Source organism: Phyllostomus discolor, chromosome 10 (genome assembly GCF_004126475.2).
Source record: "Phyllostomus discolor isolate MPI-MPIP mPhyDis1 chromosome 10, mPhyDis1.pri.v3, whole genome shotgun sequence".
Classification (NCBI taxonomy): domain Eukaryota; kingdom Metazoa; phylum Chordata; class Mammalia; order Chiroptera; family Phyllostomidae; genus Phyllostomus; species Phyllostomus discolor.
Window position 1 is genome coordinate 6,314,777 of NC_040912.2, and position 144,179 is coordinate 6,458,955.

At 44.4% G+C, this 144,179-nt stretch overlaps 1 protein-coding gene, 1 long non-coding RNA gene and 1 other non-coding gene across 8 annotated transcripts; all 3 read right to left on the reverse strand.

Moving 5' to 3' along the window:
* Nucleotides 1-44,180: 44,180 nt before the first annotated feature.
* Nucleotides 44,181-115,639, reverse strand: SEPTIN7 (septin 7). 6 transcript variants are annotated; one of them, XM_036010415.1, is made up of 15 exons: nt 115,363-115,478; nt 107,531-107,730; nt 107,467-107,468; nt 91,310-91,412; nt 77,779-77,885; nt 68,737-68,837; nt 67,727-67,861; nt 62,383-62,500; nt 59,845-59,937; nt 58,652-58,748; nt 57,068-57,119; nt 55,210-55,335; nt 50,069-50,204; nt 46,545-46,684; nt 44,181-45,232 (listed from the first exon to the last, which is right to left on the reverse strand). In XM_036010415.1, exons 4-15 carry the CDS (start codon nt 91,317-91,319, stop codon nt 45,193-45,195), a joined length of 1,155 nt encoding a protein of 384 aa, XP_035866308.1. In that variant the 5' UTR covers nt 91,320-91,412; nt 107,467-107,468; nt 107,531-107,730; nt 115,363-115,478; the 3' UTR covers nt 44,181-45,192. The 6 variants fall into 6 exon arrangements, with proteins under 6 accessions (XP_035866308.1, XP_028381138.1, XP_028381139.1 ...); XM_028525337.2 differs by lacking the exons at nt 107,467-107,468; nt 107,531-107,730 and adding an exon at nt 110,379-110,383 and having other exon boundaries at nt 115,363-115,639; XM_028525338.2 differs by lacking the exons at nt 107,467-107,468; nt 107,531-107,730 and adding an exon at nt 111,638-111,639 and having other exon boundaries at nt 115,363-115,639.
* LOC114508260 lies at nt 57,257-57,386 on the reverse strand. The gene has a single exon (XR_003685508.1). It is a non-coding gene; the product is annotated as a small nucleolar RNA SNORA30/SNORA37 family (small nucleolar RNA).
* On the reverse strand, nt 111,686-113,307 carry LOC118497021. Its single transcript, XR_004899563.1, has 2 exons — nt 112,567-113,307; nt 111,686-112,535 (listed from the first exon to the last, which is right to left on the reverse strand). It is a non-coding gene; the product is annotated as an uncharacterized LOC118497021 (long non-coding RNA).
* Nucleotides 115,640-144,179: the final 28,540 nt, after the last annotated feature.

Sequence of the window (144,179 nt, forward strand, 5' to 3'; positions counted from 1 at the left end):
CAGGTCAAACCCTCCAGAGGCCCTGGCCGGGTAGCTCAGCTGGTTAGAGCATCGTCCTGATACGCCCTGGTTGCAGGTTGCAGGTTCAACCCCCGGTCAGGGCACATGCAAGAACCAACCAAGGAATGCATGAATAAGTGGAACGACAGATCGATATTTCTCTCTCTCCATCTCTCTCTAAAAATCAATAAATAAAATTGTTTAAAAATTTCCAAAAAGTAGAGGCAGGTGTGGGCGGCTACCTGACATCTGACTCCCCAGGTCTGAGGCTGGTGACCCCAGTGACAACTGTCCCCTGGGCCAGCTGCCACCCCAAACCCTGGCTCTCGACCAGACTTGGGTCGCAGGGAACTTTTCTCTTTATTTGCTGAGTCACGGCCTCATAGCAGGGGGTCTCTTGCGAACACCGTGCCATCAAGCACACCGGAGGGGCCCGTCCACTGACTTTTCTTGCCAGTGGTAGGGTTTTTATGGGATGGCGCAAGGGCATTATTAGCCTTAGAATTTGTTCAGAGCGCCAACTCACAGCTGACTCCACAAGTAGGTACAGGGCGACCGGCAGGGGCGGGTACTCGGTGGCTGCTGAGGCGGGGCTCCCTCTCGAGGGGGCAGGAGCCCCAGGGAAGATCCAACGGGGAGAGGGCACCGGGGTGTGAGGGGCCAGCTGTGCACGGGGGGGGGGGGGGGGGGGGGGGGGCGGGGGGGGCGGGGGTTGTGTCTCAGCGGGGGCTCCATAGAGGCCCTGGCCGGAGCTCAGAAACGGAGTCACTTGCCAGGAGCTGCCACAGAAGGGCAGGATTTATCCAGGTGGGAAAATGCATGCAGACTTGGGTTTAAATATAGATGTCATTTGGAGGCCAGAATCAACTAGGAACACAGAAAGGCAATCAACCCAGGCCAGAGAAAGACAACACCGGTTCTCAAGATAATTGGTGTGGGCGTCTGCTTCCCATTCCAGCCCCGAGCGCATCGCATTTGGCGGTGCTGTGACCTATCCTTACCGCTAATGGCCCGCAGCTGCCCACTGCCCGGCGGCTTCCTGGCAACCCCAGGCCTCTGAGCTGACTTCATCCCAGAGAAATTTGGATTTAGAGACAGCTGTGCAGGAGCCTGGCTTTCGAGGAGGAGGCCGGGAGAAACCAGTCCCTCCCGCCCCTGGAGAGAACCCGTGGTGAAGGGAACTGTTGGGGGCAGGAGCTCCTGGGGACAGACCCCACAGAAGGCCACCCTGTGTCCCAGGGACCATGCTGGGTGCCACCCCACCCCGCCCTCTGCCACTGTGTTTACCCAGTTCTGGGGAGAGTGACACAGGTCTCTGGAATGTGTGTCTTATTTTTGTCCTGCCCGGGCTTACAATCAGTCATAAAAGGAGGTCTCTGCCTCCAGAGCAGAGAGCACAGATGACTCTCGTGGGTCTGGGCAGGAATCCTAATGATGTTTTCCTTGGGCCACAAAAGTGTGTGTCCCGGCAGCCTCGCCAGGTGTGCGTGGTGACCGGCCCTGGGGCCTCTGTGTGTGTGTGTGTGTGTGTGTGCGTGTTTGCTCAGGGAGCTGAGCTCCCAGGGAAAGGCACGGCCACCACGCAGTGAGTGACTCGGGCCTGAGGCCCGTGCCAGAGGAGGCGCGCCCGTTCGTGTGAGAGTTGGCCCTCCCGCCGGGCCAGCAGCCAGCAGCGCGGCAGCCCCATCACACCCTCCCGATGCCAGGGTGTCCGCCCGTGTGCCCCCCACGCTGCCTGGAGGCTTCTCCTCAGCGACCTGTTGCCCACACACGTGGACCTGCGGGTTAGATGCAATCCCCACGACGACTGCGGCAGAACCAACACGTCCGCTCAGCGGAAGACACTGACTACACGCAGACAAGCTGCGGAACAAGCTGAGACAGACTATTTGCAAAAGGCACATCGCATCAAAGAACGTTACCCCAAAACTTGGAAAGAACTCTTGAAGCCCCACACAACCAAAGCGGACGACCCAATTAAAAAATGGACAGGAGGCCAAAAGAGACGACACCTCACCAAAGAAGATACGTACGTGGCAACTAAACACAAAAAGGACGCCAAACATCACACGCAAATTAAAATGACCATGAGACACCGCTACACACCTACTGAGACGGCCAGATTCCCAAACGCCAGGTGCTGGCGAGGACGGGGAGCAGCGCCGGGTGCTGGTGGGCCCGCGCCATGGCACAGGCACTTTGGGGGACCGTCCGGCGGTTTGGTACAAAACTAAACGCACTAGGACCATGTGATTGAGCAATCCCGCTCCTTGGTATTTACCCCAAAGGTGTTGAAAACTGTGTCCACCCGAAAACCTGCACTCGGATGCCTATGGGAACTGTACTCGCAATGGCCAGATGGGTAAGCAACCAGGATGCCCTTCGGCGGGTGACGGGTACGTCAGCTGGGGTCCATCCAGAGGGTGGAATAGTATTCGGCACCGAAAAGCAGTGAGCTAACAAGCCATGAAAAGTGGAGAAGAATCTTAAATGCACGTCACAGAGCGAAAGAAGTCAATCTGAAAGATGCGCCCTACGTGATTCCGGCCCCATGACCTTCTGGAAAAGGCAGAACTGGGGAGACGAGACCAAGGTGAGGGGCGACCGGGGATTACAGGGAGGAGGGGTGAGTGGGTGGAACACGGAGGACGTTCAGGGCAGCGGAACTAGTCTGTGTGATGCCACAGTGGAGGACACCCATGATCCCACGTGTGTCGACACCCACAGAATGTGCAGGCGCGAACCCTATCTCACTCTGGACTCTGGGTGGTTTTGCTGCGTCAGTGTAGGTTCATCATCGGAACCAGCGTGGCCCTCAGGTGTCGGGCGATGGGGGTGTGCGTGGGGGAGGGGCAGACGCGGGAAATCCCTGTACTCCCGTTACGCTCTGTTGTGGACCGAACACTGCTCTTTGAAATGTCTATTCAGTGCTCAGAGAAAGCAGAATTCTTGCTTCTCGACCCACGGGTACAGCCACCGCATAGATGCCCCGGAGGAGGATCTGCTCCAAGGAAACCGGGCCACACGGTAAGCAGGACAGGCACATGGGATGAAAGCTGTCCCCCCCCCTCAGCTGTCACAGGTGTTCATAGTGTGCCTCACTGTGAATCATGTCACGGGCCACTGTCCTGTGTATCCTGGCGCCTGTCGGGTTGTGGCATCATCCTGAGACCCACCCCTGAGCGCTCAAAGGGAACTCAATGGTTTAGGTGGGAGCTCCCTTATCAAAAAGCCAACAATTCGTACAGCTTTTCGAACCAGAAGTGAAAGTCACTTAAGCTCCTGCATGTAACAAGGTCGGTATCGGTCGCTGCAACGCCGCAGGTGAACAAAAAGCTCTCGACTCCCCCCACTTGGTTTGCAAAGGAGAGGACAGAGCCCAAAAAGGGAGAAAATCGCTGGGTCGCCCCTGGCGGCGTGCGGTCCAACTCCTGCTCCGACCTGATCCGGAGCCCCTTGTTCCGGAATCCCGGCACCACGGAAGCGCCTGCCTGGGCCTGGGTCTGGGGGCCTCTTGGGTCAGCGAGCTGGCTTTGGGTCACCGGAAAAACTTTCACCAGAGGCAGCTTTTTGTCCTTCTTGAATGTGTGTCCATGAAGCAGAACTGGCTCCCTACGCCCAACCCTTCTGACACCCAGTGTGCGGGTTTTCTGCACCAGGCAAGTCTCCAGCGTTCTGTGGACACCCCTGGGCGTCCTGCAGTTCCGTCCAGTTCTGACACGAAGTCCGGGAACCAGCGAGGCCCGGGAGGTGAGGAGGGGATCAGGCCCCACAGGTGGGGAGAGGCTCAGTCCTGCAGGTAGAGAGGGGCTCGTACCCCAAGGTGAGGAGGGGCTCAGGCAGGCAGGTGGGGAGGGGCTCAGGCCCCACAGGTGGAGAGGGGCTCAGCCCACAGGCTGCTCCCACTTCAGACGCCAACGGCAAGTAGTGAGTCTCCAGGTTACCCCCACTTCTGACTTGGCCGCAAATTAGGGCTCTCAGGTCCCCCTCTTCAGGGCCAATACATTTCTGTAATCTCCCAGGGCACTGGGGAACACTTTACTTAGAATTTATTTCTGGTTTACAAAGGATATTATAGAGGATACAAATTGACAGCCAGATGAAGAATTGCATATGGCAGCCTGGAAGGGTCCCAAGCTCAGCAGCTTCTGTCCCCTGGAGTTTGGCGGGGTGTCACCCTCTTGGTATCAGGGTGCAGTCACCAACCCAGACACTAACCTCTCCACTTAGGACTTTTATGGAGGTTCCACTGAATAGGTCCGACTGATGGAGCCATTGGCCGTTGGTACTTAATTTAATCCCAGCCCCTTTGGCCTCCCAGGAAGTTGGGAGGTGAGGTTTGGCTGAAAGTTCCAACCCTTCAATCACGTGGCTGGTTTCTATAGCAACCAGCCCCCATTCAGCATCGAGGAAAGGCTTTTAGCCACCAGCCATCTAATTAACATCAACTCTGATTTGGTTGAAAGGGGCTTATTACGAATAACAAAAGATGCTCCTTTCACTCCTACTACTCGGGAAATTAGTAGGATTTCAGAGACTGCAGGGAGATGGCATGAAGACCAACTGTATATTTCTTCTTGTGTCACAATATCACAGTCTATTTAGCTTCTGATTTTTCTTCTTCCTCTGCTTTTTTCCCTGTTTGTCATTTTTTCCTTTTTTTCTTCTTTTATTTTTCTCATTTTTAATTATTTTCTCTTTATTTTAATTCTTACATTTTTATTTAGTCTTTCTCGAGTTTTTCTTTCTGCTTATCCTTTTATATTTACTTTTTAAAAATTACCTTTGCTTTTTCTTTATTGTCTTTTTTGTCTGTCTCTTTTTTTATCATTTTTTCTTCTCTCTCTCTTTTTTTTTTTTTGTAAGTTGGTATTGTTAACAGCGAGACAGGGCCTCTCGGCCCCTCGGCTGTAGAGGAGACCCACGCGGGGACACGCTAGCTGCTCAGGGGCCTTGGCAAGGACCAGCATCCTCATCGCGGCTCCTCCGGGGCAGCACCGGGGATCTGGCCATGCCGCTCTGACCCTCTGCCCCTTCTGCGGTCAGAGAAGCTTTAGGCCCCTTTCCTCCAGCAGTAGGCCCCTTCCAGGGATCCCCCAGGGCGTCACCTGGAGGGCTGGGAGGGAGAATGGAAAACACAACCCGGCCCGTTCCCCATCTCCCTGACCCTCAGGAACCCCTCTGCAGACTGGAAAGCAAGGGCCCCTCAGCAGCCCTGTGTGTTTGCATCTGGTGTACCACCAGCCTGTGTGTTTGCCTCTGGTGTCCCAGCTCCTGGGCTGCCTGAGGGTGGAGGCCAGACGACCCTAGACGAGACTGAGTCACCTCTGGGTGGGAGGTCCTTCGGGGTCTGCTCTCCTTCCCCAGCCCGCTGCTCCCGTTTCCTCGCCTCTGCCCACACGGCAGCTGCTCCTCGCAGTGGGTCAGAGGGTCACTGTCCAGGGCAGCAGCGACATGCCAGCATGAGCCGGCCTCGCCTTGCCCAGAGCGACCAGCCCAGTTCATACACAGGGGCGTGCAAACGTGGGTTCACAGCCGTCACACAGTAAACAACACAATTCTTCACACACAACACGAGAGTGAACTCTGTGTTCTGTGCCCTCACTGCTCTGAACCTACGTGTGCCCCCCCCCCCCCCCCCCCCCCGCATTTTTAACCCAACGCGACAGAAAGCAGGAAGGAGACCTTGCTTTCCTTCCACCGCTGGCCTGACGCCCAACGCTAACCGCCGGGGTGGCCTCCACGGGGCTCTCGCCTTGCACCCCTCCCGCTGGCACGGGCCTACCGGCCCCTCAGGGGGAGGCTGAGGCAGATGCTGGGCACCCTGGTGTTGTGCCCCTGAGGTCGGGGCTCCCAGGGGCCCAGCTCCTGTCTCCGACCTCCTCACCCCCCTCCAACGGCCCAGGGGCTAAGGAAGGTGGCCTGCCTTCAGAGCCCCCTGAGCCACCTGACGGCTGGAGCACCTGGCTGAGATGTTTGCCACGACTTAAAGGCCATGATAGGAAGCTGTGGAAGTTTCTGGAGAAGCCACATCATGTAGCCAACATCATGAAGATAATCACAGCTAACAATTATGAAGCATTTAGTATATGCCATATACAATCGGGGACCCCCCCAAACCCTGGAATTCTCTCCTGGAGGGCGGGCCCCTTGCAGGACGGACTTCCCCCACTAGGTGAGTGTTCTAGGAACCCATCCGTGTCAGTGTACCAACTGGTGTTGTTGTGAGAGGCTGTATTCAGCTTCACTGAATTTTTTTTGAGTCTTCCACTGTGTTTGCCCATTTCATGATAGGCGATTTATGAGCACACCTCCCCACTCTGCACTGAGTGTTCAGCCGTTTTTGACCCAAAACAGCATGACCCCCCCATGCGCAACCTCCCCTCCCTATTTACCCGATCTCACCCCTAAAGACTCTTTTTGGTTTTCCTGGATGGAAAACATCCTCAAAAGGAAACGTGTTGCCAGTGTGGCAGAAGGGTAACAAGACACAGCAGAAGCACTAAAAAGCTTCACAATTGACGGGTTCAAAGGCTGTTTTGAGCCATGGGGAAAAAATCTCGATAGGTGTACCACACCAAATGGAGAGTACTTTAAAGGTGACTGAAGTTTAAACATGTAAGAATAAATACACAATTTTTATACTTGAATTCCAGTTTTGGGGGGGTCCCTTCTCGTACTATGCTGTATAGTCTCACATTCATGACCAAGTATACATCGCTCCAGGTAACCCTCCTGGCAGGTTATGGGGTAGCTACCATTCTCCTCATTTGCAAATGACGAACCACTTGCACCTGGCAGGGACACACGTTATTGACACCGAGGGCAGGGAACTGCAATCCTATTTGGGAAATCAGAACTGTCCTGGGTTTGTTTGGGCACAGCCCTAAAGGGGACCCCAGGCACCTGTAAGCTGCCGACTGGGGTGCCAGCTCTGTCTCCTGCGGGATGGGGGACACTGGTGGCTACTCCGTCGTGTAGACAGGACAAGATTCTGGACGCAGGATGCTCTGCCCGGTGGCCGGTGCACGGGAGGCACCCAGTGAATAAGCGTTTCCGTTGGTTTCTCCTGGGTGTGGGGCCCAGCCCTAGAGGCACCAAGAGCTCTGCCTGAATCCCTGGGGACTGGCAGGCCTCCGGGACCAGGCTCCATTTTTCAATGATAATTGGATGCTTGTTATCACCCCAAATCAGACTTGACAGCATTTAACACTTCGCCCAGAAAAACCACGCAGCTGTGTCTCAGTGACAGTCAGCTGGCTGACACATTGAAATTAGCTGGCATGGCTCCACGCTCTACCTACGGTCCAGTTTTTAAAGCCTTCACCAATTAAAACAATTGCCTTGAATTGTTTTTCTCTCAACTTCTGAGAAGAGGCAAAAAAAAAAAAGGTACCATGGATCTGCCTGCAGCATTTCACTGAATGTGTGAGGTCACACTTAGAAGCGGCTTCCACACATTTGGTCACTAGTTCAGGCGCAGTCGGGCAGCGGGGGGAGTAATGTCCCCCTTGTCGGTGGGACCGGGTCTGCACCACCCCCTGGCTTCCCTGAGAAGCCTGCAGGGAAAGGGGCGGCAGGGGACAGGGCCTGGCAACCGCCTTGCAGGGACCCCAGGACTGTCAGGCCATTGCCTGGGCCTTGTACACGCCCCACGTCCTGTTGGTTCTCACGAGCAGCCCGGCCGAGTGGGTCCAGGCTGCCGGAGCCGGGGCTGAGACATCAGCAAACCCGCTCTGCGTAGTCACGGCTGAGGGCAGGTCGTCGAACCCGCGTGAGCGCTGAGTTCTCTGTCCCCAGAGTGGGGACCGAGGTACCCACCTCTTACCATGAGCTGGAAGATGAGGAGATGAGATGCCGAGATGCCAGGCCAGGCAGAAGCAGCGCCTGCGTGAGCGTGGTGGGCAGGGTAAGCATATGGACGTCGTCATTTATGGTTTTAATGTGAACGTTTCACCCAAACTGTCACATGGTGTGCTGGAGTGGGACAGTGTTACGTTACAGAATCACATGCTTATGATTTTGTAAAGAAAGGTTTTGTAATAAAGCAGGGGCGTTACTTGTGCCGGACCTGGCACTGGGCGAGGCACAGCCGTGGGGACTCGGCACCCGGGGGTGTGGACAGAGCCCCTTTCCCTCTACAACACAGGGGTCCGATGGGGCCCACCTGCCCGCTGCGGTCTAGGACCCTCTCGAATCCCCCCACTGCCCAGCGCCAAGCTCCAGGGTTTAGGGAAGCATGTCCCCCCCCCACCCCCGTCTAGTCTAGTCTCTTGCTCCTACTCCATTATTCTTCCCCCTTTAGGTTTTTTGTTGTTGCTGGTAATCTAGTCAAGATGTGGAGCTCAGCTCCAGACACACACACACACACACACACAGTCACCCAGACTCTCACACACTCGCTCACACTCAGCACCCACTCCGGGCCGCAGGTGCTGTGCATGCGGCTGACCCACACCTTGCGGATGTGGCGGAGAGCCACGCAGACACAGCCTACGAGCCCGAGTGCGGACCGGGGCTGCGCCTCGCAGGCGGTTCTGCACGCTCCCGCCCCGCCCGCCCAGCCTCCCCTCCACTCTCCGTTCTCCCTCCTCCTGTTCCCCACCCCCACCCCCGCTCCCTGACCCCCAGGCGTGCCCGCTCCCCATGCACGCCAGCCACCCCGCCATGGTCTTCCTCCGCCTCACGCCATCTCCAAAGGCTGATCGCGTCATTTTCCTAATCACACGCACGGTTTCTTCCCGAGACCTTCGGGGCCAGCCAGTAAAACACAGTCTCTCTTTTACCCATGATCTTCTTTCCTAGTCAGTGGTGGGGGTGGTGGGGAGGTGGTGTTCATTCTCTTTGGCCTCCGGGAGCAGGGCCTGTGCTGTCTGCATTACTGCCGTCTTCCCGGTCGGCGGGTGCTGCCCCGGCACAGAATGTGCCCCGGATGAACACGACCAGATTGGCTTGAGGTAGAAATCATTTTGTGATGCAAATTAGGTGACCCGCCTTTCTAGAGCAGCAGTACCCCCATCACTGCCACCACCACCCGAGGTCACTGGAGGACACCGAGCCATGGGGATTCCCACTGAGCTGATCCGGGTCACCATCCTAGTTAACACGCGCCCGCTGTTTGACCTGCGGCCAGCCACTCACCAGTCCGACCCCCGGTGTCACGACCTCCCACACAGGAGTGATGAGGCCCCTACCCAGAGCCGCAGGGGCCGCGACGCTGATGGCGCTGAGTGGCTGGGCGGCCCTCACTTCTAGGTGAACACCTGCTTTGCAGCCTGGTTTCCGTGATGGTGAATTTGTCATTGGTTTTCTAAAAGGCTCCCCAACCGTACGTTACACAAGGTGTTCCCCCACTGGAAAAAATTTTAATTACATAAAATAAAAATGAAAAGGTCCCCCAAACCCCAGTCCCCGGCCAGTGTTGCGAGGAGAACATGAGGTGTCGGCGAAGGCCGGGCGGACACACGGGGTGACGGGAATGCCCGCGTGTTTGGACGGGTCCTGCTGGTGCCCCCTCCCCCGAGGGCTGGCCCTGCCAACGTGGGCCGGCTGCCAAAGGGCCCGCTCACTCAAACCCCCAGGCCGGTGTCCAGACAGAGACTGGCCCGCCCTCCTCTCCTGTGTCCCCAGATTTGGTGCCATCTGCTTTACACAACGCCCCCCCCCGCCCCGCCCCAGCCACCGCCGGTCCCCTCGGGGTGCCGTGCAGCCTCGCTGCCCCTGGCCGCCCCCGGAGACTCTGGCCTCCCGTGGCTCGTTCCTACCCTCCGTGTCCAGCCCTTGGGGACACCGGACTGGACTGTGGGTCAGTCACCATCCTTCGTGTGTGACAGACGCATTGCTGTCATTGTCCCACGGCTGGCCTCCTCTTACCTCCTTGGGCTTTCTGTCTTATTCTTGGATGGAAGGAGGATGGGAAAACCATCCCTTCAAACAAAAGCTAGGACTGTGCCGGGAACCAGCAGCTAACCCAGGCTCCCTGTCACACCTGCGTTTTCCATCTGTTGGCTTTGAGTCCAGAAAGACTCCCCCTCCGGACCGAGGGGTGTTCAGGGAGTGGGGCAACAACCGGCCTAGGCCCCCCGCCCCCCAGAATACGACACAGTGGCCGCTCCCTCGACTCTCCACTCCACTCCTCCCAGGCTGGCATGCCACGGCAACCAGGGGTCCATGCGGTCCCCAGGCTGGCCCGCCTCTGGGGTCAGGGGACAACGGCAGAGCATTTCCTGGGGCTCTTTCTGCTGCCTACGCTTTGGTTTACTGGGATAGGTTTTGGGAGATGGTCAAAGTAAAGCCCGCAGAGAAGGGGGCTCGTCGGGCTACAGGGTGCTCAGCCTCTAGTCAGACCAGGGGGAGCAACTCCTGTCCTGAAGTGGAAGCCTGGTCTCTGTGGCCGACTTTTCGGGGCACACGGAAGGCCTGGGCTGCTTCTGGCGAGGGCCCCACAGGCGTCAGACGCAGCTCACGGTCCTGGGCTCATCACACTTCAGGATGCACCGGGTGCCGGCAACAGCTGCAGCTACTCTCCAGCCAGCTACCCATATTCCCCCACAGGAAGGGAGCCGCATCTTCTTACCTGGCTGGGGGGACCCAGCCCAGCCCAGCCCTGCACCGATGCCCCTCAACCAGCTTTCCGGGGCAGCTGGGAGTAGGTGGGCAAAGACGGCAGAGACCTTGACCCAGGCATGGTGGTGTGGGTTAGACTTCAGGGGGTACGTTTTCCTAATCCTTCCCCTCCCCTTCTCCATTCCAAGAAGTTCTAATGCCCTTAGAATAAATCAAAATGGAAAGAAAGTCTTCACCAACAGGCCTTACCTGCTGGAAACCCACTCAGCCTCCTCCTGCTTGGGAACCTGGTTTTCTCTCCCTTCAGTCGGCCTGCACGGAAAGCCTTCTCTTAATACTAAAGGGGCAAGCCCTGGCTGGCATAGCTCAGTGGATTGATCGCGGGCTGTGAACCAAAGTGTTGCAGGTTCAATTCCCAGTCAGGGTACATGCCTGGGTTGCAGGCCATGACCCCCAGCAACCACACATTGATGTTTCTCTCTTTCTCCCTCCCTTCCCTCTCTAAAAATAAATAAATAAAATCTTAAAAAAAAAACAAACAAAAAACTAAAGGGCTTTCGGGTGAACTGGCCCTGAAGGCAGATTTCCTACACGGGTCAAGAGAAGCAGATCAGTGTGTTCACTTAACTGCAACTTTTTAAAAGTCTCTCCATGTGGTCTACGCGGGTCCAGGCATGGAACAGATGAACAGTGACAGGTAAACAGTGACATCCATCAGGGCAGCCTTGCTGTGCACCTATAAGAAGCAGCACAAAATCGATCATTTCCTTTCCAAACGGCCCTTTTCAGGGTGGTATTCAGCCTGGCAGTTTTTTAACAACACAAATGTTAAAACAAGAAAATTTCTCCCAAGGCACAGCACCACTCAGACGTGTGGGGAGGCGAGGTGGATGGGCACTGCAGGGCGGGGGGTCGTCTTGGGGCTCCGGGCAGCTGTCCTTCCCGAGCTCGCATCTCAGCACCTACCCCTGCACGGACTGGTGCAGTAGCAGGCAGCAGCTGGGAGGGCTCGGGCTCCCAAGCAAGGGGCTGAGTACAAGGGTGTACTTGGAGCAGCTGCCGCCGGAGGAGAAGAGCCCCTTCTCTTATTAGAGTTGAAGCCCTCGCGGAAGGGCGGAGCCACCCGGGGACGGGGGGCGAGGAAGTGTGTGGGCGCAGAGGATCAATAGAGAAGGAAAGAAGACACTGTCACCAGGAAGGGACGCACATTTCCCCCAGTCCCTTCGGGCTGAGGTTTCACCGGCCATTAGCGTGATGGGCTTGGAAGAAATGAGGGCGACACGCTCCGCTGGGCCTCGGCGCATGCGTGCTGAAGCTGGCGGTTCGGGGCGTGCTCTGTAGCGTGGGAGTCCCCACGGACAGGTCGTTCACTCGGGGTCCCTCTGCCCGTGGCGCTGCCTGATTTGAAAGTCCGTCCCTCCCTGTCTCCCCCAAGCCCCACCAGCTGTTATGTGAGACGTGACCCACGCGTTAGAATTCCTTTATGCCATCTGAACATTCCCGGATTTTAATGACTGATTTCAACATACATCCGGCCCAAGAATTTCGGGTTAGAAATTGGGGTCATTTTCTAACCCAGGCCCGACCTGTCCCTGGAGAGAATGAGGTGGGGGGGGGGGAGCAGGCGGGGACAGAGAGCAACCCGGTCCCTCACTTCCTAGGGCAGAGGGTGCGTGTAAAGATGTTTAATTCTTTTTCCTTTTTGTATCCTCGCCAGAGGACACTTTTGCATTGCTTTTTAGCGGAAAGGAGAGAGAGAGAAAAAAAAAACATCGACCGGCTGCCTTCTCATACACGCCCTGACCAGGAATCAAACCCGTCACCTTTCAGCCAACGAACGGCACGATGCTCCGACCAACCAAACCACACCAGCCAGGGCTGAAGAGGTTTAATGTTTGGAAAAGGGTTTGATTTGCATTTGGGGGAGCACTGAGGTAGAAAAGTGAATTTTTCAAGTCAGAGAGACCTGGGCGCAAACCCAGACCGAAAAGCTACGTGCTTCCGACGCACCTGTGCTCTGGGATCTGCAAGACACCCGTGCGCTGCCGCAGCCCCACCCGCTGCGCAGGGCCCCGCGGACCTGGGTGGCACCTGGGCGTGGGCCCCGAGAAGCACAGCAGCTCCACCAGGGGAACTCCCGCCCTCGACGCCCTCAGGAAGGCCCTCCCCCAAAGCCGGCCACACCGCAGGTGCTCAGAAAGAAAATAAACTCCTCTTCAGTTCCCAGCACCAGACAGTCGGTACCTGGAACCAGGGGGTTGTTCTGACGCTGTCACAATCGTGCTTAGCATCTGCCAGGCGCCTCCCACGCACCGGGCCAGGGATTTCCGGGGCCCTGCCCGCCGGGGCAGGCACGGCACGGCCGCGCGCTCACCCCACACACGCCTGGACGGAGGCCGAGGGCAGCAAAGGCCGCCCCAGCACTTGCACCTGACTGTGCTCTCCGTAGCTCTTCAAGGAGGGGTGCATTTTTAAAGTGTCCTCGCACCGCATGTGTGTGTCCCTGGGGGTCACTGAGGGAAGCCCTTTCTGTGGGACCGGGCAGGGGGCGTGAACTTAAAAGACCGGGGAGATTTGCAGGATGAGGTATCACAGGAGCCTCGCTCCTGACCCCGAGAGGGGGCCTTGGGAGATGCTGGAGGAGGCAGAAGCGATCTAGAATGCTCCTTGTCTTTTGTACGGCCGGCTTCTCCTTTTTAATTTGGAAATGTAGGGTCTCTTCCTTGATTCATATTAGTGTTGTTAAACCGATGGTCTTACCTAGATTATCAATAAAAAGCATTTGGGGTCTTTAATTGTGCAAGGCTGGTGGGAGACATGTGGGACCAGGGACCCCACACCCCAGGCCCCTGCTGCCTCATGACCCCCTGGTCTTCATGCTCCCCGTGGGGTCTGTGCGTCCGACCTCCTGGGAGGGGGAGGTTCTGTTTCATCTGGAGGGCATATCTGCTGCCTGTGAGTCTCGCAGTAATTCTGTCTCCTGGGCAATTTCATCTGAGCAGAAGCGGTGAGTGTGGCCTGCAGGAAACGTCCCTTAAAGGGAAGGGCCTGTCCTGCTCCTGCTGGCTGGAATGTGGCTGTGATGATGGGAAATGGTGTCCAGCCACCCTTGACAATGAGGTAGAAGCTGCACTTGAAGCAAACTGGCCTGAGGCTTGGACGCCCCTGGATGATCACGGTGGCCTACCCAGACGGTTACAGAAGAGAGAAACCTCTGACTTATTTAAGACAATGTATCAGGTTGGGGAATCTCTTTACGGCAGTGGCCAATCCTGGATCTTCACTCCTACAGTCCCGGGGGGGGGTGGGGGGGGTGGGGAATAGGAGAGAACTCTGCCTCCTGCAACAGACGGCTCCAGCACTGACAAACCCTGCACGCGGGGATGAAAACAGAAAGGCAGAAAGAGAAAACTAGAAGGAACATCCCTAAAGGTGACTTTAAGTTTTCACTCGATGGATTTCAACTGGGAGTGGGCAGGCAGGGGTGCCGTGGACCAGATCGAAACTGTTCTCAAGCCGTCGTGGGAGGCTGGTTCTCCGCGGCCGGCTGGCTCACTTCCCACGCGGGGACCAGACGGGAATGAATCCATCCCTCCCACGGGGCCTGTCTCTGAAGCAACTGGCGGCTGGAGACAGCTATTGCCGCAGCTGCAGCATTTTGTCATTTTGCACAAAAGTCAGGCAGTGATTGCTGCAATTTGTCCAAAGGTGGAAGCAGATTCGTTTCTTTAAGCAATGAGCTGACAACGACTAGGGCCTCCTCTCCGTGGTTTCCTGGGTCACTGCTACCTCCCAGGGGCAAGGTATCGTCCTTGGAGGGAGGCTCGTGCAGAACTCGACACTCTTTTTGTTTATAAGGGCCTGAGGCGAAAGCAAGAAGGCATCGCCAACAGAAGGAAAGAGGGCTTCCTGGCCCAGTGCCACCCCCCAGGGCCAGGTTTCTCAGCCTTGGCCCTGCTGGTGTTCCAGTCCAGATGATTTGTTGCTGGGGAGGGGAGAAGCCGGAAGCATGTCCCCCAGCTTCCCCGGGTGTCAGGAGCACTAGGCCCCGGAGCACCCCCATCTATCTGCCCGGCTGCGACAACTCGCACGCGTCCACGCACTCCCAGACGTCTGCTGGGGTGTGTGTGTGTGTGCAAACTCGCCCCTTGCTCTTGGGTCTGGCTCTGGGGAGAGAGGCAGCAGAAGCGGCACCTGGAGATGGTGTCTTGGTTTTGTTTTCCCTAAAAACAGCAGCCACCAGGAGCTCTGGGGAACACATAATCTGTTTTAGGTCCACCTGATAGAGTGAGGCTTTCAGGGTAGAGAACATTCTCTGCTTTTCAACAAAAAAGCCGAAGAGTACAGTATCACCGAGACGGCACTGGGAGGGCTGCAGGCAAGGGCAGTGGGCACGCTGAGGAAGCGGAAGAGCAGAGGAGGAAGCAAACAGCAGAAGCCCGACAGCTCCTGGTTCGGGTCAGAAATGGCTCTCACTCCTTCTTGCCAGTGACCAGTCTGTGCATGGCACGTGATCCTGGGAAACGTGCTTTTCCCTGAAAATAGGAAGGTAGTTGGGGAGAAGGATCCTTCTCTCTCTGTTCTCCTCTTCCCTTCCCATCCTATGCCAGCATAAAGTGCTCGGCGCTTCCGCAGCCTTTTTGCAACTAGGAGGCAACAACCAGAGGTGAAGTGCATTGAAACCAATGGAAAGAGTCTGGATTCTTGATGGTGCGGCTGAGCCAGTGAACCAAGTTCAGGACCATCTATGTACCTTCAGACTTCCTGTTAAGTAGACAGTCTATTTCCCTAGGCCTTGAGCCAGAATTAGCTGAGTTTTCTGTCATTCACAACCAAAGACATTACTAATCAGTGGAAATGGTTTCTGCTGAAACCAACAGAACACCCAGCTAACAGACACACTCAAAGGGAGGGGCATTGGCTCACCTTGTAGGAAGACCTGAGGTAGGTGGCTGATGCGGACCCCAGCCCGCAGCGTCTGCGTCATTATGGGTGAAATGACACATTCACACAGACTACCGAGTCCGGTGGAGGAAAAGGGACAGCTTGGCTTTCCTCTCAAGGGGAGCAAAAGCCCGTGGCCTCCGTCACGACAGGCCTTTATTGGGTTTCTTCCCCATTCCATGATGGTCCTCATTTACTATGCACAGGTTCGCTTTAGGTGGTCACCTTTTACAGAAAACAACAGAGCCAATGCCGCTAATCACATCACAGAAGAGGGATACTTACAAATGAAAAAGCAAAAGTGGTTGGACCCGTTACACTCATCCTTGGAAGATTTAGCATGGTTTTTAGGAAGTTGCTTTCCAGTAAATGTCTTCAATTCAGGGTGAGGGAGTTTTAGCAAGAGCAAGACTCAGAGCAGCCTAGGTACATTGCAGGCCTGATCCCCCACGGGAGAACCTACCCGTGGGCGTGGGTCATGTGCATCTCTGAGTGGGAGCTGGGCCCAAGCCACGCAGAACAGTCTCCTACAGGTGACTCCGATGTTGGGTTGGTGGCTGTATAGTGGCAGAGTTCTGGGTTGACTTATATATAATTCTCCTGGCTTTTCCTCATGATCACAATATTGCTGCCAGAGCTCCAAATTTTGTATCGACACTTGAACTGTGTTTAAGGCATGAGAGAGGCAAGTTTTCCTTGCCTAGCCCTCTTTGAATCAGGGGCAAGACAAGTTCCCCTCGGGCTCCTACTAAACGATCTCATGGTCTCGTTTGACCAAACTGGACCACAGACCAAGACAGTCGGGGAGACCGGGGCTTGGCCCTTTGTGTCTCTGTCGTGGAGGTGGGTGCTTCCCGAAAGGGGCTTTCGCAGAGCGGGATCAGTGGGCCAGCAGACAACCGTTTGTGCCACGGAATAATCATTCGCACCATCGACCCTGCTCTCCGAAACCCAGCATTTCCCTGCGCAGGCCCGCCCCACCCCCCCACCCCACTCCATCCCTCGCTGTCCTGGCCCAGTCCCAGCGGGCCGGCCCGGCTTCCACACACCAGCGGGAGTGCGGCCTGCAGCCTACTGGCTCAGGTCTGCCGCCGTCCTTCCTGACACTTGGTGCTGCATTGGAGACCATTCCGGAAAACAGTGCTGTCTGTCCCCTGCTGGGAAGACCCCTGCCGGCAGGGAGCCTGCCCGGGATGACGGTCCCTGGAGGGAAGACACATGCCCTGAGCCCTAAGCCAGCCAAGGGTGCTCCAGCCTCTGCTCCAAGGGCCTGACCTCTTCCCGGGGCTCAGGCTGGTCCCACGTGGCTGGACCCAGGGCCACGGGTCCCCTCTCAGTGTGCTCTCTCTTCTCCCAGGACTCTGGCCACTACGAGGGGCCACGTGCGAGACTGGCAGAGCCGCCCAGCACCCTCCCCAGAGGCCGGGCTGTGGCAATGCCCCCAAGACCACCCACAGCATGTGCTACATTGTGACACGGCCCACCACCCACTCTGCTGAGGGAAAAAATAAAGTAAATAAAACAAGTTCAGTCCCGAGCAGGACCTCCCCTCCCACACACGTGAGTGCACAGGGCGCCTGAATGTAACCCCGGGGAGAGGTCTGCTGAGGCCCCCGCCCCAGCCCCTGGGAGGGTTCCTGGAAATCGGTCTCCCGGCTTTCCCTGGAGGCCTCTTGTCTGCCCCGTGCGGGTGGCCAGCGCAGCCTTCCGGGCCCCTCAAGCTCGGCCCTGCGGAGAAACGAGCCCTGGCTCTCCTGCTGGGGCACTCGGAAGCCTGCGTTTGTTTTCAGAAACTGCTGTCTGCCGGGGTTTTCACGGGCCGTGGGGAGCAATTTGGCACCGTGCAGAGCCCTGGCTTACTGGCTCGGTTAATATTTCATGGTGTCGATTCGTCGCTTGCATTTATGGAAGCATGGGTCATGAAAAATTAAAGCTTTAATTGCTTTGGGTTTCATCCTTTTGTAATTTTCTTTTCTTTTTTTTTTTTTATGGTTGGGAGTTTTTCTCTCAGCTGAGCTGTCTTCCAAGTCTTGGGCCCAGTGTCACTCCAAAGAGTCAGGGAACTTGGAGGCGGAATCTGAGGACAGGTTGGCAGGTGGCGGGGCTCTGGGAAAAGGGGATGATGGCCCAGCGTGTGGGTGGCTGTCCTCTCAGCAAGAGCAGGCCTTCACCGGGAAACAGGGTCGAGTCTGCACTTGCAGAATTGCAGGCACCAGGACCGCCCAGCACGAGGGACCGTGGAAAACGGCACTCGGACAGCCGGGCCCGTGCACTGGTTGCTGTGGCCCTTTGATGCTTTTGCATCAATTAGTCCAGGTGCGTTTGGGCCACAGGCATCCAACATACCAGACGAGGCAATGCTGGGCAGCGGCCGGACAGGTGAGTCTGGCCGCTGAGCACCCCCTGGGGCCGCCGGGCAGGTGCCTGGCGCTGAGCTCCGCTGTCGTCCTGAGCAGTGGCATCCTCAGGCTTTGACATCCTGTCCCTCCGTGGGGGTCGGGGGGTTTCTGGGAGAAGGAGGTCCACTCTGCCCTGGGGGTAAGGCCTGGAAATCGCCTCGAAGGGTCAGCGGCCATAGCAGGCAGGGGCACGTGAGGTAGAAGCCGCCTGTTTGTGCACGCAGCAGACAGAAGCGTGACAAGTGACCGTCCATCCTGCATGTTAGACGCGCTTTCCCAGGGGAACCACTGAATCTCCAAGCTAATTGCTAATCAGACTAAGGTACAGCGTCTTCTGAAGCCAACATGAGTTACAGCTGTAACAGAACCCGTTTCGAGATGACATAATGGCTTTGTGCTGCTTCAGTTTAAACCATTTCACTGTGGAAAGGACTTAATTGAAAACTGAACGTTCCTGTTTAACCTCCAAACTAAGCAAAGCTTTATCAAACCCAGTTGATGGCAATATGATAATGCTGTTAACTGTGTAATACGTAAGAGTCGTCATGAGTTATCACAGATTTGTGACACGGCAAAGGTTCCTGTGAGGATAGTACAGTGCGTGTAGAATAAGGGAACTAGATATTTTGTCTCGAGAATTAGCTGCTTTTTAGCCCCGTCAGATCTGTGTGAACATGCTTAGGTTGGTTCCTCGTGATACTGCTTTTTAGTATTCCGAGATACTCAAAACCAGGGGCACGCCTGTTACAGAGATCTTATTTTTATTGCTTACTTTAATGACTTCTTGAACATATTTTCACAACACAGCACAGCATTTAACCAAGAGGTGAAAGCACACCTTGAGCACATGAGCACTTTTAGGCCCTGGCCGGGTAGCTCAATTGGTTAGAACGTCGTCCCAGTGTCCCAAGGTTGCAGGTTCGATCCCCGGTCAGGGCACATGCAAGCATCAACCAGTGAATGCATAAATAACTGGAACGACAAAATTGATGTTTCTCTTTCTCTCTCTCTCAGATCAATAAACAATAAAAATAAGCTAAAAAATTAGCATTTTTCTTCTTGGCTAGCTCGGAGTACCTCAGCAGCCCCCTTCCCTGAGATCTGTGAGGCACTGGGTCCTCCAGACGGGCTGTGGGCGGGAACTTGCCGGAGCCCTGGTGGAGTGAACGTGCCGGAGTCATTCGCTGTGAACACGGAGGCGACGAGAACATATAAAACACGTTTAAATGTTTAAAGGACTGCATTCTGTCACCTCTATGCAGGTGAGGTGTCAAAGCATTTTTTTTATGGGACATAGCCAGAGGTGGTCTCTGCCACACAAGGATGAGTGACAGCTGCCAGCCACTCCGTCCTCCTGAGAGACCCCGCGTGTGTGTGACAGACGCACGCTGGCCGGTCACTGCAGATCTGCGTCCTGCAAGTAAAGGCAAAGAGTCACCTTGCCCAACCACTGGGTCCCGGTGATGACGATGGCCCAGGACAGTCACCAGGAAAAACAAAGAAACACAGAGACAGAACTTGCCAGAAAGAACCAAGACGGCTGCCCCCTGGCGCGCACACGGCCCCGGGAGAGGTGGGCAGGCGGCCCCTCTGGCTTGGGCTGGAGGAGAGCTGTCCCCCACCCCCGTGCCTCGGGCCACCTATGCAAACAGGCGAACACGCCTCTTCGTCAGAAAATGCAAAGCTCCCAAATCCAGGATAATACAGTGAAAACCAGCAACCACTACAACAAAAAAAACTGGCCATTGCAGCAAGTTTCAACAGATCTGCAAAACCAAAGGGCCTTGACACGTGCAGGTTACCGCCTCCGTCTCCTTTTCCCTAAAACACAGGCAAACACAAGGCCCGCGGGCCAAATCCAGCCTTCCACCTTGTTTTATCCGGCCGGCACCTTGTTTCTACCCGGCAGCAGCGCTGAACTCTCACTTAACTGTTACAGAGTAGTTACATTTTATACAGTCCTAAAATTACATTTGGCCCTTTGAAGGAAACCGTGAAGCTGATGTGGACCCCCGTGAAAATGTCTTTGATGCCCCTGGTCTAAAAGCTCACAGCACGTGGGCTGGGACCTACAGCAGGACAAGCAGGCCCTGTTCCATCTTCACTGGGGAGTCTCCAGCCCGGACAGAATTCCCAGGACACCTCCAGTGCTTCATGAAAACCACAGTAGCCAGTGACTCTGTCTCCACTATTTGGAAACGTTACAATGAGGATTAAGGTTAAAAACACACTCCAGATCCACGCAGAGAAGACAAAATTAAACTAAAACAACCAGTCAGTCCAAAAGTGCTTGTTAGAGGCTGCCAAAAATTTACAAAGAAGCAACATGATTTTACTACTTGAGAAGTTTTCTTATTGTTTTAGTTTCCAGTGCACGGGCTCATGAAAGTGGTCCCATCCCCAGACTCTTCCTGCGCCTCAGGAGACTTCCCGGGAGTTCTTTTCCTCAGTGTGGGGGCCAGCTCCGTTGGGCTGTTCCATCGGAAGATCCTGGAATGTCCCGGGAACCTGCAGAGGTTCACACAGAAGAGTGTGTACAGCGTTTCCGTAGTGCCAACAGCAAGGCAACCTGAGCATCTGCCCAGAAGAAAAGCAAAAACAAAACCAGGCAGCTTGCTTTCCACGAATCCGCTTGGACCCTGTGTCTCTGTGGCTTCTGAGGGGCACAGCCCGGAGGGAAGAGACCGTTTCTGCCAAGGGCTGAAGCATGGTGTGTGGCGCTCTGAGCGAAGCCTGGGGAGCCCCGAGGAGCCCGCCACCACCCCAGCAAGTGGGACCCACCCTCCAAGGGGCCGTGCCAAGGGGAGATGCCCCCCTTGGGAGCCATACTCAGCTGACCCGAGGCTACAGCAAGACAAAAGAACCCCTCCCGCATGTCAGCTGTGGTGCAGCCGAGGCAGCGGGTCTCAGGTCAGCGGCTGTGCCCAAGGTCGTGGCTGGACAAGCCTCTTTCCCCGGCTGCACACAGCAGGACCACCCACACCCAACCCCGTTCCTGACCCTGTCCGAGTCTTGAAAAGAGGTAAATAGGTCCAGGTGGCGGCATAGGTAGTAACTGCTGTGCTCACCTCCTCCCACAACTACAACAAAATTGTAGAGAGATCAGCCTGGAGAACCACCTGAGCACTAGGTGAACAGGAGCCCTAGAACCAAGGATACGAAGAAGAAGCAGCCTCGTCGAGCCTGGTGGGAACGGGGGGGAGGGGGGGGCAGAGACTAGAACGGGCTGGTTTCAGGCCCACACGCAGCGACTGAGAATCATCAGGGATGTCTGAGCAGTAGAAGCCCCCGCTGAGGGGTGAGGGGTGAGGGGTGAGGGGTCCCCGCCCCACCCTGGGCTCCCCAGCTCAGGGCTCTGGTGCCAGAAGGAGGAGCCCCCACAACATCGGGGGGTGAAAACCAGGGGGATTCCGTCCAGGTGAGGTGGAGAGCTCCTGGGGACCAGGTGTCCTCTTCAAGGGCCTGTGCACGGATTCACTCACTCACTCACACCCTAAGCTCCAGCAACGAGACGGCAGCTTGAGAGGCACCAGAGCTGTGCGGGGAAAAGCTGAATCGTGCGGCTTCAGCGCAAGGGATGCAGGGACAGCTGCCTTGTCCCTGTGTGAGCCCTCCGCCCATACAACTAGCAGGTGGGTGCCAAACCTGAACCTGCATTAACCTGATGAACACGTCCACCTCCCCCTGGTGACCCCCTGAGACCCCGCCCCCCCAACTCTCACACCATTGGTGGCTCTTTCCAGGGCTCTGCTTCGTGGGTACCAGCCTTCACCCAGGCTGTAGACTTTCTCCAAAACTCTCCGAGGTCCGCAGATCCCAGGCAGGTGGTGGCTGGCCTCAGAGCACCTTGTGCCGCATGCTGAGTGGCCTCAGGCCTGGCACTGGGGAGAGCCAGCCTCAGGTCACAGTGTGACCTCTCCCAGGCACCTTTGGGCCCAGCAAGGCAGCTACCAACCTCAGATTCTTCGTAGCTCCTACCGGGTGGTCCCAGGCTGGACGTGGACAGCAGCCGACTTGGTCTGAACCGGAGCCTTTCCCAACGGGCCCCAGAATGAACACAGCCAGTGGCCAGCTTCAGAACACAACAGAGCATCGCCTGATTAGCTCCACCAATGGCACAACCAGAGGGCGGTCTGGGGAGAACCTGGCTTTGCCTCCCCGCAGCTCACCCACTGTGGCCGTGGCCGATCCTCCCAGCCAGCCACACACGACGTGCCAACAGCAGTCAAGCCTCAGCTACAGCAGGAGGGGACACTCCTAGAGCATCTGGCTCAGGTGACCAAGGAGACTTGGCCGCTGGGGCCCACAAAACACCTGCTACATAAGGCCACCCTGCCAAGCCCGGGAGACATAGCAGATATACCTAATGCACAGAAGCAAAACAGAGAGGAAGGAAAAATAAGGAGACAGGGAAACATGTCCCAGATGAAAACCAGGAGACGACTCCAGGAAAAAAGAAATTAACTGAAATGCAGGTGAGCAACCTACCAGGGACGCAGTTCAAAACAGTGGTTATAAGGATGCTCAAGGAATTTAGGAGCATATATGAACCCAGTGAGAACTTCAGTAAAGAGATAATAAACATGAAAAAGGACACAGGAATCATAGAAAAGAACCAGTCGGAAATGAAGAGTATGGTATCTGAAATGAAGGATCCGCTAGCAGGTGTCAGCAGCAGGTTTGATGAGCAGACGATTAAATCAGCAATTTGAAAGACGAGGCAGCAGGAGACACCCAATCGGAACAACGAAAAGAAAAAAGAATCAGCCCTGGCTGGTGTGGCTCAGTGGATTGAGTGTTGGCCTATGAACCAAAGAGTCGCCGGTTCGATTCCCGGTCAGGGCACATGCCTCGGTTGCAGGCTGAGCCCCCAGTAGGGGGCACATGAGGGACAACCACACATTGATGTTTCTCTCCCTCTCTCCCTCCTTTCCCCTCTCTCTAAAAAGAAATAAAGAAAATATTTTTTTTAAAAAAGAAAAGAGAATAAAAAAACCAAAATGAGGATAGTTTAAGGGACCTCTGGGACAATATCAAGCGTACCAACATTTGCATCATAGGGTTACCAGAAAATTAGAGACCAGGGAATTGAAAACCTACTTGAAGAAATAATGATGGGAAACTTTCCTAACCTGGTAAAGGAAATAAACATACAAGCCCAGGAAGTGCAGAGAGTCCCACACAACATGAACCCAAAGAGGCCCACACCAAGACACATCATAATTAAAATGCTAAAGGTAGAGATAAGGAGAAAATCTTACAAGCAGCCAGAGAAAGACAGTTAGTTACCTACAGGGGAGTTCCCATAAGGCTGGTAGCTGATTTCTCAACAGAAACTGCGGGTTAGAAGGGATTGGCAGGAAATATTCAAAGTCCTGAAAAACAAGGACCTACAGCCAAGACTCCTCTACCCAACAAAGCTCTCATTTAGAACTGAAGGGCGGGTAAAGAGCTTCCCAGACAAGAAAAAGCTAAAGGAGTTCCTCACCACCAAACCAGTATTACGAGAAAAGTGCTAAATAAAAGGAAGAATGAAGCATTTATCTTGTCTTCCTCTGTGAAAGGAGCCAGCGGGCAACCGAGTTTCAAATGAGGGAAAGCACTACTTCCCAAAGTGCTCTAGCAATTCAATAAAAAAGAAATTATAGCGTTAGACTGTCACAGTTTTTCAGTTCCCAGGAAATTAGTAGCGCCAGACACTAATCATCAGTGTCAATAGTGGGCATGAAAGAGAGAGGAGGGAGGGGAGAGGAAGAAGGAGGAAGAGGAGGAGGAGGGGGTGGGGGAGGGGGGGCATAAGGTAAGGGAGAGGAAGGAAGAGAAAGGTAGCCATGTGCCTCCTGAGAAAAGAGCTCGCCCCCACCTTCAGCCTCGCCAAAGGGGTTGGGAGTGAGGCCGATGAAACCTCTGGTTTCAGCTGCTGGCGTTCAGGAACCACGGGGCACAGAGGAAGATGCAGATCCTCATGGCGAGTCCGCCGTCGGCCAAAGCCAGGCGGTGGGAGACCGTCTTTTAGACGGATGGCAGGGGAACCTGTAAACCTAATGAGGCTTGAAAGACGGAACACAGGTTTCATAAAGGCATGCTGACACTAGAGGGACTAGGAACGGGACCAGGTGGAAGGACTCTGAAGAAATAGAACAGTAGGAAGTAATGACCCTGAAAGCCAGGCGAGTGTTTGCTTTGAGCGGGGGAGGGAGTTGATTGGACACGGAGGGACCTCAGGGGGGATGCACAGCCCTATTTCATGACGTGAGCGGTGAGTAAGGGATGTTCACAATGCATTAGGAAGCTGTGCATTTGTTTTATGTGGTTCTCTACATGTCTTCTGTTTTACACTTTGTTAAAGTGGGGGAGTAGGAGAAAGAATGATCGGGGTGGCCAAAAAATCCATATGGTTTTTTTTCCATAAAATAAAAGACACGGGTTTCACTTTTCATCAATAACTTTATTGATTTGGATGTTTTGAGTATGCCGGCTAGCTCCCACTTGGTATAACATTAATTGTTCTCAATTAATGTCTCGATTTGATCACTACCAACTCCGACTGGTCTACCTGACCACAGAGCATCGTCCAGCAAGAAAGCTCCAGCACAAAACATCGCAACCGATTTTGACACGTTTGATTGGTCACAGCACCTTCTCCACACACTGTGCACAGGTCTTTTTTTTTTTTTTTTTTGCATTTCAGTTGCATTTTTACCTTTCTTGAAAAGATAAAGCATAATATGCCAAGATATTATGTGTTTTCTTCCATCTTCAATATTAAAATGAGGGCACAAAAAATCACCAATTTTGACGTTTTTTTTTTTTCAAATGCCCACCGATGTGACAGGTGTCACAATGCAACACAACAACATTGTTTCAAATGACATTAAAGACAACTGAGGGCTACTAGAATCATCATACGGAAGAAACCAAACGAACTTTCTGGCCAACCCAGTTTGTAGATTTGGGGACATCTCTAACGTGGGATGCGTGGCACTGGGCCCCCGGGTACCACGGAGTGGTGGCCCAAGCAGGGTGAGCTGCAGAGGAAAGGACGAGCAGGTCTCCGTGCTCCCTCTACAGATGCACTGCCTGGTAGCCGCGGGAGGAAGGCAAGTTCTGAGAAGCCAACACTTTTCTCAGCACTTTGTCTTCCTCGTGCCCAGATCTCAAGAACTGGCTTGCTAACTGAATAAATGACAGCATGTCCCAGCCAGAAAGGCCCTTGGAATTCGCCCAGCCGGCTGACATCGCATCTCTGGGGCTCATTTAGAAGGCAGACCTGCTGGCCTGGGGCCGATGCCCACTTTACACAAGCTCCCCCAGCCACGCGAACACAGCCTGCAGCTGCACACCCCGGTCCCCCCCGAGCCCCGCTGGCCTTTCCTCAGGGGAGAAAGTGGCACTGTGGGAGGAGGCGCTCGACAGGTTGCTGTGCAGCACATTGGGCCAAAATGGGGCTGGCACCCCCTTCTCCTCCTGCCCCTCCACCCACCCCCGCCCACTGCCTTGTCCTCTCCCCTTTTCAGAGGTGCCCCTGGGAATAAAGAAGACTTCCTCCCCGCCTCTCTGGTGCTACCCACCTAACAGGTGACTTTGGAGCTGGGATGTGAGGGAGAGCAGAAGGGGGGCGGTCAGAGATGTCCAGGCAGTGGGGGGACACCTAGGGCCCAAGGCAGAAGGAACCAGGAGGTGGCCCTCCCCGAGTGCTCCTGGAATCACCCGGCCTGGACTGTATCTTGCACTGCGCTGTGCTCGCACCCCGCTCACCTCGGGGCGGAAACAGCCTTTCTGCCTCTGCCCAGCCCGGTGACTCAGCAGGGCTAGGGGAAATCCCAGGCATTTGTATTTTTCAAAAACCTTCTCCATTTACTCTGATGTGCAACCCGGTGTGGGAGCCTCTGGCCTAGGAGATTCGAGGGAAACGAAAACCGTAAAGATGAAGGGACGTGAGAACTTGGAATTCCTTCGCCGACTCCGCGCAGTCGCCTGTCACGTGGGAGTGGAAATACCTGCTCGTGGGTTGGATGGGGGTGGCACCCGATCAAGTCAGCCGAGCCCCAGCTCAGGCCTTGCTACCTCGGCACACGCTGAGTGCCTAAGGGACAGTAATTAAAGCCAGGCCTCTGGTTTCTGGGAGGGCTATTTTTAGAAGGAAGGATTATTTTTTATCACCCTGCCAAATATTTGATGGTTTGGGGGGAACTGCGATTGCACCTCTCACAAACCTAGAACAATTCCAGTCCCTTCAACTCGCCTGCGGCCCCACCGAGCGCAGGAGATTCAGGGTCAAGGCTGTTTTAAATCTCTACCCTCCCCCCCCAACCCACCCCCAGCCTCGCTCCATTCCCAGCTGGCCCTGTGGGCGAGCGATCTTTCCCCTAAAAATAGACGGCGGGGCGGAGGCTGCGTCCAGATTGGATTTCACCTCGTGCTCGCCGGGCCGGCGGCCGGGCAGCGGCGCGGAGGTTACACTATCGTCCCGAAGATCTCCCCTGGCGCAAGAGAGGCCCCCGGGGTGTGCATTCTTGGCGGCGGGGGCCGTTCTGTGGCAAAACGTCCAGCTCTGAGAGGTTGGGCAAGAGATGTCTTTGCACCACAACTATTTCTTGCTAAGTCAGCAGAGTCTCTTGGACTGTGTTCGTGGGAAGACCACACCGAGCCCACACAGCACAAGGAGGGCGCAGCGGGGGAGGAGCGGGGGTTTCGCCAGAGTTCGCACCTAGGTGTCCTCAAAGTTACTCTCAGGCGGAACGCCTAGCGCCTTCGTCCTTAAGGGGGAGGGGGGCGGAACAGACGGTGAATTAAAAGGGGGACAGGGAGGCGACGGTGGGGAGAGGGAGAGGGAGCAGACAGGGGCGACGGGGACGACCGAAGCTGGCGATGGTTTCTCCCTCCAGACTGCTGCTCCGGGCTCTCCCCATCAGGCCTCGCTGTGGCTGAGGCGGGCTCGTCCGCGCTGAGCCCGCCTTCCAGGTCAGCCTCACCCCTACATAGAGGCCGAGGTCCCTGCCTCTGTCCTCTCAATGGACACAGGACAGTTGCGCTCAGCAGACTTGACTGAAGTTTCAGAGGGAGCTGGGCCTTTCCAGACGCAAGGGGGCCCCCTACTGGCGAGCTCTCTTCTTGGCCCCACCCTGCCGCCACCCCAGGAGCAGGATCCGCTCAAATGCTGCTGTTTCCCATGCGCGGCCGCAGGCAGGTGCTACTGATACTCAAGCAAGGACCCGCTTGCCCACTCCCGCATGCCCGGGGTGGAGTCTGGCTGCTCTTTCTGCCCTTTGGAAGTCATCTGCGGATTTCCTGTCCTTCTGGGCCCACGTGACTCGGGGGAGTCACCTCTGATCTGCGGAGGCAGGAGCCGCCTGGCCGAGCCACCGCCACCCGGCCCCAGGCCCTGGGGCTCAGGCGGGTCTGGCGGTCTAGGTAGGAGGCCCCGACCTCTGCCGTGTGACCAGAGACTCAACAGGAAGACTGTTCGCCACACAGCAGCTCCCTCCAGGGACCGTTAGAAACGGGCTTCAAGCTGGAGTCTCTGCTTCCACCCGCCCACGTCCTGCACGCGGAAGGATTTGGGGGAAATGGGAGTGGTCAACAGAGAAGGTTCTTCGCGCCCCTGGACGGTAACCTTTCCTGTAGTTGCCACTCCGGAACCATTCCTTGCTTGCACAGCAGCGCCTCCTGCGGGGCAGTGAAGCCAGCACAGGGATGGAAGCTCGAAACATGGTTTGGAAAAAAGAAGCCACAAAAGAGATCACAAATATTCGTACTAAATAAATTAAACACACACACACACACACACACACACACACACATACATGCCAGGCAATACTAAGTAGAAAACAAAAAAGCAGAACAGCTCGCTGGAACACCATAGAGATACCCTTTCCCTCCACTGTTTTACGAGAGCCTGGTTCCCCTCTGTAGCCACATCACTGGATATCCTGTTAACTGGAGTAGAACAACATGGGTTATAAAGATTTGTAGCATTCTGGGCCCCTCCACCAAAACTTTTACTCTTGTTGCTGTGTTTCCTCGTTTCTGTGCTCATTTCCTCATTGTCAATCGAGCATCCCTCCTGGCTGCTACCCCAGCAGGCACCCGCCCACCTCTGCAGCCCCCCTCGCCCAGGTGCCCCTTCCTGCTGAGCCCACTCCTCCTCCCACCCCCCCCCCCCCACGCCGGTGACTTGCTTCTTCCGAATCCAGGCAGCTTAAGGAACAGAACATGCCTTCCTTTTAGGGTTTCAGGGGGTGATTTCAAGGCCACTGAGTTGACAAATGTTCCGGAAGTTGGGGTGTGATGAACAGAGCTCCATAAAAAGGTGGGGTGAGAGCTGAGGTGGACATGGGGGTGGGGGCACCAGATTGAGGGGGTGGCTCAGCGTCCCCCCAGTGCAGAGAGAATGATGAACGTGCTCCAGTGTGACAGAGCCCCACGACCCACGACCCAGGCGGTGTCTGAGGAAGGAGAATGGAACTGGGTACCCACGATTTGGAACCTTGTAAAGAAGAACCCTTTTGTGCAACACACGCTTTTGTTCAGAAATTCCCACTTCCTTTGTTTTATCAATTATTGGCTGATATCAGCTAATTTAATGTCATAATGAGTTGTTCGTGGTTTGAGATTCTTCCAACGCTCAGAAAACGTATCAGCCCTGGCCTGCGGCTCATTTGGTTGAAGCGTCATCCTGTGCACCAAAGGCTGCGGGTTCGATTCCCGGTCAGGACACATACCTAGGTTGTGGGTTCAACCCCCCAGTCGGGGTGCTTATGGGAGACAGCCGATTAACATTTCCCTCTCCCCCCCCACCCCCACCTTCTTCTCTCTCTAAAATCAATATAACATATCCTTGGGTGAGGGTTAAAAAGATAAAAATGTATCCTTCCTTAAGGACACTGAACATTTTTCACAAATTATCATATTTAATTAGTCAAGTGGAGGTGGCCATAGACATCATCCTTCTCTTCGGTTGAGAAAACTAATACAGGTACCAGGTGGTCAAGTAACGTGCCCAAGCCCACGTGACCGGACAGTGGCCACACGGGGACTCTGTGTTGTCCTTGACTGACATCGGGCCCTGGGACTAGGCTGCGGTCACCTGGAAACGCACTTGGGGATGCACCTCAAGTTGGTGCTGTGGAGAGGAGTGGCCAATGGCTGTTTAACAGGGTCCCTGAGGCGCTGGGAGGGAAGTTCGTGTGTGCGCGCGCGCGCGCCCCCCTGAGTGACATGCTCCAGCCCCAATTCAAACCCAAGCGGCGTGTTCTCCAGGCGCCCGGTTGAGCTGGGAGCGTGCATGAACGGGACTTGGAAGAGGAGGCATTGATTCAAAGCAGATGGGGCTCTGACCCGCCCCTGACCCCGAGGAACTACCCTTTCTGCTTGGTACTGGAGGGTGGGAATCTCCTGCTGGGGGTGGGCGGGGTGGGGGTGGGGTGGCTGTGGCATTGGAAGCGCTGTCAAGCCCAGCGCCCTCCCTCAGTGCGGGGCCATCTCCGCAGAGCGCCGGGAGGGGCCCCCCCAGACCCCGCTTTCCAGCCCCAGGTTTTCAGCAGAGAGGAAACTGCTTCGCCGCAGGGATCATTAAGGAACTGATAACCATCTGTTGCCAAGATAGCAATTCTTCCAAGACGGTGGAACGGAGAAATCCCTCAGATCTGCCCCCAGAGGCCATCTGGCGTGCAGTCAAGAAGCGCAGCCAGAAGCCGGTTCCCATTTTTTGTTCTGCGCTTGCACTTGTCCTAAGGACCCAGGCCTGGGAAACTCGCCGGCACCCCTGGCCCCTGCAGCCAGGGGGAGCAGCGCTATTTGTCCCCCCGCCTGGGAAAGAGAAGGGGCCTTTGTGGAGCAGCTCGAGGAGGCCCGGTGCCAAAGGCGCCGCTCCCGGCCCTTGCCAGCGCTCCCAGCCCGCAGAACAGCCCGTCGGCTCTTCTCAGGGCTGAGAAAGCCGGGCTCCCTGCCGCCTTGGCTGGGCGGAGGGGCGCGGGTCACTGGTGGTCGGCCCGGGGTTCGCCGCGGGGAGCGCAGGGGGGTGGGAAATGTCAGACCTCTCCCCGACTGAGGGTCGGCGCCGCAGAGCTGGGGGAAACCTCGCGGCCGCCCGCGCCCCGCGGGGCTGAGAAACGCGGCCGGCCACGGTCCCACAGCCTCGCGCCCAGGGGGCCCTCCCTCCCGGAGCCGGGAGGTCTGAGCCCATCGGGCACCGGCCTGGCGCCTCTGTTTGCGGGACAGTCCCTCCGGCAGCCCTGCCCCTGCCACCTGGCTCCGCAGGGCAGCCCCACGCTGCCCCTGATAGTCGTGCCCCCAGGAAAAGGTTCATTTCCAAACAAACTCTTCCTCCACCTCCATCCAGCCGCCCAGGCAGTCCGCCCCCCCGGGGGCCACCGCCGAGCACCCCTTCTTGCCCCAGCGTCTGCAGGGACTCAGGTCCCGGGAGCAGCAATTCCAAGTGCTTTGGGATGTCACTGAGGCCGTGATCATGGAGAGCGAACAAGGACTCGAAACCAGGCCCTGTCCCTTTCTCAGAGTTTCCGCATTGGTCAGGCTGCTTAATTTCCCCGTGCCCCCGTGACCCCGTCTGTACGACGGAGACAGGAAGTCGTGCAGAGGGAGGCTCTAAGAATTAACTGGGAACCTTGAGCTTGCACCCAGCGCGGCCCCGGGTCCCTGGCGGCGGCTGCTCTTTGGATTCCTCCGTCCTGCCAGGCAGGCCCCTCTCTCGGGGGTCCCCGCAGGACCCTTCGCTGTGGGCGTCTGCCCTCTGCTTTCTTGGGTGATCTTGGCTGCAGCTGCTCTCCTTCCAAGTAAATGCGTTTCCTGAGACATCTCCTGGAGACCTACTGTGTGTGCAGGCCTGGGCGCGTGTGCTCCATCCTGCCCCCCCCCCCCCCCCGCCGTGCTCATCGTGGAATGAGAGACACGCAGAGCAGCCAGCCCAGAAGAGCAGCTTCGCAAGGTCACGGCAAGGCCCACACGTGGCCTGGAGGAGCCGGGGGAGGGGTGGGCGGTCCAGGAGCTGAGCGGAGGTCTGAACTGCCTCACCCCAGGAGGAGTCTGGTTCCACGCCCCGTGCCAGGTCCGGGGCTCGGGCTCCAGGGCAGGGAGCCAGGCTTGGCAGACAGACTCCGAGGGGCCGCCTGAAGCCAGAGCCCAGAAGAGGAGGAGGGCGCTTCCTCTCTCTCTCCTTCGTCCATGCACCATCGCTGAGCAGGTTTCAGGAGTGAACGGACTCCGGTTCAACAAATATTTATTGGGGTGTGTGATAACACTGCCACCTCCAGGCACCTGGCCCGCGTCCCAGGCAACTCCCAGGCGGGGCACGGAGCTCTCTTTTCATCTGTGCATTGAAGGCCGGACCCAGCCTCTAAGTGCGGCGTGGACAGGCCAGCCGCCAGGTGGTCCATGGGAAAACCTGAAACCCAAAGGGTCACACATAGACACGTGGACGGAAGGGTGGGTGGACCTCTGACAGGCACACCACTCTCTCTCCACTCCCCCGGACACACTCCTCCCGGGGCAGCCTGGGAGGGTGGCGCCTCCACCGGGAGGGAGACAGCCCTCTCGGGGCAATAACGAGGGCAGGAGGGCTGTTACTGGGCAGAGCCGCTCCGGGCAACAGGGCAGGCGACACCCTGGGAGCAGAGAGCAGGCTTCCTTGTCCGGTCATCCACAGCTCTGTCGAGTTCCCGTTTCGGTCCTTGAGAAAGAAGGACAGACGTCTAGGATCCTTTGTTGCCTCCCGAAGTGTCCGATGGACAATAATTTACCGGGCTGAGAGTCTGGTCATTTCTCACCATGGTCGTTGCAAGGGCCAGTGGGCTCTGGGGTCCGAAAGCCGAGATCGGGGTGTGGCTGGTGACATCTGGAGAAAGTGGGGTTTCGGTTAAGAAGAGCTGTGTGGTTTCGTGGGTAACAACGAGGTCTTTTAGGTGAGCCAGAGGCCGGTTCTCGAGTCAACATGGTTTGGCCACGGGGTGGAGGCGACCCCCTGTGCAGCCCCCACTCTCCTCAGTGTGCCCCTCAGACATCTGTGTGGCTTTCCTGGTGCACCCCCCCCCCCCCCCCCCAGCCCCGAGAAGGGCCAAGAGGGCCGGGCTGGGCAGTGAAGGCACCAACCAGCTCCCGCCCCTCTCTGTGTGATGGGGGGGGGGGGGGGGAGTCTTTCTCTCCTTCCGCCCCCATCCGGCTCAAGATGACTTTGGTCTCAGCTACTCAGATTTCCCCTCTCCCCTCCGCCCTAAAGAGAAGTTCAGTCTCCACTGGCCGAGTTATAAATGGTGCACAGGACGCTGGAAACAGGGGCAGCCCGAGGCGCAGGGCGGTGGGCGGAGTCTGGGGGAGCCTGGGGGCGGGGCGTTCCCGGGCACCTGCCGCCTGCCGGGAAAGGGACCGAGAGAATCAGAAAGGGCAGGAGGAGTTCGGGATTTGTTCCAGTAGTATTCCTTAATTCTTCCTTGCGAGCCAAAAAATAATTTGGTTTTAATGAAGTTTAATTAATTTTGGACTGTGTGTTTCTAAATGAGTCTCAGTGCATAGACTGGGCCCTACCCAGCCTCAGAGCGCATCTGGGTTACAGCGGTATCTGCAGAGCCCATGCTGGAGTCCGACAAACACCAGGTGTGTCAGCTGGGGACCAGGAGGACCACCTGAGCCCTGGGGACAGGGGTGAGGTGAGGGCGGGGGAGGGGTGGGCGTGGGCCAACACCTGAGCCATTTCCAGCATCCTAGCCACAGGGATGCCACCACGAAGGGAGCTGTCGTGTAGCAGGGTGCAGACATCCGGAGAGATGTGCTCAGCCTGACAGTAGATCATTCGGGGGTACCCCAGATCTTTCTGCCCCCAGTAATTCCCAGCCGCCACCTTTCATCACGTGACGAAGACCTTGCCAGCCGCCATCCACCCACCCAGAAGCAATCGGACTTTCTCTCCTTAGGGCTTAGAATTGGGATGGGTGCATGGGTCACAGCCTGGGCCTCTTCCTTGGCCAGGACCCCAGCAGCGGAGACCTGTGTGCAGAGAGAGAAGGGGAGAAAGGGGCCACGGGGGAGGGAGCAGCGAAGAGGCCGGTGTGCGCCGGCCGGGTGGCCCTGCTGGCTGGAGCGTGGCACCTGACTCACATCCCCAGTCCTGGAGCGCTCGGGGGACAACTATCAATGTCTCTCTCTGTCTCTCTCTCCCTTCTTCTCTCTCTAAAAGTCAATAAACAACATATCCTAGCGTGAGGATTTAAAGAGAAAAACCTGTTGGAAAACAAGCTGAACTAAACAAGCTGCACTTGAGTCCTTTCTCGCCGCTGGCCCATCGTGCCCTTGCCGCCCGGCCACGGCTGTCTCCGAGATCCCCCTGCAGGAGGGGGGCCCCCGCGGGAGCAGGGCCTGAGAGCTGCTGGATGGGGCTGAAGATTTATAACCACTTTCCTGGGTTTTAAAGAGAACCAGTCAGGATTCAGAATGAGGCCATGGAAATCCCCGTGCTTTCTGCCAACCTTTCTAAGAATACAGTAGATCTGAGAATTCCCAGAACTCCAAAAAAAAAACAAAACAAAAAACCACACACACACACAAAAGAACAAAACCCCCGAAACTGCAAATGTTCGGGCCGATGAGCCCAGCAGCGGGATACGAGTTTCCACCACACAGGGGACCGTGCCATTTGTCTTAGTCACTGATGGGACACTCTGGAGAGCGAGTCATCATTCCAGGACAGCAGATTTACACACAGCGTGTCCCCGGCAAACGGGGACACGGGGTCACCTCCTCCACGGGCAGCTGAGCTCCCGCTGCCTGGAGGCCAGCAGCAGACCCTCTAGTGCGGGCATGAGCACATGCTGGTCCTCCAACCTTCTCCACGTGGTCGGTGGGGGGCGGGGAGGGGGTGCCCCCGCACGGGGACCGCTCAGAGAGCGGAAGTGCTGAGGCAGGCGCACACTCCCCCCCCCCCCCCCCCCCCCCCCCGCACACTGTCAGCAGAACCCGACCCTCCCAAGCAAGCACTCTGTGTTCCAGGAGAGACCGGAGTTTGAGGTAAACATGAGGGGAGGCTTCCAAGCCTTCCCCCCAAATCACCAAAATGATTAAATCCAGGGCATGACCCAGTCCGCACGTGGGGTTCCTGCACCCGGGGGGCCAGGGGCTGGGGGCGCAGAGAGCGGGGTGCCGTGTGTGGGGGAGAGGAAGCCCTCGGTCATGAGTGCCATTTGGAGTGACTGGCCCCAAACTGGGGAGGCCGACAGGCACCAGTGTGGGGGCGTGGAGGAGGGAGGGGGGCTCTCGCTGGGGAGGCCAGGGACACTTCGCCTGGAAGGCGTGGCAGGCAGCCAGGAGGCAGGCAAGGAGGGGGCCCGGCTGGCAGAGCGACCTCCAGGAAGGGTGATGTGGAGGGCGCGCTTGATACACTCACAGGAGCAGGTGAGCAGAGAACCAGGAGTCGGGGCCACGGAACCGTGGGGGGTGGGCATGAAGACAGATAAAGACCCCTGGCCCACCCAAACCCTCCACCTCCATCTCTCACCAAAAACAGCCTCGTGAGCGTGCCTGTGTGTGTGTGTGTGTGTGTGGACACCTCAGCCCAGTCCCTCCACACCAGCTTGCAGACCTGGGCCACCCCTCGGGCGCACAACCATCACACCATCTTCCCGGGAGCAGACGGACCTAGGGAGGTGGGAAAGAGAGTCCACAGGCTCTGGGCAGCTAGGTTCCCCGAGCCCCAAGGATGCCACGCCTCCTTGGCCAGACGCACAGCTTCCTTGGTTTCCTCGGTCCCCGGTCCACGTACGCTGCAAAGGATGTGTTTGCAGACTGAGGTTGCCTGGTCACCATGGTGACGGAGAGGCGCTGCCTGCATGGCACAGGTGCCCTATAGATCTAGAGACAGCAATGAGAAAGGCTGCCTTGCATCCGGTTGGGGCGTGTTACTGGCTGGTGCAAGCATCGTGGTGCAGTTGCAACAATAAATAATAACAAAGCGGTAAATAACCATGGGTTGTGACCCTTCCAAAGTCCCACTGATACCTCCATGTGATGCGTGGATGCATGGGAGACCAGGCGGGTGCTCCCTTTCAACCTCTCAGTTCAAAAGAGTCAATAATTATCAACTAAGACATTAAGAAATGCAATACTGCCATCAATTAAGTAATTCATTGTGAAACAATGAAACTAAGTGTTTGAAACAGTGAGATTTTCCCTTGCAGAACCGTTTGGGATCCACCCAACTGCCGTCCCTGAACCAGCTCACCCTAATCGAGCTTTCGCTCCCTCGGGCGAGGCCCGGCTCCCAGACCGCCATCATTCCGCCGCAGTGACACAGAGAGAAGGTCGACTTGAGGTTGACGCCAGGGCTTGGGACACCGTGGGCACTGTCCCCTGGGGGTCCTACCTGCCCCACATCTGGACAAGACACGGTGCTGATGATATTCCAAAGAAGGGGTGCCCGTTCAAGTGAATATGCAAAGGAAACGCCCAAACCCTGGTTCTGTGAGCCTTGAACTCCTCACCCACCTCCAGGGGAAAGGGCCAGGCCGATGGCAGGCAAGGGAGGGGTTCCTCCCGGGGGCCACCAGAGGAGCTCCCCAGGAGGCGGGCCCCACCTCTCCCCCTGGGGGCCTCTCCTCCAGCCTGCCGGCCTGGGCTTGCCTGGGCAGCTCGGAGAGCGCCCTCTGTCTCCCCTGCCGTGAATGGCACCCAGGGCACTGGTGCCTGCCGCCTACAGCAGGAGCAAAGGCAAGTGGCCGCATGTGGGTGGCCAGCGCCTGCGGAGTTCTCCCGGGCGATGGACGACACCCAGCGCGGGTGCACGAGGCTGTGGGAGGCGCCGTCAGGTCCTGTCCCAGGGGAAGCCTGGAGAAGGGAAGGGGCAGGAGAGAGGCGGCCGGGCCCTTGGACACCACAGAGCAGTCCCACAGCCCGAGTTCAGCCACCTGCACGATGGGTGACTGCAAGGGGCTCGGGATGGTTGGAGCCCGGGGCACTGGGGGGCACTGGGAGGGGATGGCGGGGGCAGTGGGCATGCTAGGAATCCAGACACTATGCTGGGGTGGGGGCGGGGGGTAAGGGGTCCTGGGACGTAGTTTAAGGAGGGTGGGTGAAGGGGGAAGGACCAGGGTCAGAGCTGCACTGTAGAAGCTCAGAGCAGCGGAGGTTGGAAGCCCAGCCTGGAGGACTCCACGAGGAAGGCCGCCCGGGAGGCTGCTGGGACCGTCCGAGCAAACACCGGTGCCTCTGGGAGGTACCGAACGCCACTGAATCGCAGATGACGCTTTACTTTAAGGGGGTGGACTTCCGGCATGTGAATTCCGTCCCAATGAAAAAAGACGACCGAGGGAGGAGCAAAGGAGGGTGCGGATGCCAGAGACATTCCATCACTGGGACGCTCTCCCCCTCCCCTGCCATCCGCACAGCCACGCTGATGAGCCCGGAGACTCGGAGAATGTTCGATGGTGCTCTGTGCCCCCGTCCCCGAGTGCTCTCCTCGCCACGAGATGACAACGTTATTTTCTCCCAGCTAGGAATGTCTGTGCAAGGAGCAGCCCTCAGGCAAATGCCCTCCCCGGGCCTGAGGCTCCCTTCTACTGCCTGCCACTGAATGGCTTTTTCTTACTTTGAAACAGCTGAGATTAACTGCCTTCTATGCTGATTGGAGTGGCGGATGGGTAATGATAATGTTTTGATTTTTTCTTATATGCCAGAAAACACAAAAATTGCTTTCTGTTTACTTATTTTACAGGTGAAATTCACCTAGCATACCATTATACCATTTAAAAATGCATAATTCTGTGGCATTTGGTGCATTCACAAATGTACAACCATCAGCTCTCCAGTTTCAAAACTTTTTAAAAAAGGTTTTATTTATTTATTTTTAGAGAGAGGGGAAAGGAGAAAGGGAGAGAGAGAAACATCAGTGTGTGGTTGCCTCTCACACGCCCCCTACTGGGGACCTGGCCCACAACCCAGGCATGTGCCCTGACTGGGAATCAAACTGGTGACATTTTGGTTTGCAGGTTGGCACTCAATCCACTGAGCCACACCAGCCAGGGCTAATTTCAAAACCTTTTCAAAACCCAGCACACCCCATTCCATTAAGCAGCCACTGCCCACTGCCCATCCCTCTGTCCCCTGGTATCCATGAATCTGCTTTCTGCCTCTATGGATTTGTCCATTCTGGATATATGTTAATAATATGTAACCTTTCAGCCTGGCTTCCTTCACTTAGTGTAATGTTTTTGAGGGTCATTCAAGTCATAGCAGATATCAGGACTGCATTCCTTTTTCAGAGCTGAATACTATTCCATTGTATGGATATACCACAATGTGTTTATCCATTCACCTGTCAATGGCACATATATTGCTAACTCATTCAGTCCTCTCCACACCCCTGTGAGAGGTGTGAGGACCGTTTTTACAGAACAGGAAACTGAGGCACAGGAAAGTGGCATGACTTGCCCAGAGTCCCACGAGTAGCAGCACAGGAATGGGGACCCGAGCAGCGTGGTTCCCTCCCATGCTCTGCTTCTCCACAGAAGAGCTGCCTCTCCCTGGGGCCAGAAAGTGAGACTTGAAAGACACCTGTAGGGAGCTTAAAAAATAAAAAGTGGGCGGAGCTGTGACAAATGTTGGTAATTTGTTCCCGAGGAGGAGGAGGAGAAAAGCAAAGGAAGAGAGGAGAGGGCCAGGAAGGGGAAGACCAGACGGAGGAGCCAGCAGGCGAGAAGGCGCTGGGGCCCGGGGTGCGGTGCTCAGGGAGAATCCCCCGGGACAAACGCGGATTTCGCGTGGCTGCAGCCAAGCTCTGCGACAGGCGGCCGCTTGTTTTCAGTGTTGCGTTAGAGGGACTGAGAACACAGGGAGATCTTTGCCCGGGGCGTGGGCGGGAGGAACCGCAGAAACGAAGAGCAGGATGCAGAGAGGAGAGCGACACTGGGCAAAGAAAACCAACCCAGTGGGAAGATGGTCGTGAAAAACCGTCAGGAACTCGGAGCGAGCCTTGCCGGGGCTTCAGACCTGCTGTGCGGTCCGTGGGAAGGCCTGGGTCGAGCTCGCCGAGGTGTCCACAGGTCCCCGACTCCAGCCGCCACGTGGGTCACACCGTGGGAATGAAAGGCACCACGTCCTTCCGGGGAGCAGCTGCCTGGCCCCGCTTCTCCGGAGGCGTCACCGGATGTCTGGGTTCTCCTAAAAACATCACGTGTTGGGCCCCCCCCCCCCACCAGCTGGTGGAAAAAAGGGCAGGTGGAAACTTAGCAGACAGAGTCGGTCAGGAGGCTGTGGACCCAGGTCCACGGAGAAGCCCACCTCTGCCAAAGCTCCCAAAATCCGCCCTGTTGCGTTTTGTGCCGTCCTGGGCCCCTGGCCTTCCTGGGGATGAGCAGGGGCAGCGCTCAGAAAAGGCCAGTGGGGAGAAGTTGGGCCTCCTCCTCCCTCCTCCCCCTTTCTGTGGATGGTTTCTTTGGTGATGGAACCAGCCAGCAAGGGGGAGGCCCTGGGGTAGGATGTCCGACGGTGGGTGCCCTAAACTGCCCCCCCCCCCCCACCACGCTCACCCGCGAGGCTCCCAGCTGCTGCCAGGTTTGACTTTCACTCGCTGGGTTCTCAGTTCTTCTGAGGCCAAGCCAGTGTGAGGCTCCGCCAGCCCCGCCACTGGCTGGTTCACCTGCAGCCACGGGGAAGCATCGCTCCCCTGCCCCGTGGAAAGCTAGTTCCAAAGGCTGGGCCTGCGCGTCCATTGGTCAAGGTGTGCCCCCCGCGCGTTGCCTCACCGTGGGAGTGCCAATCGCCGTAGGCCGCCTGCCTCGATCCCTGGGGGAGGTGGTGCACACCCATCCCCCCTTTTGGCACGAATTCCTTAAACTGCATGCAGGTGCGGAAGAGACGGCGCCAGCTGGTCCCTGCTGTGAGGATCCGCACCAAGTTCACGGCCCTCGCAATTCCTTTTACTTACTAAACTCCAAACGGAGTAATGCAGCCTCCGGAACTCGGCAGGCAGCCGCAGTGGAAGGAGCCTGCAGCCGGCGCAGTGCTGCCCCCTGGTGGCCACTGGGAGTTGTGTTCCCAGCTCTCCCAAGGGACTGCCCGGCACTTGCCTCCTCCCGCTCCATCTTCTAAGATGAGGCAGGGCAGGCCCCCGCCGGGCAATGCCAGCTGGTTTTTAAAGCCCGCTGTGTGCTGTCACGACTCCAGGAGGTGCACAGGAGTGTCTGTCAAACCCTCTTCCCAGCGAGGTCCCCCATCCACCGGGGACTCGGTGAGGACACTGGGGACCCCACATCCCAGTGCCTCACTGCCACCTGGCCACACCGACGCTCCCCCCACCTCCCACCAGGGGGCTGCAGCCCTACTGTTCTTGACCCCTGCCCCAAACGGGCACCAACGGGGTGATGTCCTCCCCTGTACACACACCCTGCTTCTCTGTGACCCAGGACCCAGGTCCTGAGCATGCCCACTGGGCCCTCGGGCTGCCACAGTCCCTGTCCACACCTGCGTGTCCTGCCCTTCCCAGGCCCGGCCTCCCAGGGCTGTTCGGGCCCCCACGAGAGTGCTGAGAGTCTGGGGGGGACGGGAGGGGAAGACCCACGGGGGGGGGCAGGCTGGACAGGGCCCAATCAAGATTGAGAGGGGCTGGAAACCCCACCACCCATCCATCCAATTCGGAGGAACATGGGGGCAACAAAATCCCAGATTCCAACAAAACCCTCCTGTCCCACGGTGAGTAACTCAATGTCTTTTTAAAACACAGGTTGTCTCCTGCTTTATGCCACTTCGTTTCAGGAGAGACCTCTAGTACAACGAAGTGGCTGTAAGTGCTTCTTTCAGCTAACAGAAACAAACAAACAAACAACAAAGAAGACTTCTGCTTTTACAGGACAAACCGCGTGGGAGCGCAGCAGCCTCTGCAGAGGTGGTGCACATGGGCCTGGCAGGCTCCCTCCCCAGAACCTCGCTCAGCACCCCGGGGCCCAGCACCAGAGCTCTGAACCATGTCCGTGAGCCCCTGGGCTTTGTCTCCACTCGTCAGCAACACGTGTCCTAAGGTAACTGCCTCTTCGTTTCATGCCACTGCTTCTCGGGGAAGGCTTTCACAGGCTCCCCACCTCGGAGGGCAGGGCGCCTGCAGCCGCGCACGTGCAGTGGGGGCTCCGAGAGAAGACGCCGACCTCGGCCCCCAGCGCCCCGGGCCCAGCCCCCCGAGGCCTCAAGAGGGGTTTTATTTGGGCGTCTGAGTGAAAGACCTGTACTCCTGAAATGTTCAACAGTTTTTGTTGTTTGTTTTCAAAGTCAACCACACTAGGCCATAGCTTTGCAGAATCACGAGAGATTTACCTCCAGGAAAAACACTGACCGCTCCCCACCTCCCCACCCCAAAAAACACATCCCTCGACCCCTGAAAAGTACGGCGGAAGCTCCCACGGACACTGGGTCTGGGCTGGAGAACCCATTACTTCACCCAGCATTTGCCTTGCCAAGTTGCTTCACCTGCTGGTTTGTCCGAGACACAGGACACTTCTCTGTGCCTACGGGCAAGTGGGCATACATTTGCTTAAATAGGAAAGAGGCCAGTGACATCCCGAGACAACAGAACGAGGGGAAACGCTCCCTGCTGCGCCACAGCCCACACCCGGGGAGCCGGCCCTTTGCCCACCAGGACTCCGTGCTCTGCTGTTTGCTGTAAATAAACATCCAGGGCAAAGGAACAGCCGCTCCGGGCGGCAGGCCTGGAAGCCCCGAGGCCGAGCAGCTCCCCTGGTCTGCTGCTGCGGGGAGGGGCAGAGAAACCTGACATTGGCTGGTGGCGCCTCGCCTTACGCCACAGATGTCCCTTCTCAAAGGTGCCAACCATTCCATCTTCCCGTCCCAGAGGATTTCTGGGAGAAAGCCTGAGTGGCGTTAGATGCCGGCGGGTCCACAAGCATTGCATCTCAAACAGCGGTTGTGTGTGGCCAGCGGGGGCTCAGGCTACCCTTTGAGAGCCTGGCGCGGAACAAGGTCTCCTTTCACTCGACCCTCCTTTGCTAGCTAATACGAGGCTGTTTCGCCGGGCCCAGCACCCCATGGGGCGAATGTTCGGGCCAAGAATGGTCTTCATTCTTCCCGTGCGCTTTGAAAGGCTGCAGAAGGACACAGGACATTGTCAGCCCGTTTTCGGCTGCAGACAGCTGACGCGAACCTTGGAACATTCCGTGGAGCGGTCCCAAATCATGGGAACCAGATTTGCTTGAAAAGCATCCACGTTTTCACCAGAGATGCTCCGATGAACCATCTCGGCCTTATTTGCAAAGAATGGCATTTTTTGTAACTCCCATTACTAGTGCCACACAAAAAAATGCTGCTACCTGGCTGGCGTAGCTCAGTGGATTGAGCGCAGGCTGTGAAGCAAAGCATCGCAGGTTCGATTCCCAGTCAGGGCACATGCCTGGGTTGCAGGCCACGGCCCCCAGCAACCACACATTGATGTTTCTCTCTCTTTCTCCCTCCCTTCCCTCTCTAAAAATAAATAAAATCTTTAAAAAACAAAACAAAACAAATGCTGCTTTTCCCTCCTGTTACCGCACTTCCACGGTGTGCCCTTTCATTGAAGCATAGTTCGTTCAGTCACTCCAGCGGGCTCGCTCTGCATGCAGAGCAGCAGGCACCGCGCACACTGGCCAGAAAGAAGCCGTCGCCTGGAACTGGGGAGACACCGCTCCCGGTCCCTGCTCACACAGCAGTCAGAGGTAGCTGCCTGAGCCCAGAGGCCTTCGTGCCTGCGGTCAGAAGTAACCCTCACTGCAGACCAGCAAGGGAGGCAAGGCCCTGTTCCACAGCTGGAGGAACAAAGGCTGGGAAGGGAAGAGGCATGTGCGCAGGTCACGCAGAGCCGGGATTCGAACCCAGGTGGCTCGTGTTTTCTAGCTCGCACACACACGTGGCTGTACGACACGACTGAGGCACGCAGGCCCCGGTGTCAGCAGGCCTGGCTTGAACAGCAGCTCCGCCAGCCTCCACCCGCCTGTGGGCGGGGTCCCTGAACACCCCCAAACCTGTTTCCACCCGAAAAAGGGGTAATCCGGTCTCCACTGAGGGTTCAGTGGAGATAACACAGAGATACTGTCTCCCTTACTGTCTGACACAGAGTCAGTGATCAATACGTGGACAGTTATCAGTACAGAAGGAGCAGGGAAATGAAACACAGAATTTTGTTTACCTTTGCAAGCTTTTTGTGAGAAAGGATTTCAGCCCTGGCTGGAATAGCTCAGTGGATTGAGCTCGGGCTGCAAACCAGTGTCGCAGGTTCGATTCCCAGCCAGGGTACATGCCTGGGTTGCAGGCCATAACACCCAGCAACCACACATTGATGTTTCTCTCATCCCTCCCTCCCTCCCTGCCCTCTCTAAAAATAAATAAAATCTTAAAAAAAAAAAAGGATTTCAATTCACTTGTGTGGCAGACGATAGTTTGTCTTTTCACATCAGAGAGGACACCGAGCAGTCTTCACCCGGGTGTCCTGGGGATTTTCCAAGCTACTAACAAATCTACACGCTACTTCCGTCAACGGCTTCCACAGTGCCATGTGCTAGACAGTGCCCTGGGGCTTGAGGACAGGCTGAACTCTCTCCCACTCCCGTTGCTCTGGCTGCGTCCCCAGGCCACCTTACCCTTCGCTCTTTTTTTCTCTCCTACTATGCCCTCACCTCCACAGCCTTCGGGCACTTTCTCCAAGAAGATGTGAAAGGCATGGGAGGTATGGAGAGTCAGAACCTGGAGGTGGTAACGTGTGCTGAGCTCATGGCTCTGAGAGGCAGGAGTCTCGTTCCTTGGCTTCAAGATTACAAACTGAGCCACACAGAAATAAGGCACATGTCCAATCCATTGTCAGCGCAGGGTACTTGTGAACTTGACAATGAAACAGTTACACCTCATTCCAGTAGGTGGCAGTAAAACTCTACCACGCGGTGCCCAACTTGCTCAGAAGGGACACTGAGTGGTTAAGGAGCTACTTCACTCCCTAATGCTTCTCACAAAGGGGGCGAGGCACTGCCTGTTTGCTGGCCTCCCCTTACGCTTCCCTGAATGTCACAGGTCCTGTGGACAACCGTAATCAGTTCTCGGAAACTCACAGGCCCGTGGCAGACGTGGCCCTCGATATGCGTGAAAAGCCTGACGTTCATAAAAAGCCACAGTGAGGTCGCACGGCCCCCGTATTAGGTTCAAGGGAAACCTTAGGCGTGGCAATGGATGACGATTCGGGACCGTTTTCACGGGGGTGGCAGAATCCAGGTGACTCATCACAAGATCCAGACCGAGGGCCTGTTTCTAGAAGCAGCAGCACTTGGCCGGTTAGGCAGGGGGCCTACACGTCTCTGTTTTGCATTCTCCAAATGAAGTCCGTTGCTCACAACTCCCCAAACCCAGCCTTTTCATTAGAGATTAACCCGATCTCTCTCAACACAAGAATGAAAACGAACGAATGAAACCCCCTATATATTTACTGTAGTTATTCCTGAGTATCTGACTCTGGCCTTGGGATAACAGCCGATTTAGTTCTAAAAAGACTTCAGCACTATTATGCTGTCCAATGGCAAAAAACACATTTTAGGTAACTAAACATTTTCTAAGACAAGTTTTAACTACTGATGGCCATCAAGCAAGGATGAATGTTGACCGCAGTGTCCCTAAATCGTGTTTCACTGCCCCATAAAAGCTGCTTTAAAAAGAGTACCCTGGGGAACTTACATGTGCAGTCAGGATTCTATACTGTGAATAATCTTCCTAAAATATATTTTACACTTTAGATCTACCTGTCTTTTAAAGGTAACAGTATCTTTCAAGCATACTATTTAAATCCTTCTGTGTCTGAAGTAAACAAAAGTATTAACGAATCAGAATTATCAGTCACTTCCTCCTACTGCTTGGATCCTTAATTTTAAGTAACTGACATGGCGAAACTTTTTAAGATAATGAACTGGAATAAATTCATTATACTTAATGAAAGATTCTGTTAGGCATTATGTTAAAACCTTCTAATCTGATGTTGGTGGAAAGAAACTACACCACCCTCTTTCCAGATAAAACATTTGTTTCCAGAGACTAAAGCTCACCTAGTGAACGCGCTGGGGTTTGCTCTCAGAGAAGGAACATGAACGAGGGGGTAACGGGCAGAGGGGCACTGAATCGTGGAAGAAAACCCACACGTACACCTAAGTGAAACAAACGTACGGAAAAGAAGAGTTGCAATCATAGAGTTGAAAAGTTTCTTCCCAAAATATTCTAGTCTTGCATAGCAACTGCAGAATATTTAAGACCCACACTCTATTACATCACAACATTGTTTATTATGTGAATTTTTTACAATACAAACAAAAAAATACAGAGATGCAATATATGAATACAGCTAAAAGCAGAATGATGACTTTTTTTTTCTTTTTAAGAGGCCATGATTCCCATTTCTAGTAAAATAAAGAGACTGCACATAGATAGAAATAGGTTGGTCGTTAGCTCCACAATTTTGCCTAGAAATGATCTATAAATGCATTTTCCCCCTGCTACTTACCATAAAGTGTAAAAAGGGAATTAAAGGACAGTTTCCTTTAGATGCTATACTCTATTTTAGCAGGGCCAATATATGGAAAATACCTAAATTAAATGTTATTACAAAAATGAAGCAGTAATGAGATTCTGGCTAAAGAGGGCACTAAATGAGAATAATATATATTTAAAGAATCCAAAACAACAAACAAACAAACAAACAAACAAAAAAGGCTGTTATAAAAAAGCTCTAGGTGCATGGTAAGCATATACGTTCTTTTTTCCATGTGTATTTTTAAACAATGGAAGTGTCAAAAATAGGGTCAGCTGTGTTAGACTAAATTACAGTATTGTATACGCTGCACTGGATGGACCTTTGTATTATAATTATCAGAGAGAAGCATAGTTTGTATCATATTATGGCAATTTATCCTCGGCGAAAACCTTTCAGAGTCCTTTTATTTTGGAATATCTTGTAAACAGTCAAACCACCAGAACATGATTGTACAATAGTAAAATGTTTTCTTGCATTAAACTGAAGACATCTGTTTAATAATAATAAAAAAGAAAATGTAGGAAAGGTACTTAGAGCTGTTAGTTTCTAAGTACACAACACCTCAGACAATTCAAGGCATCTTAATCTCCATCAAGAACAAAAAAACAATAATTATTTTTGTCATGCTGTTAAATCCATCATTAAGGATAAAACTGGTGCAAATTGGTCAAACGGATCCAACAAACACTGGTGTCCAAGCTGGCGTATTGGCAACTAACACGCAACTGGTGGTCGACGGAGGGCTTAGAAGATCTTCCCTTTCTTCTTGTTCTTTTCCAAGGTTCTACAGGATTAAAGAAAAATAACCAAAATGACTGACTATGTCATAAACATGACAAACAACACATGGGAGCAATAGCTAGCCCAGCTACAACCGTGTTAAATTCTCACACACGACTTTTTCATTTGAAAAACTGAAAGACTTAGAAGTGAACAATGAGGACAGTGCTAGTCCCTGACAGTATTGCCTTAGACAATCAAATATTTGACATAATTCCAGGATAAATATAGTAAACATCTGCCAAAACCCCTTTTCTATCTGACAAAACCCCAGTTTCAAGATATGAGAACAATTCTCAAATAAAACAGTGTGAATTAAAAAAAAAATCATCTAACATCTAACAGGGTATCCTTTTCTCCTACTGCCATTTCCACTCTGAAATGCATTTGCTTTTACAATTGTATTTTCCTCTTCTTTGGGGAAAAAGTTCATGGAACAAATGTCTAGTCTTAAAAACGTTTAGCAGTGAAAAGTAAATTATAGAATTCTTACAGCAATTCAACTTTTCAGTTTTAAATGGGACTAATGAGGGAATAAAACCCCCAAGGTACAGATATTACTCAGTTTTTAATAAATAAAAAGCAGGCAACCTATTAACTATATTAGGAATTAGAAATCCAAATATTTTATCTTAAGAATTTTACCCTAAATAAATAACTCCACACGAGTAAAACGTACCTCTAAATTCACGAAAGGTCTCTTTAGCAGCGTTCTCTCCACGCTCACCCCAAATGGAACACGACCGTGTGTCCAACATTTGGAGGGAGGAGGTGGGAAACCGATTATGGTGAGTTTAACTGGGAGAATGTTATGAAGCAACAAGTAAATTATAGTGAAGTGTTAAGTGATGGAAAATGTTTGTAGTGAAAAAAATTACTACCATATCAGACAGATCACATTTATTTACATACATTAAAATATTTATTCATAAAAAAAATTTCACTCATGAAGTAATCGTGCTTTGGATGCACGACAGTGGGTGATGTCTTTTAAAATGTTATTCTAAAAAATAAATAGGAAAATAATTCTTCAGCCCTGGCTGGTGCGGCTCACTGGACTGAGTGCTGGCTTGGCAACCAGAGAGGTGCCAGTTAGATCCCCGGTCAGGGCACACGCCTGGGTTGCGGGCCAGGTGCCCAGTGGGGGGTCGTGAGGGGCAACCACACACTGATGTTTCTCTCCCTCTCTTCCCTTCTCTAAAAATAAATAAATGAAATCTTAAAAAAACAGAGTGTTCCCTCTTTAAAAAAAGAAAAGGAAAGAACTCTCTAAAACACTCGCACGGACATTCCGTGGGAACCTCGGTGTCAGATACCTTGAAGAGTTCTGTTGCTCTAAAATGCGCTGCTGGGCTTCCCAGTTCGCTTTCTCATCTTCGAACTGACGACGCTTCTCCTCTAGTTCTTTGTGCTGTGCTTCCAAATTCTTCTTCATCTGCTCATGGCGCCGCTGGAGCTAAACCACAGCATGATATGTAAAAAAAAAAAAAAAACAAACCAGCTAACTCAGGAGCACAAGTACAGATTATTCATCCCAGTTTTTGTTAGAAGTGTGAGCGCCGAGTTTCTGTGCTGTAAATTCAGGGCACCGCCTGGAGCACACTGAGGTTCCTCTTCCTGTACGACTGCCACCCCCAGAAAAGGCCATCGACCCCAGAGTACCATCCTGAGCAACAGGGAACAAGGGTAACAAGCTTATACAGTCGTATACACTGTGTAACAGACCTATCCAGTCTCACTTTCTGTTACTCACACACATGTAGGAAGCCTGGCAGGGAAGACACAAATGCTCCCTCCCACTGTATTAATGAGCAAACAGTTTAGAGTTTAAGTCACTTGGCATGATCATCAGCCAGAAAGTGGCAGGAAACCAGGATTGGAACCTGTCTCCTAATTCCAAGTTCAGAAAGCTGACACAGCAGAAAGAAAGCACACAGATAAAGACCTGAGAGTTCCGAGATCACGGTAAGGTCCCCTGACGGCTTTGGAATACGGTTCTCAAATACCAGTCTTCATACAAATCACCTGCAGCGCTTGTTAGCAACACAGAATCCTGGACCTCCCCTAACTGAGTCAGGGTCTCTGGATGCCTAGAAATCTGTATTCGCAACAAGCCTCAGTGACTTTAATGCAGGTGGTTCTTCCTACCTTGAGAATTAAAGCAGGGATGCAGGCTGAGAGGTGGGACACACTCAAGCAAAGTAACTGCAGGAACAAAGAGCTTATCTAAAGGTTCATCATTTCATTTAGGTACCAGTCAACCTACTTCTGAAGAAAATAGTCATGCAAAAAAAAAAAAATCAGATTAAATCTAACTATACCAAATACCTAAGAACTATCCAAAATCTTCAGATGTGCAGCAATTAAGTTCTATTAAAGATCATATTAACATTGATGAGTTAACATCATGAATTTGGATTCTAATATAATTTTACATATAATTTGTTTTCTTAATTATTTGTGAACCCAAAAAGTAACTTCATATTCATTCCAACTGCAAATATTTCATTCAATTCCTACAAAACAAAAACTATCTAAGATAAATTTAAGCAAATCTCAACTAACATCTTCCTGGTGACAACAAACAAGTTACTAACAGAAATATCGTAAAACAGGGAAAGAGAAAAATGCCAACAGTTACTTAAAAGACAAACGGGAGGGAATCAGACACACACAACTCAGAAAGTGGCTGCCGGGAAGAGGAGAGATGGACAACGACGATGCCGTGTTTTAAGCTGGGCAGCAGGCTCCTAGGCACGCATCATTCTCTTCCTTTCCTCTCCAGTTCTGTCACATGTAAGCATCTTTTCTGTTAACTACAGGTATGTAAAAAGTACAGGTCACAATCCCTCACTCTCAAAATAACCCGCTGGGTGGGAAGGGTATGTTTCGAAGTTCAGAATTTTTCAGATTTTAGAAAGACGGTGCTACTCACAAAGGTGTGCATACTATATTTATAAAACACCTCTTGGGCTTTCTAAGGCAGCACCTACGATCCAACAAATTACTACTTTTTGCAGTAAAATATATAACTATTCACATCAAGTAAAATAAAACTATTAGTTCTATGTTTGGTTTTGCAGTGTTCCGAGCTTTTCGGGATCTGAAGTCGGGGGCTTGTCTAGTGATGAAGCGCAGACAGAGTTAAGCAGGTTCGAATGATGGCTCACAGCTCTGCAGCCCTGACCAAGTGCAGTTGCCCCCCCCCCCCCCAACGTGGGGAAGGGGTGCAGAGACACCTCCCGCCAGGGCTGCGGGGCGGGCAGGTGCCACGGCGCATGGGGAGCGCCCGGTGCAGTGCCTCGTGCACTGAGCAGCTGGTCATTAGCTGTGCTCCAAGTATTTCTAGCATAAGAGAACTTGAGAAAAACTATCAAACAAGGCTAAACAGGTTTCTTCACCTATACATCTGCATACGTATATGGTTGATAGCACTGGGGGAAACCTGGTCCAGATCTCTCTACAGGCAAGTCCTTTCAATACTAAGAAAGATCTCATCCATCAAAAGAGCATGTTTCTGAAAGCTCACTTTCGCCATTCACAGCAGTCGTAACAACTCTTGGAGGTTCTTTGGCTCCACTTCCATGACTATTTGTTTATAACACTTGCTCTTGGGAGCGGGTCCTAAAATATTTCTCTATCAAAAACAAATTAAACTACTTTTAGATTTTCATTGGAAAATCGAAGTATGGAGATAACAGATTCATGATTCCTATTTTTATTTCCTTTCTAATTTATTAATTAGTGAAGGAATAGAGACTCATTTAGATTTAATAACAGGCTGATAAAAAAAAAAACACTAAACTTAGTCTCCAAAATTTTATCTCAGTAACAGCTGGCAGGAAGCTAGTCCTGCAGCACTTGGCAGTCTCAAGCCAGAAGGAATTATTCCATGTCCCTGAGGAATTAAGTGTAAGACAAATATAACAATAGTGAAAGTTTTTTTAATTAAGAGATTACATGAAAAGCTCAGTAACATAAGAAAATTCTAATGTGAAACAATATTTCCTCAAATTTATTGAGTACTTTACTCACTCCACGCATTCTGTCTACTCAATGGATTGGATTAAGAGTACTTTTGGATTGTGTGAGGTTTAAATAAAGTCAAAATTATGGTTTAAAAAAAAAGAGTACTTTTGGTTGTGGATTAAATCAAGGTTTTCAGTATTTTTTATGCAGTAATCACAAAAGCAAAGAGATAATCTGTAGGGACACACAGAATAGATCTGACTCTCCTTAAACATTGCATATTAATTATCCCATACACTTAAAAATAATTTTGACACAACGATAACAAACCCCCGCTAAGAGAACTTCACGCTGAAACCACTGCTCTGTTCTGTGTTTACCCGCAGCTTCCCTAGACGAGCATCACGCTCCTTTCCCTTCTCCCCGTGGCCCGTGACTGACCCAGGCGCATTCAACCGAGACAGGCTCGCCTTCTCACGCACGTGCAAGTAAGTCTGGTTATCATTATCCTAACGCTGCTTTTTATTCTTACGTCCACTCAAAACTCTGATCTTTACTTTTCTTATTTTGAGTATATAGAATGACTTAAAATTTCATTTTTCATAACTTGCTCATTATGACTAATAATTCATCATAAGTATTCTATTATTCTTTCTACCAAGTATACTCTTGCCCACTTACATAGTGCTCTCTCTATATATTATCATAAATACAGCGCTTGGTTTCCTTTCTCCATTTCATTACATTAGGGTGTTATATTCGATTCGGAAAACATTTACAGAAAGGCTACACCATCTATGAATTTCATCGACAACATTATCCCGACAAGGACCACTGTGTCCGCAAGAAGTGGAAACATCAGGCTGGTCACCTCAGCTTCAGAGTCCTTCAGTTTCTGAACTTTTTCTTTGACCTTCATCTCAAACACCTGCTCCATCTCCATCTCCATCTTCTTCATCTTAGCGACGTGCTCCCTCCTTTCTTCTTCCATTTGCGCCAGAGGGCTCCTGTTACGAACATGAAGAATCATCACTACATGGCCAGAAGTTAACACAAAACTCTGATGAAAACAAATGAGATACTGTATGCCATTACTAACATCCCCACTGTTTCTTATAAATAAGTTTTAAAATAAATTTTCACTTTTCTGATACTACCATAATAAAAACAGATCTGATGTTTCATATATAAATGTGTTAAACATTCTTTAGAAATTTTAAAATTTATAAATATCTATAATCTAGAACTTCCAAATATTTCCTATCTAAACTTGAGTCTCTAGTAAATAAATATGAAAATAGATCTAAACAACAAAGGCAACCATCAGTGGGGCATTTCTCTAAACCCAGTGCTTATCCAGTCTCAGGATGACCCATTAAATAAAGTGTGGAAGGAAAATGGAAACATTCCAAAACACATTCACAAAATGGAAAACCAGAAGAAAATTGTTTTGTTTTGTATTTTCTTTAAACAAAACTTTAATGTGAAAAAAGGAACTGAGTTAATAAAATATATGCAGAATCTTTCTAGTTCTATGAATCTCCAAGTGTTATAATCTCTTCTTCTAAGACAACTACTGACATTACGATTATACTGTTAATTCACAGTAACTCAAATTTATTTTGGTAACTGAAATGATATGCTGGAAATGACTACCAACCAATACCTGGAATGTTCTTCATTTAAATATACAGAATATTTCTAGTTGACTTCAGTAACTTCCATGCTCTTGAAAATTTATTCCACTTAACTCAAATATTTCACTTAATTTTTAAAGGTGTTCACAGTGATAAAACACACACACACACACACACACACAGAGGATCAAAAGCAAATAAATATCTTGATAATTTTTTTGATATGCCAGAAAATAGATACAAGCACAGTTAAACAAACGTAGTTCAGTATTCCACTATTCCACCGACACTGAAAGTCCACTGGCTCAAATCCCTGTACAATTTTGTTCAAAATTTTCAAGTTGAAAAATAATACAGGAGCTTTGTGTTAAAGCTAGTACATTTATAGACCCGAGAGAATGCCAGAGTGTGGGTAACCTGCTACAGGTTACCTCTGACAACCAGTCAGCACTGGGACGACTCCGCAGGCAGCCTCTTGTCTGGCTCTGCCCATAAAACGTGGTTAGCTGGCCTCCTCAAACACAGGCTTTGACCACTGAATTTCACATTTTAAATTGGTGAATTTTATCTCAATGAAGTGATTAAAAAATTAAATCACAGCTGAAAAACAAAATCAGGTCTTAAATATCACCCATAACTTCGGGGCTAGAAGTTATTCTTCCAAGAGTTACTTCAGTTTCTGCAGTTTTAAGAGAAATCAACTTCCAGATCCTCACCTTTCATCCAGTCTTGCTTAATGGGACGGGCCTGAAATTTCCAAGTTACAGATAGTCCATTTCTCACTGTACAAGAGAAAGGCTTTCTCTTACCCATCCCTTACCTAAGGTACATTGTCCCAGGTGTACCTGGGGGTGTGAACCCTCAGGTGACCCTCAATGATTAATAAAACACTATAATGTAAAGTCTCCCTCAATGAGGAATAAGACACTATAACGTAAACCCACAGATTACATCTCCCAGTATTAAACATGTTTCTATTAACGATAAAGCGTAGTGCTGGGTGTTAGAAATGTGGTGCCTGGGTCCACGTCTTGATGCTCTGCATTCAAATACACAGTAGAAGGCAGCAACTGGTAACTGGCAATTTGTTTCAGGACTTAGCAAACCTCTTCCACCCAGAGCTCCCTAGCACCGTTATCGAAGGATGTGCTGCTCCGGAGGGAGGGGTCCCATGAAGGTCATACAAACAGAACACCCACAAGAAGCCTAAACTCACGTTTGCTTACTTCACATATTTATTAGCCATTTCTTTCAGTTATTCACGGATGGGTCTTTAGCTATAGAGAAAAGCACCTTACATCAGCGAAAGCACCGTAAGTTGCTGGTAGTGACTTTTTTTTAAGTCAACTGGAATGTTTTCTAAAATTGCTGATTTTTAAGACAATGTAAGATATAGCCTATGGATAAAAGTTCCAATGGACTTCTTTCAGATTTAGTATATATTACGCAATAAAGTAATAAAAACCTAATTTAACATAGCAGATCAATACCTATTATGACAGTCATTCCCCCGATGGTTCAATCTTTAAAAGTATTTGTTTTTCTACTTACTATTAGCATAAAATAATATACTAACTCCTAAGGCAATTTGCTTTTTAGCAGTACAACCATTTTCACAGGCATAGTTTGGACATGATTCATCTCATTAAGAGATACATTTCCAACAGAATTCTACTTTTTATGTTTTCACCTGGGTTACAGTTTAACTCAAGTGATCTACACTAGAATTCTGTATATGCAGAAGAATTTTTAGTAATGCTAAGTTTTATTACTTTCTCTGAATTACACCTCACTTGCAACCAACAGAAATACCCCAGCACTACATTAAAAGTTTTATTTTTGAAATATGAGAACAAATAATTTCTTATTTCTAAGTAGTGAACAAATGTTTGAAAGAAAAATAAACCTTAAGTGCCGGTATTTAATGAAAAATATATACCGATAGTACATTTCCCTTTAACATATAAAATTATCAGATTTATTTGTGTTTTTCTTAAAAGTTAAAAAGTCCTGCCATGGCTGGTATGGCTCAGTAGATGGAGTGTGGGCCTGTGAACCAAAGGGTCACCGGTTCAATTCCCAGTCAGGGCATATGCCTGGGTTGCAGACAAGGTCCCCAGTGAGGAGTGCGAGAGGCAACCACACAGTGATGTTTCTCTCCTTCTCTTTCTTTTTCCCTTCCCCCCTCTCTAAAAATATATAAAATCATTTTAAAAATGTTAAAAAATCCTTAAGCTAGTGAAATGCATTTAAAATGGATTAGGATTGGATCACTTTGTAATTTATATAATTGTCTAACCATTATGCTGTACACTTGAAACTAATGTTGAATGTCAACTGTAATAGAAAAATAGGGTAAAATAAAAATGTAAAGACCTGACTGGCTTTTTAAGAATATATTTAAAAAAATAAACAAAATAAACTGGGTTAGGATCTTATTAACAATATTTATTATGATAGATCCTCACATTTTTATGATAAAGCTGAAGTTTGCTTAAAAAAAGTAAAAAGTCTTTTTCTCATGTGCTGAACCTTACCTCAAATACAATCTTGTATTTTAAATACTAAAATATTCTTTTTTTTTTTCTTTTTAGGGAGGGAAGGGAGGGAGATAGAGATAGAGAGATAGAGAGAAACATCAATGTGCGGTTGCTGGGGGTTATGGCCTGCAACCCAGGAATGTACCCTGGCTGGGAATCAAACCTGGGACACTTTGGTTCCCAGCCCACGCTCAATCCACTGAGCTACGCCAGCCAGGGCTAAAATATTCTTAAAGTAATAACCAAATCAGTTTTTCCTAGAAGTCAAGATTTTGCAAAGCATGAATTACTAATAACCTATGTCAGAACCACCTAGGGTGCTTATTAAAATACAAACCTGGCCCTGGCTGGTGTGGCTCAGTGGACTGAGCACGGGGTACAAACCAAAGGGTTGCTGGTTCGATTCCCAGTCAGGGCACATGCCTGGGTTGTGGGCCAGGTCCCCAGTGGGGGCCACATGAGAGGCAGCCACACAGTGATGTTTCTCTCCCTCTCTCCCTCCCTTCTCCCCTCTCTAAAAATAAAGAAATAAAATCTTTAAAATAAATAAATAAGTAAAATTACAAGCCCGCAGGCCCATCCCCCATCTACTGATCAGAATCACTTGCTAATTATTGAACCTAGAAAATTACCTTTTTAAAAATCTCTCTCACAAGATCCTTGAAACCAGAAAACCTAGGTATTCATCACAGAAGTTCCTCAAATAAGCATGCTATATCAGCATCGGAAGAAATTCAAAGTTAAGTAAAAAATTAGGGTCTATCACCCCAAAATCAGTAAGAAAATATGGAAGAAAATAAACATGGAGGTAGGCCTCAGACCAGTTTTGGTAGGCATCAGAACCACGGGTGACTGCCAGACACTATTCGCGCTTTGTGTGCTCTCTTCCGAAATGTAAAGGCCATGTGGAGACAATACAAAAAAAGAAAAAAAAGAAACATTTTCTTTTCCATTGTGAGGGATGTGGGCCACTGTAGAACACAGTACTGCTACTTTGAGAACTTGCCTTTCTCATTATTTATACCAATGATCCTTCGGATTATCCTTGAATGGCAGTAACACTTGGCTAAAATGTACAAACACACATTGTCGAAACGGTCTTCATAACACTTTGATCCCCAGCGGCCCCACGTAAAGGAAAGCAGGACACAGACGGTGCTCCCACCAGTGTCCTCGCACGTCTCCTTTGCCTGGCCCCCAGGAAAACTGCCACTCCACGGGGCGAGGCTCGCCCACAGGAGTCACTCACAGCCCTGTACAAACAAAGGAAACCCACGCTCCAGCTGACCGACTCTGCGTAAACACCCAACAGGAACCGAGAAAGTGGTAAAGGTGACCAAGGCTACATTCATCTAAATGTTTCTTCTGTTTCGTCCTGTCCCTTGCGTGAAAACTGCTATCAAAAAGGCTTATTTTAAAAAGATTGGAAGAAAATGTAGAAGCTCTACATTTAGTCTCCTTCAGGAGACAATGAGATGTTTATCTTACAAGTAAAATGGTTTAAGAGATCTTGATAGTAACTTTTCTTCTTCCCTTAGAAAAAGTATTTTCTAAAAGAGCTGTTTGATTTCTGATTAGGTTGCGTACAGGTTATGAAGATGATGGCAAATGACCAAAAGGGAATATAAGGCTCTTTCTCTTAAAAAACAAGGTAATAAAACACTTCCTCCAACAATTAAACTGCCAAAACAAAGCCTACCAATATAAATTTCTGCTGTTGTGCGTATGGAACATTCCAATATGCTATTGAGTAGTGAGGAGAAATCTGATGAAGATGAAATAATTATAAGCTACATAAATAATACCCTTTTCTGGAGGGAACAAGGCATACTCACTTAGTCAGCTGCCCTTTATTCTTGTTGTTATCCACCCCGTTGTAAGTCACAGCCGCCAGCTTCCGGCTCCGGTAGTTCTCATAGTGCACGTTATTGGTGACGTCTTTCAGGTCCTGCATGTGTGTTCTGTCATAAACAAACAGCAGAACGAGAGTTTGCTTCTATTGAAAAGCAGAGAAAGTACATGCGATGCACTAACTTGACAGCAATGGAAATTTAGGCTCTAAATGTGAATTTAAGAGCCATAAATCCCCTCAAAGCAGTTACTAAAGACGACATTTCTACCGAAGAGTATTTACCTTTCTACTACAGTTAAGTGCTCACTTAACATCATCCATATAGGTTCTATGACTTTAAGCAAAATGAAGTATAATAAAACCATTTGTACTACAGCCTAATGGATGTAAACAAGAGTTAAGTTCCTATGGCATCTCAATATTATCACAAAACAACAATGAACAAAATGACATTATTGAAGGATCTGCTGTATGTATTTTATTTTACCAGAGACAGGAAGTAGATCAGCTTCTACTAAAGCTCATAAAACCAAAAGAAATTTTCTTTTACCAGTATTAATATTTGAGTTTTTACTATGCTAATAAATTCCCAGGGACACTTTAGATTACATATCAAGTTGAATTCAAACTGGGGAATTTTAATTTGGAGTAAGTTTCTGTTCATTCAAACTGTCCAGTGAATGTGGTATCTCGGTTAAATGAATGTTTGCACACAGCATTTCCATAATTCATCAAAACAAGACGTATAAACTGCACAACACATAAGGCAATTTCAGCATGCCCCAACGATGCGAGATGCTAAAGACGACCGAGCTGCCGCCTGACTCCTTGCACACAGCAGGTTCTTGAGCACACGTGGTGCGGGAGCACCGTGGACCACCCGATCCTCTGTGTCCTCAGCATCCATTCCTGCACCCACCATCTGCAGTCTCCACCGCTTTAATAGAACTCTCTCAGGGAGACCACATAAAGGCGAACTCTGTTTCCATTCTGCCCGATGTCCAGGGAACATTCACTGTGCCCTTACCCTTTGTGAACAGAACGTGATGTTACATCACTCTGGCTCAATTCCTGCTGTCTCACACTTCCACGCAGTCCTCTGGCAGTTCACGCCCCCACCCAGTTGTAAGTCTGGGTTTTCCCAAGTCTCCTCTGTCTTCACACTCTGCTCCTTGAAGAACTAACTTATCCCGTCTCTGGCTACTAGTCACACCGCAGGCTCTACCCTCTCTCCACTTCAGCTAAGGCAGGCAGCCCCTTACTCCAAGCACAGCCAGTGGCTGAGAATGAAGAGCTGGAGTATTTTGTCGCTCATTCCCCAAACTCGGAGGTCCACTGCTCTGGGAGCTCTCTTCTCAGCCACTGAGTCAAGACGATCTCTCCCTGGTTGTCACTCATTTATTTTGTTGTCAGTATATGTTATAGGTGACACCATATAATCTCTTCAACTATGATCTCCCTGTGACAAAAACATGCCTTCAAACGTAGCCTTCCCTTCCACTTTCCCCAAACTTTTCACATTAAAGAAGAGCAAAAGTCTTTTCCTTTCTACTTTCCTTAACCCCATCAGTGTTAAAACCTCATGAGAAAATAAAATGATAGAGACATTTTTCCTATATATCCCTAGCCACACAGGTTATTTTGTATTTTTGCTAATGACTTTAAAACCCTGGTGAAATAGTCCAAGTTGTCTCCATGCATTGCTTGCATTACTTACTTCAGTGCTAGAGTGAAGACAATTTAATTAGCTACATTTCTATAAGGCAAAAACTAATCTGTCCAACTCTAATTTTACTTAGGAGGAAAAAAAGGTTATTATTTTCATCACTGCTCACACTTACCTTATCAACATATTTCTTAGAATTGTGAAATCACAATGTTCACCATTTTCAACTACAAAAAAGAAAAACAGACCACATACATTATTTCCACTAACCCTAGGCTTTTCAAAGGATATTTCACAGGAAAAAATGGGGTAATAACAATAAGAGCATATATTAGATCAGTTTTTCATTAAGGTTTTATTTTTCCTCTGTGCCACTGAGTGACAGCTGCCACTGGCACAGGCCCAGGGCAAGGATGCACCCAAGGGTTTTTCTTTCAGCACCAGCTACCAAATCCTGGCCCCACTGCCAGGGGGAGGACCTGTGAAAGTGCTCTTGTTAAGGTTTAACACTGTAATACAGTAGTTAATTTAAGGATATACCAGGCAAGTCTACCACAGTATTGCTTTATTATAGTTTAATCCTCAGTGATAAAAATATATAAACCTAACATATGAGCTCTTCAGAACAACTTTTGAGATTTTGAAAGGGGAGATCATATCTTTTTCTTTCATATCTTTTTTCTCTTGGTAGAGAAAACATTAATTCCATGATAAAATGCATTTTAAAAGTTTAGTGTGGGCTGGGGGAAGTATAAGGGAAATCACTTTAAAAAAACCTCCTTAAGCTAACTAACCAAAATGAAACTTCCATCTTTGTGGGGCAAGAAACCTAAAACTAGAAATGCGAAGCAAATTCTTCAGCCCAGATTTCAAGGGCTGTAGAAGTCCAAAATCTCAGCTCAACAACTAAAGGTCACCTGGGGATAAGGGAGCTAGGAATGAGTACAGTGTCACTGGTAAAGTAAGTCACTGGTAAGGACGGCAACTTGGAACCATACCCTAAAAATTACAGAAATTTCCAGAGTAGTAACAAATAGATAAAACAATCATGACTCGATCTTGGTTCCAAGTTACTGTAACACAGAAGGTTTTCATCTTTTTATTAGGTTAAAGCAATATAATAAACACAAACTTGGGAGACACATCTATATTACCAGGAGACTTATGAGATTTGATGCTACAGCTACAATTTTACTGGTGTTTAAAACCCCTTACGAAATTAGTAAAGGATCTCTTAGTAATGATTTATTTTAACTCTAAAGACTGAGGCCAAAAAGGGCAACATTTGTCCTGAGGAAAGGAAACTGTGAATGCTTTAACTGGGCTCATGAACGTTGTTCTCAATCATTCTTGAATGTCCCAGACCCACCGGAGACTCAGATAAGCGAGAGACCTTTTCTCTAAAATTGTGTTCACTGTCAGAAAGTTCATTAGATCCCTTAGAAGCAATCTTTGGAGCCCCAGCAAAGAACACCGGCATTATAAAATTGCAAGTACGCTTTCAAATCAGAAAACAGAAACAGACCTGATGGCGGGGTGGCGGTGGGAGGGGGGGGCACTGACAAGTGACCCCTGAAGTGTTACAGTGTTGGGGTGTAGCGCGCACTTGCCTGACTTAGTAGGACACAGAAATCTGGGAAACTGCCAAGTTTGAGAAAATGAGGCTAAAAGAAATTGAATTCACAGCTATCTTAGAAATTCTAGAATGTATCAATACAGTGAGCTCTTACAGAAAGTCACTCACGAAATAAAACCTTACCTTCAGCAACACCCCAAGGATACTGCCTTCCTCTGACCCTTTTGCCGTTAACTTCAATGATAGTATTACTACCGACCACAGCAAGAGGTAAACGGTCCTATAAAAAAAGTATTCTTGTTCAAATACATCTCTGCGGTCCTCACAAACTCAAGAATAAAAAAATCGCATTATTCAACAGATTAGCAAAAAAATTACGTGGCAGTCTCTACATTCACTTGTACAGGGCATCCAGTCACTGTTTGGTAAATTGCTACCACATGGCATTCTCACCAATGTAAACAATGAATAAAATTCTATTTTCTCTGAAATTTTTAGAATACTAAAGCATATACTGATCAAATTATTTTCTAGAAAATCATTCTATAAAGAAGCTGTCCCACACTGAAAAAACTAAAAAGAGTTAAAAAAACATACTGGCAGTAGAATGGAAAAATGGCACTTGTGACTAGCCCACCTACTTGGTCATAAAACCACCCACCAGCCCTGGAAGCAGCAAATATTACACTTGCTGAAATCTACCACTGGCAGTCCAGTGGCAGATCTGGGAGGCTGAGTTGTATTCATCTGGACTATCAGAATACGTCTTTCAGAATTCTTGTGGCTCCCAGAAATACATAAGAATTTTATGTAAAATATACAGACATTTTATAAAACCTCAGAAATTCTGTATTGGTAAGGTATGAATATTTCATTATTCCAAGATAATTATTTGCTTATATAATGCCATTAATACATCATTTTTAGGTCCAGGGAACCCAGGAAACCAGTATAAATTAAAAATACAGAAAATTATGTTGGTATAGATTTTTGGTTGGTTTTTACAGAAGTATAAAAGAGAACATATTTTTGTCTGGCTCTTAAAACTGAAGATTAAGTAAGCATAATAGTGCTTAAGAATAAATCCTCTCCCTTCTTATTATCAGTTTTTTAAGGGAAAAATTACATAAAAACAGGTCACTGAAAACCATATGAAGATTGGTATTAGTCATCGCTCTATTCCATATAATGCCTTATTACATACAACAATCACTCAACAAAGTTAATTGCAAAGTTGAATTCAACACAGAATAATCTCCCAATTCATTCTGTAAGCCAACAACTTAAAAACACTGATATTTTTGGTGTTTCTAGTGGATATTACAGTGTTTTTAAGTACCCCAAACATCTTAGTATGTGTATGAGAATGAACCTACCTTTATCTTTTTAACAAGCTTATTTTCTTCTTCATCATCTGTCTCTGGAAATTCATATATTTTAATTTTATGTTCTTGGATTTCTTTCATTATCTAAAATGGAAGAGAAAGTCAGCAAAAGAACACCACACATAATTAGCACATTAGCTTTATTTTTATTATACTTTGCTTAAGTTCCTATGAGTCCTCAGCTTTAGGTCCTTTACTATTTTTCAATGATGTAAAAATTGTAATCTAAAAACAAAGTATTATGCTGGTCCTTAAAAAAACTATAAAGTTGAAACATAAATATCATTGCCAACATTCAATTACTTCAGAAGTGTTAAAATCATGTGGTTATAATACCAAGAGAGTTCTAAACACTGTGTAAGATTCCTGAAAGGGCTTTCTCTAGTTGATTTCTACTATAATGGCTTTAGGCCCTTTATGTATAAGGACTGAGATTCTTTTTCTAGATATGGCTCTCTGTTTTACTCAGCTGAATCAACAAAGCTTAAGCTCACCTAAAATTTTTAGTAGAATTTTGCTAAAGTAAGTAAAACTAAATACAGTGTGGGCTTCAGGAGAAAATGTTCACACTATCAGAAAATATCCTTGCATGAACATGTGCACATGCACAGATCAAGGAGCAACAAATACAAGATCGGGCAAGCACATGGAGAAAATATGCTCTGGAAATGAAGGAGCTAAGGTAAGGCATTAAGAAGGAGAATGCAGAAAAAAGAAAGACTTATTAACATCAGAAATAACCTGGTTCAAGTTAAATTATTTCATTCAAATACCTTAAATTCTAAAAAGAATATGAATATCCAAATAATGTTTACCTACCTACCCTATTCAAACTCATGACAAACCAGTACCTGACAGGCCTAGAACTAGCTCCCCACCTAGTCCTCTGGTGTGAGGGGCTACACTACACCTAGTATGGTGTTTCAGTGCTGTTCCCACTGCAAGGGTTCCCCAGCAGCAGTAAAGGGAACCTAAACAAAACGTGGTACATGGCTACTATACTATGTAGAAATAAAACTGCCACTGAAAAAAGAACAGGACCACACATGTTTTACAACTGCGGTACGTATCTATATAGAAAAAAACATGAGACTAAAAAATAATGCGTCAAACGCACAACTAGAATAAAAAAGAAACACTAAAAGCTGGCTCTAAGAGCAGAGGTTCTTAACGAGAGGTTGTATATTAAAAGGGCCTGAATGAGCATCTTCAGAGTAACAAACTCCAGAGCCCCATCTTAGTCTACAGAGCCAACTGGTTAAGGATACAATACAGTAACTAATTCTGAAAAAGTTCTCTAGATGAGTTTGATAGGCACCCTGGGTTAAGAACCACACTTTTAAGCATATAAAAAAAAAATTGTATAACCATTACAATGTAACCAATTTGGAAGTAGAGATCATTGCTTGTTCATCATTTTTGTTAAATTCTTAGTACTGTTCCAAATCAAGAGACATAAAAATCTTGTTTGGGGGGAGAAATGTATATGTATCTAGAGATACATAAAAATATCTAGAAGAAGAGAAATGTATATGATTAGTATTTGGACCTACGAATAGCACATTACAAAATAAATGTGGGAGTGATCATAGAGAAACATATACTCCTGGTGGAAATACCAAATATAGTAAAAATGATGTACTAAAGCAGTCTAAAAATTTAAACAGATTTAACACAATTTTGAAGCAAATTTCAACAGGTTTTTGTCTTTCTAACAGGTTCAAGGTATTCTAAAACTCACAATGAAAAAGGTGAAAAAACAAAGTTTCTTGTTACAAAGGGGACAAGGAAAATAAGAGATAATTAAGTCTAAGTCTAGTAGACTTATAGTATTTTTTAAAATACTATACAAAACAGCTGCAGTCGAAAAGATGTAACATTGGCCTAAAATAAAAAATAGGCTACTGGATTAGGAGTAATTCCAGAAATTGATCCTATATTTCACAAAATATATGTAACAAACCAAATACAACAATGAGAAAAAAATAAAACCTTGCTTTAAAAAGTGTTCAGCTTCTATGAAAAATTAAAAGTTAAAGAAATGATTAGGTACCACTTTATTCCAAAAAAAACTTTTTAAAATAAAAGTGACAAACAGTGCTACCCAGGCACTGACTGAAACAAACATGCCCAACAGAGAAGGGATTTGGTTGTTTTATTGGGGAAGCACTATGACAAAATGGGGGGGGGGGGCATAAAATAATCATACCCTTTCAAAAAGTCATCTTCTTAGAAGTTCAGTTCACGACAGTAACTCTAAAGGGTGTGAGGAGGGTGCTGGTGAAGGCTGTACGGAATATCTAAAATCGCCCTTAGGTGACAAAGGATCAGGCCCTACAATAACAAGATCTTTCAGGAGAAAACTAAGGCAGAGGATTCTTTTCAAAAATTATTTGTAATACAGTATATACAACTATACAGAAAAGTAGCAAGAGAAGTACACTGTAACACATTATACAGAAAATAAGAAAAACTGCAGATTACATGAATGGTATGAGAAACCCAAGAGTTTAAGCTCATTCAGCCCACCTGTTTTTTAAACTGTTGGCACTCCTCTGGTGTGAGTGTGTCTGCTTTGGCAATAAGTGGGATGATGTTCACTTTTTCATGCAAACGCTTCATAAACTCAATATCCAATGGTTTAAGTCTGAAATACAAAATATTTAACATGACTAAAGTGGTAAGTTTGGAAAGGCAGCTTGTTCACACCCCCAGTGCTAAATGAGAGACACCGGAGGACTTCCCTTGTCACCAGAAAGAGTCTGAACGGACGTGCGGGGACAGCCACGGGGAGGGAGAGCAGGGCCTGTAAAAGTACGGGGGTGGCTAAGAAGGCCTTGACTCACTCCTGTCCTGGTCACAGCGTTTTGGCCCTAAAGATGAATCAGAAACACCTGAAACGCTCCTAATAGGCTTTCCTAGAAGTGCCTCTAAATTACTCAAAATTTGAGAAATCCTTGTTTTTAAGAATCCCATATTTGGTTCTTGCTACCAACTACATTCCTCAGAGAAAAGGCTCAGAAGAGAATCTTCTTCGCCACCCCTAAGCCCATTACAGCATGGCTGCCGCCTCCACTTGACACTGTGCTTGCAGGTCACCAAAGACTTGCCAGCTCGCCGACAGAGACCACAGGCTTTGCCCTGCTTTTTAATGGGCTCATCAGGCGGTATTCAGCTTATTCCCTCACCAGCTTCTCCGTTAGGGTGCTTTTCAGGATTCTCTTTGTTAGCTAGTCTCTTAAGAGGTATTCTCTAGTAGGCCTTATTTCTTATTCTTCATTATGTGTGCTTATCATCAACTCCAATAATTTCTACTACCCTCTATGGGTCAGTGACTTCCAAATCCTCACAGGGAACCCGGATCTCATGTTTCAGACCTGTGTTCGCCCAGCAGAAATGCTACTTGGGCACCCCCATTTCGGATCCCCAAACTCAAAAGCTCATCGGACGCTCACACTACCCCGCTTCTGTGTCCCTACTTCAGCGAATGGCACTGCGATCCACTCAGTTACTCAAGGCTGAGGCCCCCAGTCTTCCCTTCTCTAATCGTACCTCCAGAGATTCACCAAGACCTGCTGAACAAAGAAACATGTGTGCACCTCCATCCGCACTACCTTGCTCCAGGCCACCAAGACCCTAGGTGTGGATGATTATCAGAATCTGTCTGGTTCCGCTTCAAGCCGTGCACAGTACAGTCAGAAGAGGCTTTCTAAAATCCAGATCTGGAAGATGGTCTGACTTTCGGTGGTGGGCACACAGATCATGTATCACAGAGATGTACACTTGAAACCTATTGTGATCTTATTAACCAGTGTCACCCCAAGAAATTTAATGTAAAAAATAATTAAAAATAAATAAACAAAAAATAAAATCCAAATCTGATCGAATCATTCCCTGACTGAAAACCTTACCAGATTCCTTAGCTATTGGGGCCTACAGGCCTTGGAAGACATAGCCTCTCCAGATGTCCTCCTCTCTTAGCATTCCTTCACGTCTTTTGCCACCTCCTACTTCCAGTATGCCAGCCTTTCTGAACTTCTGACCTTCGGCCGGAAGCAAGCATGCTCTATTCCCCTCCTCCTTCTTCTTGGCCTGCCTTAATTCCTGTTCATCTTTAGGAAGTGGCCTTCAATTCTCATTTCACCTGGGAATCCTTCTCTAACTTAAAACTACATAGGCACCTTTCTAAGGAGTTACAACACAATTTCCCATAGATTTTCCTTTTTCCCACTAGGTCCTCAAGAGCAAGGGTTTTGTCTCATTCATCTGTATCTCCAACATCCAGCACAGTGTCAACACTGGAGAAGGTGCCCAAATATTTGCTGATCAAAAAAGTAAACTATTGTGACTTCCTTATGTCCTTGAAGAACTCTAAATGAAAACCAAAAATATTCCTCACATCTAAAACATACTGTAGACTAAAAATCAATATTCTACAAAAGTATGTAAGATAATGGACATATTTTGCATAAAAATATTCTGAAGTGGTATTCTTTAACTTCTATAAAACCATGAGAAAAATGAAATAAAGATCTAATTATAACTTTTACTAATATTTTAAAATAAAGAGATAAAAATATATAAATATATTTATAAATACACGTAGTTCTCTTAAAGTACTACTGTGTGTGTGGGGGGGGGGGCAGGGGAGAAAGACAGAAGGAAAGAAAAGAAAAAAGAAAGAAGATTGGGGCCCAAAGACTAATGAGGTATTCCTTTTACTGACAAATAATATTGTACCTCCTAGTAGTAGTGATGCTGACCGGCAAAAGATAGGGTTCAGGAGGGGAGAGGGCAGTAAGTTAGCTACCTCCTACTCTATTGGAATTTGATACTGGCATTCAGAGAATAGGGAACACTATTGAAAAGTGTGACTGGGATATCACTATATTATCTTCAAACAGCACCCCTGCCTACTAGTGCTAACTGAAAGAGCCTATCCATCTGCGAAAAATATTTAAGTTTTGCTTACTTTCATTAATCATTCACACAACACTAAATACAAAAGCTATGGTCCAAACAATCTTAGATTTTTACATTTTTATGGTTCATTTTTCAGATTATACTCATGACAAATTAAAATTACTATCACCATCACCTACTTAAACCAGTGACAGAAAAGAACCTGGGTAATTAAATTTTTAATAAATCTTAAGAGTATTTAATATATTAAAATCAAAACCCAAGGTAATAAGATTTCACATTTAAAAGTAAAACAATACTTTCTGAATGTTTATTATATTATTGCAATTTTTTAAGAGAAAGACCCTCAAAATTAACCATGACAAGGAAGTTGGGAAAGTCAATTTTTTAAATATAAAACATTTGACATTTAAAAAATTAGGACATTTAAATCAGCTTAAAAATTAAACCAGAAAAAAGGTAAATTTTTTATAAAAGCCCCAATAAAACCCTTGTGCCCTTTAAAATTAGCACTTAAATTTCAGGAGCTTACAAAATGTCAATAGCAAAAAAGCATTTAGTTCACATGTAGATTATTTTCTGTTTGAAATTTTTCCTCTGTCCATTTAGTTCTACTTCATGTTTTCCCACAAGTTTAGTTTTTAAATGTTGTTTTTAAACAATGGAAAGTCCTTTAAGAATTTATAGAAGATAAGCCCACATTAGAGGGAAAAGCCTTTAACCTCAAAGCCTACAACAACAACAAAAATGAATAAAGGGCAAATGACAAATATTTATAATAAATATATATATGTATATAAGTAAAAAACCTTATATAAAACTCACTGTGTGATATTTTAAGTGGCAATAACTATTTAAAAGGGTAAAACACCTTTTTAAAATTCAAGTCCAAGTCAGTTTTTTATTTTAATAGCAATTACCAACAACTGAACAAAGAAATTGAAGCAATTGCTGAAATCATAAATTAATCCTGTGTGTTCATTGATGACACTGGTAGGGTGAGGTGGGGTTACTGAAAATACAATGCTGGAGCAATTTGTAATTACTCCAAAAATAGGATCTTACTAAAAAAGAAATCCAGGGACTGCCCATAAAAGATGGAAAGGCCCTGATTCACCTATCAGAATGCCTGGAATTTTAGTTTATAATGAGCAGGCGATTTGCAACTTTCAACATAAAATTCAGTGTCATATTCTTTCACTCAATACAGAATATCACATACAAATGGACATAACTTTGGTCCACTTCCAAAAATAGTTAAGCTGAGAAACTATTCAAAAGCATATTTTTATACATCAGAAATAAAAATTTCAAACTCCCATTCCTTGTGACAAACAATAAATGGCCCAAAGCCACTACACATCATTTGAATCATATCAAAAATTTTTCTTAAAAATATCTTACTTCCCATGCAATTTTAAGAAATATATTTTCCCCTGGGGAATAGAAGAAATGTGATTTCATGAGAATTACTAAATCTTGGAGAGAGTCCAAAGGACCTAAAATAATAAAAGCGGATATAAACTGACCAATTTCTATTGACTTAGCTGCAGATTAAGATATTACTCTGTTGGTGTCCAGGAAAAAGCTCTAACCAGTTAAACCAAAATGATTAAAAAATATATAAATTTAGTGAGAAGCTAATAAGAACTCTTAATAAAAAGCCATATAGTATGTTCTATTTTTTTTTATCCTCATGCAAGGATATTTTCTTCCATTGCTTTTAGAGACACAGAGAGACAGACAGACAGACAGACATCAACTGGTTGCCTTCCACACACATCCTGACTAGGAGGGGATCAAACCCACAACCTAGGCATGTGCCAGACTAGGGATTGAACCCGCAATCTTTCAGTTTAACGGATGATGTTACAACCAAGCCACACCAGCCAGGGTGTGTGTTGTATTTTTGAGGTTACTTTTTTGAAGCCTCTTGAGATAAATTTTGTGCTTTATTCACTGTAGATGAATATTAGAAATAAAAGAAACATTCACACCACTACAATCTGAGTGCAAAAAATGGTAAAGTACATAATTAAGGTTTTAGGCAGTGATCATGCTCAACCTAGACACCTGTAATGGGCACAAGGTGGAGAATGCAGCAGGAAATAGAAAAGAAGGGACTTTTATGAAGGAACCGTGCACGCTGCTGTAACCTGGGCGTCGGACTGTATAGTCTGACAATATGTAACAGTCCAGTTCCCTCCGGTGAAGAGACGGCGGGGTTACGATACCCGGGTAACTGAGTCATGTTAAGTCATTTACCCAAAGGAAAAGACTAAGGAAGAGTAACCACAAACATCTGCAGTTGCCAAGACACACACACCTACTCAAAATGACAGAGGAAGCACAAACAACAAAAAAGGGAGTGCAGGCTGGTCTTACAAGCAAGCAGAACAATCATACCAGATGAATGTCTACATATTTAGTTCTTCACCCCTGATAAGCAGGTTGGTACTAAGGATATGATCCTTGCACAATGCGACTCTAAGGTGAAACAGAAGGCACACAGATTTAGCAAAGAGAGAAATGGCACACAAAGACTCTGGTTTTTCTGTAAACTCCTCTAGCAGATCTATTGTAAATAATATCTTTGGGGTTTCTTAGAATATATCTAAGGTAACTGTTATGGCTGTTTCTCCTTATTGAGTGGTTCAATTAGTGACATAGTCAAAAAGTAAGCTAAACTAGCCACACTGAGACATAACCATGATTGAAACATTCCAGGAAGCAGGTAAAAAAACCTTATGCATGAGAAACTAAGAAGTAAAAATCATTGTTAACTAACCTAGGACTTAAAAAGGTTTTTTTATAAGCCATTTTTACATGGAATTAGGGACTTTACAACTGGTATAGTTAAATTTGTATCAGAGAAGGATTACTAAAATATAAACCCAAAGCTGAGTAATAAACAAAAACAAAAGGTCACCAAAAGCATCAAGGTACTGACCCATGTCCCGAAGGAGCAATGAAGTATAGACAACACTGCACCCTGTTATCAGGCATCTGACGTCTGTTCACTCGAGACTCTGCATTTAGGTAGTCCTCAAATTTACTGTCAATGTAGTCGATAACAGGCTGCCAGCTAGAGAATGCACATAAATGAAAAAATTAAGTTGTAGTTCTACATATAAATGCACAACTGATGACTTTGTTAAAGGCCAAAATCAATAGTTTTAAATTGACAAACCATTCTAACCAGTAATTATTTTACCTATACTGACTTAAAAAGTATAAATTATGTTAAAAAAATCTCTATTCATTTTTAAACTTTCTGAATCAAAGAAAGTTTTGTTAAGTCAAAACATAGCTAAATTATATTATTTATACCAATAAATATATCAATGCTAAGACAATTTGCAGTATGAAAAATTATATATTGAAAGCATTTTACATTTTAAATGAAAAGATTAAACAATATAGAAACCTCATGATGAACTTACTTGGGTATTTTTTAAAGTTGACAGAAACTTACTTTAAAAAAAGTGAAACAAAAAAATTTAAATACTGTTTATAAGATGCTAAGATATTACTACCAACTAAAATGTCATGATGTTTTCTTCATTTATGACATGGAAAACCAAAGGTCTAAATTCAGAATGTGAGAGAAATTAGAATGTGACGGAAAATAATGTATACAAATGGATAAAATTATAGTAGAGGAAAAAAGTTTTAAAATTCATATATATATATATACATATATATACACACATAGTTTTAGAATTTTCTTCAAAATAACTCTAGGATAGGTTATTATCTCCATTTTGAGAAAAGAAAATAAGTTCAAAGAAGTAAAGCAATATTGACAAATAAGTGGAAAAGTTGGTGTATGAACCCAAGCCTTAGCATTTAAAGTTTAGTGGCCTTTGCTAAGGTGTGAAATTTAAAATGTGAAACAGGACGTCTAAACACCCTGAACCCCAAATGCAATGGAAAGCAGTGATGACACCCCCTTCTTACCAATTACTATTATCCACTGCATCTCCAAATCCTGGGGTATCAACTATTGTGAGTAGCAACTGCACCCCACCTTCTTTGATTAAAACTTTGGATTGTTCCACCTGTAAGAGTAATTTGAGCAGATATTAATGCCATAACATTACCCCTGTGCTTTCCTACAAGATAAGTTGTAGTGAGTTGAATCAAAACCAGTCAAAAAACTTTTTGCAAACTAAATCTACCCACCCCCACATTTTTAAAATCAGTTATTTTGGACATCAGAAGTCCTGGTTACTTGAAAGAAGAGCACAATGTAAATAGTAGGCTTATGGCTCATAGTTGGTATAAAGAAGGAACTGATAGATGGCAAGAATCACTAACGCTATATAATACTTATATAACCTAAACACACATCTAATAATACATATAAAGAATGTTCTTAAATGACTCAGTAAGTCAGATTAAATGTGATTAAGCAGACAAGTACATCTAATGTACCACTTACCGTAAACGTTTTCCTGGACTATCTCCATCTACTTTGGTCCAAACCAATTACTAACATGAACTTATTACCATCCCCAAATCTTTCTCAGTATGTCCGTAATTATTTACACTTGTGTTTATGTGATGGCTAAGATCCAGTTCTCTTTTTAAATGTAATATTGCACATTTAGGCCAAAGCAATCAGCAAAGGTCCAGACACTGAAAAAAATGTATTCTGGTATGGTTAAACCCTATAAATTACCTGATTAAAATCTTCAGTTCCCCGTAAAGTTTGGAGAAATGTTCTATTTGAAAAAGAATGTTGGATTTAAACGATAACAACAGTTCTTTCTACAATCTAAGATTTTCTGTAACCTTAAGCTCTGTATCAGACTGTATAAATCATTCACTTGGGCATATGCTACTGCCAGATAAAGTGACACTGATTTAACCAGAAAAGTACATTCACTGTGCATTTATATAAAGTGCTTACTAAGACTAGAGACTCCTCCAGGTATGCATAAAGGCTAACATAAGAGACAAGAATTATATTAAAACTTAAGAGCATTAAATGCCATAATACAGCACAGCTTAAGTACAATACTACCAGACTTAGGGTAAACTGTAATCACAGACATGTGAAAAGCAACTTCAATTTTTTATGTTGATTAACGGAGTTAGGAAAGGAAAAATGACTAATATCTGGGTAAAAGAAGTGTGGTGTACCTTTAGAGATTACAGAAACAATGATGTCTTTCCATTTTCTTTTGGCATTTCTTATAGATTCTAGCTGCACAAAGAGACTGAGGGGATGAAACTAAGACTGCTGAGCAAGAAAGTCTGTAGCAGCATTATTCAAGAAAACTTTGAATGGTGGAAATGTTCTAAATCTACATTGTCCAATACGGTAGTCGCTTGCCCATGTGGCTACTTAGCACTTGGAATGTGACCAGAGTAACTGAGGAACGGAATGTTCAATTTCACTTAATATTAATTAATTTAAATTTAAACAGCCACATGTGGCTTAGTGACTACTAAATGGGACAATGCAGGTCTATAGCAGTCTAAAGTTATTCTGTTAAAAAAGAATTGTGTTAAAGCTGAAAGCGTTTCCTGAGATTTGGATATGTAAGTCCGTGGAGGAGCCTCTAGCAGTTTAGACAGGTAAGAGGCAAGGTCTTATCTTTTAGACTGTTCTAATCCTGGTATAAACTCTCAGCGAAAAATTTGGACATCCCAAATATATTTATTTATCTACCAAGTACATATAATTGGCAATCTGAATGTTAAATATTAGTATTAATTTCTCTGCAGATTAAAAAATAACATAAAAAAATAAGGGCTCTAATATTTTTTGGTCATCTTCAGTACTGATGATGGATGACATCGTCACTTGGGAAATCACTGTTTTATACCATAGGGCCAAGATAACACAGCTTGTTTGATACCAGGTTACTCTAATAAGAGGGAGGCAAAATAACTGAGAAAATAGTCAGATTCATCAGTGTTAAATGATCAAAACTAAAAACAAAACATGTTTAAGTGATATTATCCCATGTGACTTAAGAAGTTCACATTTCATATACCTGGTGGTCCTCTAGTCAAAGGACAATCTGGTTATGTGTCAATTATATCTTTTTTTTATTTTTATTTTTTTTAAAGAAGACCTGGCCTTGGCTGGTGTGGCTCAATTGGTTGGGCATCATCTCGCAGGGTGAAGAGTCAACAGTTTGATTCCTGATAAGGGCACATGCCTGGGTTGAGGATTTGGTCCCTGGGTGGTGTACGTGTGAGAGGCAGCAGATCGATGTTTCTTACATCAATATTTCTCTTACATCAATGTTTCTCTCCCTCTCTTACGCCCTCCCTTCCCCTCACTCTAACAATACATAAATAAAAATCTTTTAAAAATAAAAATAAAAGGGCTATTTGATCAAATCTAGTGACTGGATACATTGTGAATTTATCTCCATCTCCTTCATAAAAACAGGTCACTCATTTATGGGGACTGTCTTGAAGCAGAAATATCCAAAGTAATCACACCACCCTTTTACCCAATAATTCTTTTAAGTGACACAGTACTATATACTAGAAACTGATGTCAAAATACAATTTTCCATATGAATCATCTCTCAATTTTACTTCAAACCATTTCTGGTTCTCTTATGTAACTAAACAAAACCCACTTCTATCCTACCTTTAGAAATAAACTGTATATTAATTACACATACTAACAGCTTAAATTTTAAGAGCTTTGTTTCTTTTTTATTTTATAGTTAATTTACTGATGTGTTAAGAAAAACTATGATCTATATCTTACATACTTTAAAGAGTCTGTTTATAAAGCTTCTTTTCTTCTCTGGCCTATGAAATTCTGTGTATCCATACATGGTCAAATACAAAGACAACGGCAACAGATGGAAGAAATCCAGAAAACATAACTGTAAACGAGTGCCCTTCACAGGATCCAACTGTATCCTATCATCTGATTCTGCAAGTATCCTCATGGGATCCATGGAAAACAAATCAGTTCAAGTCCAGGAATTTCAAACTTTTCTTAACAAATCTATTCCAAATGGCCACTTTCCCATGCACTTTACTTCGGCAGGTCACATCAGCATATTTTATGGCATCACTCAGAGCTCTCGAAGATTACACTCATAATTTAATACTGAAGGAATGAATCAAGGGCATTTTCAGCCCTGTTTCTCTCTGAAAAATATGACTGAAGTCCTTATATTGTTTATGTATAATTAATTTATTGAGGCCACTTTTGGATTCCTAAGTTCCAGAAATCCAAGGCACTATTTTCTAATATTGTTTCACTTTTCAACCTGAGAGGAAAGTCAAACCTTCCATGTTTATACTGCTCCATTTTTTTCATTTTCAAAGACTATTAAATACAATAAAATTTTCTAACCTAATGGTTAAGAGCCATTTCTTATGGTAGATAAAAAAATTAATTAATTGCATTACATTTTGAGGAGAGGATTAGAATTTTCTATCAGTAGCTGACCTCCACCTCCACCTCCTCAGCGTGACAGCCAAAGCTCTGCAGAGACTTCAACATCCTAAGCCTGAGACACGTCATTTAGCTCTAACACAAAACTACGTTAATTATTTAACGGCTTAAAAGACAAACATCATCTTAACTACTTCAATATGTTCCACAAGAAACTAAAAGAAGCCATGACCAGTAGAACAGTTAGGCCTTAAGACTACTTTGTTCTCATCAACTCCCAGAACTAGTTTATTGAGAAGTTGATCTAACGATTCCAATCGCGCCCTCTGCTCTCTGAGCCACTGCACCTCATTCGCCTGTCTCCTTTCTGTGCTGGCGTCTGCCGATCCCTTTCCATCGTAGTCATCTTGACAAATGTCTACACCATTTCCCCTGCATCGCCAACCTCCCATGCCTTAGGGACTGTGCACAGCGCATAAACACTCTCAGATCTTTTTTGGAAATAAAAATCAATCGACTCTCTCAGTCCTCTACCCCCAACCTCTAGGTATTCCCTCTCATTCCTTCCTTCACAGCTCTCCCACCTTCACTTTTCAACCCACTGCCAGCTTGCCCCCCGTTCCTACTACTTCACTGAAATCGGCCTTGCCAAGGTCACCTTTATAGCACCTTACAGCAGCACCTTTCTCACTAAATTATAATTATTTGCTGTGTCCTTCACTTGATTGTAAGATGCTTAAGAATTTTGACTGTGATCATCATCACTGTAGCTGCGAAACCTGGTATAAAACAAGCACTCAAATATCTGTTCTGTGACTGACTGGTTCAAAAAAACCACCAAAATCAGAGAAACATCAACAGGATTAACCTACAATAGTGATTTACAGGAGGGACTTCGCTAACCAAGGAAAAAAGTTTTAAAGGGAATCAATAAAAGTTTCCCAACTAAGAACCTAAACAAAAATCTAATACTATCATTTCACAACGGAAATTAAAATGGATTTAGTCTCAGAAAAATGGGCAGCCTTTCCCTAGCAGATAGTTGGCAACCTTTCACTGACATGAAATATGATTTAAAAATCTTTAAATATAACAAAATCATGAAACTTGCTACCATACATAAAAATATTTTTCTTCAAAACATTGTTAATATTTGAGGTTGGAACATAAAGTGGAGCTCAAGTGTTCAACTGTTTCTATCGCTTCATTTTAATCAGCCTGTTGGAGAAAATACATGCACACATACATGTATTTTACATATATAAAGAGAAGTAACACGATGCTACTTCATTTAATTTGAAATATTCTAAAAAAACTAAGGAAAAACTCTTCATTGTCTTAGACTGTTCATCCACAGAGATAGGATGAAAGCAGGTTGTAGCAGCCAGAAACACTACAGAGCAGTGGTTCTCAAAGTGCGGTACCCAGACCAGCACCTGCTTAGTCTGGGAACTTATTAGAAATGCAAATTCCTTGGGCCCCACCTCAAACCCACTAAATAGCAAACTCTGGGGTGAGTGACTAAGCAATCTGTTTTAGCAAGCCTTCCAGGTGACAGTAATGCACACTCAAGTTTGAGAACCACTAGTGTAAAGAACTCGAGGATGACAGTGTCAGCTCACGCTGGGAAATGCACAGCTTGTGGTCATGAAGAACAAGATAGGTGGGAATTAATCTCAGAGACTTCTATCTAACACTGAAAACTTCACTCAAATCAGAATCCCTTGTATGTAACAGGAAGCCCAGAATCATCTCCCTGTTCAGTGTAGACAACTGTCTTCCTTCTAAGAATGTGACTGTAAAGGAATTTCTTTTTAAGATATGTCTTAAAAATGTATCTTAAAACTATGTAAATAGTTCTCAGGGAGGAGATGATGAAACTGGTGGTATTAAAACTGCACTCCCTATTTTGCCATATCACAGGATTTTTCTTTTCTCCTCCTCCTATCTCTCCCTCCCCACCCCCCCCCCACCCCCAACAGTTGGAAGTGTTCAGAATTATTTCAGGTCAGAGAAATTGTAAACATTTGCCTTTTGAAATTCAGGATTGTATGCTTCTCCTGATCTGATTATGTCTGGGCTGAGATACAATACTTCTGACCACTCTCTACTGAGAGAATTTATGAGCATCGAAGAGCAGATCATCTGATAGATTACTGGGCAGATCATCTGATAGATTACTGGGATTGCGTGAAGAAGCAAGATTTTAGAATACACTTTTGCAGGTAATTTGAAATCTGATGCTCTATGAGGGATACAAAAATACTCCTAAACAGAAAAAAGGTTTAAATAGGAGAAATAAAATAGTCATGTCACGATTACTTCTCAGGGATCTAATTTCTACACTGCATCTTTCAGTATGATATACGAAGTCTTTCCTGAAGGTCTCCAGCCACGTAATAAGAAAAATAAGAGACATTTACTAAAGAAGATACAAGGCACAAGAAACATTGTACATATAGGACAATGACGCCTCTGTCCCCTACAAAGTAGGCACCTTGGGACCTCACACAGTTCTCCCAACTGTCATCAGCCACCCCTTCCTATTTTCCTGAATCTCATCAATGGTCTGATATTTCTTCCCCTTCAAAGGTGATTTTAGTTTTGGAAAACGCCAGGAGTCGCAAGGAGCCAAATCTGGGCTATAAGGGGGCGGAGCCATCTGGGTGGCTCAATGTTTTACAAAAAAAACTTTGCACAGGATGTCAAGCATGAGCGGCTCATTGTTGTGATGAAGCTGCCAATCACCAGTTGCCCATAGCTGTGGCCTTCTGAATCATCCAAATAGTTCCCACAGAGGAATGTTCAAGCTTAACACAAAATCTGATGCAGATTCACTGCTGTATTTGTTCAATCATTTTGCATATAGTGGCCACACAGTACACATGCTCACTCTAAGGCATCTATCTCCCCCAGTGACTAGTACAGTGAAGTCGTCACTGTTCACGCATGTGCATTCCAGTCCACTCTCCTTGGCTGCCAGGTTACATCGATGTGGCACAAACCATTTTCATTATATTAACAATGGCTGGACTTTTTGTGGATAGACCTCACGTTTCTGTCTAAAATTTCCAGACTGTGCTTCCATCTTGTGCAAAAAGATAAATCTCTGCCAATCCTTCAAATCCTGCTTCAGCTTCACTACTTCAGTAAAACCTCCTCCAGCTAGAACTGTTCACACCCCTCCTCTCTGCTTAGGTGCTACTTCAAGTTATCAACAATTTTTTCAATCAATGAGCACTGCTACCCAACATAATGTAATATAAGCCACAAAAGTAATTTAAAAATTTTTAGTAGCCACTTTAAAAATAACAGGTAAGATTAATGCATTTTATTAACCCAATAAATCAAAATGTCATCATTGTAAAATGCTATTGGGAACCGCCCAGTGTGGTTTCAGAAGCTGTAACCCCCCATGGCTAAGGCTGAGTGAGAGACCTTGGGACCTTAAGCCACTAAGGAGACAAAGCTTGTCTCCCTGGCAGGGGCACCACCTCTGCCCACTTTACTTCACCCTGTCTAGCCCCCAGTGGATGACCGGTTAGCCAATGATGGGTAAGATTCCTCAAGGGAGGGATGACCTAAGACAGGCACAGTCACGAAGAGGCTCTCAGGGAAGGACTTGGGGGAGGGGGGAGCTATAGAAAAAGCGGGTGATGGACGCTCACCCCTCGGCTTTAACATGGCCTGAGTCTTCATTCTGTGTGCAAGAGGTCTCCTAATCTCTTGGCTGCCTTACTTCCCCTGCCTGACTTAAGCCTGAAACAATGCCAGAGGTGGGTAAGGCCCTGTGCTGCAAAGAGTGGGTTCCTCAGGGCCATCAGACCTAAGAAAGAATGCATAAAATCCTGTGAAACCTGCTTTGCTAATACCCTCAATTTAAATGATAAGGGTCCAAGCATGAAATGAGTTTGTTTCCCCAAAGTTTTATGGCCCTTTAGCTATCTGACCCTGACTCTAAATAAACCCTCAGAGTTCTTTGAATGTTATCTATTGTTTAATCATTTCTGCCTGACAATGACTGATGAGCTTTACTTGTATACCCTGTATTCCTAGGCAAATAAACCCAATAAAAGCCCACGGAAGAACAGGCTCCTGGCCCTTCTCCTTTGAGAGTTCGGTCACCTTTCCTCCCCAAGTAGATCATGTCTTGGTAGACTTATCCTTATCCACGGCAGGGAGGGGGAGGGGGGGGCCCTGCGGGCGGAACCCCCCCCCCGCCCCCAGCAAAATGCAACCTATATAAGAAAAGTTATCAGACACTTTACAGCAGGAGTGTCCAATTTTTGGTGTCTCTGCACCACAATGGAAGAAGAGTTGTTTTGGGCCACACATGAAATACATACAATGTAGTAAGTAATCACAAAAAAAATCTTTATGTTTTAAGTAAATTTATGATTCTGTGTCTCCATTCACAAATGTATGGCTCCATTTACAGCCACCTGGGCTGCATGCAGCCTGCGGCCCACAGGTTGGATGCCTCCTGCTTTATACTCTTTTTGACATACTAGGTCTTCAAAACCAGAGGTGTACTTCATACTTACATAACACCTCGGTCTGGACTACCCGTATTTTATGCTCAACAGCCACATGCAGCTACCAGCTGCTGCACTGGGCAATGAAGATCTAGAGTCTGCATGAAGTATGGTCTATGGGCCAGCAGAACAGCCATCATCTGGGACTGTGTGAGAAATGCAGAATTTCAGTCCACCTCAGACCTGCTAAAACAGAAACTAAATTTTACCAAGCTCCCCAAGTGATCTAACTGCACATGCAAGATTGAAAAGTACTGAATCAGACCATACATAGCTTGGAAGCCTTAAAAAATCGCTACTGCCATTCAACCACTATGTAGTAGTATGTCACTGACTAACATAGAACACTGTAATTAAATAATAATGGCTTTTCTGAGAGTCCTGTTTTCTCTATGCTGCTGTCCAACAGAACTTTCTGCAATGGTGAAAATATATATGCACTGACCGAATGGAAGCCATTGGCCACATACAGCTACTGGGCACTTAAAATGTGACTGCCACAACTGAGAAACTGAACTGATTTTTTATCCTCACTGTGGACATGCTTACTGATTTTAGAGAGGGGAAGGAAGGGAGGGAGAGAGGAAGAGAAGCATCAACGTGAGAGAGAAACATGGATTGGTCACCTCTTGCATGTGCTCCAAATGGGGACTGAACCTACAACCCATGCATGTGCCCTGACTAGGAATTGAACCCACGACCTTCAGTTTATGGGATGATGCTGCAAGGGTAGAAAATGAATTTTTAATTTCATTTACCATAATTCACTGAAACTTAAATAGTCACATATGGCAAGTAGCTAACTTATTAAAGATAGTGTTACTCTAGGAACATTAACTACTCCTATAATTATTAAAGTATACTCTCTATGAGGGTCTTCAGGATAAATTTAGAAGCTTTAATCACCATAACTCCCCTGACTGGCTGCATTTCTTTCTTTCTTAACAAGTTTACCACTTTATACTAGCAGAGGCCAACTTTGTAACCTACCTCTAGGGAAGCTTGATAAAAGTTATAATATGTGATTTTTCTGTGCTAACATTATTCCAGCTTATCATCGGTTAACAATACTAACATACCTACCTGCACAGTCTTTTTTATTCTATGGGAAGGACCTGGATACTCTGGAGAATACAAATCTGTGAGGAACAACGAGTTGATTAGCGTTGACTTTCCCAATCCAGATTCACCTAAAAGAAACAGGGGTGGAAATCTGTTAAAGTCAGCCACGTTGCCTTTAATACTCATCCCATCCTATAATCAAACCTGCTTTATACAAGTACTTCTTGGTGGGACAAGAAAGTGACATTAGAAAATATACTATAAAGACTTCCTATTAGAATAAGCTCTTTGTCTTCATTTTCTTATCAAATTAGACCCATGTTTCCAAGGATTATTTTTAGCTCTATACTTTTACAATCTGTGTTCTTTAAAAGTAATATATCTGATGCAATAGCCTCCATTTTATGAGTAATGTATTCTCATTACTGGAAACACAATGACCCTAAAGGATACTAGCCTCAAATTAAATAAAAAGAAATGTTGAATTCAGTGAAGCTTTACCTAGTGTGAACACTGAATTATCAATTCCTCCTTAATAGTCACCTCCCTACCAAAATGTCAGAAAACCTATAATCATAAGACAAAATATAGCAGCCTTGTCCTAATACTCTCAAGGTGACTTATAACTACAATTGATTCTTGCTAACTGGCTTCACTAAAGAGAAAACAAGTCACTAATGCAAAAGAGAGCACTATAATTAGTCCCATGAATTCAAATTCTACTTAAACACAATTTATAAAACAACCTCAATTAAGTTTATCTTTGCATTATTTAGGAAATATTTAAGAATAACAGCATTCAGAGTTATACATTCTAGATTAAGAACAAAATTATTCAATAAAATATAAACAGAATGAATGTATGTAACATTTTATATATTTTTATTAATTTGAGAGAGGAAGGGAAGGGAGAGAGAAGTGGCATGGGGTGAGAGAGAACGATACAGAGAGAGAGAGAGAGAGAGAAAGAAACACTAATTTGTTGTTCCACTTACTTATGCATTCATTGGTTGATTCTTGTATGTGCCCTGACCAGGGATCGAACCCACAACCTTGGGGTATCAGGACAACGCTATAACAACTGAAATATGAGGCCAGGGCCACATTTTATATTTCTTTATAACTAATTTTAAGATCTGTTAAGTGATCCAAATTAATGACTATTTTACATTTATTTGACTTTGAAATGCACTATGTACATCCTGCAACAAAGTCATCATTTTTTCATTTTACTGGATTTTACAGGGAAATAACTGAATTTAAATATTTTCTGACCTTGTTAAAACAATACAGTGTAGTAAGACTTACAATTTAAGATGTTATATTCTTAATAAAAATTCTAAGAGTAACTGAAGTCTCTAATATTACACCTGCACTTGAACATTAGAAGCACGCTGAAATAACCCACGTGCTCTCTCTTAGATCTAGCCCATGAAAACCATGCATAGCCCGTCACTATTTAAGAATATTACATTTCAAGCCCAAGAATAAAACATTCATGAAATGCTTGTTTGTGAGGTTTTGAAGAAAGTCACACCAATGGTTATTTATAATAGTTACACCAACATTTAAAGATGGCCAGTGGAAAAAAGCCAAGAGGCATTATCACAAAAAGTGAGAAGGAACTGCAAGGAAAAGTGGTCAATAACACCAAATAAGAGGTTAAATAAAAAGTGACCAAGGGACAATGAGAAGGCCTTTTACTGACCTTTAGTAAAAGCAATTTTATATTAAGAAGTTAAATGGTGATGAGTTAAATAATAGATGGAAAATTCAAAAGTACAGATTTATTCAGTAAAATGCAAAGAAAATACCACCCATAAAGTAGGTAAAAATGTTATCTAGGGAGGGTGCTATTCTTTGTTTTGCTTTCTAATATGCTTATTTCTAAAGATTTACTCTAACAAGAACAGTTTAGATTACACTGGATGCTGATTATTTCCAAGGTTCCATACATATGTGGCCTGGGATCTGCTATAAGACTATTTCATCTTCTCAGAATCTATTAGGGTATCCTTCGACATAGAGACCATGTACATGCTAATTCTAAACTGCAAGTTAAACAGGTCCCCTATGACCTGGTTTTGTACTAAACAAGGTTTACTTACTCTAATTATAGTAACTGACCACCAGCTTAAGAGTTAAATAATTCTGCTGTGTAGCTAGTAGCAAACATTCCAACCAGCCACTCAACAATTACCTCATTCACTGAGTTAAAAAGTTTTTACTCGCTATGCACCTAAACTTGGGAGGTCTTAAGGAGGATGTTTATGATATTTCTTGCTATACTCATATAAAAGGACTCTTTTTATAGCCCAGTTCAAGAGGATAACTACCTTTATTCAAAAAATCCTCATGTTACCAGAAAAAAATCTAAATGTCTACATAAATTTTTTTTTGTAATTATTTCAAAAATGGATTACCATAATTTTGTGGTTAAAATGTACTGTCTCACTTAGGCTAGGGTCTGCCACATTTTGGAAGCTGTAAATAAAGTTTCTGTAAGTTCGTCTAAAGTGAAAGAGCTGAAATCAACAGAACTCCCCAGACTCCCTCTTCGTTGGCATGGTTGCCGTTCACGAAGACCACACCCACGGTAAGTATCAGGATGCAGGGCTTCGGCACATGTTTCTCACCGTGCAGCACCCCGTCACAGGTGAGGCCCATTTTGATGGGGAGGCCATAGTAGTGGTTTGTGGGATCCACCTCCTTCACATCAAGGCCAAAGATTATCTCTGTGAGCTCTCAGAGATAATCTCAGAGGCTCTCAGAAGATCTCATTGAAGTGGTCTTCATACATTTTTAAAAACTTGATTTTAGAGAGAGGGGAAGGGGTAGGGGAGTAAGAGAGGAGTTGATTTACTCTTGAGCAGGGAGCACATTCTACAAAGTAATGTTAAGTAGTGCCTTTTAAAGCTGAAGTGAGTTGACTTTGCTCTTTTGAACTAGACAACTCATAGATGCTTTCGAGTTCTACGAATCTCAAACGCAAAACTTTATATCCTAAGGACCAATGCTGGGTTGCATGAATCACACTGGTGATTGTGTGAATCTGTATTTCTTTAAACAAAATTTAAGTATGCATAGTAATGACATCCACAATAAATGAATTATTGTTAGTGGTATAAATATTCTTAATAAAAAGACAAAAAAATTAAAATCAAAGGCATGCCAACTAAAATGTGGAACCTTTCTCTAACACTACATTCATCATATCATTTTATTTTATTTGGCATTCTTAAAGACTTCTACTCAGTACTGGCAAGGATGAGACAAACAACATTCATACACCTATGGGAACTGTGTGAGATGGTGTGACATCTTCATTTCACATCCTTCATCGTGCCATCTACGTCTTTCTGGGAACCAAACATGTAGGGGAGAAGATTGCAAAAAAACCTTTAACAGTGTATGTGGGGGGATGGAGAGGACACTTTCAGGTAACACAAGGAGACAGGCTAGGTATACTATAACACTCCTATAAAAATAATATTAACCAACCATTGAAAATCACTTTTGAAAAATCCATTTGACATGAGCAAATGTTTGCCCTAGTGTTAAGTGAAAAATGTATTTAAAAATGAACATGGTAATTACAGCTATGCATTAGAGACACAAAAAACACACCGTAATCAGCAATGGTGATCTCCTCTTTCTTTAAAAAATTCCGCCTACTCCTCTGTACCACATTTCTAATAGAAAACAATTTTGTAATTCAGTCCTTTCTCTGAACATTAAAGATACTTAGAAGCAGTGCTCTTGAAACTTTTAAGTGGGCAGGGAGGAGGGAGACAGATGTGTAAGGAGGATACATGGTAATGGAAAAAATACAATAAGTAGACTTTAGAATGCAGACAACTCTTGTCAAAACGCAGATCCCCACATTTCTGGGATGCACATCTTGAATAGGCAGTCCAGGTTAATTCTGATTAAAGGTTTCAGAGAAACACAGACTTAGAATAATGAAAATGTAGTTCATTTGATTTCTTTGCTTATTTGTCCTTTTACATGACTTAAATTTTATAGTTTCCTTCTTAGACCAAAGTTATCTATAATGATGGCCTGCACCAAGAAACACTACTGTTAACTGCTAAATGACATTAAATCTGATTTTACTGAAACATAATTCAACAACAAAAAACACCATCCTATATGAAAAAATTATTTTTGATATTCAAAATTAACATCTTAACTGTCAACCTTTAATTAAAAACTGTCCCTAAGATTCTTTATATCACTGACATTAAGTACCTGACACACTCACGGGAAAATAAGACACTCAAAACGTCTGCAAGGGACAGCCTTAATATTGTGGCAACTGTAAAGCAAGTGCACCCTTAAGACTAATTAGCAATGTCACATAAGTAACTTGAGCAAAATACTTTAACTTAACATATTTACTGAAATGCACAAGATAGGCAAGTATAATATATTTTGTTAATAAAAGTATAAGCTACTCATCTTAATCTTATTTACAATGGGGGAAGAACAAATCCTTAAACATTTTCAAATCAGCTAAATCTAACTCTTACCAGGCAAGAGCTTTGCCCAGCCATCCATGCTGAATTGCAAATTGAGAGCACAACATGTGTGCACTGAAATGTTTGTAACTGAAGGAGTTCAACAAAGCAGAAGTTCAGAGTAAGGATTAATCAATATTTAACATACTAGGTGCCATGATTCTCAACCATCTCTGATCTTTGTCTTCATCTCTGGTATTTGGATCTTTCAATTAGGTCATAAAAATATAGTAATACATATATGCTTACAATTCATATTTTGTTTAGTTTACAGATTTATTAGGCACATTATTATACATACAGTATTTATACAAGGCACATTCATATACACAATCATCTCCAGCTCCTATGAGGTGTGGGCAATCACACACAACAGACGGCATTATTGCCCCAAGGTCTCCACTCCACCATCCCACATCCTCGAGTCCTTAGGGGTGTGGCTCTTGTTTTTAATCTCGGTGTAGTTCCTGGTTCAGAAAGACTTGGTAAATGTTGGTTGTGATAACAAAATTGAGATTCAAAGTGATCTGTACAAGGTCAGAAAGCTCATTTGTGGCAGAAACTGGAGACTAAAATTAGGCTAAATATATTCTTTGTGTAGCACCACTATGCTTAGTATTATAAAATAGATTAAGTTAAATATATAAGACTGATTTTTATAGTATGCTAAAAATGAATAAAAAGCATTAGTATAACTAGCTCCTTTACACAATTACCAAAATATAATATACATTTGAAATTTGAGTACGAGAGAGTTATTGGTTTCAGGACTCGATCCTAAAAGGCAAATAAGATGTTAACTCCAATAAGCCCAAATAATAACTCTCTTGACTCTTTATACCTTAAATGAACACTACTAAAGCAATTATTAAATTAAATTGTAGTTAGTATGATGCATTTCCCTGGAAATTCCTTTGAGGGTGGTAGTGGTTGTCTTCATTTTATATCACCTGCTTAGTCCATAATTCCTAGCACTTTACTCCTGATCAGTCCATTTCACCTGAATTACTAATCATTCAATTAAAATCTAAACCTCCAGACCATGACAAGAATGCTATGGAAATCGCACCATTGTGTAATTACTGTGATTACTACCACCTGTAACATAATAAACTCATAGTCTTGTATCATAAAATCTTGAGCTCAGAATGAACCACAAATCTCTATTCACAATCCATTCCTTGATATATAAAATTTCCTTGTGTTTATCATCTGCTTAATTGGCAGTTGTAGGCAGTGCAAGAACAGAAGAACCAAAGTCTAAGGCTTTCTTCCTTCTAAATATTAACCCATTTGTCTCAATCGTTAATATAAATCTGGAAGCCCTCCAAAAGTTCATCAAACTCAGTTTGTCCACATGTGTAAATTTAACATCTACAATGCTATACACATCTGCAAATAATTTTCATTTCCAAGCTAAAATTCTCCAGTTAGTTTTATCTCCATTAGTCATTTTTTTCCAATGGCAGCCCAAAATTACAATTTTACCGATTTTTCTACCTTGTTTTAAGCATTAAAAACCCAAATTTCTTCTATTTAGATGTCATTTAATTCTACAATAAAAGTAAACACTCATTTTTAAACCCTTCAAAATTATTTCAGCTTTCTCTTCCACTTCCCTTCCAATTTTTCAGTCCAAAAATCATTATCTGGAGCTGAAAAAGGCAGGTGCACCTGTGGGAAGGAGAGCCCCAGTGGTCCAGAGCAGGGTGACAGAGCCTGCCAGATGAAGGTTCCAAGAGGGTCTGGGAGAAGACCTGAACCCAGACAGGATACGGCAGGTACCTCTGTGAGAACAGTGGCCTGACATGGGTAGTAGCACAGCACTTGAAGGGGGTGAGTAAAGCCATTGCACAGAGGGAAAAGGGGAGTAGGGGAAATAAGACAGTAGTTTAATTATATACAGGCGATGGAACAAATAAGCAAACATGTTAAGATAATGGTTTTTCACAATCAGAAGGGCATTACAACTATAGAAAAGATAAAAAGAATGAACTGAAATTGGAGGTATCAGTGTAAATTTAATGGTTTTCAATATACATAGCTAGATACAGAGGTCATACAGGTTGTCACTTCGACTGAGGACTGGGTAAGGAAGATGCAGCACACATACACAATGGACTACCACTCAGCCGTAAGAAAAGATGAAACACAGCCATTTACAACACCACGGATGGATCTTGAGAATATTATGCAAAGTTAAGTAAGTCAGTCAGAAAAAGCTAAAAACCATATGATTTCACTCATATGTGAGATACAAAACTGAAACTCGTGGACACAGACAGCAGTGTGGTGGCAGCCAGAGAGAGAGGGTAGGGTGGGTGGAGGGGGCCTAATATACAGTGACTTTATAGATGGTTTGACTTTAGGCAGTGGACACACAGTGCAATGTACAGACCTAGTATCAGAGAAATGTACACATGAAATTTTTATGAACCTACTAACCAATGTCACCCCGATAAATTTAATAAAAAATCTAAAAATACAAAATTCTAAGCCCTGGCTGGCATAACTCAGTGGATTGAGTGCAAGCTGCGAACCAAAGCATCGCAGGTTCAATTCCCAGTCAGGGCACATGCCTAGGTTGCAGGCCACCGCTCCCAGCAACCGCACATTGATGTTTCTCTCTCTCTCTTTCTCCCTACCTTCCCTCTCTAAAAATAAATAAATAAAATCTAAAGAACCAAACAAAAAAACTAAAACTACTATGCAGATATTAAAATCATAGTTGAAGTGTTGAGCAGAATTTCCATTGTGTAAAATATTTACTGCAGCATCACGATGAGATCAAACACAGCAAATCATTCAAATGTCAAATGAGAAAGCAATGGCTAAAATTTGAGGTAGCCACAGTTGAAGTATTATGTGGCTGTCAAAAGTAAAATATTGCAGATAAACGCAGCAAAATATTAATGATGCAATATAAATGCAGCAAGATATGAATGATAAGTATCTCCTGCCAGTTCATTCATTTTTAGTTTTCTGGTATTTCTTGATTTTCATATATTTTAGGTATTATTATGAAAAGTCTCCTTTTTAGGTGTATGTCTTCCCTAGTGACTCTAAAAAGATGCTACCATGTTTATTTACTTCCTAGAAAGTAACACAATTTGGCCTTGGCCAGGTAGCTCAGTTGTTTGGAGAGTCATCCCAATACACCTATGTTGCAGGTTCAATCCCCCATCAGAGAATATACAAGAATCAACCAATGAATGCATAAATAAGTGGGACAACAAATCTCTCTCTCTGTCCACCCTTCTCTCTAAAACAAATAAATCTATTTAAAAAAGAAAAGAACACAATCTGTAACTATTTTACATATTATTTTCTTTTTTGCCTATCTCCCTAAATTAACAAAAACTCTAGTATTTTCTTCTACAGAAGTAAATAATTATTATATTTTATAACTAAAATAATGCAGTATTTATATAAGAACTACAGAATGTGTTAAAGATTAAGAAAGAGAAGCAACCAACAGCATATATTTTTAAAAATCGAGCTTGTAATAATGGTTTTGGGAGGACCACTTAACCATCTAAAATATAAACATTAGATTCCTGACTCAATCTCACATCTAAAAAACCTGCATGGATTTAAGACTGTAAAATGAAAAAAGTTTAGCCTATATATCTTAAAATCTTGAATCCCCAATAACCTGGAATCCAGTAGAAGGACATCAAAGACAAAAAACATAAGAAAAAAGACTGCATGGACAATATAAAAATCAAGTTACTATAAAACACAACACAAAGGAAATTCTGGAAAAAAATGCTAATAGCACACAACAAAATAATAATACCCTTAAAATATTCACAGATCATTAAGGGGAAAAATGAAGACAGTTTTTGAAAGTAAACTAGACTATTTCAATGACAAAAGAACCAATACAAAAGATAAACATGAAAAAATAATAAGTTGACCAGCAAAAACAAAATACAGGTGAAAATAAGACACCAATCATTACACATTAAACTGGCAAAGAACTATAATGTCCTGCCCTGACAGCACGCAGGACAGAGGGTGCTGACAACACTTGGTGATATGCAGAGTAGTGTGCAACCTACTACAGGGAAATTGGTATTATGAATTAAAATCCTTTTCAAAATAATACTTAAGCCTTCAAAAAAAAAGAGCAAATTTTCAAAGCTTTATTATAAGGAATTCATTAGATGTGCAGGCAGATATATTGCACACATATTTATTTGTAACTACCCTGATGTTGAACAATATGGCAAATTTAGGGTACTACAAGGTAGAACAGAAAGTAGGTTTACAGTTGCTCGTATGGAAAATAATACAATAATTAATAATACAAGGATAAACTGTGTTTCACATACTCACAACTGTAAACCTACTTTTAACCCACCGTGTATACTCTGCATACACAAGCCATTAAAATCTAAGCTAAATTATATCCAACATCAAAAGATGATCACAGTTTGCTGCCAAATTTTAAAAAACAATCACACAACATTATAGATACATACAAACAAAAATACTATATGATTCTATGCTTAAGAGACATCACTGGGTGATCTATTTTGGCAATATTTTCATTTTACTTTTCTGTATTCCTAATTTATAAAAATAAAGCATTATCTTTATTATAACAGTACTTTTTAAAATATACAGATGAAAACCTAGACAGAATACAAAAATTAAAATAGTGAACATGTAGGAATGTGACTCCCCACCACCCCAATTTTTTTCCTGCTTTGGTTAAATTACTTCCTTTAAATGAGATAAAATTCACACAACAGAAATTTCACCATTGTAAAGTATACAATTCAGTGGTTTTTATATTCACAATGTTGTGCAATCACTGTTGGTTAAATTACTCATAACTTTTATTAAAAATAAAAATAAGAGTTAAAAAAAGTGTTTTTTTAATATTACTGGAAGCATTTCAACTATCCAGCATCTTATTTTCAGAATTAAACAATACCAATAAATGCCCCAAACCCTAGAAACAAAGTGAGCCAGTATTACCTTTCAAGTTGTTCAAATAAGTGGGTGTTACTACAGCAGTTCAAATACCAAAAAGGTGGGAGGAAATGACAACTCTGACAGTCACTGTATATGCTATCACTGACTAAATACCTCCTAAACTTTTGCTGATAAATCATATACAAAAAATGTATTACGATAAACTCTGAATCCCCAAAATGGCCAAACCAACATGTTCTAAGCTCCCTTCCACTAAAAAACCCAGAAACACCAATTTGTTAGTCAAGACATTTGGTGTAAGTCAAATACATTATGACAAATCATAAATTTAAAAAAATGTATCTACCACAAAATTTGTATAAAATTGAAGAAATGATCAAGTGATCACAAAATAATCGTGGATTTTATCTTCAAAGAATTCAAAATAAAATATTTAATATCACTTGTTTTTACAAAATAATTTCCTGGTCAGATAAAGCAATCTACAATCTTTCCGAATTCTACCTCCTTGAAAGATTCTAGTAAAATCAGGATCTTAGAATCAACACTTTTTCTTAGAACATAGTCGAACCTAATTTAGGAGCACACAAAAACAGTGAAGTTCTAAGCACGAACAGGTTTGATACTTTGCTGAATTAGAGACCTAAATGTCATTATTAGATATGCCTGACATTGGCTTTTACACTAAACTTTTTAGTTTTACTTTTATTTTAAACCAAGAATTCTGGTCTTCTTATCCTGGTGGCATTCAAGGTCTCCAAAATCCAGACTAGGTTTTCCAGCCTTACTGCCAATCATTATAAAGTTATATCTTAGAGGTCAAATCCGAAAGTAAACGGGCAATGCCAATTAATCTTCAAAATACCTCATATCATCAACTAACCCCAATTACATAAAAATTGGCAACTTGTTTTTCTTCCTGTAGGAAAGCAAATCCTGCTTCTTTGAGCACATAAAAAGTAACTAGTTTATATTAAGATGCCATATTTTTCATGAAGCTAACATTCAGCAAAGTGAGATGATTACAATATTAAAGTATGTAGAAGCTGATAATGACTGGGGGAATTAAAAACTCACCTCTCCATCCCTGGCTGGTGTGGGTCAGTGGACTGAGTGCTGGCCTGCGAACAAAAGGGTTGCTGGTTCGATTCCCATCAGGGCATGTGCCTGGGTTATGGGTCAGGTCCCCAGTAGGGGGTATGCAAGAAGCAACCACACATTGATTTTTCTCTCCCTCTCTTTCTCACTCCCTTCCCTTCCCTCTAAAAATAAATAAATAAAATCTTTAAAAAATATTCACCTCTCCCACTTCTCTAATTCTCATTCATTCATCTTGCTGTCTTTTTTTGGTATGTTTTACAGAAAACATAAAGTCTTTATTTACTTACTCTTTTTTTATAGAAAACATTTAGTTGAAATCGCACAGGTTCAAGGCATACTGGGTGCTCTGTACTAAACTCCATGCTATACCCAGTACCCCTAAATTAGCCTCTGCTAGTGCTTAAGAACACACCAAAATAACAGAGAAACAGACTGAGTTTGGTTCTGCCACCTGCTAGAAATATGACCATGGCAAGTAACCAAATCTCTCCATGCCTCAGTTTCTTCCTCTCTAAAATGAGGGTAACAACAATACCGACTGCACAGCATTGTTGTTAAGAATTTTACCTAGAATGCTGCCTGGCACATAACATTATGTAGGTGTTGGCTATTATTTTCCAACTGGACTGCCACCTCAATGTGTATCCCAATTCTATTCTTAAAAATCTTCCGCTATTCCTCCTCAAATACGGCAATAATAATCTCCAACCAGGGACACGTTCTCCCATATTCCTTAAACTTCTATGGCTCTTATCAGTAAAAAATTTCTGTATGATTCTACTGACTTATACTTTCTGGAAATGTTACTTATTTTTTGTGTACTTTATGTTGGCATAAATTATAGGCTCCTCTAAGAGAGAAAATATGGGAACACTCACCATGACTCTTTCTATAATACAAAGAAGTCACTCAAGAAAGTATTCAACAAATACTGTTTATGAGGCTGGGTTACTAGATAGAGGTTTTTCCAACAAAGGAAAAGGAGTGCCATAAAGAAAGCAAGTGTTAGATATAAATTCACAGTTTGCATCAATGTATAAGTCTTAAACCAAAAATTGTTATATAAGCCAAAACTGCTCCAAGTTTAAATCTCAAAAATGAGGACTTAGCTTGTAAGTAATAGCTTGCGTTCTCTAAAGCAAGGTTGGTTATAGCTTTCTATGATTTGGCAAACAATGCTGCTAAATTTGGCCTAAAGTCTGAAAGACAGACCGATGTATTAGACACATACTTAAAAGGTGACACCGCAACTATGTAGATGACAAGATTTAGTCCCTGCACTCAACAAGTCTGTACAAAGATAGCTAAGTGAACAGTAATGTTCAGAGTGCAGTGGGGAAAACCCCCATTTTCCTTATCCTCAGTTGAAGTCTTATCAAGGAAAACACAAAAGCTGTCATTTACAAAAGGACTGACAAGAAAAACTAGTAAATAAGATATATTAAGAGATTGCATATTTTCTCTAAAAATCAAGATCATATGACCATTACATTTTTTTATCTGGAAAAATGTCACAAAGATTTTAAATCCAATATCTGGCCTTCATCCCCAGACATTATTCTAAGTATATGTTCAAGAAATTATTCTTTTTTTCTGTTATGATTGCCATTTTTAATTTTTTGTATTAATATAACTACATCAAGACCAAGAACACCTTGTCAAGAAGTTATTTTTTAAACTAAAATTTTAATATTAAATAATTTTTGAAAGTGTTATAAATAATTCTCCTAGTGGACTCAGGTTTCTTACAAATTAAAAAAAAAGATCATATATTTATCTACAGTTCTCATTTAAGGTCACTAACACTACATATGTAAAGGTAAGACGTACTATTTCTTCACATACAATAATCATGTTATCAACGCACTGAAGAAAAGGCATGTTCTACGGGTGTTTTATCCATCCATCCAGACCCACGTCTACTCCACAGCAGTCATTTGCAAGCTAAGTATATTATGCTTCTACTCGACCAGACACAGGCAAGTTTACTAACCAAAATATGGTCAACTGATAAAATATTCTCCCTTTCAATGAAGGAGTATTTTATAGCTAATTTAATTAATCTAATTCAACACCAGGGATTGACTGTATTAGCAAAAATTAATGCACACTACACAAAGACCCAATATCAACTCAATTTTCTTTGTCAAGGGTAGTCAATCCATTATCCTGCCTTTAGCCTTCTTAAAAAGTAGAGAGAAATACAATAAAGTTGCATCATAATTAAGATTTATGTTCTAAAGTCAGCCTATATAAGGGGGAAATATTACAGTCATTTAAGACTAACACTGTTAAAATTACTAATCTTACATACAGTAATGTATTTCTTCATAGATAATGATGATGCTACCAACCTATAGTTGAAATAACCCTTAACAATCTCTTAAAATGGACTACAAATAGGGTAAGGTATTCAAAAGATAAAGCACAAGGAAAATGAGACTGAATGAGAGAATAAGGAGGGTCATATTTCACTTATTCCAGGACTTCTACTCAATGAATAAATGCCTGGGTAGTCATTTGCATGGCTATGATCCTTTCTACTCTATCCCTTTTTTTCAAATTGAGAGCACATACGTTTAAGTTAAATGCTCCAGTGCTTCAGAAACTACTTAGTATAAAAGTCACAGGGTGGGGCGGGAGAGGGAATTACCCTGGAGAAATGAGTAATCACCAGATGCTATTTCCTCTTGTGGCATTATCAATTGAGGAGAACTTCTCTAATGCTATATATTCCACCCTGCCAGCCACTGTTTCTCTTTTTTTTTAGTTTTCAAAATTGTGCCATCTTAAAAAAGACAAGAAAATATATAAATCCCATCATACCACAAGCTAAATTTTAAAATGTATTCACATAATAAAAGAAAATATAACACATGATTCCTGTAGTTATTTGGACTACTGTTTTCTTAAATTCATTCTTAGTTGACTGATAGTTTAGAATTGAGACCAAATTTCATTTTTAGTGAGAAATCATATCTTACCCACAACCATAAGTGTGAACTCAAACCCTCTCTTCACTGATTTTCTGTATACTTGATTTGGGAGATTTGCAAACCCCACATAGCCTTCAAGGTTCTTCTGTTGCTGAGAAAAGAAAGAAGGGTCAAGTTATTCAACAGCAGCAAAACTCTTCTGTCACACATTTCAAATTCCTTTTATTAACCTATTTTAGAAAACTATACAAGTATTAATCATAGCAAATCAAACTGGTTTTATATGCCTATGAAAATATTAATTGCAACAATGCACAAAATGAACTGAGCATTAATTGACTGACAACATAACAGTTAATTAGAAAAATCCAAAAAAACAAAATAATATAAAAACCTGTCTGAAAGCAAAGATTTCTATTTATAGTAAGCTAGTTACAATAAGATTCTGACCAACTTTAAAAAAAGTTTATTCATAAAAAAATTAAATCCCCTTAAAATTATATTACGAACTTTTCTAGTTATCCATTTGTTCATACTAATTACCACAGGTATGAGTTTCTTGAAATTTGTCTTCCTACTCATAAAATAAAATTAAAATGTTGAGTTTAAAGCAATTTTCCTGTAAATTCTTGAAGGCTCTCATGACCAGTGTTAATCAGTAAACAGCATCTTTCATGCAGTTGTACCAGGTCCAAGGATGTCATTTCAAGGTTTCACACAAACCTGCTGCCTCCACTATCAGGGGCATTAGATCTACATTATTAATTCAGTCTTCTGTATAGTCTTTGATTCTTTGATGACCTCAATGATAGTTTCATGAGTAATTCAAAGACACCTACTTCTAAAATGGTGTAGTAAATAAGTCTGATTTTTAACTTACCCATTGGTGAGAACAAATGTCCATAGTTCAGACCATCTGAGTAGAGTCTTACTGGATAATTTTACTTAGAGGTAGGTCTTATTCATCATTTAAATATAATGACAAAATATTCCTAAGAGGTACTCATAAGAGGTTTCTCGTAAGTTTTTGTCACATTTAAATTCTTATTTTAAAAAGTCTCATGAGTTTAAAGCATTATTTCAACACATTTGGATTTGATAAACAACAGTCTGCATCCCTCACTAGTATCAACATATGTAGCTAAATATTCCATTTATAACCTTTTACTTTTTTGTCACTCATATAAACTAATTTTTAAGCCAAAAGTTGACAAAATAAGCAAGCCAATTAAACTGAAAACCTAATCTTAAGTTTTATAAGTAGGATACTGATCAGAATATTTTTAAATCAAATATCTGAAAGCCTACTGTATGTAGAGCTAAAAATATGTATTAAATTTAAGGTTTCCTTGGCTCACATTTCATCCAACTGTAAGTTAAATTTAAGTTAACTCAGACTGAAAAGACTATCTGTATAAATTGTCTGGTATACTCACAGCTACTTTGTAAAGAACACATTTCCATCATTCCAGTGTTCCAGATTCCAACAGAACAGATCCACAGAGGAACAGTAAATGAGGAATTCCAAGAATTGTAGATGATGATGCATTTAGTCCAAAGAGGAGAGGCAATCCATTGGAACACAGCAAAAGATAGGGAAAAATAAAAGTTACTTACATGTAACTCAAAAAATCAGAGATAAATTACAAATTAATTGAAGGCAGACTTTTCTCTACACATGTCAATAATACTTTATTGTGCGTGGGACACAAGGCCCAAAGAATTTAATTCATTTTCAACAGCTCTCCTGATGAAATATAGATCAAAAGACTTCCTGTCTTTTTATAAAAGCTAATTACTATGCCCTGCACCTGAAATCTTACAAAAAATAGTGGGAAAGCTATAAAAAATAAAGTTTCAGGAAGGTATACAGGAATCAAGTTTTAATCCCAGTAAAAAAAATATATAAATTTTGCTTTGTCAGTCACTGGGCTAAGACAGCCCAGGTAAGCCCTGGCCGGGCAGCTCAGTTGGTTAGAACATCATTCTATAATACCCCAAGGCTGCAGGTTTGATCTCCAGTCAGGACACATGCAAGAAGCAACCAACAAACACATAAATAAGTAGAACAACAAATAGATATTTCTTTCTCTCTATTAAAAAAAAAGTTCAGATTAGACAAGGACAAATGTTTTAGATAAAATACTTGCAGTGCTGTATTTCAAGTTCTATTAATTAAACTAAAGGTCAGAATTGGAAGAAATGTGGGCTTATGGATGGATACACTGAAGGGAAGGAAGCTAAAGAGGACAAACAGTAACAAATGGAAAACTGAAGAAAATGGGAGCTGTGAAAACCTAAAGGCAACTAAGGAAGCACAGAGAAGAGACGAGACTACACTTGGACAAAATGTTATGAAAAGTAGGCGTCTCTATTGTATACTGACACGAATCTATGAGTTCTATCACAATCTGGAATGATGATAATGATGCTGCCTCTTCATCCATCACCTTCACAGCAAGGCCCGCCCTGACCACCTTCATCTAAAATTACAACCCCACACATCAATTCGGCACTCTGTTGCTTTATGATTTTCTCCTTTGTACTTACCACCACCTAACACACATTGTACTTATCTTGTTTACTGCCATCTCCGCCCCAACCCACCTCCAGTGTAAGCTTCATCAAGGTGGAAATTAATGAATTATATAAATTGTGGCATCAAAAAAAAAAAGCCATCTGGGAGAAGCTGAAGAAGTTTCAGACAAAATATTACCTACACATATTCAAGGAACCCGCAAGACAAAAGGCATAAGAAAAATGCCTCAGAGTCTGCCTGGGTGTATTATCCACTGCTTTATCCTCAACTCCTACGACAGTCTTTGGCATACAGAACAAATTGAGGTCTCGATTAAGAAAAGGGGAGAAGTATTCAGGCAAAGTTGTGGGCTCTAAAAGTGGGGATGAAGTTACTACTCCGAGGAACAAAAGGAAGGTACATGAACTACAACGATGTGACGTAGTGGACCAGTGAATAAGGGATAGAAAATGAGGTCAAGAAGGTAGTCAGGGGCCAGATCATGCGGGATCCAGACAAAAGAAATTTGGATGTTATTTTAGGTATGATGGGAAGTCACTGGAGGGTTTCACACAGGCGAGTGACCTGACCTGATTTGCGTTTTAAAGATAGCTCTCACTGCTAAGAGAAGAAAGAGGGAAAATAAGCAAACTAGTAAGGAACATACTGCAATAGTCCAAGAAAGAAAAAAATACACTAAATTTAGATGTTGTTGAAGCACGGAGAGATAAGGATTCAGAATATGTTTTAAAGGCAGAATTGTCAGGACATTGCTGATGGACAGGATTTGACTGGTGAAGGAAAAAAGAGACCAAAGATAACTCCTGGGTTTTGGCTTGGACAACTCCAAGGCTAGTGATCTCTCTTAGGAAAATGGGGGAACAACAGAAGGAAAAGGCTGGAAAGCGAGAGCCAAAGTTGCCAAAATCAAAAAACAGTCTTGCACATGTTAAGTATAAGGTATCTACTATATATTCAAGAAGAGATGTCCAGCAATCGGTTATATAGATGAATCCAGAAATTCTAGGGTTGCATGGTGCTGAAAATAGAGGTTTTGGAATCAAAAGCAAACAGATAGTAGCAGGGGAGGACTGAATTCCAAATAGAGACTATATATAAAAATGGGTCTAGAGAGAGTCCTGGAGCACTCCAACCTTGAGATATTAGGCAGAGAGAGAGTGAGAAAGATCCATCAGTGAGGAAGAACCACTGGCTCAAGATCACTCAACTATGTTAAGCTTTACCAAAAGGTCAAATGAAATACCAAAGATGTCACCATAAAATGTTAAAATAAGGTTACTGGTAACTTTGGATAAGAGCAATCTTAGTAACATAGTGAGGAAGAAAAGTAACTAGGTTGAGAGTAAAAAAAAATTCCATGTAACTATTATAACATTTAAATGTATATTTTATATTATTTTAATATTAAACATGCTACTTGTCAGTCCTCACATGACTAATTTTTCCGAGGGAAAGAACCCCATGTCATCTCTATATTCTTAGCAAAAGTACCGATACACTGGTGATATTAAAAGCTGAATAATTAAAATACATTTTCAGAGGAAGAAACATAGAGAAGAGATATACAGATCTTTCACATATAATAAGAATCTTTCCTTACCACAAATTCTAAAATCAACCATACTCTGTAATTCACAAGACTTAACTACCCACTGGTACATTTTTCCTGCACAAATGAAATGTTCACAGTGCCAGTATGAAATATAATCTCTGGATAAAGAAACATTATTTTTAGGTCTGAATGATACAACTCTGACACTTATAAGCATGTGAAGATAGATAAAAATACATTTACTAAAATACCTTTGGATCTTAAGAGTATTATTTGATTTCAAGCATCAGTTACATAACAAGAAACAGTTATCAAACCGTATTTTCTAAAAGCATACGTGTACATTTACAAAATCTTTTAGTTATTAGGTTGTCCGAAAAGTTCATTTGGTTTTTCCCGAAAGATTGCTCTAGTAGAGCTCAGGTGTCTTTGACTTCACTCAAAACAATGTTGTTACATTGTATTGTGAAGGCTGACGTATCAGCATGCATCAGCATGGGTGGTGGGGGATGGTGGGGGGAAAATGCAGACAACTGTTCTGAACAATAAAATAATTTCTTAAAAAACTCATCAAAATCGGTGGGGTTTTGTGTAGGCATTTTAATATTGAAGAGGAAAGAAAATATGTGACATTTTTGGCATATTAATGCTTTATTATTTCAAAAAAGGTAAAACGGCAAGCAACATGCAAAAAAAAAAAAAAGATTAGTACAGTGTATGGAGAAGGTGCTCTGACTGATCAACATGTCAAGGGTGGTTTGTGAAGTTTTGTGCTGGAGATTTCTTGCTGGACAATACTCCAATGGTCAGGTAGACCAGTTGAAGTTGATAATGATCAAATGGAGATAATCAATGCTCTACCATGCGGGAGATAGCCAACATATTCAATATCCAAATGAATAAAGTTATTGGTAAAAATGAAAAATGTGTCTTTTATTTCATGGAAAAACCATATGAACTTTTGGCCAACTGAATATATAGAGAAGCCAAATCTCTATGTCAAAATTCATAGAAAAATCAAACTGTAATTCCATTGCCTGTTGTTTCACTGCCTGAGGAAAAGTCAACATAATAAACACAACATCCAATAATTTCAATGTTAAACTTATTTAACCTTCCTTCTAAAAATCAATTATATTTGAAGAACAAGATGTTTCAAGCAAGTACCAATGGGTAGTTTATTGGAACCCTTTCAAATCCTTTAGAGTCTCTTGCCATTTGTATCTATTCCAAAAAATAAAGTTACCAAAATTGTGACATCTAAAAATCCCATTATCATTTTTAAAAGTCCGACTATTAATATTTGCTTTAATAAATTTTCCCAAAGAGAAAAGCAGTAACTTATTTTGGCAATTGCTAAATGTGCTTTTCAGTAACAACAAAATTGATCAAGGAGTGTTATAACACATTTGGAAGCCTGACAAAATCAGAATTTGAGGAAAATTAAGATATATTTCTGATACAATCTACTAAAAAAAAATCTTCAACCCCCCCCCACCTTTACAAAATTAAAAGTTCAGCCCAAATTACCTTAATAATAGTAAGACCAGAATTCTATCTCTCCCCTTAGTAACTGCAATTAAAAAAAAAAAATCAGGCTACAAAGATTCAATGTTTATATCAATAACTTTCCATTTCAAAGGTAAACATTTGTGGTTTCCTAATAACTTCAAGATCAATTTGTACCCCTTTAGGTTTTAAAACACAAGTATATTGTATGTTGCTTTACAAACGGACAAAAATAATTAAGTTTCTTTCTCCTAAAATTTAAGCAATTCTAAATACACAAAAATACATACTACACAAAAGGAAAAGCCATTAATTCATAGATTTACTTGTCTACTACTTAGTATTCTTAAGTGAAGCCTTACATCATACACACAGATATGTGTCTAGCACTTGCTTAGTAAAATTCTTACCATCTCTTACATAACCCAAGAAAAAATGAAAGAACTTCATCATTTAAATGTTTTAAAATTTTCAAATATAAGTGGTATAAAAATACCCTGATTCTAGATTTACTGTAACAACAATAGTAAGATATTATAAGGCTACATAGGTATATCCTAAATATCAGCTTTGATGTCTCCTCCCTCCAATATTTTTAAAAGTCCAAATCTTAGTTTGAATGCTCCCTGCTTCTCCCTTTTTCCTAAGTGACTTTGTACTAACGGAACAAACTTTTATTTTACTTCCACACGGAAGTCTGGTTAATCTATTCAAAAGATTTTAATATTTAATTCTATGAACACATGTCAGAATGAGATAACTTAAAATTTAAGTACTTTTTTTCTTGTTCTGAACTTGGAATTTAGAGCTCTACTTATAGAATTACTGACCACACTTTTCATTCGTTCAACATAGCTATTGAACCCTTACAGTTGTGCACTAGCAGTTACAGATGTAAAAGTGAAAAACAAGGTTCCTGCTTATGAAACTAAGAATCTAAGGTCAGGGAAGTTAGAAGGCAATTATAGTAACACAGCAATAAATACAACTGATGTGGGCAAGCACAGGATAGCTATGAGAACAAAAAGGAAGGATTTGACCTCAGGATAGGGGTCAGATCCTTTAGATCTTGAAGGACTAGTAGGACTGGGTCTGATAAGAAATACGGGTAGGTGCTGGAGAATATGTCTTAGGCAGACTAGCTGGTAAGTATAACGGCCCAGAATCAAGAGGAGTGTATGATTTCTTTACAGGAATTGCAAACAGTTCAATATAACTTATTTTCAGGGCCTAGAAGCTAAAGTGTAGGCAAGTTAAGCAAAAGCCAGATCATGAAGGACTGTTAGTCACATCAAGGAACTTAGATCAGATTTCATCTTGAAAATTATGTACAGCACTAAAGGATATGAAGCAGAAGAATGCACAGTTAACACTAATTCATATACAGAGTCACATTCATAATTTTAGAAAATTACCACTAAAACATACTGAGGTTGAACTGGAGGAGAGAATACTAGCAATCCCAAGAGCTGCTGCAGTCGCCCACAGAAGAAATGAAGACTTGACGCAGTGGAGATGAGGAGAAATGTAAGTCAGAGCTCTAATGTCCAATAAGGTAGCAACAAACTACATGTGGCTACTGAGAACTTGAAATTTAGCTAGTCTAAACTGAAATATACTGTAAGTATAAAAGCACGTGCTAGATTCTGAAGACTAAAGAAAAAATCATAATTTTTATATTGATTGCATGTTAAAATAAAATTTTAGAGATGCTAGGTTACATAAAACATAATACTAAAATTAGTATTATGTGTTTCTTTTTGTTTTTTAACAATGGCTACTAGAAAAAGCTTAAATTACATTAGTTTCTTGCATTACTTTCTTTCTATTGGACAGTGTTGGGTTAGATGTTGAAATGAACTGACAGGTCTCTGTAACTAACTTGGGGGAAAGCAATATTCAGGTTCTGAATTTAGGTTTGAGGAACTGGATTAATAATGGTATCAACTGTTAAAGACAAGAATTATCTGAGTTTAAGGTGCCAACTGGACTTTAGGGAGACAGCTGTGTACATAAAAGTTAGATGTTCTAAAAATGCCTAGGTTACACAGATATTAACATTTTAAGTAATCAACATTTAAATGGTATGAAGGGCAAGGGTATAAATCCAAATATAGTACATAAGGTAGGAAGCAGGCCAGAACCAATACCAAAATCCCACCATCACCTACACAAACCTAGAAGTGAGAGAAGAATGAAGTAGTTCATAAAAGAAGTTCAAGGAGGTGAACTGTAGTGGCCTCTTTCTTCAAGAAGTGATCAACTGTACCAAATGCTCTGGACTGGTCAGTAGAAAGATATAGAAGAACCTACACATTATCAGGGACCATTGTCAGAGTAGTGGAAAGACAGAAGAAAAAGGCAGGTTGGAAGTAAATAAGCAGTCAATGATTGTAGGCAGTGAGTGTAAACAATTCTTTCTGAATGCTTATCTGTGAAGAGAATAGCAAGTTCACTAGAGGATAATACAGGATCAAGGGAGGGTTTTAAGAATTAAAAAAAAAATAGTTGCATTTGTTTAAATGCTAACAAAGCCCTAGTAGTGTGGCTTAGATGAACATAGTCCCATCCAAAAGGTTGCAGGTTCGATTCCCAGTCAGGGCACATACCTAGGTTACTAGTTCTATTCCTGGCTGGGATACATCCAGGAGGCAACCAATGTTTCTCACATATATATTTCTCTCTCTGTGTCTCTCCCTTCCTCTCTCTCTAAAATCAATAAGCATACCATCAGGTATTAAAAAAAAGTGCTAATGAAAAAGATCAAGTAGATAAGTGGCTGAAGAAAGGAAGGTACATTTAGAATATAATGTTCTCAACTGAAGGACTATTTTTTGTAAACACCAGAGATAAAATCAATTGCTAATCCTGAATGGGGAAGGGAGACCAGGGAATTTTAAGATGTAAAGATTTAAATCAACAACCACAAGAACAGGGAGAAAGGCTAGGAATACAGAGCAAGTAGTCAAGAAATTCTGTCCAACAGTTAAGACCAAGACCACAAATCTGTGTGAATGTATATATGGTATCTTTCTCCAGAAGCAATTAGTAACTCAAGTATAAGCCAACAGGTCATAGAATGCATTTGAAACTGTTATTTTGCAGAAAGAGTAAACAGAAGTACAAGAGATCAAGGGAGCTGACAAGTATAGTTGAAATATTTCAGCGAACAAAAACAAAGAGGGTCAAGGATGAAAGGTAGTAAGGAAGCAAGACAGCTAGAAGACTGTGACAACACTGTGGTTAGAATGGCCCATAAAATTACGATTCTAAAAGTGAAACAAAAGTTCCAGATAGTGACAAAATGGAGCCATTAAAATGATGCTCAAGAACAATAAAAAAGATATGACTAAATTATCGAATGAGTTTTACACATGGGTGCTAAAAAGGCCCCAGGACGAAGATAGAACTTGGGGAGGAAAAAGGAAAACTGAGTGTTCAGTGCCATTTTTTTAACAGATTTTATTTATTTATTTTCAGAGAGAGGGGAAGGGAGGGAGAAAGACATGGAGAGAAACATGGATGTGAGAAACATCAGTTTGGCTGCCTCTCACCCCCCCTGCCCCCCAACCAGGGACCTGGCCCGCAACCTGGGCGTGTGCCCTCACTGAGAATCGAACTGGCAACCTGGGTTCACAGGCCGGCACTCAATCCACTGAGCCACACCAGCCAGGGCTCAGTGCCATCTTTAATGAATAAGGAGAAAACAAAGATGTGGTAACTGACAAATTTAAGAAGCTGTTAAAGAGCATAGGCTTAAAATAAGCAGAACTTTTTAAGGAGAATGGTCTATGGTCTAAACTAGTGCTGCCTGGTAGAAATATAAGGTAAATGATATAGTAACTGTAAATATTCTAGTAGGCATATTAAGGAAGAGTTAAAAGGTGAAATTAACTTTATTAATATATATTATTTAACCCAATGCATATACATTATCATTTCAACATGCAATTAATATAAAAAATTACTAGGCTTCATTTTGTATGATTCATTAGCCTGTATTCTTTTCTTTTATAATAATCTTTGAAGTATAGCACACCTCATTTAGAAATGTTTACATTTCAACCACAAAAAAAACCTAAATGGGGTTAGTGGCCATCATATTACATATACTTTTCATAGATACAGGACATTTTCATCATTGCCAAAAGAGCTACTGGAGAGTGCAAACTGAAATGAACAGTAAGTGGTACCCCACACGGGGTGAGGATGTGGGGAAATAGGGACTCTGCTACACGACTGGTGATATACAATTTAAAACACTTCCCTGAGGAGCATGCAGACCAAAAGTTTACATTTTCATGCTCTCAGATTCAACAAATTCCACTTCCACAATTTTTAATCTTGGGAGGATGTAATATTTAAATAAAAGAACACTCAACAACAGTGAAGAACTGTAAAAACCAAGTTTTAAAGACAAGTGAACAAAATAATATATGATGGTAGTCCCATATATTAAAATACCACCTAGCCATTAAAAGAAAAGTTTTAGAAGGATAGGAAAAATACCTATACATTGAATGGAGAAACTATTACAGGTATCCCCCATTTTTCAAAAGTTCACATTATGCCACTTCACTTTTATGAAAGACCTACATTAGTACCTGTTTTGACTAACCAAAGAAATCCAAAGGGTTTTTACTTTTGGGGGAAAAGGAAGTGTGGGGGGAGTAGCATTAAGTGTTTGATTTACAGCAAACCTTTCTACAGGAGGTGCACACCCAGAGCCACGAGAGGGGCACTTAGGAGCTCCTTCCCCAGGGAACTACTCACTCACCATCACCAAAGCTGCTATAGCTTTGAACTGTGTCTGTTAGCAGATATATTTCACCTCAATTTATTTTGTGCATCTGTTATCAAGATGTGTCCTGAGGTATCAGAAAAACCAAAGAGAGCACTAAGGGTATTACACTTAACGTAAAACTGGACGTAATTAAGCATATTTAGTATGATTTGTTAGGTTATTTTTGGGGTCTGGAAACACTCAGAATTTTTCCACATAAGTAACTGCTTCTTTGCTTTACACATTTCGGTTTATAAAAGGCTTCAAAGGAACACTATTTTCGGATAGCAAGGGAGACCTGTATTATTAGTGGGCACAATATTACACACCTTTAAACATTTTCTTGTGTATATACTGGAGAACAATTAAAAGAACACAGACTGCAATGGCATTAAAGAAACTGGCAAGTAAAGATCTCAGAAAATTCTCTCCATTATAAAAGAAATGAGAAAACTGACAAAATTATCACAATCAACTTCTTCAAAACCCTGGAAATTAAAAGGCTTGCAGCAAATCCGAAGAGTGCTTATTCAATAGAAAGGACTGAATCCCGGCAAAACAAACAAACAAACAAACAAACAAACAGCAGCTCTTCTTGCATTTTAACTTGCCCATCCTCCCCTCCCCTCCCCAGCTCCACAGCAGCCTTTAAAACCAACAGGCAAAAATGACAGAAATCAGCAGCTTATCTGCAAATAGAGGAGGCAGAACAGGCTCCTTCAAAGCCCCGTTCCCAAAAACCCCTGAAAGATCCCATGAGATAACCAAACCACTAAAATAACCAAAGATTTCAATGACAACATGTAGCAAAGAAAACAGATTTTACAGAATTAGTTCCCCAAAAAGTCACTAAGCAAACAACAAATAGCAACAATAAACCCTGGGGTATGGGTAGGAGGGAGAATCTGACCAGAGTCGCCACACTGTATTATTTAAAAGTTCAGTTTTCTAGCAAAAAAGATGAGAAATGCAAAACAAACAAACAAACAAACAAAAAGCCACAAGAATGTATGGTCCATGTACAGAAGAAAAAGTAATCAATAAAAACTATGCCCAAGAAAACCCAGATATTAGACAAAGACTTTGAATCTGCTCTTTTAAATATGTTAAAAAAAAACTAAAGGAAAGCAATGTCTGCCAATACTGAGTATCAATGAAGAGACAGAAATTATTGAAAAGAACCAAATAAAAATTCCCAAGTTGAAAAGTACAGTAACTGAAACTTCACAACTTGACAGATGTAAATCTTATCTTTTAGTGTACTTAGATTAAATGTGAAAGGATTAAACATTCCAATCAACAGACAAAGACTGACTGAATAAATTAAAAAAAAAACAAAAACAAACAAACCGTGATTCAACTCTATGGTGCCCATAAGAAACACTTTTTAGAATCACAGACACACCAGCTTGAAAGAAAAGGTTTAGAAAAAGTAATAAAAACAGACAGTGGCTACAATACAGACTTGAAGACAAAGATCATTACCACAGAAAAAGAATGCTTTATGCTGATTAAAATATTCATCAAGAAAGCATAATAATTACAAACAAATATCCCCTTAACAACAGAACCCAAAAATACAAAGTAACAAAATGGAAGGGAGAAATAAGACAAGACAATTCAATGATAACTGGATTTCAATACCTCCTTTTTAAAAAATGGATAAAACAACTAGACAGAAGATAAACAAGGAAACAGAGGATTTGCACACTACCTTTCACATATAATTCTTATATCTCCTTTGTTCCATGTATCTTCTCATTTATGCAAAAATATAAGAAACCAAAAACTTAACCAGACACTCATGAGACTGACTACCCATATGAATAGGTGGAACTGTGGTGGAAAGGGGAAATCAAAGTAGCGTAAAAAGAGATGTAAGGTGTGAGGGAGGCTTCTGGACATACTGTTTTATAGAACTGACTATTAACACCATAGTAACATTTCACATATTCCAATTAAAAAAATACCCAATATCAGCCAGGATGTGAGAACAACACAAAATAAACTAGAAGAGAAGTAACAAATTAAATTACCTGTATTTCAAATCAGTACCATAACCATATTTAACAGAGGAGGAAGGAAAGAACATAACAAAACTGTATTTCGATTTTATAAGACTAAAGACAAAAAGTATATACAAATACTATACCCTGGTAAGTAAATATATTTTTAACAGCAATTCTGAAACTACATTTATGTATATACCAAAATTGAACAAACATGTAAATAAATTATGGGTAAGAGCCAGGTTTTTCCCTGCTAAAGAAAGGAGTAACAAATAAGGAAAAGAGAAGACTAGAATGAACCTTGTGATAGTGGACTGGAATTGGTGTATCAATAAAAATGCATGGTTTTCACATCAATATATATGTATATAGTATTTATACATATATAAAAAGCATTCTTTTTCTGTGGTAATGATCTTTGTCTTCAAGTCTGTGTTGTAGCCACTGTCTGTTTTTATTACTTTTTCTAAACCTTTTCTTTCAAGCTGGTGTGTCTGTAGATACATATAGAAATTAATATGGATGTGTGAATGTATGTAATTACACAATTTCCTAGATCTGCTAAAGACACCTACAAGCAATGATACCACAAGAGCAATGACCACTTTTAGTGCTCAGACCTTGCATTCTAAATACTATCCTTGGAGAAATAACTGACTCCAGGGCTTAGGAAAGAATAATATAAGATGAACCAGAAAGTAAGGAATTGCACCAAAAAAGTGATGGGGCATACTGAAAGGATGAATAGGAGCCAACTTGAAATAGCTCTCAATGGTCAAATCTAGGGCAATTTGACAAAATTAATATTCATGTGCCTATATCAATATTAACAAATAACTGAATGAGTGAAGAATACATAAGAATGGTTCTTTACAAAAGAATCCAATTTTTAAAATGTAGCATAATAGAAAATCACTATTAAAGCAAACAGCACAATAACTATGGTAGGCAAGAATTATTCACAGTGGATAAAAGTACAATATGATGAGAAATAAGTTATTTGAACAGTTCAACAAAGGACTAATATCTAAAACATACAACTCAAGAACGCAAACAACCCAACTTAAAAAAGGACCAAACATTTCAACTAACCACCAAAGACACAGATGGTGAATAAGCCCATGGTTAAAATCCTCAACAGCATTAGTCATCAGGAAAATGCAAATTAAAATCGCAATGAGGTATCTCTACAATTCTACTAGAATAGCTAAAATTGAGTGAGGACCTCAAGAGCTAGTGAGTATGCGAAGCAATTTAGAGTTCTCATACACAGTTGATGGAAAAGTATACTGTTACAACTATGAAGGAAAATAGTTTGGCAATCTTTGAAAAAGTTAAACACATACCTACCTATGACTTAGCTTAAGTACCAAAGAAAAATGCAATGATGTGCCACAACCAATTACTGTTTTTTAAAAAGTTTACCAAAAAAAGCAGGAAAGAAAATATTCAAATTTTAACATTGGTTGTATTTTGCTAACTGGATTTGGAGATAATTCAGTTTTATAATGTCTTCTGTTTTCCAAGTTATTATTGAGAAACCTGAAGCATTTCCATTTTAAAAAATCACATAGAAAATGAAGTCATGTTTGCCACAAGTCAGTATGTTTTTTAAATAGATAAATCAGATGTTCTTTATTTTCCATTTCTGACAAGTTCATTAGATTGCAAAGGAAAAAATTATAGAAGGTAACTCTGACAAGACTTCAATCATGATGTGAATACAATCAAGGGAGAAAAATAAAGGCTGTAAAACTATAAAATAAGATGGACTAATAGCTGGTTAGTTGTATGTCAAATTCAACAGAATTATACACTATAAGGATCCATCCTTAATTAAACCCAGAAAACATCATTCAACACTTTGATAAAAACATGAAAGATATGCTTGTCACACTGGCAGATGATAAAAGCTGAGAAAGGTGACAAAAACATCATTTGACACACTCAGAACCCAATGAAATTTAACATGGAAATATGTGGATCTAAAACCATGTCCTTTTTCCCCACCCCCAAACCACAATCTGATAGACGAGGTTTCAGGTAAAATCAGAACTATAAAACAAGACTACAAAAATAAGGTGGTAGGACTTTTTTTCAGCCAATCAACAATTTCCTCTAATTACCATCACCCACAAAAGTGAAGAAGATAAAACAATAGCAGCATAAGAGGAAAAAGCAGAGGCCCCTTAGCTAACACTGCGCTCCATAAATCAATAGCTACCTTAAAAAGGTAATTTAACGTTGGGTCTCATTAACAAACTTACATAGCAAGCAGAATGAGACAAGATGGGTGTATGCTAATCTGCAATTGTAAAATCACAAGATCCTCAGTGTTGGGGTGTCAGCAGGGATACTACCAAATAAAGTTCAGAGGCGAGTAACAATGATGGTTAGAAGGACATAACCCCCTGCCATACAAATGTTAAACTTTAAAGGAAATGGAAATGCTAAAAGTCTCTACAAATGACTCAGAGAGGGCTGTTTTCAAACTATTAAATAATAATATTTAAAAAATTAGATTTATCTTTTTGGTCTCAAGGAGTAAATTAGAACTTCTGAATACAACTATTAAATTTCAGGTACATACAAAAATAGGAAGAAAAAATTAACAGTGACAGCTACTCAAAGATGAAATGTACTTCCTTAGAAAGCAGTGAGTTTTCAACTTATGCCAGACAAGCTCTCTCCATTAGAAATATAATACAAGTCACACTAATTTAAAATTTTCTAGTAGTCATATTTTAAAAAAGAAAAAAGAAACAGTAAAATCAACTGTAATAATGTATTTAACTTGCTATGTCCAAAACATTTCAGCATGCAATCAATATAAAAATTAGTAAGATATTTTATATTCTTTTCAAAGTGGGCTTTAAAGAAGAAGGGCTCCAATCCCATGGGACTGATACTCTTAAAAGAAGAGAAAAAGACACTAGACATAGCTCTCCCTTCCTTTCCACTTGTGCAGAGTAAAGGCCATGTGAGAACACACTAAGAAGGTGGCCGTATGCACGTCAGGAAGAAACCTCACCAGAAACCAAACCTGCTGGCGCCTTCATGTTGGACCTCCAGCCCTCAGAACTATGAGAAAATAAATGTCTGTTGTTTAAGCAACCCAATCTTTAGTACTCCATTACGGAAGCCCAAGCAGACTAATACAGTTCCTAAGAAAGTAATCTTAAAAACCTATTTCAAACCAAATTATGTTATTGTTAAAATTATGGCAAATGTTTATGTATTTTTATAAACTTATTCTATAAGCAAAGACTTGAGAAGCCTGCCCTGTTGAGCTACTAAAGTAATCAAAATAATTTGATACCTCAAAACTATAAATTCTAATTTTACTCATATATATAACCAAAGTCTCCAACTTATATTTCATTATAGAAACAGCATCCTACTCAACATCTGTACTACATACAATAAAGCCAGAAATCAGAGGAGGCCTCAAAAGAGCATACCAGTCATTGCAATCCTACCCAAACAGTATTTGTATGTAATATTAAACAACGACTAATACATAGAAAATTGGCAGTGCCTACCTACTAAAGCAGTAGTCTTAAAGAAATTCAAAATAAGGGAAAGATCATCTAAGACTCAGACAGTTTGGGAAAGTTTTCCAAAATGAGTAGTTTTGACCTGGGCCTTCCTTAACAGATGATGGGACTTCAAGGGAGAGAATAGCATAAGCAGAGGCAAGAATACAAACATGACTCGATCTGAATAGACAGAAAAAGCCAAATCAAGGAGGACCTGAAATGACTGCCTCAGTTTTTAATGAAGGAACACAGAATCACAGAGCAATGTAAGTACAGCTAGAAATATGCATTCCAATGTCTGCTCCTATAGCTATCCTCCAGTGGGTAAGTTACATTACCTTTCTGAGCCTCAGACTGAGATGTCTTTATGAGGTTATTGTAAGGTATATATGAAATATTTGCCACTTCACACACAGTAAGTACAATGTGCAATTATTAAGGCCTCCGGGCTCTTATATTGCAGGTAAGTGATTCCCAATCCTGGCTGTCATCAGAAGCATCTGGGGAGCTTTATAAAAACAGATATCTGGGCCTCAGCCTAGAAACAGAGAAGTAGAATCTTACTGGTAGGGACCAGGAAACAGGATTGTTAACAAGAACCTTAGAAGCCTAGACTATTAATAGAAAGATATTTAAAGTTCTATAATAGGCCAATTATGAAAGTAGCATTTGGGGTACAATAATCTTACGAAGCTTTATTAAATGAAATGGGGAGACTGGAAGCAATAAGACCAATGAGGAAACTACTCAACAGGAAAGCCAGTCCTTTATTCATCTTGGTTAGATTCTATTTGTTAAATGGAATCCACTAGTGAATGATGAACTACACTTAGAACACTCACCCATCAATTAAAAAAAAATTAATGGAATCTCTCAGCCCTACCTCAAAATGTCTAACAGATTCAAATAAAAGTTTCCACCAAGCACAAAATTCCTCCCCTATTCCCTTACTCTAGGGCCAGTACTAATGTTGATAGTACATTTGTCTCATATAATATGATGTATTTGCAAGTCTGTGGTATTACTTCTGCATTTCCTCCATGGTGACCAAATACTTAATTTTCATAAAGATAGGGGCTGCAACTTTTCAGCAAGTCTAAAATTACCCCAAAATTTCAAAAAAGAGAAGAAAAGAACCACATCCATGTGAGTATCTTTTTAACAGGACAGCACCATGGTCAGACTTAACTTCTGGTGAGTCCCCTGGCCAGCTAAGTTATTCTAGTTATCTTGTTGGCTCTCAGCTGAATGAATCATCTCATAATGTAACTCCTAGTTGTTCTGTGTTAGACCAACTTTTATATTCTAATATAAAACCCAAGACAGAACTGACTATAGTTCTATCTAGGATTACTAATTTCATCCTTTCTGCCAAGTTGTCTTGTTTCCAAACTTAAGCTAGGGATATGTTAACTACTAGATTCATCCTTCTCGGCAAAGAAGAAAACTAAGACTACAAGTTGTCCTCTGAGCATATATGATCTTTACAAATTATACAATGACTACGTATTTTGTTTTTTAAGGTTCTTTTCTATTTGCACCTTATTTTATATGCCCACAAAACATGAAACACTTCTCCTTTATTTCATTTTCACTTGGCATTTCAACTATATAGAATATAGCCGGAAAACATAAATGGAAATCTAAATGCTTAGTAAGTAGTAGAACTTCCATACAGAAATGAATCAGGAAATAAAAGTTGAACAACTAAATCACAAGGATTTGGAGCAGCAAACTGGACAGGTACAAACTTCATAGACAGAGGAAAGTAGATACATGCATAGAGCAGAAAAAGGTGAAAAGCAATGTTAAAAAGCAAAAATAACCATCATGCTGCATTATTTAATAGTCCTGTATTATATAAGTCACAGCACAAAATCAAATATTCCTAATCATGATTGTAACAAGTTCAGTATATTCTTCCAAAAATAAAGAAGCTAACCAGTTTATAGATAAAAAATCTCTCTCCAGTAATGTAAGAAACATAAATTAAAACAAGTTAATGTACTAAACTAACAAATATCCCAGGAAAATAACTAGGGAAGACAGAAGAGGTTTGCTTAAAGGTACTCTTTAAAATAATTCTAAAATACTGAAATTACAACATAAAATGGCTGGGCAAATTAGGATACCAACACTGAATACCATATACATATTTAATACGTTTAATCCATATTTAATTCAGATAGGTCAAGGGTATCAAACTCATTTTCACAGGAATCCACATCAGCCTCACAGTTGCCGTCAAAGGGCTGAATGTATTTTTAGGATTGTATAAATGTAACTACTCCTTAACTAGGGGCAACAAGGTGCCAGGCCCGACAAAACAAGGTGGAGGGCAGATTCAGCCCACGGGCCTTGTGCTTGCCACCTGTGATATAGGTTATTACACCAAAAACTGTATTAAAGTGAGTATCATCTTGGTTCTGTATCAAATTTAAGAGTTTACAAAGTACTTTTACATATATTACCTCTTGATAGATAATTCATGCCAGAAGTTATCAACTCTAATGGTTCATCAAAATTAAAACACTGAAAATACGCACTTTAGAACCCCCACTTCACATCTAGTGAATTGATGAACCTCCAAGTGTCAATCACTGGAAGTGTTTCCAATGCCTGACCACGATTAAGAACCACTAACCACTAATAAACCACTAATTACTACCATGAAAAAACATATATGTAGTTTAAAAAGAACACAAATTAACATTTAGTGATTGAAATAACTTAATGGATTCCCCCGTTAATTTATTTAAATTAATCATAAAAGGAACTAAGTATACCTATGAAACTTTTCAAAATTAAAAATAGTTTAAAATGTTGATGCTTAAAGATATTCGATGTATTAGTTACTGAAAAAGTTTTCTTTGTTTAGATCACCTCACATCCCTGAATGCTACATGTAACAAGTGAAGCAGTACCCTGATTATTTTAATAACAGTATAAATAAAAATCACTGGGATAAAATTAGTATGAATGTTTTGCCCCCATTTAACAAACAATGATATCACAGAAAATATTTATAATATTCTCTAAAACCGATTGCCAATTTATAGCAAAATCTTCCACAAAAAGAAAGAACTCTGATTACAATCCAATGGACATAAGGATACAAATCTGAATACTTAAAGATACAAAATGTCATTATGTAAAGAAACACTAGCATCATCCTTGGTTTCAAACAGCTACTGATGTGAAATGTACCAGCAGAAAGTTTAAATAAGAAGCTTATTTAAATACTACTACTATTTTAATATTCCTCAAGAAACCAGTGACGTCACTGTCTTACTTTGAAGGGTGCAGAAGTTTCACATAAATCACTTATTTCCGTTTTCCTTCAACTCTCCTCACCAAAGCAAATACCAACCAAATCTTAAAAACTAAAATTAAATTTAAAACAAAAACAGTACCAACAAATTAAATGACCAAACTACAGCATAGCTTTTGTCTAATAAGGCATATTCAAATACTAAACATAAAAATTCAAAGCACAAATGAGCAAGTTTATAATAATCTTAAAATGTTTAATTTCCATCCCTGATCTCCTATTATTGAGACACATGACCACTTAGAAAGTCCCCCAAGCGTCTCCGTTTCCTGTTTTAAATTACCTATTTCAAGGAACGGTACCGTACTTCCCCTTCACCCATACACTCCAGAAAGCTCAGATATTTCTGGATTCATTACCCACCATTTACATCTCCTCACATACCACACACCTCACAACCACCCCCTGTACTTCAAGTCCTTTGCCACCACCCTTGTTAATGTTCTTATCTTTTAGTCCTCAAACTGCTACCTTAACCTTCCTTAATTCACTGCCCCCACTTTGGTGCTCTCTTTCCCTACAGGAATTATCATGATGCTCATAGTTACCACTCTTCTTTTAAAACCCTCAACATAGCACACAGTATCTCTGCTTCCCTCTGTAGCCTTTTAACTTTCACCACCATGATTTCTCAGCTTAGAATAAGTTATCCTTCCTCTGCCAAATCACTTGTCCCCACCTTTAGAGATTCATCTTCGCCAGTTTGGAAAACGTGTCCTTCTCTCTACTCTTCCCATCGTATACCTACCTCTAAATCATATCACAAATAATTTACCAAGTAAATGCCAGGTGGGGAATATAAAAGTGAACAAAACACAATCCTTGACTTTAAGAACTTGCCATGTATTATCTCATTTAACTTTCATTTAATTTTTCAGTAACATTAGAGTCCTTCTTTACAGACAAAGAAACAAAAAGTCTTATTTGCCCAAGGTTCAGTAAAGTTTTTTGGACATGAACCCAGGCCTGACTCTAAAATCCAAGCTCTTAATCACCATGCTTTCTATTTCTACTGTCACAGCATCTAACTCACTTTCCCTAGTAAGACACGTACTTGTTAAGTGAATGAACTTCAGTGTTGAAATCCTAAGCCAGTAACCGCTATCAGTGCTACAGCTTTAATTGATAGTGTCTTGTGTCAAAGAGTTCAGAAGCTCTGCGGTACTAACACATGAGAAAAGATCAATGTCCCGTTACTCATTATGTCATAGTCTATGTAGCAAAATATTGGACGTGTTAAACGAAACACTGGGACATGTTAAACAAATCACAGCCTATCCATATAGTTATGTGCCACTTAAAATGGGGATGTGTTATGAGAAATGAAGTTAAGCAGTTTTGTCATTGTGTGAACATCAGAGTGCACAAACACAAACCTTAATATACAGCCTACTGCACATGTTAGCCTATTGCTCCTAGGCTAAACCTGTACAGCATGTTACTGTACTGAATGCTGTAGGCAACTGTAACACAATGGTTAAGTAATTGTGCATCTAAACATCAAAAAGTTACAGTAGAAATATAGTATTATAAGACTGAAAATGGCACACCTGTACAGGGCACTTGTATAAGGGGCCCTGATTGACCCTCATATGCATGAGGTTCATTAATTCTGCTTTGGAAAATACTGACCTAGTATTATATAACATTGTATGTCTAGTAACTACCACATTTTGCAAAAAATAATTAAATTATAAACACACACAAGCTACCTAGGTGATTTTGAGTCCCTAGTTTGAAAAAATTGAAAAAATACTATGTATTAAGTGGTAGGAGTTCCAGGAAGAAGAACGGACTAGATGGCTAAGGAAGTCTTCTTGCTTCTCCATTTCCTAGGATCCTTCAATGGCCCTCCATCACCCAGTGCACTGGTCCTCAGTCTGGTTTTGAGATGAGCTCCTCTCAGGCAGTCCACCCCACGTCTCTCTCTAACCACACGTGCTATTTGGACTACAGAATAAATGAATCCAAATAAGGCAAAGACACATGGACTTACGGTAATAACACTTATCCTAATAACATTTTCCTAGGAGGAAATAACACTTTCCTCCTCACACCAAGACCTCCAACCTCTTCTACATACTGCACCCTCCTCAAGTGTTTTTTTACAAACTTTGTTACCACAATCCTTAATAAAAAAATGTTACATCCCAAACAATACTTATAAAACAAAATTTAACCCCCCAAATTGTTTATGAAGTGCAATGTACTGTTTTCTATTTCTTCCCTACTTTTTGAAAAGCGTCAGTAAAAATCCACAAAACTGATTTCAAGACCAACTAAGAGTCTCCACTTGCAGTCTACAAAACTCCACTGCAGAGACCAACAGTCTACATTTAACAGTATGCTCTCATCTGGCAGGCCTAACCTACAATCACGCTACCTTAAAATTCTTCTCTGCAAAAACACATTTTTTCTACACCAGTTTCATTGTACAATCAATCTTATGTCATTTACAGTTCAAAGTCAGCACATTAAAAAACATACCAAAAGTTGTCTTAAAATTTAGTAAAATGCATAAATGTTAAAATAAAAATTTACAATCCCTAGTAAAAAATTGAAGATAGCTTATTAGCTCAAAACGTGAAACACGGCTCTCAAGTGGTAATTTAGTAGGTAAGAATACTCTTATTGGCGAAACCCGGAGCAGAGCACGCGTGAGGATGCACGCCTGCCCTTAAATTACAAGAAGTCTGAAACCCAAGTGCCCTACCACCACCTTCACTCCGGTCCCGTCATCTGACCGTCCCCACTCGGGACGCCTGGGAAACCACAGACCTAACTCCTCCTCCTCCCCGAGCTTTTTTTTTTTTTTTGGTGGGGGGGGGGAGAGGATGTGGAGGGGAGCTCCTGTCTGTGATGCCGTTAACCCTCCACAAGTGCTTTAAGGTCCGTCAGGAGTCCCACCTCGTCTCAAACCTGCTCGGAAGTTCTGGCACGGACTTACTGAAGATTATTTCCAGGGGGGGAACTCCCATCAATCCAAGCAACCTGTATAACCAACTTCTGAAACACAATCTATTGATAACACGACCTTTCCTGTAGTTATGCACTGAATACCTTATCTCCAAACAAAACCGGAAACCAAAGTTCTTAACTAAATTACAAATATGTACCTTTTCTGTCAATTAAAACCTACGTGATAGACAGAAAACGAATGTCCACCATCAGCTACGAACTTCAGCCCCGCCAGCCTGAGAGCGCGCGCGGTAGTGTCAGTGACTGCACGACGAGCACGGAACCCTCGCGGACTGACACTGTGCCGCCGCACACGCATCCCCGCGGCGCCCACTTGCACTTCACGGCTCCCCCAACTCCCCGTCCTCTGGCGCCACCCCCCCAACAGCCGGGCGGGAGGACCGACCGTTTCCTGCCGCCGCGCCCCCTTCCCGGGCTGTTTGGAGGAGCGAAGGACCCGTCCGGGCGGCGGGGGCGCGCTCTGAAGCTGCTGGGACCCTGCTAGGCACCGTCCTTCAGCCCCCGGGGCTTCCGTACATGCCACCGCATCCGTGTCCGTCAGCACACCTGACGCCCAAAGTTTCCCCGCGGCTCGCCCGCGGCCCTGGGGGCGGGCGAGGGGAGGCCGACCACCGCCGCCGGCGGCAGGTCCACAAGGACGCAGGACCAGCATAGGGTGCTCCTCGATCTGCGCCGCCCGTTCACTTAGACTCTCCAGGGCACGCTCCACAGAACACTCTCCCTCCCATCAACACAGAGCCGCAAGAACTCTCCAAGTTTAAAGCGGGACTGTAACAATAAACTCGCAAGAATGTTATTTCGGTAGCCAAGCAAGCACCTGATGTCACAAATTATCTCCCACGCCCCACGAACCCCCGGATCCGAAACAGTGTGCTCGCACGGCGCGACCCGGCCCGTGGAAATGCGTTAGAACCATCTCCGCGGCTCATTTCCTACTCGACACCCAGAACGAGATGGAGCTCGGCAGTGGAAAATGTGAATGAAACGGCCTTGCTCTTTTTCCAATACGCGGGGGAGGAAAGAAAATGAAAGGGCTTCTTGAGAGAATAACTGAAAACACTGAGATGTTTAAAAAAAAAAAAATCGCTCCCTTAAGCATCCCCGGGCCTTAGCTCCAGCGGGGGCCCTCCCTTTTAAAGCAGCGACCCTCCCCACCTTTCCACTCCTCGGGGGGGCGCCCTTCTCTGGCGTTCTTTCCCCTTTTCCTTGAAAATTAAGCCCAAAACCAGGCTCCCGATCCTCCGTCCTCCAGCCTCGTCCGCCCTCCGCCGGCCTCCGGGGCCGCGCCCGGGGAAAGGAAACCCCGAGCGGCGCGGGTGCCCGAGCGCTGCAGCCGCGGCCGCCGCCTTCGCCGCAGCTGCAGCCCGGCGCATCCCTCTTCCTCCCGCCCCGCCGCCGCCGCCGCCGCCCTCCCGGGCCGGCCCACCCAGCCCGACCTCCGCGCCAGGCCCGCGCCCACGAGGGAAGCTCGCCACGGGCGAGGCGGCCGACCGCGGGGGAAGCGGGGCGGCGGGGACCGGCGGCCCGGCGAAGACGACCCCCTCGGGCTGCTCCCGCCGCGGCGCCGGAGGCCGCGGCTCCCGTCCCCCCAGCGCCCCGGGCCTGCCCGCCGCGGCACAGGAAATGCCGCCGCCGCCGCCGCCGCTCTCCGCACGTTCAATTCAAACTGTCACCGCCGCCGCCTCCCCTCCCCCCGGGTCCGCCGCCGCGCCCCGGGCCCGCCGTCGCCCCCACCCCACTCCTTCGGCGGCCGCCCCCGCCTCGCCTCGGGGCGTTCCCCCGGCCCGGCCCCGCGGCCGCCGAGCCCCCCGCGGCCGGAGCCGCCGACCCGAGCCGCGGCGGCCCAGAGCTGAGGCTCACCCATGGTGCTGCTGTTGACGCTCCTCTCCTCAGCAGCAGCGGATCTCGCACTGACCGACATCCCCTCCCCCTCCGCGACCAGCCCGGGAGCGGCGCAGCCCGCGGATTCTCCAAAGGCGCCTACGCCAGTTCCGCGGCGTAGCCGCCCGGCGTCGCTGCCCCGCTTACGCAGCCGACAGCACACCGACTCCTCCTCGGGCTCTCGCCCGACTCCCGCTCCCTCCTCCGCGCCCGCCCCCTCAGCGCCGGCTTCCGGGCCGGGCGGAGGCTGGCTGCGCTCTCGCGAGATCCCTCCCTCCCCGCCTCGCCTCGCCGCCCGCTCCTCGGCGAGCACGACTTCACTGGCGTTCGCACTCGCTGGCTGTTCGGGCACAGCCGCCATGTTTACATTGGCGGGGTTTGGCCCCTCGGGGGTCACGGGTAGGCAGGCCTCTGTGCAGGGCTCTTCAACATGGTCTCTAAGTTTTCACTACGTTACGTTTGTCAGTGAAAAGCCTGGGGACGGCGAGAAGGAGTGGCCGGTGGGTGCGAGGGTGGGTGGGGTTTTGCCCGAATTAAAGATGGCCGCCGTGCGTGCCGCCCTGCGCGTGCTCACGTCACGTTTTGAGGAGGTGGAGGCCGCCCGGTTGGCCTTAGCGCCTCTTTACGGAGTTGGCGTAAGGCAGAGAGGCGCCACTGGAAGAGGCCAGGCTGGGGAGCGGCGCCCAGGGCGGGGGCTTTGTCCACGCCTGGGCTCCCAGCTACCGACCTGGCGGCCTTGTGAGCGAAGGGAGAGACACTTGGAGGCAAGTGTCTGTGCTCCCCCCCATCCAGCCCCGTTTCCTCCGCTCCCTGGGCTCGGGTATGAAAGTGAGATTAGGCCCTGGTTGCCCTGACGTTCGCCTCGCGCTGTCACTTTGGTGGCCGGGCACAGCCGGGGGGTCGGCTGCTGCAGCTTCCACTCCACGGTCACACTGCGTCGTCTCCCCTTCTTGCGCCCCAGTCGGTCCTCGTGGAGCTCACACTCTAGTTCAGGGAATGAATGGGCACACGTGGGACTCCTGGGTGACAGAGTAGTCAAGGGCGAAAGTGGTGTGGTGGAGCAGTGACTGTCCCTGGGTCATTGGAGCCCTCTCCAAATGCTTTCTAGCGCAAGTAGCTTCACTGGGCTCAGGGCAACCCATGGGTGCTTTTCTGCCTTTCCTGATCACTCATCCTGTTAAGCTACATGTTAAGGAATTGCATGTCTGTGAGCTGGCATAACTATGTTCACAGCAGCATTGCTTATATTAGTGAAACAGTGTATCCAGTGCAGAAGAAGAGATGGATAAGTTACATTGTTGGGCAAATTGACATGCACAGTGTGCGTGCTAAATGGATATTAATGGGCTAAAGCTACCAGCGTTAATGTAGAAGTCATTAACATAATATTGAGAGGGGGAAAAGTTGCAGCAAGACGTTTGTGGTATACCATAAATAAAAGTTTAAAAACTGAAAATCATATGAGGAAATGATGGACACCAAATTCAGAATGGTGCTTACGTGGAGAGAGGAAGAAGAGGGAATGTAATAGTGCTCACTTGTATCTATAATGTTTCCTCTTGTGCCGAAAATGTGGCAAAACCTTGAAGCTAGGTGGGAGATACATGACTGTTAAACTGCAATCATTTTCTGTACTATTCTGTATACTTGAAATGGTTCCAGAGTAAATTTTTTTTTTAATAAAGGACATTTTATCTAAGGAAACAGCTCGTTTTGTGTCTTGGTATCTCCTGTTTCCTCAGTTTTCATTTGCTGCCTTGTTTCTGCTCGGCAGCGAGTAGAAGCCATCAGAGAGGAGCTCCAACAACTCCCTGTCCCGGTGGTCAGGGGCATTAGCCTACCAGCACCTACCCCTCCCCACCCCACTCCACATAGCGCGGCCCCACCTGAGGCACAGAGTTCCACGAGTGTTCTCCGTATTTCATCTCCATGTTTTATTCCTGTCCTCTGGATTCTGTCCCTCCTGTCTTCCCAAGAACGTCCCTCATTGGGTTATTTGATGCTTCTGGGTTCTGTCCCTACCACCCGCCCAGGGTCTCAACAACGTCGTTAATAATCTCCGTGTTCCCAGTGGACCCTTTTTCTTGTGTTACTTGACCTCTCGGCAGCATTTGACACCAGTGATCATAGCCTGCTGCATCTACAGCCCTTGATTCGTGAAACCACACTTTCCCAGCTTTTTCCTCCGGCTTCTTTATGTTAAGTATTTTAACTTTCAGGGCCTCCCTCTTCCTCCTGTCACTTAAATGTCCATGTGCCTCCGAGCTGTGTCCTGGTCACTGTATTCCTACCTCACTTTTTATGCTCTCTTTTTGCGATCTCATTCACTGGCGTGGATTCAGTGACCATCTCCATGCCAATGACTCCTAAGTGTAAATTTCTAGTTCTCTTTCCTTGCTACACAGATCCACATACCCGACTGCCTTCAAGTTATATGGACTCATGTTCCCAGGCGTTGCAAAACAACGTATCCCAAGTTAAATCCACATTTTCAGTACACTTGTTTCTTTGTTCTCAGCCTCTAAGTGGTATGTGTCATCAATCCAGTTGCCTCAGCCAGAAGTAGGGGTTTTTTATACTCAGCCCTTTCCCTGTCGACGTCAGAAAGTCCCGCGAGTGTTTCCTTCCTGTATATGTCCGGTCTCTTCCTTTCTCTCCATCTCTACTACTCCTGTTCTCGCTGGGCCCATATTCTCTCCTGCCTCACCTCTCTGCAGCAGCCTCTCCGCCTAGTTTCCCTCCAACTCATTCTTCGCCTTGTTCCCAGAGCGACCTTTCCCAAACTTGAACTCTGTATGTCAGTCTCCTGTTTACAGTCTTCAGGCTTTCCCTAGGGAAACTTAACATGGAACATTTCCTCGTTTCTGGCCGATGTACCATGCCTGGCTCTCTCTCTAAACTCTAGCAAGCCTTGCTCTTCCCTCTGTCTGGGACGCTTCACTTTTTTGGCACTTGGATTTCTTACCTGGCTTTCATTTCAGTCTCAGCTCAGCCATCGTTTTTGCTACAAGCCTTCCCTGATCTCCCAGAAGGACAAAAGACCCCCTTACTGCGCCCTCCCTCCTGTAGCATCTTGTATTTACTCCTATGGTAGCCCAGTTTCATACATACTTGTTTCTTTCTAAAGTATTTTCAATTTTTAAAAGATTTTATTTATTAATTTTTAGAGAGAGGAAGGGAGGGAGAAAGAGGGAGAGAAACATCAGTCATTGTATGGTTGCCTCTCATGTGGCCCCCACCAGGGACCTGGCCCGCAACCCAAGCTTGTGCCCTGACTGGGAATTCAACTGGCGACCCTTTGGTTTGCAGCCCGGGCTCAATCCACTGAACCACTCAAGCTAGGGCCATACTTGTTTCTTTCAGTGGCATCGAAGCTCCTTAAGAACAGGGACTCTTGTCTTGCTCAGCTGTGAATCTCCAGCGCCTAGCCCAGGGTCTTGCACTCCTTATTTCATTCAGCAAATATTTCTTAAGTCATAACTGGGTGCTAGACACTAGCACAGCAACTAAAGTGTGGAAAGGGGAACCCTTAGGGAGGTCTCTGAGAAACAAGGAGATCCAGGAAGTCAAAATTATTTTGACTCTAATACTAAGACTTTTTTTTTAAACTTTTTTGATTCTCATTTGCTCATGAGCATATAGTGCAGTTTTCCAGAGACCACGTGAAGTGTGATGAGTGTAACAGACTGAATGTAGAAACACAGAACTAATTCAGCTCATGTTATGCCAGATATTAAAGGGATTTGCAAACATGTAAAACAATGGCACTATTCAAGCTAATTTCTTTTTGTTTTGGAAGATATGGTTATTTTTCATTAAAACGTGGTATTTATGTTAACATGGAATGGATTTATTGTTATTTTTAATGAACAAATAATAGTTTTAAACTTTCTCAGTTTTCATTTCTAGTAAGTATTAATAAATATATTCCACATCAACAAAAACTCTGGGGTTCTCAGTAATTGGTAAGAATGTAAAAGGCCCTGAGCCCCAGTGTTTGAGAATTGCTGCACTAGTGTGGACTGCATGTGTGTGCAATGTAGATGTGATAAATAACTAATGAAGGTCAGTTCGCCAAAACTCTGGCACACAGCTACTTCATGTTTCTTAAGCAAAACGTCCCCCCAAAATGCCCAGAATATACGAATAGGCAAAAACATACCCTTTATATCTGAATTTGCATGTGTGAAAGTATTCTTTGGGTGAATGTGCTTTGTAAACTGTGCTGTATTATACAAATATTGCTGTTTTGGTCATTGTCTATGATAAATATGGACCAATGTTCTAGCTTTGTCAGTAGAACAAGAATTACCTATTAAAATCTGATAGTTGGCCTGAAGATGAGACTTTTTATAGCCAGCCATGTCACATCAGTGTAATTTACATAACTCATAAAACAAGTTTAAGGATAGATATTAGATACTACCCTCAGTTGTTTAAATGAGAGAAGTGAAGTGATTCGTTCAAAGCCTCAGCATCTGTAAGAGCCCGAGACAAGGTCCAAAGACCTCATGCTTTTCCAAGACGTGAGACCTCAGGTAAAGACTCGTTTGTCTGTTGTCCTGAATCCCACCTTAATTTGTCGTTTGCTAGACATTTGGTCTGGTGAAAGGGTAAGGAGGTTTTCACAGCTTTCGAGAACTTTTACCTCTAGTGTGAGCAGAAGGACATGTGGGTGGCATTCGGTCTGTAAGGAGGTTCTCTGTGAGAGCCACCTCCCAGCTGACAGTATAAATGAGATGACGCTTCTTAAAGAACAAGTCTGTCCTGTTTCCGACAGGGACAGAACTTGGCAGGCTAGTCGGGTTGGGTGGTAGGGGTGAAGCTTGAGAGTTCAGAGGTGTGTCTTGTGAAGTGGATCCGGCAATCAGCAGTATTTCTCTGTTAACAGTAATATGCAAAAAGCCCCCAAGTGCTTTTTGTTCTCCCTTTGAAGGACAGTGGGAGAGGACTGAGAAATGATATGGAAAATAAAGAGCCATTAACGAAACTTTTTTCTTATGGAATTGAAAAATATATAACTTACCCCAAAGCTGAAACTAATTTAGTTTCATATGAGTGAATATTGGAGTCTATTTTGTTCACATCAACTTTAGAATATTAAACCCCATCATTCAAGATATTCCTCAAGAGAAGTATTCTACCATCCACAGAAATCTCTTTTAAGCGTCATGAAATACAAATACAGGGAATCAAGCTAAGTATGGTTTGAATATTTTTTTTTGTATTTAACTTTTAAATATATGAAAATGAATAGTGCATGCTGGTATTAAATTCATAATTAAATAGCATAGTTCGTAGAGAAAGTTCTGTTGAGATCAAAGGATGTAACTGAGACGTTTGATAGTGTGAATGTTCTGCCAGTGAAAGGGAGTAGATACTGGCATGCTTTTTTATAGAGTAAGAATCGATACAGTCCTGGAAGTCAAGTGACCTTTGCAAGGTTATACAACTAATGAACAAAAATTAGAAAAAATAAAGCCTCCTACTTCCTCTTCCTCTGTAAAGATCAGACTTCACCCCGCAGAGGAAGAGAAGCCAGAAGACATAGCAGTGATAACAAACAAAAGAAAAGAAAACGAGAGAGCCGGGCAACTGGAAGACCAGAGATTTAACCAGATAACTCCCCTTCCTAAATTCTTTACCTTAGAAGGAGGGATTTTTCTTTTTCCCACCAGCCAAGGAAGGCGTGGGGGAGAAAGCAGAGCAGAAATAGGATGTCTGAATCCTGACTGCCCTGCACATCTGATTCATCTCAACTTATCACTGGAGACTCGAGGAATTTTAAAATTCCAAGGCTCTGCGGGAAAGCTGCTTCTTATGCAGATGGGAGCCCCGCTTCCCTCTGAGGACCCCAAGTCCCTGGCAATAGACTGGCGGCACAACGGCCTCTGGGACTGAGGGAAGAGAGGCAGCCAGTTACCTTGAGTTTTCTTGCCCATCAGCACCTTGTTGTAGAGCGATCCAATCTGATTACACAGTAAAAATACCACTGGGCACAATACTGGAGAAAAATCCAAAGTACATAAGAGAAAATCTATTATAAGTGGGAAAGGCCATTGTTGCCAACTCCTTTTGGCATTTTCTACCACTGAATCATGAACTGACTGAAATAGGAAATAGGGACACATGGTTCTATGGGAAACCAGCTGCCTTCAACAACCAGGCTTAATATATTGACTTTGGCAATGACTGAATACCTCCTGCTGTGTAAGAGGCTAGGGAAAGGGATTTGAACCGAACTTTAGGAAGTTCGTGTAGATGACATGCCTCAGGTTCCAGCAAGGCTATCATTCCAGCATGCAGTACGAAGCTACCCTCTCTGAATCGTTCTTCCTAGCAGACCTCAGAGTGAGCGACTGCTTCCCGAAGGCTGGCCTCAGAGGACCCCATATCCAGGAAGACAGGAAGTTGGAGAGGAAGTGCACGCCTCTGCCACGCGAAGGTGCTGGTTTTAGGTGAGGCGATGGCGTTGGGTTACCATGGAGACTGATGGGGGAGGACCTATGCCTACAGGCTCCTTCTTACACTGTATCTCTCTAATCAGTTGGCATTGATTGGCTCCTATTTTAGGTAGATAGTTAAGCATCTAATAAAAAAATAAAAGAGCAAATAATGGTGATGTTATTTGTTACCCATGATCTGATTCATGTCATGGAGGAATCCTGAGTGAGATTTACTTGTGGTTTTTAGTTGATACTCTTTTTTTCCTTGATTCACTTCCAGAAATGTGGCAGTAAATGATAACGATCTGCCAGTCAACCACTAAAAACATAGATTTTATTGAAATCAAAATAATGGCCATCTTTATCATCCCAAATGGTAGGAATACAGCATTAAACACTATGTTAAGCTATAGATATTTGCCTTCTCGAGTTCTTATTCCAAAAGGCTACCTTTGTGTTCTAATAGAATCTAATATTTTGAGAGTTGGAAGAGACTTTATAACGAAATCAACTACCTACCAAATTAAAAATCTTTCTCAAATATTACTTTTTCATGTCCTGTATTAGGTCACAAAACCAACTATTAAGACTATAAATGTTCACCCTGGCTGGTGTGGCTCAGTGGGTTGAGTGCCGGCCTGCAAATCAAAAGGTCACTTGTTCAATTCCCAGTCAGGGCACATGCCTCGGTTGTGGGCCAGGTCACAGTGTGTGCCCAGTCTGGGGTGTGCATGAGAGGCAACCACACATTGATGTTTCTCTCCCTCTCTTCCACACTCTCTAAACAGAAATAAATAAAAATCTCTCAAAAGAAAAAATTATAAATGTTAAAATTTGAGTTTAAATGAAGCAGATGCATTGCAGATGACACAACATCACTTTACAGCAGTATAGTTCACGTGCATTCACACACAGCATGGGTGTAACTCTCCCTGTTATGCTTTATGGCACACAAGTGAGCAGACTCTTCTGAAATCCTTGTTTCTGACAAAAGTGTTCATTTAATTGTTATTTCAAAACATGTTTTTGGTTTGGGCTAAATGTCAGGGACATTTAGATGCTGTCAATGAAGCTCTAGATAATTCAAATGTTTTCTCTTGTAAATTGTAGCTGGTTTTGCACACTTGCGAGTGAACATGACCATGAATTACCTTGGCTATGAAACTGCAGACCTTGAGGGTGGATTAAATCTTAACTATCTTTTCATCTTGTTCAGACCTAGCACAATGCCTTGCACATAGCAGGGCCCTGAATATTTTTTGGAAATAATTCTTGTATACTTTTAGGGTTCATCTGTAGCTTACAAAACCAGAGTAGAAAAAGCAACACCAGAAAAGGACAAAAGAAAAAAAATGGAACTCAAGTATTGCAGATACAAAGAAAGTATTGTATTGTTTTCATATTTGCTCCTTAATGTATTCCCAACTTCCATTACACACACATCTACTACATCCAAACACACTGAGGAAAAAAGTCAGGAAAAAAAACAAACACTTCTTCCATACAATCCCCCTCACCCCCCCATCCCCCACCCCCAGACTTCTAAAGGCGGGGTTTCTTTGTTTCTTTAACATCTCCTTGAGACTTCTGTGTTTGTGTTTGGGGGAGGGAGGAAGCAGGCATCCCCTTGGCAGTCATGGGAAAGGCTCAGCTGGTCCTGCCCCTGGCAAGGTCGGAGCCAGACAGCAGGTCCTCCTCGCTGCTCCTGGTTCAGCCTCACCGCGCCTCACCCTTCTCCCTCCCTCCTGCTCGGTTCCAGGCAGCAGGGAGGCCTGACTCTTAGCTCCCCAGGATGTACTAGCCCGCTGGGGAAGAGAAAGCAGAAGCCTTCCTAGAATCCGTGGTGTTTAAGCCACCAGAGTGAACTCTGGAGGGAAAACAAAAAGAAGGAAGACATCCCCAAAGTAACCCCTGTTTTCAAACATTGGTTGATGCTCTCCCTCGCCCTTTCCCTCCGTCACCGACACACAGCCGGCCAGCCAGCCACCTCCCGCAAAGCAGTCTCTCACTTTACAGGTGAAAGGAATGGCTGAAGGGAGACGGGAATATTAGGAGGCCTTGAGGCCGATTACTCCAGGCACTGTGGCCGTGTGGTTCTGGGTGAGTCACTCTTCTTCAGGAAACAGAAAGAATGTGAGCTATGTAAGGGCTACGGAGGATGGCTGCGGAGCAAAGTGAAGATCATCGTTCTGCATAACTTCAAGTTTCCTTTCTCTGTCTTTCTTGCAGAAGCACAAATACCGTATTAACCAAGGCCGAGGGACAGCGGTGGTCAGGGAGGAGAATGTGGTACAACAGCTTCAAGGGGTGTGTTAACTCTAGCTATCCCCCGGATTGATCCAGGGTGATCTAATGATCTTAATCTAAAGATTTATCTAATGACTTTAAAATAATTTACAAAGGTGAGCTATGTACCCCCGTAAATCAGTGCAAGAAATGAGAGAGAGAAATGATGTGGGAAAGATTTTCTTCACATTGTTTCATAGATCATCTAATGAAAAGAGAGGATACTTCAATGGGTAAATGTCCTCATATCTTCTTCCTGTTATCTCAATGTGCCCAAATGCGATACATCCAAAAAAACAAATTGTTCACAAACATCCCAAGATCCTTGAGAATCTCCAGTGTTCACAGTAAACACCCCTTATTAAACAAACTGCAACGGGCAAGGCGGGTGAGGACAACGACAAAAGGGACAGAGAGAGCCTGGAATCAAGTAAGTAGGGAGCAAGCGACTGGAATACCACATGCACCTCAACTCAAAGCAGAAGGAACACCAAGGCTTTGGGAACAACCCTTCTGTCTGGATTTGCTCAGGCTCCCATAACAAAACACCACAGCCTTGGTGGCTAAACAACAGACATTTATTTTCTCACGGTTTTGAGGCTCAAAGTCCAAGGTCAAGGTGTCAGCAGACGTGGTTTCTCCAGAGATCTCCGTCCTTGCAGGTGGCCGCCCTCTCCCTGTCCTCACATGGTCTGTGTTCTGTGCACGCACCTCTGGTGTCTCTCTCTTTTTCTCTTTCCTGTTGTCTGGTTTTGTACCCAAATTTCCTCTCCTTACAAAGACACCAGTCAGATTGGAGTAGAGCCCACCCCAATGGCATCGTTTTAATGTAGTTGCCCCCTTTAATAACCTTATCTCCAAATGCAGCCGCATTCTGAGGTCCTGGGCCTTGGGCATCAGCATGGGAATTCTGAGGGGACACGATTCAGCCCGTTATACTCTCCTTGCAAGCTGGCAGAGTCTAGTTACATACATGCACCCTTTGACTTCCCTAGTTCTAAATTTACCCTAGAAAATTAGCATATATGCCAAAATGATATTGACGTTAAGATGTTTGTTGCAGCACCAGTTGAACCAGCAAAAAACGGTAAGTAACCTAGTTGCTCATTAACGGGAGATTTGTATGATAAAATATATTCTAACCACACAAATAGAACACGAGGCCTGGAAAGATGTCCAAGATGTTATGTCAAAAACTTACATTACACGCACATTATATAGTGCAAACTCGAGTTTAGAAGTTTTATATTTATATAGGCCTAGAAAAAGGTTTGAAAGGATATATATCAAACCGTTATCAGTGCTTACATCTAAGGTATGAGCTTTGTAGTAGGGCACTTTTTAATTTGTACACTGATGTATTGAAACAATTTGAATTTTTGCAACAGGTGTCTTTGGTTTAATAACTAAAAATTAAACTATTAATTTTTAAATTATTCCCCAAAGAATGTGGAGTGGACAGGTTTAAAGCCTAGACAGTGTGACAGACACTGTAATGAATAATAACAACTATCTTTACTGAGCATCTACTACTTACTCTTTCAAAAAATATTTTTGAACCTCTATGTCCCGGGCATTATTAAGCATTTACCATATATTACACCCAATTCCTCACAAAAATCCCTCAAGGCAAGTTTTACTATTTTCATTTTATTAAGGCAAGAAATAAGGCTCAGAGAAGTCAGGTAATTTTCAAAAATTGCACATATAATAAGCCACAAAGCCAACCAAGTCTAGGTCTGCTTTCTCATGCTGCCTTGTGAAATGACTGTGGGTACTGGACACAGAAAACTGTTGTCCAGTTTGACACTGCTTTAGAGTCAGATTTGCAGCTCATTATTCTCTCACACCTCCAAATCGAAGTCTAAATCAAGCAATCACTCTACCTATCTATACTTTACAGCCATTAATCAGAACTATTTGCCAGAACAGTTTTGATCTTAGGTGGGGAGGGGGAAGAGTCGCTCTTGTTTACTCCGTTTATTGCGGGGCAGGGCCGCCCCGGTGTTCGCAACACTAATGCAGCAGGGTCTGGGTCTGCAACTCCAGCTACGGAAAGAAAGGGGCTTTGATGGATTGTGTCCTCTGATTCCCATCCCTGAGAAGCACACACACCTGTCCTGTTCCCAGTGAATGCGAGGACTTAGCACAGGCTGGCGCAGTGGTTTGAAAAGCGCTTCGGGAGAATCCCAAGCAGCGGGACTTGTGCTCATCCTGTGTGCGTCCTGATACCTTAGCATTTCTCTTCAGATGGCAGTAGGACCCGGTGGGAGGTGCTGCAGCCTACCTACCAGCGTGGTTTCAGGGAACTTAGCCTGTCTTCCCAGTCCTTCCCAGCTCCCGCCTCTGATATCAGTTCATTCCTCCGGGCACCTGTGCTCCGTTCAAAAGCAATAGGTCCCCAGGCACCTTGCTGTCCTCTGCCATCAGACTCTGTCACTTGGGGTGAATGGAGGTGAAGGGAGTGACAGTGGCCCCTCCTCAGGGACTGGGGAAGAAACAGGTAACATTGGGGGTACTGGGGGCACAGAGAGAAAGCTGGCAATTTCCCTGTGTTTCCTGGGACGTAGTGCTGGGGGTAGTGAGGACCCTGTCCGTCAGGAGTCGTGGGGATTATGGGAATAGCGGCCCGATGCTCCACGTGGGCAGAGCCCCTCACACTCAGCCAGCCTTGCTGGCCGTCACCCCTGGGTGCGCCTGCCGAGCCTGGTCACGAGGCTGAAATGAGACTGCGTAAGGGAGGAGCTGTGCGCTGTGCCGGCTACACAAAGGGGACCCAATAACCGCAGAGTCGGTCCTTTCTAGGTCCTTGCTGAGAACTCCGCCAGGACCAAAGCCCAGCCTTGAACCTCAGCCCACTCGGCTCTGAGTCTTGACCCCTCGCCCAAATCCTGCTGAATTCCTCCTCTTGGGCCGCTTTCATGTCCTTTCCGCCTGATTATCAGGATGCAGCTTCAGACACGCATCCTGCCTGCCTTTCACCCACCAGCTGCATTCCAGGGGTGGCCATCCCGGCTTCAGTCCCTACAAAGTCAGCCCTTGTCCCCCCACCTTGGACTTGGTCATTTAGACCAATGGTGCCCAGCCCATCCTGGGACCATGCCAGACCTGAGCCCCTCGGTGTATGGAGCCCGAGGATCCGCACGTTTTAAAAGCTCCCCTCCCCTCCGCGCAAGGGCCCCTCCCCAGTCTCCACTCACCCCTGCCTCCACTCGGAAGTTCCCTGCGAGCTGTGTAACCGTGACCTGAACTCCTACTTTGCAGACAGTGGGCGCTTAATAAATGTTTGTTGAGCAAATGAAGGCTTTCCGTTGGGTGCCATTTTTTGCCTTACAAAGCTATTTAGTTATGGAATTAAAAAACAGCATTAAAGTAATAGCACATACTAGTTATCCAATAAAGATTGGCTCATGAATGATTAAAACCTGTTTTCTTTGGGGATGGATTTTTTTTTTGCGGGGGGTGGGGAGGAAAAACGATTTGGGAGAATACCTGTGGGTACAGAAACTCCACAGAAATAAATGAAGTAACAGCGATGGAAGAGTTTTAGGGAGCATGTGGGAATATGTGGAATAATAATGATGTTAGAACCACCCGCGTGTTACTGTGAGTACATTCTAATTTGCTCTGGGAGCAGGAGAACTCGGGTAAGCAAGTGCTCCAAGGTTACCATGTAAGTCAGCAGGAAAGAGAAAAGCAAGGAAGGTTCCCGCTTCCCCCAGCTACCCAAGTACCATAAAGAGATGTCGCCTTTCCTTTTTCTTTTTTTCTTTCCACTATGGAAAATTTCAAGCACACACAAAGTAGAGAGAGCAGTGAAATAAATGCTTACATCCATTGCACGGCTTCAACACTAACCAACACTCGGCCTACACCGGACCGACCTCTGTGATGCAAAAATAAGACCTCTGGGTTACTTTCAAAATTGTGCGAGGGAACGTGTAAATAAATGCTTCAGGACTAGGTCAACATTCTCCGGGAGGACTCGGAGAAGGCATGTGCTCCCAGGGCCCATTTGCATATATTTGCCAACATCTGACGAACAATCCCTCTTTGACTCGGTGATGACCACATCCCGAACTCCGCGCAAGCTCCCGTGGAGGCCGCATAATAGACTCACTGTACTTGTCCTAGGAAAAACAACAGTTATGTTTGGAACCTTAGAAAATTGTGACTGTGTCCCCATCTGGGGTGCAAAGGACCAGGGAGCCCAGTGTGCTGTGGCCCCCGAGTGCGATGGCTGCACATGTGCCAACCCCAGGACAGTGGTGTGTCCCTCCCGAGGGTGACTGGCTGCGACAGGCCGCAGGGCTGGGCCCGCTGACTGTGGAAAGAGCCTCTGTGTGTGAAAGTTGATGCTCCAAGGCAAAACATCGGTCAGTGATTAGTAGTTTCACATAGAGTACGAGCAATTTCTTGTGAATGACGGCTCGGACCATTTATTTAAGTACATGGTGATGCTACTGGGCTTGGCTTTTCTATTATTTTTGTTTTCTTCCAAGGAACCAGTTCTATTTTCTGCTTTTAGTGCAAGGTCATCAGGGGCTAAGTTCTACCCTCTGACAGCCGTAAGATATTAATATTAATTAAAGTATTATTTGAGAGGAATCCACCATATCATGCTTATGAATACAGTTTCACGTTAAGCACATGGTTCAGTATGTATCTACTGAATGAACAAGGTTGAGTGTCTTCCTTCCAAGTATTTTCTAGCTACTCTTATTTTTTTTAAAGATTTTATTTATTTATTTTTAGAGAGGGAAGGGAAAGAGAGAGAGAGAGAGAGCGAGAAACATCAATGTGCCGTTGCCGGGGGCCATGGCCTGCAACCCAGGCATGTGCCCTGACTGGGAATCGAACCTGCGATGCTTTGGTTCGCAGCCCGCACTCAATCCACTGAGCTACGCCAGCCAGGACAATTTTTTAATACTACGTTAATATGGGTTTTTTTCATATAAAAAAAATCTCAGCTAGAACTAAAGTATTCTTTGGGATTTGAAATCCACATGGATAATCTCTTCAACTCTCTGGCCCACTTTCCAATGCTCGGTTCCTCTCCTTGGTCTCTGCGGCTCCGTCTCATTCTGCCCAGGTCCTCTGCATGGAGCCACACCTCCATTGTCACCATCAGACTTTAAACCTTGCCTCCAGCTGCTAGCTGTCTGTCTGTCCTGTTACCTCACTCCTTCTGGCCTGCTCTTCACCTTGGGGATCCAGGCCCCTTGCGCTTTCTCCATCTGCCAGACTTGCTGGCCTCTCAGGACATCCTGGCACCTCAGGGACCTCAGGGACAGTTCTTCCCACTGCACCCACACCTGCGCCCTAATGACCCTCTTCTCTCTGATCTGTCACATCTGTCCCGCCAAGCCCCAGCCCTGGTTACAGCAACCACCTGTTTCTTCTTTTCCCTTTTGTAGGCAGCGGAGCACTACTGGACAGAGTCTCATAACCCGGTGGGTTGGATGCTCTAACATGCACTCCTTCCAATTAGTCTGGGATTCAACAACCGTGGGAATTCCTTTCCTCACCCCTCAACGATTCACTAGAAGCTGGAGATCATCTGATGTGCATACTATACACATTCCATTGCGTCCAAATTATCACCCATTCCCTTGATCTTTCCTCCAGTTTCTGAAGAATGTTCCTTCTGAAGCCAGCGTTTCCATCTGTCCTTGCCCTCGTCCTCCCCATGTCCCCCCTGACTTTGCTCCCCCTCCACTGAGCCTCCATCTACTCCCGTTTCCTGGGCCTCCCTCCCGTCTTCTCTCTCCTTTGTTACCTACCAAACTTTTCTCACCTGTTTTACTACTCCACCTTGAACCTAATTTCTGTTCGTGGTATTTCTGTCTCTCCCCTTCCTCTGCATCCATGAACTTCATCCACCTGTTTTCTTCTCCCTCTTAATCCCCAGCGCCGTCAGCCCCTGGGAAGTCCTCATGCCAAAACCTCTTCCTAGACTTTCTGCTCAGACACTGTTTGCAGCAGAATTGGGAAACATTGACCACCCTCTTCTCACTGGAACTCTCACCTCCGCTGGAGCCCATGTGACATTCCACTGCCCCCACCACCGCCCCCACCTCACGGCCAGCTTTTGTTTCGTGTCTGTCCAGAATCCCTACACACTACTCCCTTAAAACAAGCCCTTCAAATGTAAGATTTCTGAAGATTCAGTGTTCCGGCCTGTCTTAACTCCTGCCCGTCCCTTGGTAATCTCATCCTATCTTACAGCTTGATCTGGCTAGCTATCCTCTTCATAAGAATGACTCCCAGCTCTATTCCTCAGTCCCTCATCTGTCTTCCCCTAATCAGGCCCCGTCCCTAACCACGTGCTGAGCCTCCCACACTGATGTATTGCAGACACCTTAAACTCTGATCTAAATTAAACTCATCGCTTTTCACTGCTCTGTCTTTGATCTCAGCTCATCAATCCACTGGGGTGTCCTTCCACCATTATCCTTCAAATTGGTTCCTTCTGTTCACTACCCTTCTTCAAAGCTCATTAACTGGAGCCTCCTAAATTGTCTCCCCATTCTCACTTGGTTTTTCCTCTATTGAGTAGAATAATCAACCTGGACACTCACATAAGTGCTTTTGCATTTCAAAATAACTCTTCTCCCTTCTTTGGCTCATTTAATTGCCTTTCCCTGGCAATGCCTTAAGTGTTGGCTTTTCTGAACGTTACTGCTGGAGTGTGACCTTCCAGAGGCTCAGATCTGGGTATATCACGTCAAGTTCAAAGTCTTTCCTTTCCTAGCCACTGCCTGCTGCAGTCAAAACCCTCCGTGATTTGGTCCAAATCCATCCTTTTAGCCTGATCACCCACTCAACTGTGACATGTCGTCCCAAACAGGCCTTGTGCTCAGGTGCTTCTCCTTAAGCAATTGCCTCTGTCAAGGTGCCCTTCCTTCAGATCAGCCTTTGTCCAATTCAAATCATTCTCCTTCAGCGTGGTCTACCCCCTTCCCCAATGTCAGAGCAGGAGGCTGCCCACATTATCCAGTACCTGGTTGATATCTGGAACACAGAGTTCGCCCCAGTCTGTCTTCGCATCTAATTGTTTGTTTCTCTTCTCCATCCGACCAATCACTTAGGAGAGAGGGACAGTGACAAATTCATTTTTGCATCCAACCCAGTGAATGTAAAATATTCTCATAGTAGTTGTTTTATTGTTTATTGAGTTGTTGAATTTTATATCAAGGGTTACTTTGATTTAATTGATTGAGTTGAGAATACAATTTAGGTTATTTTGGGGAGCAAGATTTTTATGTTGTCCTTCATGATTTGGTGTTTACTGGAATATAAATTTTCCATTCATAATAGAACTTCTGTAGTAGAAATTATTCAGTGGACAAAAATTCATGATATTTATCATATCAAAATAAGTCATCAGCTAATATAACAAACAATAACATTTTCAGATGAGACCACAGTGCAAATGAAAAAATATATACAACTATCATGGAAATTTCTGATTTTCAAATTTTTTAAAAGATTTTATTTATTTATTTTTAGAGAGAGAAGGGAGGGAGAAAGAGAGAGAGAGGGAAACATCAATGTGTTGTTGCTGGGGGTCATAGCCTGCAACCCAGGCATGTACCCTGACTGAGAATTGAACCTGTGACACTTTGGTTTGCAGCCTGAGCTCAATCCACTGAGCTATGGCAGCCAGGGTGGAAATTTCTGATTTTAATTAAGAGAAAATGTATGTAAAATGCTTGTTCATTATTTGGTACAGACTAAGGGCTCAGTAAATGTTATCTAACATTATTATGCAGCAAGTAAAGGCAGTGGAAAAACATTTACTTTTCCCTATGTTGCCTATATAGTTGTGTGGCAGCTGATACTAGCTTTGAACTGCATTCAATTTTAATGCAGATACCTTGCGCTCCCATAAAAAGACATATCTTTTTAGGATAATTTCCAGAGCAGGGCACAAAGAATAAGGCATGTGAGGAGAGAGCATGACATAATTAACCACGTGCACTATTGAGGAGGCCTGGGCTTCCCTCCACACCACTTGATATTCAGTGAAATAAATAATGGTGATAATTGTCCCATTCCCAACAAAGACATCTGCTAAACCAGGCAGCTCGGGCAGAGCTGTTTGCTACCGACAGCTTGCTTCAAATGTGAACGTGGCCATTAAGAAAAAATAGAGTTTCTGTATTTATCACATTACCTAATATGTTGTGTTGGCAGTGCTTCATCTTGGGACCGAAAGACCTATGCCTGATAATGAAATTCAACATTTAAACTTCTATATTTGCTTCGGGGACTATGACTAGATCTTCCCTCTTGTCGTTGGTGTTTGAGCGGAAATGCAATATATCCACGATAAAAATAAAAACCCAGCAGTTAAGAATGGTACCATCTGAGGAGGAAAAGTCTTATCCGTTCCCCCTACCACCTCTCCTCTTCTCTAGAGATGATCTTCTGAATCAGCTACTATGTAAAAATCACATGAAAAAAATAAAAATAAGACAAACCAATTCCACTTTATTTCATACGTGGCCTTGAATTTCAGGAAATCCCAGTGGTGCATGAAGCCCAACACAAATCATGGCCTCTTTGGATTTTTTCTCTATTTGTCAGTTAATATCATCATTAAAAAGGCCTCCACTTCAAAGTGTTGTTCCAAAGGACCCAGAAGAACGAAGGGCTTGCTCACTCTCTATTCCCACACCTGATGATTGATCACCAAGAAGTGGCAGATTCGCCCTTAGAACAGATGAGAACAGCCCCTCATCCTGGGCTGGAAACTTTGGAAGATCCTACTCTTGCCTTCTGTTGGCTCCGCCCCGCCCGTGAGTGAGATGACATGCCCACTCAGAGCCTCCACCAGACCACATTTGGATAGAGGAATGAATTCCCAGCTCCTGTGGTCCAAGCAACCCCCCGTGACTTCTTCCCTCACAGGGATGGGGAGCCCATGGGCGGGGGGCCAGCTCTCCCCCTCCTCTGTTATTTTCCAATACAGATGGAACTCTGAGAGTCTGAGAAACCTAAATTCAACCCTAAGCTTTTAGGTTGTTTTGAAGATGTAAAGGTAGGAGGATTTAAATATTTACTTAGCAGTTTGTTAGCTTGATTTACAGCTTTAAAATATTTAGATACACAGCATATTGACTTCAATATGTACTTTTGACCTGGCCTGACTCACACATGAGGGGGTGGGCTGACTTGAGATGATGTCATTGTGAAGCTCATAGAGTTAAATGCCCTTCCATCTGAATTGTGTTTCTAACAGTTCTTTGAAATGAAGACAAAATAAATCTAACTCTTCAAATCACTGGGGTTTTTTGAAATGAATAACTTCCAATTTCAAATTATTCTCTCCCTCTTATACATCTCCTGTGGAACTATTCAGTGAGGGGATATCTTACCAGAGGTAGAACATAAACGGACTTTGTTAAGCTTTTTCAAAAACAACCAACTTTCATAGCTCGCTCTTTATTCCAAAGTTTTTTACGGATCTCTCATTCTGCACTCACCCCCTCCTTTTTCCCCTATTCATAAGTGATCTCTTTCAATCAATAATAAGAGTTTTTCAAAACAGAAAATTTTATTTAGACCTACCCTCATTGTATTGAAAAAGGACACTGGGGATCCCACGGAAGGGTCGCATGATCTTTTAGGCAAAGTCATTTAGGAGTTTTGGTTCATAAAAGTTTGGCAGGCTGAAATCAGTTATGTTTTTATTTTAAAGTTGTTTTTTAAAATGAATCCATAGAGATGTAGGGGGGTAGAAAAAGATTCATCATCTGGGGAAGGAGACTGTTTTTCAGCAATAATCACATCCTACCCAGGGGTCCACCTCCTTGCTTAGAGGGTCCTATAGGCAGGTGTTAACAATTAGTTTAACAGGCACGCAACGGACACAGTTAGTATGTGTGTCTGTTTGCTTTTCCCCCACTCTGTTCCCCGTCACTCTGCTGTTCCCGCTCCAGCACTGACGGATGACCACCGCTGGCAGGTGCTGGTGTGGCATGCAGGTCTCTTCAGAAAAATACAAGTTCTTATAAGATGGCTTTTTTCACTTACCAGCTTTGCAGATCTTCCTTTGTCTGTTCAGACAACTTCCTTGTTCTTTCTTGAATGTTCCATAGAAGTATGCCATTATTGGGCTATCTTATAATTTATTTGTATTAATAACTTTTATTTCTTAAGAACTGTTTTCAATGTACAAAAATTGTGAAGCTAGTACTGAGAATTCCAATATACCTGTTTCCTCCTATAATTAACATTTTACTTTAGTATGGTACACTTGTCACAACTATTGAACCCATGTTGATACATAACTGCTAACTAAAGTCCATGCTTTGTTCCAATTGCTTCAATTTCAGGCTTTTCTGCCCCAGGGGGTCCTGTCACATCAGCCGTCATGTTGCCTTCGGCTCCTCTGATCTGGGACAGTTTCTTAGACTTTCTGTTATTTTGCTGACCTTCACAGTTTTGGGGAGTGCTGGTCGGGGTATTTTGAAAAATGTCCCTCAATTGAAATGTATATAGTTTATTTTTGTACCGTTATATTTTTCACAAGGAAGTCTTTGGATGAATGCTTTTCCCCCCTCTAATTGTGCGACATTACCAACATGGCTTCAGGGAGTCCCAGCGCACGTCACGCATTGCCTCTGCGGGGTCACTGTCGGCCACGTCCCATGTCACAGGAATAAAGGACAACTTCCCACAAGTGGCGTGGGCAGGTTAAAGGGGGAATGCATTGGTCATTTTGACCCTGTTGCCAAATTGCCTTCCACACAGACTGTGTCAGTTTATACTGTATGTGTGAGAGCGCCCACTTCCTGACAGCTCCACTGACAAGTGTGCTGTAAAACTGCTGGATTTTTGCCTCTCTGGTATGGGAGAAAGTTGGTATCTCAGCATGTTTTGATAACATTTATTATAAATGAGGGTGCAGTTATCTTATGTATATAATTGCTTATTGTCAACAAATTTTCTTCCATTATATATCCTAAGCATTTTTTCATGTATATAAAAGCTATTGATTTCTGCATAATCATTTCATAAGGTAGATATTATTTTAGCTCAGGGATGCTGGTCATGCACCTCTGTGTCAGAACTTGTACTCATTTATTGAATCCCAGCCTCCAAGGCAATACTCAGCTGGCTGGTTTCTATCTACACATAATAACATGCTCCTCAGAAACCATTGTAAACCATCCCAAGAGATGTCCAGGGAAGGTTTCATTTCTGGCTCCTAGTACAAATGTTCTGTAGTGTGTTTTCTTTGCCACCTTACACCTTCTTGCCCTAGAAGCTGCATCGACCCATCGCCCTTCGTGTGCACAGCAGAGCTCATCACTCACGTACAGACGCGTGGCCTGAGCCCCGCCCCCACTTGATGGGCAAGCCACGGAAAAGTGGCTGCGACATCTACCAGGAAGGCGCCAGTCCAGGTTTTCACACTTACTATTCCACAAAGGAGGGGTGCGCTGTCATCATTGCTCTAGGAAGCAAATTCATTCCGAGAGATTTTGAAGGAAGGGGCGGCCACTGGCTTGTTCATCTTCACGGTGAGCCCTCTCCGCCAGGTTGTTTGGGAAGCTCGAACGAAAGATCTCAAGAATAAGCTTTTCAAACACCGGTGCTGACAAAATCGTGGCTGCAAGGACAGGAGAAAACCACACAGTCCTTTCTTTTCCTCTAACTTCTGTACTTTCCTTGATTTAACATTTCAACCATTTATTATGGGGCTGGCATTTTGTGAGATGCTGGCAAGAGCCCTGGAGATATAAACCAACCATGACACACTCCACTCCCCGATGTCCTACATAATTATAATTTTAGGGAGGGAGACAGGCTTAGAAAAAAAATTGTGATGAATTTATGTTTTAAGTGCTATCCCCAAAGGAGCACTACAGAGACTACACAGAATTCCCCAAGGGTTTGGAGACAGCAATGGGAGGAAGCCAGCGGAGGCAGAAGACTATGGAAGAGTCCAGACGACATTTAAGGAGTGAGGGAGACGGGGAGGCACCGAGCTCTCTCATTTCCTGTGAGCCCCCTGCTGCTGGTCGGCTCCCCGAAGAACCGCCCTTCATGCTGGCCCTTTGTGCGACGATTTTAGGTGGCATGCTGATACGACTTTAAATAAAACCGATTCACTTGCAGAATTATTCTCTTTGAGTCCTTCTCATTAAATCAAGGAGGATGTAACTGATATCCTTTTTTATATCTTCTAACACTTGCATTACTTTTTATGTGTTGACATAGGGAGCCCCAGAGCACTCAGGAAGCAAAAGCATTTAATAATAGCGTATTGTTTCCATGGTATTAATTTTGAAGATTATTTTCTATTTCTGGCAAGTGATACTGGTTTTCTTTTATAGTTGTGATGTAAAGTTTCAAATTCATTCATTCAATACATGTTTTTTGAGTACCTTCTGGGTGCCAGGCGCTGTTCAATAAGCTTGTGGTATGTCAGTGGATGGAACAAAAATCCGCACCCTGATGGCCTTATTATAACACAGCTAACTACTTGTTGAATGACTGCTCTTTTTTAAGTTTAAAATTAACAGGGCCATTATTAAGGAAACTAGTCAGAAAACAATGGTAGGTGATAGTAACATTGGGTACAGGAGGGATTAAGGATGAAGAAGGTAAGACAAATTCTGCATCAGACTGCCTAAGGATGAGTCCTGGTGTGGCCATTTGTTTGTTCTGTGACCTTGAGTCATTCACTCCGTTGTCCTCGAATCTGTCCCTGTAAAACAGTGTGAGAAACCAGTAAATGTTGACCAGGTAGGCGAGAATCCTGAAATTGCTATTCAAATGACCGAGTCAGGAGAAATATTGGAACAGATTGTTTAAACAATCACTTAAAACAAGGCAGAATCAGAGCTTTTTGTTTTTAACTTTTTACTTTGAAATCATTTTAGATTCCTAGAAAAGTTGCAAAAATGCAACAGTTCTTGACCCAGCTCCCCCGAATATCAATACTTAACATGACCATGATATAAAGATCAAAACTAGCAAATTATCATTGGTATAATACCATTATTGACTAGTCTGCAGACTTTATTTGGGTCCCTCTGCTTCTGCTAACAACCTTTTCCATCTTCCCTTCCAAGTCTTGCATTGCATCTAATTGTCAGGTCTCCTTGGTCTCTGGCAATGCGGACCATTCTTTAGTCTTTAAGACTTGGCCACTTTTGAAGAGTGCTGGTCAAGTCCGTGTAGAATGTGCTTCGGTTTTGCTCTGACCCCTGTTTTCTCGTGATTAAATTGAGTGTATATATATATATTTAACCAGAATACACAGAAGTGTCGTGTCCTCCTTGGGACATCCTAGTCCCAGAAGTTCACAATGTTGGTATCTCATTACTAGTAATGTTAACACCCATCACTTGGTTAAGATGCTATTGCCAGGTTCCTCTACTCCAATATGACTACTTGTACTTTTATAGTTAATAAATATTTTGGGAAGACACTTTGAGACTGTGAAAATATCCTGTTCCTATTCCACTGATTTTATCATCCATCAATGCATCTTGCCTGTAACAAATATTCCTGTGGCTTATTTTCAGTGTTCTGTATTCCTCATTTCTTCCACATTTATTAATTGCAAATTTTGTGTAAGATAGACTGTCTCTTTTTCCTCATTTATTTTTAAATTCAATTACAAATTTGTTAATATCATTGTGATACATGGACATTTTATTTTACTCTATGGGTTATAATCCAATGCAATTGTTATTTATTTCTCAAATAATACCAGCTTTGGCCACTGGGAGCTCTTTCTGGTTGGCCCTGATGTCTTTTTGACATGATATCACTGTATTTTTTGTTTGCTTGTTTGAAAACATCCCTACTTTTTTCCGCATCATCAGATGTTCCAAACTCACCTTACATGGCCCCTGCTCCAGCCCTGGAATTAACCACTTCTCCAAAAAAAGGGCTTAAATAAAATAAGGTAAAAACCTTATAGTATAAATATTAAATATATGAGATTTTTAAAGAAACAACATTTTAATTAAAAAATAAAAGTTTAATTTTAAAAATTAAAAAAATAATAAAATAAGGTTGAACATGGGTGAAGGTGGCATAATTTTTTTCCTCTTAGAATGTGACTGCTGCTGGAATTACAGTTTTCCATCTCAGTGCCAGGTTGATGGTCCGTATTCACGAGATATTCACACATGACATCATCAAGCGGCGGAGGGGCGTTGTATTTCAGGTGATCAATAACCCAAGTCCCATCGTAACGATTCACAGCCTACAGTCCAGAGTAGGATCAGCCGGGCTTTGATTCTGGCCTGACCACTTACTAGCCATAGGATGGTAGGCAAGTTAGTGAACTTTTCTGAGCTCTCGACACGAATGAGTATAAAAATTTACCACTAAGTTACAATGCTCTTTAAATCTCACAAAGGACCTTCAATGATATTAGCTCACCTTTGTCACCAACAGCACTCAATATATTACTGTTTCAAACTTCGTGGTCCCTAATGTGGGCTACAGAGCAAAACCAGGCGACGTGATACCGTCGCGTACCTGCTGCTGAGCCACGTTGCTCGGCCACGCTTTCCCTACACACTGATCTGGAGACGAATCGACCACCAGCTCCTTCCTTAAACACGAGGGGAAACTCGAGGGAGTTTTGTCTCATCTCTGTCTGTCATAAGCAGAATTATAATAAGTATTGATGTTGTAGAATGCTCTCAAAACACAGGATCCTTAGTGAATTCAAGTCTGGCGTTTTGTGGACGATGGCCAGTCTCCAGTCAGGAACGTCCCCTCGGTCATCACTGATCCCCCTGGGGTGGCTCTGCCCCGTGGGGGCTGCCCTGAGGTGGCACAGCCTTGAGATGCAGGGTTCACTTAACTCATTTTCCTCTGGGAACTATTTCCAATTTTAATTTCTCCAATAAAGGTAGTCCTTCCATCTTTAAATCTATGCTATACATCTCTTGACTTCATCACTTAATTCAACAGAGATTCAAAAAAATCTCCCAAGGTTGGTAAGTTTGCTCTCTGGGTTAAACCTAAACATACATGCCTTTCTTCTTTCTGGCTGGGCCTGGCTCTTCAGCCAAGAACCGGAGCATATGTCTTACATTAGAGCGTCTTATCAGGCTCAGAAGATGCACTCCCATTTCCTGTTCATACCACGCTTACGTGCTGGAGAGCTAAATTATAATCATAGCTGCTCTGCTATTTTTAAAACGCAGTTACAGTGTGAGTTCCTGGCTTCCTTCTAAAACCATGACCGTATAGCCGCTTTCTCCTCGCAGGCGCTGTTAGACAGTATTCCTGTGCTGAAATAAGAAACACTTTTTGTTTGTTTGTTTTCGCTTTTTTGACTTTTAAAAAAATTTTTAATTGTTATTCAAGTACAGTTTTCTGCCTTCCCCCCACCCCAGCCCACTCCCCCAGCCCTCCCCACCTCCCTCCTGTTTCCACACACCCCTTCACCCTTTCCCCTGATATTTCCTCCCCTCTCTCCTCTGGTCACTGTCAGCCCGTTCTCAACTTCAGTGTCTTTGGTTACAGTTTGCTTGTTTGTTTGTTTGTTTTGTTGAGAAATACTTTAACGCTAACAGCCAATAAACCTTGCTACCTTGCTGAGAAGTTTATTTGGTGGATGAGATGTACAAGAAGTTTCTTCGAAAACTGAATAAAGTGCTTCGATGCCTGAGTTGCATTCACTTGTTTAACAGAGAGACAGGGTGGGCAGGGGGGTGGAGGTGGATAGTTAATCTGACAAGCAAATAAGAAAAATAACCACCTTGTTATAACATTAAGCGACAACCTTGCTATACCTTCTAAACCAAATACAGCCAAGATTGTGATTGCCGTTTATCTGTTACTTATTTAACCTGGAGCTTGTGAAGTTGAGTTTATTTGCTGGTGGGAATTGGTGTTAGCTGGGTTTTGTTTGCTTGCTTGAAATATCTGGCCTGCTGCTTACAGTTATTAAATCGGCTAGATAATTCCATGCTGTGTAGGTTCAACCATAACCTGTTACTGGGTTTCATATGTAAGAATCTGGGGATAAATCATGCTCAGAAGGGCCCTCCTCCTGATTTCATAATTCAATTTAGAGATAGAGTACTCGAAGGGGAGGGGAAGGAGATTGAAGTCAGACCTAGAAAAGCAACTGCTTTTTAGTTATTAATATTTCCACTTGACAGAAATTTTTATCGCTCAGAATACAAACGGGCACAGATAAAAGGATAGGTCAGGCAGCCACGAAATCAATCTCCTTCAACTGTTTGCCGGGGGAAGAGTTACTGAAGTTGTTCCTCAGATGTTACAAGTCTAACGTTCCTCTGCAGAGCCCTAATTTTGGCATCAGAAGTTGGATGATTTGGGTTCAAACATCTGTTGTTTCTGGATGGCTTTAAAATTCCATTGCAAGCTCAAAAATGCTCAAATTGCAAGGCATGTCCTTCTGAAAAGTATCTATGTGGTGTGTGTGTGCCTTTCTCTCTCACGGACCTTCCTCGGGCACTTCATTTGGGCCTACCATGTCTGCTCTCTTTCCCCGCGTGGAAGAGCGACATACAGTGTTCCTTTCACTCAGATCCCATGGAATGCCGTTCCCTGCTAAGTTTATTCTTTATGTGCTTGGAATGCGCTGGAATGGATGTTAATACTTTTCAAGGTCACGACTTGGTGTTCCCTCATCTCCTACTTGCTGTTGCCTGACCACGCCACACCAAGTGCTGTTAGGACTTTGCAAGTTCTGGCAAGACTTTTTGGAGAAAGATAAATGTAATCAAATAACCCTTAAAGGGCAAATGTAGTCCAAACAGACTTCTTTTTCTGAGAAAGCATGATAGCTTTTTCCCGTTTCGTGCAGCACCCGAACGAAGAGGCCTGGTTGCAGGCAGAGCTGAATTGGCGGAATCCATGTCCTCCTATCGGAAAAACAGTGTCTTTGATGAACGCATATTGAAGAGGGTCAAGTTCTAGGGCTCTCCCACCAAGCTACTGAACTCCCCAGTTCTGCATTCTTCCCAAATATCCAATACGTTTTAAAGCTAAAATAGATGGACATGAAAAGTAGAATTTTGGTGGAGGAGACCACACCATGGCCAGTTTGACTGGATTCAGAGTCCATTAAAAACAGCTGGAGTTAGAACCACTGGTGTCCCACACGCAGTCAGATATCTGAAGGAAACAGTTGCGGAGATTTTTTTCTCTGGTATACAAACTTTGAGTTTTCCCTCCCAACCCTATCATCACCATCCATGAATGTAGAATGGCCTATCCTACGGACAACAGTTTATTAAGCAAATGATTTATAGCAAAACTAAATAAACCAGGGGAAGGTCTCAGCCTTCCAGGGCCCTCTGGTGTTAGTGGTGAATTCTTGACTCCTCGGCCTCTCCGCTGTTCCGATGGTGGCGGCGGCTGCTCCGGTTTCCAGGGGGTGACGGCCATGCGGGTCATTCATCTTCGCGCGGCCCTCCGACTCCTTATCTCCAGATGCACATACCCAGTTGGAAACCCACCCGGCCACTGACTTCCTGGACTCTTCCCCCCCTCAACCTTCGCTCTGCTTTTCCACAGAAGTCGTTGTGATGTTTGGAAGGCTGCCCATCTCAGAGCGGGCGCTGCGGTTTCCGCTGTTCTCCAAGCTCTTTGGAAAAACATCACACGCAAAGTCAAGGTTTGCTCTTTTGAAGAAATCATTGCTACTACCCTTATCTGTTGGACCGAGAGGGTAGCAGCATTGGGTTGCATTCTGTCCTTTTTTATTAGATATAAAAAAATCCTTGCTACTGGATTCCGAGTTGCTGGCTGGGCTGTGTTTGTCTTTGTCCTTTGCAGGAAGGGCCAAGCGCTTGTCCCCGCAAGCATAAGAGTCGAGAGCTTTTGCCCCCACTCGTGGTCCATCCTGATTGGACAGCTGGCTCTGCTGTGGCCTAGTCACTGACCATCGGGCCACTGTTTCACCCCCATTAGCCTTGGTTACATAAGATAATGCATGTAAACCCCTCAGCATGTGTTTTGTGCAGAGTCCTTACTCGAAATGTCAGTCTTCAGGAGTGTGCATGTATGCGTTGAACCACAGGGAGAAGGGCAGCTGCCCCTCGGATAGCCTGATCGCCACCATTTCTGGAGCATGCAGAGGGTTTCTGCAGAGGAGCCCAAGCAACTCTCTGACGTAAATTATTTGTACAGATAGTACATGTTTATGCAAACTAGTCAACAAAATCTAAGGGGCAGCCATTTCTAAACAAAAAGGCCCCACGGGGAACACATGCATATGGTCTGCCACTAAAATGAATAATTGTGGTTTTCAAATCCAAGTGACCAACTGCGCAGACAGCCCCAGGCCCGGCGGAACCTTTGAGTCTGCGTGGTGCACGGTGGCTGGCAGTGACCTCAGGCAGTGGCCCGGTGGCTGGGATATCAGGCTCCCCGCTTGGCTTTTAAATCTGGGCCTGGCAAGTCTGCCTTGCGATGAAACTTTTCTGAACCATGGGCCCTTGGAGAATGTGGAAAAAGCTATTCACAGACAAACACGTGTGGTAGAAGGTGGGTGCTGGGGGAAAGGAGGGAGAAGAGGGATACAGAAGCTGGGAGAAAAGAGAAGGGGGGAAGAGAAGGTCAAGAGCCCGCGTGGAAGCAAGAACCAGAGAGAGGCAATAAAATACCGGGCTCTGGATGCAGACAGTTTTGGCTTTAAATCCTCATTTTCAGGCCGAGTGATCCTGGGCAAGTTACTTAACTTTTCTAAGTCTCGGTTTCCACATCGATCAAAAGGAACCACAAAAAACGCCCACTTCAGTAGGTTGTTGTAAGGATCAAATGAGACAGTGGGTTTAAAAGCACGCAGCCCCGCGGACATGCTGTTTTATAAGGTTCTCACTCCGTCACAGGGTGAAGGCCCTTCCTCACATTTGGTGTTCGAGTTTATTTATTTACTTAGATATCAGCTTTATGAGAAGAAGGCCCCACGGGGAACAAATGCGTATGGTCTGGTCAACCTGGAGAGATTCTCATCTCTGTTCTGGCACGTCAGTGACACGAGGCAGCTGTTCTCCCCTCTAAAGGGCTGACGGCACCATTTTAAGAAATATTGATTTAATGGTTCAAACACTGAAATGGGAGTCACAAGGTACTCATTCCTTTGTTTGTTTTTTCATTCGACCTGAGTTGACCAGAGCCCTGGCGAGTGCTCAGGTAGGTAGGGACTGGGGTGCAGGGCAGAGACGAGCACACGGGGGAGAACTAGACAGAGTCCCCGCCCTGCTGAGTCCAGGGATTTGTTTTCTTGCTGCGCCCCTCCGAGGGGCAGGGGACAGTTTCTTCTATCGGACCCGGGTGCGACGCCAGGGCTTCCCAAGTTGTCGTAGTGTCGGAAGGGCAAGGAGGTAGAAAAGGAGCGGCCAGGTGGTCTCTGGACTGCATTTCTGCCCTCTGGTCCCGGGCTCACGCCATCCTGTTCTGACTCGGACCCACCAGCTCCTGCTGGGCCGGGCTCACACTTCAGCCGCATCTGTGCAACGGAACGGTCGTGGCGATCGCCACCGCCCTCGCGCCACGGACCGCAACAACTTGTAAAAACAGGTGAGTTACGCTCGGAAAGCATTTTAACTTCACAACATAAAAGCAGAGAAGTGGTTCAAGGTATAGTCTTTACACCTATTGCATTTGGTCACTTTTTACCAGGTTATAGTCTTCAAAATGGGCCTGGATGTTTTCAATGTAATCATTCAGCCCAACTGTCAATATATAGATGGAGCATCTCTTACAAAAAAAAAAAAGATAGAAAAGTAATCAAGACTCCACCTTTGCCCCTCAGTTGTTAGGGGGGAGCACTGTCAGGTTTTGTGTGTGTGCCCCCAACACGGCCGGTTTATCCGGTTGCACGCATCCACGGACATTCGCGTCACTATTGGATCCCTCCCCGCCTCGTCTCCCAGGAATATCCACACGGAGGTCGGAAAGAAATGCCATTCCTGGCGTCTGATGATTCTGGTGTAGAAAGATTGCTGAACACAAGGTACACTCACCAGGAAGGGGGTCTTACCCTATTTGCTGGCTAACGACTGGGGTGAAATGGGAGAGGGAGAAAGGAATGTGCAG

Excerpts from the sequence above, each read along its gene's own strand:
- SEPTIN7 (XM_028525337.2), bottom strand. The coding sequence starts at position 115,423 with ATGTCGGTCAGTGCGAGATCCGCTGCTGCTGAGGAGAGGAGCGTCAAC. Across the intron at positions 57,120-58,651 it reads TCCTTGGGGTGTTGCTGAAG|TTGAAAATGGTGAACATTGT; the intron begins GTAAGGTTTTAT and ends TCTTTTTTGTAG. Across the intron at positions 55,336-57,067 it reads CTAAGAAATATGTTGATAAG|AACACACATGCAGGACCTGA; the intron begins GTAAGTGTGAGC and ends TGTTTATGACAG.